This window comes from Sinohyriopsis cumingii, chromosome 10 (genome assembly GCF_028554795.1).
Source record: "Sinohyriopsis cumingii isolate HCF-2022 chromosome 10, ASM2855479v2, whole genome shotgun sequence".
NCBI classification, from domain to species: Eukaryota; Metazoa; Mollusca; class Bivalvia; order Unionida; family Unionidae; genus Sinohyriopsis; species Sinohyriopsis cumingii.
In genome coordinates this window covers 98,472,933-98,617,111 of record NC_142970.1, presented here as the reverse complement: position 1 = coordinate 98,617,111, position 144,179 = coordinate 98,472,933, and the positions used below count along the sequence as shown (strand labels likewise).

At 39.1% G+C, this 144,179-nt stretch overlaps 1 protein-coding gene and 1 long non-coding RNA gene across 2 annotated transcripts; one reads left to right on the top strand and one right to left on the bottom strand.

Annotated features, from left to right (window-relative positions):
* The first annotated feature begins 44,877 nt into the window (after window positions 1–44,877).
* Window positions 44,878–118,050, top strand: LOC149790708 (innexin unc-9-like). The gene is made up of 2 exons (XM_089972758.1): window positions 44,878–45,166; window positions 115,155–118,050. Coding segments are annotated over exons 1-2 (975 nt in total). The 5' UTR covers window positions 44,878–45,164; the 3' UTR covers window positions 116,128–118,050.
* On the bottom strand, window positions 47,660–49,287 carry LOC149790709 (uncharacterized). The gene is made up of 2 exons (XR_016423637.1): window positions 49,186–49,287; window positions 47,660–48,152 (listed from the first exon to the last, which is right to left on the bottom strand). It is a non-coding gene; the product is annotated as an uncharacterized LOC149790709 (long non-coding RNA).
* Window positions 118,051–144,179: the final 26,129 nt, after the last annotated feature.

Here is a 144,179-nt window from a genome sequence, read left to right as displayed (position 1 = left end):
TAATGCTGTGTGTTCTGCAATTTTTATACTTTGCGATCTCATAAAAAATATATATCATCACCTTAATAATTATTACATATATCGCAATCTATGACTGAAAAATTGTTAAAGCCAAAAATCCAAATCACACACACATATCGCAATCTTCTTATGCATAATGGCCCGCAGTTTCTATAATCTTTCTCTCCCTGTTAGAGTGAATAATTTCAATTTTGTAATCCGTAACATAACATGAATATTTGAAGCTTGTCTTAACAAATAGGTACTGCATATTTATATTTCAAATTGTCGGTTACATTTCAATCAATCAATATATATATATATATATATATATATATATATATATATATATATATATATATATATATATATATATATATATATATTCGGGATTCGCGGACTTCAAGCCCTAACGCAGCCATGGAAATTTTGCGAGTTGCATTATATGCCGAGCTTCTAGCCTGAACAATCGGCTTCTCGAAGATTTTTTTATGCATATCGCCTATTTGAAGGCAGTTAGATCATACATGTATATGTTAATACTGCTGTAACTCGTGTGAGAGTTATTTTACAAGTGTGCTTGAAAAAGCACTTATCCATAATGATTAGCCATTTCTATTTCTTTAAATGCCATATTGATCAGCCTAACATCTACCACCCCATCGGTGTTTATCATCTATTATCTGATTGTTACATGAAAATTACAGAAGGCCGATAACTATTTATTGCTTGGAAAATGAATAAACGAATAAATATAAGTGTTCTAAACCCCTTCTCAAAATTAATTTCGTCAGAGATAATTTTAACGCATATTACCGATTTCAAGGTGACTGGATGATAATTGTCAAGCAAATGGATAATCAATGTTCTCACATCATTTAGTTTTAAGAAGAAAAAAATCATTCCATAAAGTCTAGCTTTCATTATAAATTTGTACATATTAATCTGATAGCATATCTAGACGTAGAAGAGTGAATTTAACAACGTTTCCAAAAGGAAATAAAAAGAACCCTTTCAAAGAAAAATATTTAATGTTTCAAGTCAATGTCTTTTACCTAAAATCCCCCCTTCTCTCATTCCTCTCTCTCTCTCTCTCTCTCTCTCTCTCATAACTGTCTCACACCATAATATATTTATCTATGTATATACACATGCATATATCTTCTAACTCTTCCTTTTCTTCTCACGTACATATTTATCTTCATTTACTATTTATCCACATCTTTTGATAACTTTCATTATCAAAATATGGTTTTACGGTATAAACAAAAACGAAAAACAAATTAATTGTAAAATGAATGTAACGAATTTCCTTAACTTCCCTATAACATTCTGACTATTTTGTAAATTTTAGCTGTGATATATTGTTGTCAAACAAATGGTCAAGCGCCGATCTCCAAAGGCAGGTTCAGTTCCAATGAATTTGTCATGGACAAACTGACTTATGAAAAATGTGTTGCTATGGTGACTATCTAATTTTTTAAAATCTCTTTGTTTTATTTTAAATGATGAATTGAAAATTTAGATAGGTTTGATATTTTTAAATGTTCATTGTGCAGTCTTGACTTGATGCATATTTTTTTTATAATGATATTTCTCATTTCCCAGCAGGATGGTAATTTTCGATTGTGTCAGTAAAAGTGGTCACGAAGTTGTAAAACAGTACCTGAGGTGATTTTTTCGGCATAATACCTTAAACTTGTATTAACATTTAAGCTGGTATATATGTCTGTCTATAGATTTAATTGAAGATAAATAAGCTCAAGCTTTTAAATAACTATCTTCACATGTTTTAGCCGGACAGGCACAATAAGAGAAAAATAAATATTCAGGTTCTTAGGTTGATGGTAGTCTTTGATTGTGTGTAATTAGCCCTCACAATGATGTCTTCACAATAACGGTAAAGTAAGAGTAGTCCTTATAATGTTTAATGAAATATATGGCAAAAAGGAAGTGACACCGATATAGCCTGGATTGCAGTTAAGTTTACTTTCAAAATTCTAGCATATATTTTCATTCCTTCTTATTGTCCTCGAAATGTAGTCATATGTCATGCTCCTCACAAGTAAATGAATACAAGTATGCTCGTGTGTGTGTTTACAAATGGTGCCACTTGAGCCTCAGTAGAACATGTGTTTAGGTCAGGAATATCACCGGTAATGGCACTACAACGCGAACATTAAACGAAACATATTTGCGACTCAGAGTATCTCAAATATTTGGATGGATATTATTAAAAGAGACAGTTTGTAAAGTCTCTCTGCTCGCTGGTTCCTCTGGGACGGCTATTTTGTTCCTCTTGATGTCTGCCGCCGTTTCGGTTCCTTGTCTTATTTAGCTACCAGGTTTACATCACACTTATAAATGAATAAACGAGTCAACAAAGCTTTAATTAACTCTTTAATTTTTTTTGTTGCTAATTGTATAGTGTTAGATTTACTTAACGTTTACCCCACGTGCTGTTTGGAGAAGTGCCTAAAGCAACGCCAATAATATGCTATATATGGAATCAAAACCTGTCTGACACATTAGTTGGCAATTCATACATGCATGTAGTAAAAACTGTATTTACATATATATCCATATTGCAATGAACTAGAGCGCCATATTAAAAAATAAAATTAGCATGGTGAGGTAAAAAAAGAAATAAAGAAAAGAAAATAAGGAAGAATACAGCACACACAATAAAATATGTTGAAGGATGAACGGGTACTATCATTGCATACTTACATACCTGTGATCTTCCAAACAGGAACAAAAATGATATTGTTACATGAACATTTGATCTCTTTTGTGGAATGCGAAAGAAATGTAGTTGTGCTATTTTAACAGGGTTCTTAGACTTCATCAGAGAATCTGTTTCTAAGTTCTGCTTTAAAAGGCCATTGTAAAACAAAGATATTCAACTTCTATTTGGCCTTTATTATATAACATTACATCTACGTATATATATATATATATATATATATATATATATATATATATATATATATATATATATATATAGAGAGAGAGAGAGAGAGAGAGAGAGAGAGAGAGAGAGAGAGATATTTACTGATGGCCAAGCTGCTGAATGCACATAAAGATCATGTATCAGAATTTAAGACATTGTTAAATGGAAGCAAGGACTATCAGGCGAATTTGTACATGAAGCAAGGGCGAAGAAGAAGTGATTATAAGCATTACAGAAATTGGGAAATTTCTTATATATCGTCTTTATTCACATTTCATTGCAGATGATGATAGTTATTAAAATCTAGGAAGATTTTCCATTGTTCTTTTTAATAATCATACGTTAGGATTTCTTTCAAAGCATTCATATTGAGCACTTACGCTAAGAAAAGAAGAAAATAAATTCAAAACTGACAAAGACTGTACCTATGTTATTCCTTATGTACCAAATCTGGATTGACTGCATCTGAAACAAAACCTTTATAAAACCACTCGCTTCCAGATCATATAATTATACAAAAATAGCATCATATTAATAACAATAACAACAACACTTACAGCAATTCGCCCTAACATTCGCCCATTTTACCATGATATGCGCATTATGAGTGCCCTGTCTGCAGGATAATTGTCATGATCGACGGTGCACACTGTGCATTTTCTGTTTGACTCAGAAGATTCAAATCATCCGTTGTTAATCATCTTTGAAACCACCTTCGGGCATATGCGACCGTGGAATGATACTCAGATTTTCTATATACGGTTACCGTTTTGATATTTGGAATTTATTAGCCAGTAGACCAGATATCTTCCGACATGGCAGGCTCAAGCTAATTGTCGAAATAGTTTGTCCCTATTACCCACTCAAGAAGAAATGTAACCAACCCAAACGGTTATTTCGTCTTCTTTTTCCAACCACCGTCGTTAATGATCAGCTTTATATACAGCATCGTTATCACTGTTGTTATCATCACCATCATTATTGTTATCATCAATTACACCGTCATTTTTGCTATTTTCTAATGTTTGTTCTTCTCTCCTTTCTTTATACTCTTTTACTACTGTTTGAATTATACTACTTGGGGTTCGTTCCAATCAATTTTATCTGAATAGCCTGCAGCTGCATATACCTCGCCAACCCACTTTTCCGGTTTTCGTCTTTGAAGATTTTGAGGATTTGTATATTTTTCTTTTTCATTATATCCATATGCAGTTATATCAATTAATTTAGTGGGGGTTTCAAGTTCCTCAATAACTTCAGGTTTAAACATTCCCCTAAAATTACCTGGATGGCCATCAAATTTTCTTAAAAACTCTACTGCCATTTGGTTTTGTTTTTCCACTTGTTATTTATTCATATTTGCTTGAAGTCTATCCATATAATTTTGATATTTCATGAATTCAGGATCATTGTCTCTAGCCTGGTTACTACCTTTATACACTCGATATAACCATCTTTCCCAAAAAAAATTCTATCTCTATGATACCCGGGTTTTAAGTATTTTTTTCTGTAATTATAAGAATATAGCCGAAATTTAGCTAATTCAATGTCATCTAATTTTTTTTTATTTTATCAACAATTCCTGGATTAAATTTTTCATCCACAGTTTTACCCTTTCTTGGTTCTTCAACAGCCCCTTCAGGTGTTTCTTCTTCTTCAAGTTGAGGAGGTGGTTGAAATTGTGCGGCAGTTATATCAGTTCGAAGTTTTCGTAGAATCCTTTTTGTTTGTTTAGTTCTCGCCGGTACTCTTTCAGTTTGTTCAGCGGTTTGTTTTACTGGCGGAAGAAGACCTTCAGTAGCCGTTGCAATTCTTTCAGTAATCGTTGTGACAGGTTTAAATAAATGTTCTGCGCTTTCTGCAAATTTAACTTGAGATTGTTGTCGCGCTTGTAGCTTTTTTTTAACAGAATCTCTCAGTGGAAGATATTTATTAATTGCTTCTAGTCGCTCTCGAGCTAATCTAGCTGTGTGAGATTCAAACGATGGGGGCATTATTTGATATAATTTTATTCAATTAACAGATGCAACGAGGGTGCGCCTCTCCGTTAAGGTAGGTCGTATAGACTTTTTTCTCCCCGGCCCTTCCAATGAAGCCTTCCTTCTTGAAAGCCTTATTTTTCAAAATGGAACCTTTCTCCCTTAAGGTAATCCGTATATACTTCTTTGCTCGGAGTTATTGAGGTATGTTCACCCTCTCTGCTGCTAGTATGGGTTGGTGACGAGAAAGGTGCTGGTTCAAATTCTGGAAACGTTTAACTGAAGCATCGGGTTGTTTGTGTCAGATTGGAGTAATGTATTGCTAGTGTCAGACTGGAGTCATTGATTCCTAGTGCCATATTTGAGCAACATAATGCTAGTGCCAGATTTGAGAATTGTACTTCTAGTGACATATTAGAGCAAGGTATGACTTGTGTCAGATTTGTGCAACGTACTGATAGTGTAAGATTGGAGAATTTTACATATAGTGTCAAATCGAAGTAATGTCGTATTATAACAACGTTCTTCTGGTGTCTCTGATCATAGCAATGAATTGTTAGTGTCAGATTGGAGTAACCTATTGCTAGTGTCCGACAGTTGCAGTGCATTACTAATGTTAGGTCTGCGCAGATCTTTGCTACAGCAAAATGTTTATAGATAGGACATGACACCCATGTTCTAAAACTGAATTCGGTATCACAAACTAGTGACACTTGATTCCCAATGGACCTGTCAAATGTCTTCACAAGTTTTTGAAACTGCGGGGGAAAAAACAAAGCTAATAAATATCATTGAGCAAGCAGCTTTACAATGCTAGGAGAGATTAACATAGACGTGTATAACTACGGTCTTTACAATGCTAGGAGAGATTAACATATACGTGTATAACTACGGTCTTTACAATGTTAGGATAGATTAACATAGACGTGTATAACTACGGTCTTTACATAGCCATCTATTACATTATTTTTTAGAGTACGCAGAGACAAACTGACATTATAATAGCGAGAGTCCCGGTTCCATTAGTTTCGAATGTTAGGTTTTGACAGATAATATGTTTGTTCATAACATAGGACCCATATCGCATTTTCAGTAAAAAACCTGGATAATTGCCATGACGTGGCTGGTTTGCTGTGGTGTCTATTCTCACCAGTACATGTATAATGTTTTAGAACGGCACATCCTGGTGACGAGTTTTCTTTCTTATTTTGTTGTCGTTCTCACGCTAATAGGAAACGAAACAGCACTTTTCAGTTAAAGTTTTATATTTGCATATGGTTTATAAACCCTTTTAATATGTCGTCATCCTTGAGAAGAATAAGTTTAAAGCTAAGTCAATAAAACGCTTCCCTATTTGACATTGAATCAAGCTCATAATCAATGAAACACTCTCGCTCATTGCTTTGAATTTCGGGTCAAGGCCACAGTCACAAACCACTTCAATTAATGTTTTGGTTGAAATGTTAACATTTCCTAATGTTTTTAAACTCTTTGACTGATTACCTCCTTAATTATGGCAGGATTGTGACGTCGGAGTCAAGGTCACATGATTTACAGTAATGTTTTAATCCTATTTGTAAAATGACCCATTTCTGATAAGTTGCAAAAGGACAAATGACAATTAGGTGACGATCTTGATGCTAGTGAACAGTATAGCGATGAAACTAAAGATTCCTGAGAGGATACCTAAATAAAATGAAAATAATTTTTAAATGGTCTGAACTGCGATTTACCGAAAATGACACGCTCCAACACTTGACAAAAGTTAGTCTATGATTTTCATATTACCCCGATTTCACGAGATATCATTTCCTATTATCAGTTATCCCTCGTGTTTCTATGGATTACATAACATTGTTTACTAATCCTAAAACAAAAATGTATCCTATTTCATAATTTATATAAAAAAAAGTTTTGTCAGTCGGATTAAGAATTATGTATACTCATTTTCCTCAAGAGGAGGTAGCGGTACAGTATTTAACATGTCCGACTGGCGATCCCAAGGACGCAGGTTTGAATACCATTGCATCAACCAGGGCTATATTAAGTTCTATCCCACGCCACAAGACTATGTTTTAATAACAGCTTGTGAAATATATCCAAGCAAACATGCAGTAATTTACTAATGTAGAATAGCTGGTAAAGTCATGCTTTGTGTATACACAGATAAAATTTGAAATGCAGGATTGACTGCAGTTTTATGTTGTTGAGTTCTAATTAGAAGCTGGGTCTGCAAATTTTGATATGTGGTCAGTAGGTGAGGGTGGGTGTGGAGTGGAATGGGGGACTTGTTATTTCATGGTATACTTTGTTGATATAGACAATGTTTCACCTTAAGTTCACTTGAAACTGATCTGGAACCGAAGAAGGTGGCTAGAATTTACCGATGTATCAAACGTTTATCACGTGACCGTTTAAGTCCATTCAAACTGCAGGACAATCAGTCAACTCATAATTATTGGAGTTATAATAAATTATGTTGCTGTTGTTGTTGTGGGCTTTAACGCCATTTTTCAGCACACGATAGTATATGCATGGCGGCCAGTATTAATGGTGGAGGAAGAACCCGGGAAAACCCTGGGAAGAACCACCACCCACGAGAAGCTACTGGCAAGCTGTCTCACATATCCGCATTGGCCGAATCCTAGACTCGAACCCACGCAGACAGAGGTGATACGGCAGTGATCCGTAACGGAGAGCGTTTTAAAGCACTTGGCCCCTCGGGGCCCTTATAATTAAGGATAACCTTCACAATACCTTTCCGGAAAAGATCTACAAATACCAAATTTTAACATTGTGACTAGTAATGATACGTTAGATAGCAAAGAATTATTATAGTCGACTTGCCCGCCATATATTAGGCAACCATATAATATAAGGCTATACGTAATTTTTAAGCAATTTTCTGCCGGGTAGTCAAAAGCAGCAGTACGAAAGAGTAATTATTGATAACATTTTGAATTAATAAGGTCATAAATGTTTTGAATCAATGCATAAATTACATAACTTAAGAGACATGAATAAATCGCAATCGCCTATTATATTGTCTTATTCACGATCTCATTGATATGAATTTGCAAAGTCCCATAGTAACCATTTAGACCAAAACATGAGGCATCTTATTTTAGAAAACAATAAAGGACGTGATTACACGTTTTTGCTGATGAAAAAAGTTTCAATCATTCAATTTGCGACCCTGCAATATTACACTGTGACCCCTCTGTCCTTAAGACTATATGTACAGTATAACAAACTTTAATGGAAATGCTGTGTATAACAATCTCAAATGGAAATACTATGTACAGTGTAACAAACTCCAATGGAAATGCTAAAATGCTAGGTACATATAATAAACTCTAATATTAATGCTTTGTACAGTATAACAAACTCTAGTGAAAATGATATGTAGCGTATATTAATATCTAATGGAAATTCTATGTACACTATAAAAGACTCTAATGGAAATGCTACTTCTGCCAAAAACGTTTTGTGTCTTCGACAGCGTTGGATAAAACCTGACCTGTGGCATTTAGTCTAACTTATTTAAGGACCTTTTGTGTATCGAGTAGAGCTTACATCAACAGTTTAAATTCAATCAAATTGCAGGACACTCAATCAATTCATAATTAAGTTAGAATAAATTACAAATTAAGGCTTATCTTGAACAATAATTTTCCTCAAAATATCTAAAACTAAAAAAATTTAACATTGTAACTTATAGTAATCATATGTCAGATAACAACAAATGCATGGATGTGTGCATGGACATGGCAACACAATGTGTTTGTTCATGGGATGTGTGATTTTTTATGCATACAATGCATGGACGTGTGAATAGACCTGGTCAACACAATATGCCTGTTTCACGGAATGTGGGATTTATGATGTATATGTAATTCATATGTGATTTAGTTTTATTTATTTGTAGTTTATGATATATCCGATGCATGGATGTATGCTTGGATCTAGGAAACAAAATACGCAAGGATCTTTACCTTTGTTTCCCTTGTCTTAAAGGTTCCTTTCTTAGGTACTGTGGACATTCTGTGTGTCTCCTATCTTAGAGGTTCTCTTTTTAGGTATTGTGGACATTATGTGTGTCTGTTGTCTTAGAGGTTCCTTTCCTAGGTATTGTGGACATTATGTGTGTCTCTTGTCCTAGATTAGGTTCCTTTCTTAGACATTTTGGACATTATGAGTGTCTCTTGTCTTAGAAGTTCCTCTCTTATGTAGTGTGGACGTTCTGTGTGTCTCTTGTCTTAGATGTTTCTTTCATATGTATTGTGGACATTATGTGTGTTTCTTGTCTTAGAGGTTCTTTTCATAGGTATTGTGGACATTCTGGAGCCCGATGTCCTTTTTTTACATGTATCTGGACTTTTAGCTTTATTGATATAGTCAGAAGTCTTGGTGGAAGTGTACATTCCAGTTACTATGTAAATCACTAACAAGAAGTGTGATATGTTCTGTGTCTTCAATCTTTAAAGACTGAACTGAATGCGTGCGTTTTCGTAGGTAGAATGGTGTTTTTGCTTATAACGATAAAGGGTGCTCACTAAAGTTTGAAGTCGTCACCTGCAGAATCAAATTCGTCCAAAATAGGAGAACCAGTTGAAGACGCCAAAGATCCAATGAAGAGATTGATATGATCCATGGGAAAAGCCTATCTGGCACTAGCAACACTCTGTTCCAATCTGACACTAACAATACATTGCTCTGATCAGACAATAGCAATAGACTACACTTATCCGGCACTAGCAAGACTCTGTTCCAATCTGACATTAACAATGCATTGCTCTAATGAGAACATATGCGATATGCTGTTCCAATCTGACTAGCGTTTCATTTCTGATCCTGAAACGCATTGCTGTCATTTGACAAAATCTGATCGGACGTACCATTTGTAATGCATTGCTCCAATCTAAAATTATTAATAAATTGCTCTTATCAGAGACACAAGAAGAACGCTGTAATAATCTGACATTTATTCGATTTGGTACTAGAAGCATAATTCTCCAATCATTGAGCATGGGCAGTTAGACCGGTATCACTGAACCTGTGCTCAATGTTGGCAGTTAGATCGATATCACTGATCCTGGGCTCAATGTTAGCACTTAGACCGATATCACTGATCCTGGGCTCAATGTTGGCACTTAGACCGATATCACTGAACATGGGCTCAATGCTGGCAGGTAGACGAATATCATGGACGACAGACTTAACATCATACAAGCAGCAGATTGATGTCACGTTTTAACTCGGAGTCAGAATCGGCCTGTTGAATTTGAAGCATGCATCTATCAGAATCGGCCTCATGAATTTGAAACATATATGTACCAGAATCGGCCTGGTGAATTTGAAACAGGTATCTATCAGAACTGGCCAGGTGATTTGGTAACATACATCCATTAGAATCGGACTGGTGTATTTGAAACATACATACATACATACATACAACAGACAGAACCGAGCGTCCTATCCCTAGATTCTACAGAATAATACTTGAGAATACTATGCAGGATTCTTATTTAATACAAATAATATTATCATACAGGTTAGAGAATTTTTAGTTGTCTTTAAGGAGGTTTGAACCAGGTCCGCATGCAAACGGCACCAATCGCCTTGCCTACACGCACCGGTTCATATACCATCACGACTAGTAACATCACAAAAATAATTCTACTAAGTCAGTTGTACATGAACTACTGCGTAGCAGGCACATCCGCATGGCGACCCAGTAATTAATTCTCATCTATCTACACAGTCGTTCCACATTCCTACGAAAGAAATCATGAAATCAAGGTATATAGACTAACTTTAGAGAATTACAAATATAAACTAAATGGAAAGGAAAGTCCTATCCCTAGATTCTACAGGAGAATGTATGAGTTCTTATTCATGTTTTTCAACGCATTCCATGACCGGCGTCCGAGATCGCTGTCGACATGACACGTAATAGTCATCTCAGATCACTGTCAATTTGGTACATAAACAATATTGAAATTATTGCTAAGATTTGCGCATGTTCTGTGTCTGAGACTGCTATCAATACCATACTTGAATGGCGCCTGAGATCTATGTCAACAAAGTACATGATTGACATCTAAGATCAATGCCAACATTGTACACGATCGGCGTTAGAGATCACTGACATCATGGTAAAGTCTCAGAGTCAGAGATCACTGGCCATATTTTACATTGTCGGTGTCCGAGATCAATTTCAACATAGAATAAGATCGGCATCTGAGATTATTCTAGTAGAAATGTATTGGGCTGACTATAATCAAGTTGTTTACATTATCCTCTTCCTAGTAGTACTAGGAAGTAGAAAGCAGGCCAATATAAAACTATCAATACAAGCAATAAGAAAAAGGAATACATTTTTAGTCTCCATACATTTTGTTCCGTGGGTTGTGTATTCTATAACCACCTCCTTGTAATACTTACTGTACATGGACAATGTGATTGAGTTAGACTATTGAGTCACCTCACTCCACCCACCCTATCGGTGGAAAATCTTACACTGTCAAAAACACTAATCAAGTAATTATATAGATATATGTAAAGAATATTACATATTAATGCGATTCAGGACGAATTGGAAACTGCATATTAAGCTTCAAAATGTCACCTGTTCGCTAAAAATATACAAATGAGTTTATATATACACTTCGGGTATGAACAGCTGCCTCGATTGGCGCTCAGCATTAAGAGGTTAGTGTTAGGACTGGTCGGCTAGGCGTCAGTATAATGTGACTGGGTGGGACATCATGCTACCTGTCTGCGGCATGAATCCCCAATGAGAGACATCAATATAAATTGCCACACCGTAGACATCATAGTGATGTGACTGATTTGTTTTTTTATAAAGCTACGTTAAGTCCTTCTATAACAGGTTTAAGGAAATTATTAAAGATATGTGAACAATACGCATTTGAAAATGATATAATCTATAATACCAAAAAAACAGTATGCATGGTCTTTCGGCCAATTTCTTTTAAATTACCATCTTCTCTCCCTATACATCTCCTCTCCCTGTACATCTTAACGGCAATGCTCTTACCTGTGTCAACATTTATACGTATTTGGGTCATATTTTGAAATCCAATCGGTCGGATAATGAAGATATGATGAGACATTACCGATTTTTGTGTAATCGAACAAACATGCTTCTACCTAAATTCAAGAATTGTTCATTGAATATCAAAATTAGATTATTCAAATCTTATTGCTGCACTATGGTTTTGTGCTCCTCTGTGGACAGACTTTAGTGAATGTATGAAAATAAAACTAGTCATTGGTTATAACAATAGTCTTCGTTTTCTGTTAGGTCTTCTTAGGTGGAACAGTGCCTCCAACATGTTTGTAAATTATAATGTATTCAGTTTTGATGAAATAAGAGAAAGTATGTATTCTCAATGATGACAGAATATCTAATAGTAAGAAATGTATATTGAAATCTCTTTAGAACTATGACATTCATTTAAATTTTTATATTATTAGTAGATGGAACAAATTACTGTTTAATTGTGTCATTTAATTTCATTCTTAACAATGCATGGCGCAGTTAATAGTCGTACATGTATCTGTATACTTGTAGGTATGATATATATATGTTCTTTTATGTTTACAATGTTTTAATTTGTATCTATATTTTATTTTAGAGGTATGGATTTTGTAGTCTGAAATAAAGAATTCGTATATTCTTATCTTATCTTAAAAATCCAACACACACACACACATTAGTACAATGCAAGATGATGCATTCTTTATGGAGGTGACTGGAGAAGATCATTCATGACGTAGATGTTACAATCCATACTGTCTCATTATTTCATCATGAACATAAGACGTAGAGAGATTTGCTTGACACTAGTGAATAACGGGTATGTTTGATGGTCGAGTGTGTGAAAATACCCACGATATATATATATATATATATATATATATATATATATATATATATATATATATATATATATATATATATATATATATATATATCCGTTATTCACTTCCTAAAAGCAAATTGTCATTATATTTTATGTTCAAATGTATTGGCTAGCAATATGTTAAGCAAGCAGATATGAGATTTCATACCATATCAATGGCTTATTGTTTGTGTTCTGTAATAATTTGGGTATATTAGCACAGCAAACGTCAGTAGTAACATAAATCTCTTTCCTAATTCAAGGCAAAAGAGCACTCTAAAAATTGAAAGAAAAAATGCGCAATATTTGACTTAAACTTGGTTCGTTTTTATGTGTGTGTCCACTTACCATTACACCATGCAAGCGGCTAAAACTAGCTAAACGTTCTTGCTCATTATGTTATCGACGCGATAGAGAAAATACTGATCATATTTCACTCCAGTCAATTATCATACATTTCATCTGAAACTTCAGTAATTCACGGTCAAAGGTAATTCATGGCCTAACTAACTCACGGCCTACAGTAACGTACAGCCTATGGTAACTCACGACCTACAGAAATTAACGGACTAAAGTAACTCACGGCCTACGGTAATTCACGGCCTACAGTAACTCGCGGTCTAGGATGAAATTAAAGGCATTAGTTTATTAGTGACATTTATTGGCACCATAAGAAGCTAACAGTTATTTCACCCTACAATTCCTCTATCATCAATTGTTCTATTAAACATAAAGCAGGCATCATAAGACTAGAATAGTTACATCACTCCACCAGTTCCCAATCACCCAGTACTCTATTAACATAGAGCTGGCATCAAAAGATGTTAATAGTTATTTCGCCCTAACATTCCCCAATCACCCTCTGCTCAAACAGACATTACGATAAGAGTTTTTTTCGCCGTGTCATTCCTCAATCACCCCGTGTTCTATTCAATATACAGTTGGCATCATAGCATGCTAATAGTTATTTCTCCCTACCATTTCCCAACTACACAGTGCTCTATTAAAATTATAGCTGGTATCATAAGACGCTAATATTTATTTCATCTCACCATTCCCCAGCCACCCCTTGCAATATTCATCTAGTGACTTGTGTTCTTATTACCCGTTTCATTAAATTACTAAAATATTAGTTACGTTCAATGCCAGTATGCCATCATAACTGAGCGGCATATGTTCCGGTTAGATTTACCTTCTCTGGAAATTCATCTACCATCTGCTGAGTAATCACCATATCTGTAGCAGTATTATTGGCTAATATCAATATATATTTACATAATTGAAGACCGACTCATACAAAACAAGTACTTTGCATATTTGTTTGGCAACACGCTTAAAATCATTCTCACACTGGCTCCTTGAATTTAATAACATTTTAATGGAATCAATTGTTGACTTGACCCAAACAATACCAGGCATTCAAGGGAAGTTAGACTGAACTCATTGCGTCATCTGAATTATATATCCCTTTGTTAAGAGGAATGCGTTTGCTTTGTTGGTTTAAATGCACTTTTAGCAAGACACACATTCTTGTATAATATTACTTAGATTGATTCAGAAACATATCCGTCTGTTTGTTTTCTTACCTTGTGAATGGGTTTACTTTATATTTGCCAAATCGGACTTGGTTATGGTTTGGGGTATCATGGATGAGTTTCTATAGATTCCAGCTCGTATGCAAATCCTTGCATTATGAATGCAATAATCCGCTACCCGAACCGTGCGTGTAAACACATTTGTATTTCATTTCGGTAATATAATACGTTAATCTTGGTATTAAGTTATAAAAAGAACATGCAGATATATTAATATTGGTATATATTTACAACTTAGGAATCATATAAGGATTGTCGTTGTTTCTATCACTATGAAATCTTGGTTTATCTAGCATAGACGCATTCATATTGTTCCTTAAGCTGAAGTTACTAATTAATATAGGGGTAACATATTTCAAAAGGATAATTATTGTTTTTAAGCTTATATTTAATTTTTAGACATAATACACACAGTGAACCATATTTAGCAGACACCAACAACAGAAGCGGCAACAAATATATCGGTAATAATAACAAGAAAAGAAAAGAAGAGAACGAGGCTGCTTGCTCAGAAATAAATCTCGCGATTAGTCGGTCGAATTTGATGCTTTATATACATTTTAAGCCAACGGAGAAAAAATAAAATAAATAGGTTTTAACTTTGTAAATCCATTTAGATCAGGAATGCCTGCCTCATTATCATACTAGATATGGTAGGATTGATGCACTAAATCATAAAGTAAGGATGCAAATGCAGTAAAGACAGAAAAAATTATACTGGACATGATATTTAATGATACAAGGGACACCAAAACAAGTGTGTTGCTATAGAAATTTGATTCAAGGGTAGCATTCTTCATATGACACTGTGGCACGTAGATTTCAAATTTTGCTTTCTGATATGGCATTGTGACACGGAGGTTTCAAGTCTTACCGAGTCATGGTGATACGCGATGGATCCAATTAACTTTATGACCTCTGACCAGTAGCATGCATTTTATGAGTAATGTAAAATACAAAATGCTTTTGAGCTGAAACTTTGAGTCACCGCCATTTGAGTATGGCATTAGTGTTGAACAAGCCGTTGATCATTTTATTAAGTAGCTCACACTTCAATTACTTTACATCCACGATTGTCCTCGACAGTAAGGGACCAATACATGATTTTCGGGTCAGTAGGACTGGGATATTTTGAAAAAGGTTCATACCCAGATCCTGGGATAACTCGAAACACTATTCTTGCTTTGATTTCAGTAAAATATTAATTTAGTAATAAAGCTGATGCACACAAACTGTGTAATGTTTAGAAGTCAGATACCAGGCTTCGTATTTTATCTAGAAGTGTCTTGAAATCTGAAATAAAAGTGCAAGTGCTAACAGGCCAGAGATGTTCTAAATGCATGGACAAGTATAGTATATACTCTCACTACTTAAGTATAACAAGCAATGGGTATCACTACTGAGCGAATCAAACGACACTTCTGTGAGTCTGGCTTGATGTCACTGATTCCGTTATTTCCATGGACGTCGAGAAACCGGTCGTTCTCTGCTTTAGGGTTCTTAAAAGCACAACTGCAACATATAATTTCCTCCAATCAACCAACACCAAAACACTGACGAGATCCTATTTTCAGACTGACATAGTCTCTCTTGCCTTACAATTTCATGACCCATCAGCAAGCCTTTCCAAGGCTCTAGAATATCATAATCTAACTTAATAAACCAATTAATACGAAAATTAGTCAATACGCTCTATTGATTTGGTGGTTAATTCCTGGTAAGAATATTATCATAGGAACGTGTACTAGAGGTACATAACAAACAAGAGTTTAATGCAACCAACAACACATATACAAAACTATTTTCATGGACCTCAAGACATCTATTGTTCTCATCGGAGGGATTTCTTTTTTGTGTCCTTCTGGAATCAAACTACAGCTTGGAGAGTGACACAATAAAGACTCTTGAATACACTTGTCAGAATTGCAATGAGCCACACATAAAGTATTAGTCTGAATTCCAGTCTTTTGTGAATACGCAAAGCAAAAGAAAAAAAAGAAAGAAAAAATTCACGTTCTTCTTTTTTGGTTTCATTCTTATTCTGCTCGTCCTTTAATGCTTCTATTGTTCCTTGTCATGTCTTTGAATGCGATGATTGCAGTCGACAATTTGGACACAAAGACACATTTTCTAGACAAAAGTGTGATGTTTAGATATTTCTTGAAACAATATGTCCACCGGTGATGCAAATTATCAATAATTAGCAAGCGTTGTTCTGTTCTTGGAATGGAGATGTTGCTTATAGCAGGCTAGACTGAACAATGTTAGCTTGGAAGTTCATTAATGAACTAATTATTTCCTCCTGCAATGCAGGGTCTGGAAGTTAAGCAACCATTACTCCTAGAAATCTTGTGATACTAGTAATAACGTCAAACTTATTTTGATGATGATAAAAGTGAATGTAGTTTCCATCCGGGAAATCTTCTCCTTGAAGCACGAGAATGCATGAAAAATTGGAGCATATGCTCTCCATGTATAGCGAGGATTCATCAAATGCTGAAACTTTTGCCACTTAGGAGCTCCAGACACCGACTCTTTGGAAATATCAGCTTCCTGTAAAAGTATGTCTTCTTATTCCATAGTTTTGGGTTTCTCCCGTTATCTTTTCAATTGTTCATTAACGTGTTGCGCTGACCAAGTTCGAGTCATTAAGACAGCATAGGCTACATGCACACTATTTTGACGGTTGTTAAATTTGAACGATACTTCATTTGATACTGCGAAGTTGCTATACCGATAAAACATTGCGCCGTCCCCTACCTTTGCTGGTGAGCGTGTGACAGGCGAGGAGTGGATTTATCCTTGAAATATTTCAGTGGATAGTCTCACCAATATAAGGTTCTAACTAACAGACTTCTTGTAATATCTTAGTCCTAAATTAAAATGGTGGAGATCTGATGTTTAGTATGGCCACCATGGTAGCCATCTTGTAAATCATTTCGCTACCCCATAATAGAAAGTCATTTTGCCATTGGGTCTTACAGAAAAACTTCTTGTAATGTCTAGTTTGTCATAAACAAAAATGGTGCTGATCTGATGTCTAATATGGACACAACAGTTTTGTTTTTGTCCTATCAGTCTGAGGGAGGAGGAACCATGAACTTGATACGATATGTGATCTGAAACTGTTGAAATGCAATATATTACATGTAAACAATTGAATATTCTTGATGACAGATGTTCACAAAGTAGGAATAAAAAATAACTTTGAATCTGATTTGGTGCTCCTCCTCCCGCATCTTGTACAATTTTAATAGTTGTAAATCTCATCAGTTACTAATACAAGTAATTAATTTGATGCAAAACAATAGAACCTCGTATTGTTATTAGGGTTTTCATAATCTACTTGACTAATGCCAGGAAAAAGCTCATGTTAGTCTCGGCCATCATCACGTGGGCAAGGTGAAACAATTAAGAGATGTCGTGTATAGTTCGTAATGCTGTGTGTTCTGCAATTTTTATACTTTGCGATCTCATAAAAAATATATATCATCACCTTAATAATTATTACATATATCGCAATCTATGACTGAAAAATTGTTAAAGCCAAAAATCCAAATCACACACACATATCGCAATCTTCTTATGCATAATGGCCCGCAGTTTCTATAATCTTTCTCTCCCTGTTAGAGTGAATAATTTCAATTTTGTAATCCGTAACATAACATGAATATTTGAAGCTTGTCTTAACAAATAGGTACTGCATATTTATATTTCAAATTGTCGGTTACATTTCAATCAATCAATATATATATATATATATATATATATATATATATATATATATATATATATATATATATATATATATATATATATATATATATATATATTCGGGATTCGCGGACTTCAAGCCCTAACGCAGCCATGGAAATTTTGCGAGTTGCATTATATGCCGAGCTTCTAGCCTGAACAATCGGCTTCTCGAAGATTTTTTTATGCATATCGCCTATTTGAAGGCAGTTAGATCATACATGTATATGTTAATACTGCTGTAACTCGTGTGAGAGTTATTTTACAAGTGTGCTTGAAAAAGCACTTATCCATAATGATTAGCCATTTCTATTTCTTTAAATGCCATATTGATCAGCCTAACATCTACCACCCCATCGGTGTTTATCATCTATTATCTGATTGTTACATGAAAATTACAGAAGGCCGATAACTATTTATTGCTTGGAAAATGAATAAACGAATAAATATAAGTGTTCTAAACCCCTTCTCAAAATTAATTTCGTCAGAGATAATTTTAACGCATATTACCGATTTCAAGGTGACTGGATGATAATTGTCAAGCAAATGGATAATCAATGTTCTCACATCATTTAGTTTTAAGAAGAAAAAAATCATTCCATAAAGTCTAGCTTTCATTATAAATTTGTACATATTAATCTGATAGCATATCTAGACGTAGAAGAGTGAATTTAACAACGTTTCCAAAAGGAAATAAAAAGAACCCTTTCAAAGAAAAATATTTAATGTTTCAAGTCAATGTCTTTTACCTAAAATCCCCCCTTCTCTCATTCCTCTCTCTCTCTCTCTCTCTCTCTCTCTCATAACTGTCTCACACCATAATATATTTATCTATGTATATACACATGCATATATCTTCTAACTCTTCCTTTTCTTCTCACGTACATATTTATCTTCATTTACTATTTATCCACATCTTTTTGATAACTTTCAATATGGTTTTACGGTATAAACAAAAACGAAAAACAAATTAATTGTAAAATGAATGTAACGAATTTCCTTAACTTCCCTATAACATTCTGACTATTTTGTAAATTTTAGCTGTGATATATTGTTGTCAAACAAATGGTCAAGCGCCGATCTCCAAAGGCAGGTTCAGTTCCAATGAATTTGTCATGGACAAACTGACTTATGAAAAATGTGTTGCTATGGTGACTACCTAATTTTTTAAAATCTCTTTGTTTTATTTTAAATGATGAATTGAAAATTTAGATAGGTTTCATATTTTTAAATGTTCATTGTGCAGTCTTGACTTGATGCATATTTTTTTTATAATGATATTTCTCATTTCCCAGCAGGATGGTAATTTTCGATTGTGTCAGTAAAAGTGGTCACGAAGTTGTAAAACAGTACCTGAGGTGATTTTTTCGGCATAATACCTTAAACTTGTATTAACATTTAAGCTGGTATATATGTCTGTCTATAGATTTAATTGAAGATAAATAAGCTCAAGCTTTTAAATAACTATCTTCACATGTTTTAGCCGGACAGGCACAATAAGAGAAAAATAAATATTCAGGTTCTTAGGTTGATGGTAGTCTTTGATTGTGTGTAATTAGCCCTCACAATGATGTCTTCACAATAACGGTAAAGTAAGAGTAGTCATTATAACGTTTAATGAAATATATGGCAAAAAGGAAGTGACACCGATATAGCCTGGATTGCAGTTAAGTTTACTTTCAAAATTCTAGCATATATTTTCATTCCTTCTTATTGTCCTCGAAATGTAGTCATATGTCATGCTCCTCACAAGTAAATGAATACAAGTATGCGCGTGTGTGTGTTTACAAATGGTGCCACTTGAGCCTCAGTAGAACATGTGTTTAGGTCAGGAATATCACCGGTAATGGCACTACAACGCGAACATTAAACGAAACATATTTGCGACTCAGAGTATCCCAAATATTTGGATGGATATTATTAAAAGAGACAGTTTGTAAAGTCTCTCTGCTCGCTGGTTCCTCTGGGACGGCTATTTTGTTCCTCTTGATGTCTGCCGCCATTTCGGTTCCTTGTCTTATTTAGCTACCAGGTTTACATCACACTTATAAATGAATAAACGAGTCAACAAAGCTTGCTAATTAACTCTTTAATTTTTTTTTTTGCTAATTGTATAGTGTTAGATTTACTTAACGTATACCCCACGTGCTGTTTGGAGAAGTGCCTAAAGCAACGCCAATAATATGCTATATATGGAATCAAAACCTGTCTGACACATTAGTTGGCAATTCATACATGCATGTAGTAAAAACTGTATTTACATATATATCCATATTGCAATGAACTAGAGCGCCATATTAAAAAATAAAATTAGCATGGTGAGGTAAAAAAAGAAATAAAGAAAAGAAAATAAGGAAGAATACAGCACACACAATACAATATGTGGAAGGATGAACGGGTACTATCATTGCATACTTACATACCTGTGATCTTCCAAACAGGAACAAAAATGATATTGTTACATGAACATTTGATCTCTTTTGTGGAATGCGAAAGAAATGTAGTTGTGCTATTTTAACAGGGTTCTTAGACTTCATCATAGAATCTGTTTCTAAGTTCTGCTTTAAAAGGCCATTGTAAAACAAAGATATTAAACTTCTATTTGGCCTTTATTATTTAACATTACATCTACGTATATATATATATATATATATATATATATATATATATATATATATATATATAGAGAGAGAGAGAGAGAGAGAGAGAGAGAGAGATTTACTGATGGCCAAGCTGCTGAATGCACATATAGATCATGTATCAGAATTTAAGACATTGTTAAATGGAAGCAAGGACTATCAGGCGAATTTGTACATGAAGCAAGGGCGAAGAAGAAGTGATTATAAGCATTACAGAAATTGGGAAATTTCTTATATATCGTCTTTATTCACATTTCATTGCAGATGATGATAGTTATTAAAATCTAGGAAGATTTTCCATTGTTCTTTTTAATAATCATAAGTTAGGATTTCTTTCAAAGCATTCATATTGAGCACTTACGCTAAGAAAAGAAGAAAATAAATTCAAAACTGACAAAGACTGTACCTATGTTATTCCTTATGTACCAAATCTGGATTGACTGCATCTGAAACAAAACCTTTATAAAACCACTCGCTTCCAGATCATATAATTATACAAAAATAGCATCCTATTAATGACAATAACAGCAACACTTACAGCAATTCGCCCTAACATTCGCACATTTTACCATGATATGCGCATTATGAGTGCCCTGTCTGCATGATAATTGTCATGATCGACGGTGCACACTGTGCATTTTCTGTTTGACTCAGAAGATTCAAATCATCCCTTGTTAATGCATCTTTGAAACCACCTTCGGGCATATGCGACCGTGGAATGATACTCAGATTTTCTATATACGGTTACCGTTTTGATATTTGGAATTTATTAGCCAATAGACCAGATATCTTCCGACATGGCAGGCTCAAGCTAATTGTCGAAATAGTTTGTCCCTATTACCCACTCAAGAAGAAATGTAACCAACCCAAACGGTTATTTCGTCTTCTTTTTCAAACCACCGTCGTTAATGATCAGCTTTATATACAGCATCGTTATCGCTGTTGTTATCATCACCATCATTATTGTTATCATCAATTACACCGTCATTTTTGCTATTTTCTAATGTTTGTTTTGTCTTGTATTATGCAATGATGATAATAGAGGTGGTGATAATAATAATAAGAAGAAGATTATCCGTTCTTCTGTTGATAGCTTGACAAATGTAGACATTCCGATTCATAACCATCTTCGACGATAGCAACAACAAGTACTGCTCCCCCAACAATTTAGACAAGTATCAACACAACATTGACAATAGATGTCAGGGTGCTTGCTGATCACTTTACTTCAGTGGTGTTTGCAACGTAATTATCTAGAAACGACTTTGAGTGGTTTCTAATTGTGACAAATATTTTGAGGTGCTTGATATTGCTCCTTTCTTTTCCGACATTAGATGTGCTTTAACACACCAAATAAGAAGTAATTAGCTACATTTATTTGATGATTATATCGCAGAGAATGGAACTAGAAGATTGTGGTATTCGAGAAGACAAAATGAAAAGTTCCGTCTTGGTACATAAAATATAAAAATAATAACGTGAAATGTAATATAATTGAAAAAGCTACATCACGGTATTCAATAAATACAGGACAATTTTTCATATGGCACTTTGATGGACGAGCCGTCAATCCCTTCTGACTTATCCGTTCTAAAACGTGTGCTAATTGAGTTAGGTGTTCACTCCATGTCTCAGTGGCTAGCAGGAGATCGTCCATAAAGATGCAAACAACGCAAGGGTTCCAGTAACTTTCTCATCATCGTCATGAAGACTCTCCATGCGTTATGGACTCCAAAAGGCATAAACAACCATTAGTACGTTCTGTCAGGGTTGGCAAACGCAACTTTGGACCTATCCTCTTCTCTTACGGGGATTTGCCTATAGCCCTTGGACAAATCCATCTTCGAAAATTATTTAGCTCTTGACACGGAGGCGAAAATATGTTCTGGGCCAGGTAGCATTTCGACTTGAAATTCCGCTATCTTTCTTCTGTACTTGGACAACTGAGGAACTGTACGGGAGTTGGCGGGTTCGATTGCTCCCAGAGCAATCATTTCTTCAATTTCTTCCCTTGCCACTTGTTGCTTTGTGTTGGGTAAAGGGTGGAGTTTCCGTTGCAATGTCGTTTTGTCTAGTAGCTTTAAACTGAACTCAACGAGTGACGTTCTCCCTAGAGCTCCGTAAGTACATCAGAATACCCCGTCACAACGTCTCTGTTACGACGTACGGTCCTCTCAGCGAAACTTGTAGCTTGTTGTTCTCCCGGGGAAACAGCAGCAACACCTTGTCTCATACCTCGTACTGGCATGGTTTAGCGCATGTTTTTAGTATCCCTCCTGGCGAGACTTAGCTTGCTTGAGGTTCTCCTTTGTTACGTAATTCCGTAACGTACTGATAGGTAGTACGTACCTCTTCAACAGCGTGGTCGTTCGTCCACAACTGCCTCAGTACGGCGATGGGTCCTCGTACGGTCCTGCAGTATAGGAGTTCAAAGGGGAAAAACCATTGCTTCATACAATTCTTGTCGATAAGGGCGGGGACACTACACCCCATTGAATGTGGCGGATGCGAGGTTTACTGATTTACAGGTCGCATCTGTCCCACGTTTCTCCCTGTCAACATCATTTACCTGCATCGACTTACCCATAGATCCACTTCCGACCTTCCCGTCCCCAGGACGGTTACGTACGGCTGGCTCTTTCTCAACCATTCGGCGCGACTCAGTGGGGCGGGGTCTGTCCGTGCCCCAGAAACTCCAGTCTTTTACTGCGCTTGTTCGTGTCTTTCCGCCATGCTGACATTCTCTTCGAGCGTCATATGCTCTCTCTCCGTTAGGAAACGGTCAATCCTCATCTGTACGTACTCAGAATATGTTCCTTGAGTATCGCCTCACGGAAACCTTCATACGACCGGTCGACCTCTGCCATTTTCATCCACTTCTCAAGTAATCCGCGAACTCGGGTGTGGAACTGACAATGTGTCTCCTTTGGCTTTTTCGCTGACTCTCGAAATATTTTCCGGTACGTTTCCATGGTCAGCCAATAATGGCGAAGAAGGGTCTTCTTCAGGGTGCTGTAATGGTCTGCGAAGTTGTGATAAACTTCTCTAGCTGCACCTTGCAGAAAAGCCGAAACGTTAATTGCCTAATGTTGTCAATGAATCTTGTGTAAGCACGCGAGTTTTTAGAATTGAACGAGTAAATCGTCAATAGATTCTTCCTTTTCGTTAAATCTAGGCATGTTTATCTGGACAAGACAGTAGTCAGCAATCGGTCATTCATTTCCTACAGGATTCATTCTGGTATCATCTCTACCTGCTATTCTAACCCCTGTTCGTAATCTTTTCATCTCATCTTTATTTCGCCGAAGCTTCTGTCCTGGCCAGCTTCTTCTGGGGTGTTCTTTCTGCTTCTTTTTCTTTCTCAACCGCTTGTCGTTCTGCTTCTTTCTCTGCCTTCCATTCGTTAATTCGTTCCTTGCTGAACGCTGCGAGGCAGTCCCCCTCGTAACCTAAGTCTTCCATGCCATTGGCACGATATTCCTTTATCATCGGTCTTTCCCTTGCCATCGTAAAGTAAATACTATCAATAAGTGATACGTTGCCTCAGTTTACTACAGGATTAACAGGTGCGATAAATTCTTATCAACGAAATACTTACCTGTTTCCAACGAACCAACTTTGTCTCGGGAAACATATCTGCCAGATATTTGGTTCACTACCAGTGTAAGTAAAGGAAAGCTAACAAGCATGCAAATGTGAAAATACAAATTATGCAGAATGGAAACTCTCTTACAATTTCAATAATACTGCCTAATAATACTTCTTTCCTCGCAAAGATGATATGTATATCAATTTCAAATCCCGCACGATGCGCCCAATTTGTCACGTGCCCCCTACGGAATTATTACTAACCCCAGAGAAGGACGGACAATTAAAAAGGTTAAATAGCTCCGAGCCCCCAGTCCGCAATGCCGACAGTATACAATATAAAAATAATAACGTGAAAGGTATAACAATGTAATAAACTAGATCACGGTATTTTACTATAACAAGACAATATTTCAATGCAATTGCTTCCAATCAATACAAGACTTATACAAATTGCCAATCATTTCATCACCCGAAGTTAAAGGTGAGAGTGTTTCCTTCCCGTGTTCCTTCCATGCTACTCATCTGTAACTTCCGGTACCCTTGTTTCCTGCCTAATTCCACTTGCTCTCCTATTCTTTTTCTCTTTAATCTTTGGGTGGCGTCCAATCCCATCAGGAAAACTCCCTGTGAATTAGAAGGGACGTATAATTTTGCCTCCTTATCCAAACACAGGAGAATTAACACACTCTTACAGACCTTTCATCAGTATAACGGCAATTAAATCAAATTAGGTAATTCATACACTCACATCTAAATATTCCAGAAACGCTTGTTCTATAATAATGTCTATGACAACAACAATAATATGAAGACTTCTAATATATACACGCATATCCCCAATTCTCTATATAGTAAACTATCAACATCAACACAATATCCCTACGCATTTCCTACCTTACAAACTATAAAAGACACATACAAAAGTAGTGTAGTGGGGTTGTATAGCGTCAAGGGGACTTACCACGCTAAAAACGGTCTATCCACTCTAGCCTCAAGGGGAAATTAATATAGGAAATTTTAACATGGAAGGGCCTGCATAGCGTCAAGGGGAATTGAACATGGATGGGACTGTATAGCGTCAAGGGAAAATTAGCATGGGAATATATCGTGGGTCTGTATAGCGTCAAGGGAAAATGAACATGGGATAGATCGTGGGCCTGTATAGCGTCAAGGGAAATTGAACATGGGAAATGGAGATAACACAGACAACAGACAAGAGATAAACACTGATACAACATGAAAATTTTTGAAGCAAGAAAGTCATGTCTTTTCGAGACCTATGAGGGGCCCTGAAAAGGGCCTTTGTCTTTATGTTAACGTCATTCCGTTAACATAGAGGACATAGCATTCGTATTCTTCTTTTCCTCAAACTTTGTCTAACTTCTGGCCCGTAGATCATAACTCTCTTTAAACAGCCTTGTCTCTCCACATAAATTCTTCTTTTCCAACGCTTGTATCAGTCCACCTGACAATGACCCACGAAGATCCGACATACATGGGTAAGTCCGTACGAAACAGCATTGACGATACGAGAATAGAGGATTCTACGTCGGTCCACATGTTGGTGACGAGAACAGGTGAAGGAATGCAGTGAACTGCGGTTATTTATATGGGAAGGGAGGGAGGATCGAAACGGATTGACTTGGTTGACCAATCCAAAAATGCGTTACAAAATTCAGTAACCACACATCCAATCCAAAGAGAGCAGTCTGTGACGTCACATCCCCTATATAGAGGCGCTAGCGTTTGTGAACAGTCAGTCCATGCGACACCGTTTTCAATCATGACGGAAACTCCGAAGACAATGAAGAGGTGCACCGGTCGTGGAGACGAGAAGCGATGGAATAGCAGCGACTACCCAAATGAACACGGACCTACTTCCAGAAGATGCTAATTTTAATTGGGATTTTGTGGATTGTATTACCTCGCAAAAATTTGTTCCGGTACCACTACCTTTGCCAGTACCTTCTCCTTCTTTACCACTCGCTGTCATTTCAAACAGAGACGGAAAGAAGAATTGGAGAAATTTATACAGCAGCAAAAGGAAGCATAACAAGCTTTTCTTCTTCAACAACAGCAAGGAGAAGAAATACGAAGAAAACGACAGGAAGAAGAAGCAGCGAAGAGACAAGGGTGTGAAATTCAATCAGTCACTGTACTTTTACACATTTTAGCGGAGTTAAGAAGTCTGAAACAAATGTAATCTTGATTACGACCGAAGAGAATAAGACCTCCCCGAGCTAACCAACCCAACCCTGTGACTACGCCTGTCGTACCACCCTTAGTGATTTCTAACCAAACATCATTGACAGGACGCAACCCAGAAGTAGGCCTTGGTCGTGGCAAAGGCGTAAGGCAATTAAACTTAATTTAAACCAATAAAGACCCAGCGGCCCTTTTCAGGGCCACCCATTTCTCTCGAAAATAGATAGTATTTCAATTGCCAACATCAGTTAAAACTCAAAAAGCCTCTTTTTTTTACCCCTATGGTATGTGTAAATGTACGAGTGTGTGAGTGTAGGTTCTTATTCTATAACTAAGAGACACTTCCGTTTTATGCCTGGTTTATTCTGATCCAGTGAGAGTGAAATGAATAGTGGAAGGGCAAGACACACACCCTTTATATATACACTGGTCTGCCATAGATATAAAGTGACCCATGGTGTTTAACATGTGGTCATTTGACTTTTTGCAGTCAAGATGAAACGATCGCATCCATTCGTGAAGAAAGGCGAAGAAAGTAAGAGGCAGAAACGTGATGTATCGCCTCGTACAATAGCTGAAGTCTTGGCACAAATTCATGCCAGTGATTTTGAAGATGACATGAGTGGACCAGAATCCAGGCCCACAGAGTCTGCACCTAGCCAAAGTTCACCAGTAAACCCTGAAAAGTACTAACACATTCGAGAGACGGAAAAGCGCTCCTCTAGAAAATTTAGAACCACGGCTTACACTTACAGGGTGAAGTTTAAAGATTTCAAGTCCGACGTACCGTTGGAGAAAGCAGAAGGGTTCATCACCGTGATGTGGGATTCCTTGTTAGCCACACTGAAACGCCAATGTCAAGCCAAAGAAGGCGATTGCTTGAGACTTTCCATACATCACGGCAAGTTGAAATCCCCTGTTTGGATCGAGTTTAGCAGTCCCGCAGAACTGACACCTTCCAAAATCATGGACAAGATACAACAGGTACAACAATCTAATGACCAATTTCACATCGATGGTAAAGCGACACTGTTCATGACCCATGTCTCTCCTCCTCAAGGGACTGGAGGCAAAAAGGTCTTATTGGTGGACGACCTTCGTAGCATTTATCGTAGCCTCGTCCAAATTAACAACCCTCAAGACCAGATATGTTTTGCCAGGGCTATCGTGGTGGGACGAACCTATGCCAACAAGAACGACACGATAGAATGGAAAAGAGCCTGGGAGAACATTCGAAAATCGGACCCAGCCAAACAACGAAGTGAAGCAGAACTCCTGTTACAACAAACCGGCCTGTCCAAAGACACACCCTGTGGTATTCCTGAAATGCAAACATTGCATGATGTCCTAGCTCCACACTACACCTTGAAAGTGCACCCTCAAGAAGTGCGCGGGCTTCTGTTGTTTCGAGGCCAAGACTTTAAGGACGGAAAATACCTTCATCTGTATCATCACGATGAATATCTCGATACCATTACCAGTATCACTGCATTCCTGGCATACGGTTATTAGTGTGAGAAATGTGACTATGGCTATAACAATCGAGAGGAACACAAGCATTGTGGATCGAAATGCTCAGGATGTTTGGCATCTCAACCCTGTCTGGACGAAGGACAAGAACGAGTACATTGCTCTACTTGTCAGCGCACTTTTGTCAGCCCTGCCTGTTACCAACAACATTTGAAGACACACGGTTCACAGCAGAAATGTGCTTGTCAACTCCTGAGATTGTGCCATACTTGTGGACAAGGCATACATACCAATAATGCCAAGGCACACGTATGTCGAGGAAAGAAAAAATGTCACATTTGTCACCAAATCGTGGACTTAAAAAACCAATGTTACATTCAAAAATAACAGTCCCAAAAAGAGTATAATGATGAGGAAAAGAAGAAAGGCAATTTCATCTTTTTCGATTTTGAATGCATGCAAGAGACTGGCATTCACATTCCTAATCTCTGTGTGGCTCATCAAGCGTGTGAAAATTGCATTCAAGAACCTATCTTTAGTCATTGCCCTCACTGCAGCAAGATTCCTGGAGGACGTGTAAAAATCTTTCGAGGACCGAACATGCTGACCGAATTCGCCCGATGGGTCTTAGACCCCATCGACAAGACATGGAGCCAAGAGGACATCGAACATTACAAAGATTGTCATCGCCATGCCACGGTGATGGCCCACAATTTCTCGGGATACGATGGACAGTTTCTTCTCAGATACTATACGGAACAAGGCACCGAACATCCTAAAGTCACTTTGAACGGATCCAAAATCATTTCCATGTAAGTTGGACAAGTACAGTTTAATGGTTCGATGAGCTACTTGGCCATGCCTTTGAGTCGAATGCCTAAAACGTTTGGAATGACAGAAATGGCCAAAGGCTATTTTCCACACTTTTTCAATACCGAAGCCAATCAACATGCCGTTCTACCCCATTAGCCTGAGGCTCACTATTACGACCCCGACAACATGCGTACCGAACAACGAGATGCTTTCTATGCTTGGTACCAGGCTCACGCCTCAGACCCTTTCGACTTTCAGGAAGAAATGTTAATGTATTTTCGTTCCGACGTGGATATTTTGCGGCGTTGCTGTGGAAAATTTCGAGAACTGTTCATGGAACACGGAAGGGTCGATCCTTTGAAAGAAGCCTGCACCATTGCCAAAGCGTGTTCCTTAGTGTATCGCCAACGATTTATGCCTGAAAACACCCTGCCTGTCATCAGTCCTTAAACTACCAACTTTGTCAAACGTCAATACTCGGTCAAAGCCCTACGCTGGTTACATTACTTTTGCGACAAGGAAGACAAATGGATTCAGCATGCCCGCAACGGTGGGGGCGAAAAGACCATCGGAACGTATTCGGTGGATGGCTGGGACTTATAAAACCCCAAGATCGTGTACGAGTTTAACGGTTGCTTATTTCACTAATGTGCCGTCTGTTAAGCTCAACGTGGCACTAAAAATCAGTTTTTACAACGAACCATGGAAGACTTGTACCAGGCCACTTGTCAGCCACGCTTGAAGTTAGAACAGCAAGGATACCAAGTGGTGGAAATGTGGGAACACGAGTACGATCACCGTTTGAAAACCGATCCCGAGTTTAAACGCATCGTGGAAAGTTACAAGTGGGTGGACCCCTTGAACCCGATGGACAGTTTGTACGGAGGAAGGACAAATGCCACCTGTTTGCTGTACAATGCCGACGAAGAGATAGGAGAAGAAATCAAATACTTGGACGTGTGCTCGCTGTATCCTTACGTGTGGAAATATTGTCGCTTTCCTGCAGGGCACTCGCAATTGCTGACGGTACACATCGACCTGAAAAACATTCGAATACGATGGGTTGATCACGTGCAAAGTCTTGCCTCCCACGGACTTGTACCATCCCGTGTTACCTCACCATTGCCAAGGCAAAATGATGTTTCCCTCGTGCCGTACTTGTGCCGAAACGTGCAACAAAGACCAGTCTTGTCAGCACATCCAGGAAGAACGCGCCTTGACGGGAACGTGGGTCAGCGTGGAATTGTTCAAAGTTCTGGAAATGGGATACCAACTGTTAGAAGTGTACGAAATTTACCACTTCCCCAAGACACAACAATACCACAGGGGTGACCCAACTCAGAAAGACATTTTCGCAGACTACGTGGATGCCTTTTTGAAACTGAAGCAAGAAGCCAGCGGATATCCATCTTGGTGTCACACTCCCGAAAATGAAAACACATTCAAAGAGAAATACTGGGAGCAGGAAGGCATCCCTTTAGACCACATCGAGAAAACCGAAGACAGGCGATCGTTTGCCAAAGTGTTGTTAAACTGCTTGTGGGGCAAAATGGCACAACGATCGTGTTTACCCAAGACGGAATATTTGACAGAACCTTCCCGGTACTTTCAGATGATTCACGACAAACCCAAATTCATGAAACACGTGGACGTCGTTTCGTGAGGATTTGATCTTAGTCAATTACGAAGAAGATCTGGACTTTGTACAAGCCGACGAATTTGGAAATGTCATCATTGCGGCTTACGTGACCGCCAATGCTCGCTTAAAATTGTACGAGGCTTTAGAACTGTTAGGGAATCGTGTCCTGTACTTTGACACGGACAGTTGCATCTACATCGATAGCCCAGGTCAACGTCACCCTGACATCGATGGAGACCGTTTAGGAGCCTGGACAGACGAGCCCCCCGATGACAAGATTCTAAGTTTCGCTAGTGGCTGTCCTAACAATTACGGCTACGAATACCGGGACAAACAAGGAGAAGTGTACACCGAGTGTAAATTGAAAAGACTGACTCTGATTTATCGTACCAGTCAAGTGGTGACCTTTGGGGTATCGAAAGAAGCGTTGCAGTCTGGAGAGGATGGAAACTGTAAAGTGACCACCCACCAAGCGAACAAGATTGTACGTTTACCCACTCACCAAATCGTCAGTCGATCCTTGGAAAAAGTCTATGAAATCGTGTACCATAAGCGAGTGCGACTTCCTAACCACTTTACTTTGCCGTACTTTCACGTCGATATTGGGCAGCAGATAAAAAAGGACAACGTAGAAGATCGATAGTGCATTGTGAGTTTCAAGACTAAGCAAATAAGATGAATTCTTTCAGAGAAGCACAAAAGAAGTTCAGAGGACTGTCATGGACATTCCTGTAAGTCCAGTTCGGGAGGACACTTGTGTGACATGACCCCATGTAGAACCTGTCAGAACATTACGCCCTGTCACTAGGACATTTTAGTGTCCAAACACATGTTGTACAGAGACCTGTTTCTATTTCACTTTGATTGTTTTCATATGCATTTTATCGTTGTATATAACTATTTGGCTTTGATGTATTTTAGTCTTTCGTGTTTATTTTTGAAACATCAATAAACGTGTCTTGAAAAAGATTAAAACTCGTGTCTTGTTTATCTTCGTGTCACAAGTTACATTCCAGACACTATGGCTACCTCTGCTGTCTCTGCTCCCTCTTCCTGCACTTTCAAAGTAATCGAAGAACATATAGATCGGGCCAGTTGCGAGGCTTTGGATCTTCGCCATCCCTTTAACATGCTCATTGCTTGACCTTGCCGTTCAGGAGAAACCGAATTTGTCAAACGTTTGATCGAACATAAACATAGTTTGATCTATCGTCCACCTCAACGAATCGTGTGGTGTTACAAAGAGTGGCAATCGGCGTACAGCCTCTTGCGAGAAAGTCAAGGCGATTCCATCGTGTTTGCTGAAGACGACGGAATCGTATCTGACTCCCGTCAAACCCATCTGGCCATTTTCGACGGCATGTTAGGAGAAGACGAAGAAGAAATTAAACTGTAATTTACGCGCAAAGGGCATCATCGTAATGTCAGTGTCATTTACATCACTCAAAATTTGTTTCAACAATGTAAAGTCCATCCCACCATCAGACCCAATTCTCATTACGTGGTCTTGTTTAAAAGCCCTCGAGATAAATCGCAAGTGCAAGTCTTAGCCAAACAGTTAGGAACGCCTTGGCTAACTCAGGCGTTGACTAGGCCACTCAAACTGCACACGAATATTTACTCGTCGATTTGAAACCCCGATTATTTGCGATTTCGTGCCCATTCGTTTCACCACTGGTGTCAAGACGGAGGGCCTGTCCTGTACACGTCTCCATCCTCGAATTGACCCCAAACAATCTATAAAAACTTCAGACATTTTTCTTCAGTCTCATACAATGTCAACATGACGTCCCTTCAGTCTCATCTTCCCGTTAATTGATTCGTGCCTTGTATGGCATGAGTCGCGAGAAAAACAAATCCACAAATACGTGCTCGTGTCTTAGAAGCCAGTCTCAGAGAAGTCTTACGATAGTTTACGGTGACAGCACGTCAAGGTATCATTCAGACTCCTCGTCAAATCAAATGTCTTTTTGATAGAAACAAAGTAGCCATGACCCAACTGGCCGATCCCCGCATCGACACTCAAACCAAAAAGCAAATGATTTTGAAACCTGGAGGGAGCGGTACTATAGTAAGTGTCATCATTCGCTCCCTCTATAGATGGGATCCTAATGTCCCCAAAGTTCTCCCCAAGAAAAAAGCCACTACCAAAATAGCCAAACGAACTCCCAAGAAGAAGAAGAGCAACAGTGTCAAGACCAGGTCACAACCCCCGAAAACGAAAAGCCCACAGAAAATGAAAAACCCACAGAAAACAGCTTCTATCCGCAAGAGAGGCTCTTCGGCCAGGACTCAACCTTACATTCGCAAACCACGAACTGCAACGACGGTGACCGCGTCTCCGGTAACCTCGGGTTCATCCACTTCTCCGTTAACGACCCCATGGAAGCACGTGTCTCCAAGAACTTCTCCTCCAGTGGCGACACCCTCCTCTTTAGTGGCAGTGGCAGCTGCTCACAAAGTACCTGCTCCCAAAATCAAAGTCCAAGAGAGATCGGGCATGTTACAGAGATTGCTGGATTTTTCCAAGCAAGAACTGACTCGATTTAGTCCGTTGCGAACCCCTCCACGACCCGTGATGCCTGTCCTCAAGTTGATACGACGTAAAGACAATCAGTGGCGACGCATTCCAGTATAAAAAAGGCTTGAGACAAAGCCTGGGTATCAGTGTTTTTTGTGCTCCTGAAGACTCAAAGATGTCATCCCCCAAAAAACATCCCTCATCTAAACCCAAAGGAAAGAAAAGGAAAGGACTGCCTCCTCGTTTAGTCAAACATGGGGACATGTTGTCTGTCCTGTCCAAAGCTTCTCCACCCATGTGGAATACTCATTCAAACGGCCTCAAAAGATGTCATCGATACCGTGTGCAAATGTTGTTTGAACGTCTTGAAAGGTACGATCCCTTTGTCGAAACACCAGAAACAATGCTTAGGCAAACATCTTCACGTTCTTCGCCAAATGTTTCAAAAGAAAATCCTCATTCGTCAAAAGAAAAAGATGTTGTTTCCAACGTGGAGGAATTTTGCCACTCTTGTTAGGCCCATTGCTGAAAGGAGTCTTGGGAACCATGTTGGGAGGACTCGTGGGAGCAAGATAAAAAGGACATCTGGAGGCCCTACATCTCAGACGTGACCCTTGACATCGAAAGGAAGGACGAAAACTAGCTTTAGTGCCTTACAAACGATGGATGGAATACCATCGTTGGCAAGAACAACGAACCCGCATTTGCCTCCCAATCCCAATTTGACCTAGATGTCCCACTTACAACACGAATTGCAGTCATTGATGGATCGCCACGATTTATCCGAAACAGAAAAATTGCAAAAGGACGGTCGACTCTTGCAACGACTGCAACTCTTTCACCAGAAAGCTTTAGACGAAACAGCTTTACCCACTCTGAAAGATTTCAAGACATTGATGAAAAGTCCATCCCCCACACCACCATCAATACCATCCCCATTTGTCATGAGAGACGCTACCCCACGAAAGCCTGAGGAAGAAGAGATACGAGAAGTCTTTCAAACACGGCCAGCAGCTCCCATTTCTAGTAAGATTTCAGCGTTTTTGTTGATCCCTTACCCGTAACCGCAACGAAAAGGAATGAACGCCTGGGTTAAAAAGATGATGTCCACTCCTCCTTCGACAGAAGTGAAAAAGAAAGAAGCGAACCCAGAAGTAAAAAATGAAAAGAAGACCAAAGCCATTCCATTACTACCTCCACCACCAGCCTTGACTTCTACTCCGTAAATCCGTTTCTAATCCACCCTTTCGCCCCGTCCAAAGTAGCATCAACGAAGAGTGGGTGACCTATTAAAAAACAAAAAGTGGAGAAGGTGTTAGCCAGGATTTAGTATGACCCTTCCCATCCTGCAGCTTACGGAGGAGTTCAGAAATAGTATCGTGCTACCATAACTCGACTGAAAAGTCTCCGTTTACCTCAAGTGCAACGGTGGTTACAAGAACAAGCTACCTACACTTTACACAAACCAATTCGACGCAAGTTTTCCAGAAGTCGCACCCAAGTGGAAGGCATTGATCATCAATGGCATGCTGATTTAACCGATGTCTCTTATTTGGCCAGCTACAATCGGGGCTACAAATATTTGTTTTGTGTCATCGACGTCTTTTCCAAATTTGCCTGGGTCGTACCATTGACTTCCAAATCGATCAGCGAGTTAGTGCGAGCCCTGCAACCGGCGTTGACACAAAGTGGTCGTCACCCTCTTCGATGGCAAACGCACAAAGGTACCGAATTTCTGAACCAATCGTTCCAAAAAGAATTAAAGAAACGTGACATTCATTTTTCGCCTCCGAGAATCCCGAAGCCAAAGCCAGCATCGTGGAACGTTTTCAACGCACTTTGAAAGAACGCATGTGGAAACATTTTACGCATCACTACACTCTCAAGTACATCGACATCTTACCGCACCTGGTGCAAGCGTACAACCAATCTTACCATCGTTGTCGGGAGTCACCTTTTGCGGGGCACGTCTAATGCTTCATTGGACGTGCCCTGCAAGAGGTGACTCCCGACAACGAAGTGCTGGTTTCTGATCGCCTGTTTGGTACGTCCCCGACGGTGGATGTCCCCAAGAAAAGTGAAGTGTTGGCCGTAGGAGAGTGGGTGCGCATTGGCAAAACCAAACGCACTTTCGACAAAGGTTACTTACCTAACTGGACCACCGAATTGTTTCGTGTCATTGGACGAGGGCATGGTCGTCATCCTACCGTCTATAAATTGGAAGACATGAACGGTGAAGTGCTAAAAGGAACGTTTTACTTGCCTGAGTTACAACATGTCACCAAAAAAGAGGAAGACGTGTACGAAATCGAAAATATTCTCGAACGCAGAACCCGTAAAGTGGGCAAACGTCGTGTCAAAGAAGTCAAAGTAATTTGGAAAGGATATCCACCCAGTTTTGATTCTTGGATCGACGATTCCCAAGTCATCGACTATAAAATGAAGTTACCATCATGCCCTTTCACACAGACTCAGCTACTGCTACCACTCCTTCACCTAGTTCTTCTCTGAAAGATTTACAGAAACAACCCTTGTGGGTATGGTGTGGAGAACGTGTGCCTAAAAGGAAAATCGTCTTTTCTGCCAAATCTTTGTGGTATATTGTGTCACCTGTGCAGCCATTGCCAATTTGAGTTTGCAACAAGGAGACAAACAATTATGGACCTTTTTATTGAGCAGTTGCATCGATTACCTGCTTCCCAATCCCTCCCTGAAATTCTCCTCGAACGGGAACAACGGGAATCTTGCGTCCAGTGTCAGCCACCACTCCAACAACAATAACAACCCCATTTTGGACGGAGACACGCCTCTGACTTCCAGTAACCCCTCGGTGAGCCACAAAACTCTGGAATTATGAACAGTAACAACCAATTTTAATTAACCTTACCCAGTGACAGTTCCATGGAGGTGTTTCCCAACAACACTTTGTGCTGTTACTCGGCCAAATTACCTCAGGCCATCCAATTAGATCACGAAGCCCATTGGGAAGTGGCTTTGGCAGAAATCATTCTCCCAACACAAATCAAAAACATCACTGAAAAGCAAAACACTTTCCAGTTGGAAATCCTGAATGCCCAAGTTGAATAAGAAATAAATAAAATCGGGCTTTTAGGGGACACAAGACCAGCCAGCAGTCCATCCTTTAGCATATACACAGTGAAAAGTCCTTCAGGGTTTTATTTTAGTGGTGAACATTTGGTGGACACTATTGCGGACAGGTTCGGCTTAGCCTTTGGCAAAGCCCTGAACAGAGACAAAAAAAGTGTGAAGATTGAGTACCATAAAGTGGCTCATCGCCTCATGATCAAATTTCAGGATAAGGACATATTGTCCCTCAGGTTTAATGGTAGTTTGTATGAAATTTTAGGTGGACAGCCACAAATTTTAGCAAACAATTTGAGCCCCAAGATCAACAGTATTATGTATTTTTACAGGACTTTTGGAAACCCGGTAGAACTGAACGAAGGACTGAATTTGATCTTTGTGTACTCCGATGTGGTGGAGTACAACGCGGTGGGACACACCTCTGTGCCATTACTGCGTGTCATTTCTTACAAAGTGGATAGTACCACGGCCAATGACCATGAAGGTGCAAACACCTATCACGTACACCGTGAATTTGTACATCTTCACTATTTGTAAGTCGTATTTTGACACTGTCAACATTGGTATAAAAGGAGATCTGGGACAAAATATTCCATTCTCCAAAGGGAAAGTCACGGTGAAACTCCATTTTCGAAAACGGTTCTCTGATGAATTGTAAGTCATGTATCCAGTGTACCGTGGCGTTGCTCGACAGCGAGGACAAGGTTTAGGAGATATGTTAAAATCAGCCTTTCGTTCGGTGGCTCCGGTGTTGAAACCGATGGTGACACGAGGATTGCATGCCTTGAAAGATGCGTCATTGACACACGGCAAAGAATTTCTCTAAAATGTCATCATTGACAAACAAAACCTAAAAGAAGCATTCTTGAGGGCAGGCAGAAATGTCTTGCTTCAAACGGGTAAAGACATTTTGGGCCGACGAGAAACTCCTATAAATACCCTGAGCGCTACCGAGTCAGACATTCCTGCTTCCCTGACGAAGGACAAGGCAAAAAGAGACGACGAAGAAAATACCTTTTTACCAGACTTCACACTTCTGAAGCTAGAAAGACAAAGAAAAGAAAACTGCTCGAGACCAAGACGTTTTTGATTATTAAATTATAGAGAGACATAAATGATGCTCCAGGAGTCTTGCGCCTGTTCCAAGTCGGAACTGGATTTATTTGCCATGCCACCTACCATGATGACGATACAAGAATCCCAATGGGTCGAATTTCATCCTGTTTCCTCTTTGACGGATTCAGCTCCCATCGAGTTTGAAATCAATGGACAAACCGAAGATTACATCGATCTGAATAGTAGTTACTTGTACTTGTACGTCAAAGTGATCAAAACGGACGACACTGCAGCAGGAGAAGATACTAGAGGAGCTCCGGTCAACAATTTCATGCATTCCTTGTTCAGTGAAGTGGATTTGTATTTGAACAACAAACTGGTCAGCAGTAGCATGGATACTTACCCTTACCGAGCGTACCTGGAAAATCTATTGAAGTACGGAAAAGAGAGCAAGAACACTCATCTGGATGCTTGCGTGGTATGGAAAGCTGATACAGCTGGTGAGAACACGTTTAACGACACAGCCCTGACAGCAGATGACGATCCTCACAATGTGGGTTTTAACGACCGTAGAAAGAAAATCCTGCAAGGACGAAGATTAGAACTGATGGATCGTTTGCATTTGGACATGTGGTTGCAAGAGAAGTATTTGCTGAACGGTGTGGATATCCGCCTGAGACTGAATCGTAGCACTACCGCATTCCATTTGATGGCCCATGCTGCCGAGTACAAAAACATCATTCAAGAAGCCAGACTCTACGTGCGACGTGTGGAAGTGTTACCTAAAGTGGGAAACGACATCAGTCACACATTGAGCAGAAACAGCACCAAATATCCGATACAACGTGTGGAAGTGAAAACTTTCACTATTCCTGCTGAAATCCGATCCAAGATTGAAGATCATCTGTTCCAAGTCACCCAAACCTTTATTCGTTGGCATTGTGAGCAATGCAGCACTCATCGGAGTCCACAATCAAAATCCATTCGAGTTTAAGCACTACAGAGTCTCCAAAATTGAAGTCAGTCGCGATGGCAAGGCCTTGTGTAGCCGACCGAAGATTGGTGACAGGAATCACTTGAGATCGTACTTGTCCCTGTACGAAGCCACCGGACAGTTATGGACCAACACCAGTCACGGCATTTCGTACGACGGTTATGCAGGAGGCTATGCTTTGAGGGCTTTTGATTTCACTCCAGACCAAGGCAGTGACGAGGGACATTTCCACCCTATAAAATCTGGTCAACTGCGTGTGGAACTTCAGTTTGCAGAACCTCTACCCCAAACGGTGAACGTCCTCCTGTGTGCCGAATTCGATAATACCATAGAAATCAACAGTTTGAGAAGTCATTTTAGACTATCAGAAACCATGAAAGACTATTATCCCTTTTTACATAGGTCATTATGGTTATCTTTTGTCTTTTAGCTAGGAAACGTTGTGTACGTCAATGACCCAATGATTTCCAAGAATTCACAATATTGTCAACCTTGTTCAGAATAGATAGTTATTGAAAAAATGTTTGTTATTTTTTTGAATGGTTAATTTTAATTTTTTTGGTTAATTGCTAGTTGTGAGTTGTTTGAATAAAAAATGTTGTGTTTTGAAAAAATGCGTTTGTCGTTTGTTTTGCCAGGTGTATCATGAACCATGCTCTTTGACTTCTCTCTATCCCTCACATTTAACTATTTGAGCGTTCCGACTCGAAACCGTGTATGGATGTTTTCCTTCGCGTCCGCGCTTTTACCATAAAAGCTGGGCAGTCTCCAGTCTGACCATCCATTGTCGACTCATCCTCCTACGAAGATGTGCTCAAGACTAGCCAAATTGAACGAAGCCTACATCAATTTGCATTTTGTCAGGCACAGCCTGATACCGAAGCCGGAAGATATAAAGAATGTCAGAATGTTACAAGTCACTGAAGACCTGATAGTAGAGCTCTTCAGAGAGGAAATTAACACGGAGAAAGAAGAATGGACGGAGAAGTACAGACTTCAGAAACAACAGAGAGAGCAGTAGCAACAGCAACGGCAGCAGGAACCTGACAGAGGCTTTGTCGACTGCCGTGTCGACACCAAAGAGTTCTCCTTCTCTTTTCGAAGAAGCAGACACTATCCTGTGAGAGAGTCTGCCCCAGACGAGGTCGCAATCTTAGATCCTAAAAGATTGCGACCACATCGTTCACACAAAAGCAGCCCTTTTCAGGGCTACCCCATACTCTCGAAAATAAATAATCATTATGCTGCCTATGCTATGTTAGTCAGTTAGAAAAAAAATTAGAAGTGCGTCTATAAGCACATGATTTCTTTATCTTGGTTAATAAGTGTGACTCTAAGTCCTTCGTTTCCGTCGCTTGTCCCAAAATTTTAAAATATCAATTGTCAGTACAAAAAAGTGAGTGAGTGTTTCTTTATTGTCCGCTCGTTTTGTTGGTAATGATATAGGTAATGTAAGATTGGGGTCTATGGGGACGTTTTCCTTTACGTCCGTGCTTCAAGTATTTATAAGAAGCACTCTTCAGTTTGGCTACCTATTGTCGACGAGACATCAGTGAAGAATGAGTAGAATGAGCAGCAGACTGACTAAGTTAATGGAACTTCAGATGCACCTGGAGTATGCCAGGCGCCTCCTGGACGAGCTCGCAGCGGAGGCTATTGTGGAAGAAGCCAGGATAGAGCAGGAGGATGAAGAGAGAAAAATGAAAGAAAAGGAGGAAAAGAAGAGAGGGATCGGACCTCGCCCGTTCATGAGACCAAGTTATGAGGTGAAGCCTATGGTGAGGGAACCTCCACAGGCAATGACTGCACCACAGCCAGTAGCTGCACCACAGCCACAACAAGAGCGTCAAGAACAACCACAGCCGGTACCAAGAGCTGCTGTCCCCCAAATACAAAACTTAGAGAAGGAATTGGACAGAGAGCGGGAGTCACGGCAAGGACGGCATCCTCGGGTGTTGCACAGAAGAAGAAGAGAGAGGGAAATCTTCAGAATCCTAGAAACTGAAGATTGGGGTGCTGAGGCTAACCATCAAGCCTCTGCACTCCCAACCACAAGAGTGAACTGGGAGAATGACTGAAGTAGACGTTGTGTCTGTGGTGCCAGACCCGGAAGGTACTGTCATTAACCAGGTGCATCTGGAGTTCCAGAAAAACAGCCCTTTTCAGGGCTAACCAAAACTCTAGAAAAGAAAAATTTCAATTTGCCAATGTGTGAATGTGGACTATTGTGATTATAAACACTCACTCCTTTTCCTGGTGTGATTGTGTGTGTGTATGTGTTTGTAATCGCTCATGTACGTTTGTGTGGATGGTAGATTATTGGGTTTTGTAAGTGTTGAAGTAAGTTTGTGTAAATAGTAGAGAGTATGGTTATTTAAACCTTCTCGTGTGTGGATAGTAAATTAGGGGTTTGATTTGTCATATCCGCGTGTGTGGATAGTAAATGATGGGTTTGCTTCTGCTTCTTGGCGTGTGTGGATGGTAGATTTTGGGGTTTGATTTGGCTTCTTCTCATGTGTGGATAGTAGATTATGGTTATGTTTTTAGCTTCTCAGCGTGTGTGGATGGTAGATTTTGGGGTTTGAATTGGCTTCTTCCCGTGTGTGGATAGTAGATTTGGGGTTTGATTTGACATCTCTGCGTGTGTGGATAGTAGATTATGGTTACGTTTTTAACTTCTCTGGTGTGTGGATGATAGATTTTGGGTTTGATTAGGCTTCTTCCCGTGTGTGGATAGTAGATTTTGAGTTTGATTTGGCATCTCTGCGTGTATGGATAGTAGATTATGGTTATGTTTTTAGCTTCTCCCGTGTGTGTATGTTAGATTTTGGGTTTGATCTGCATTTCTGCGTGTGTGGATAGTAGATTATGGTTGTTTGTAGCTTCTCCCGTGTGTGAATGATAGATTTTGGGGTTTGATTTGGCATTTTCTCGTGTCTGGATAGTAGACTGTGGTTATGTTTTTAGCTTCTCATCGTGTGTGGATAGTAGATTTTGGGTTTGATTTGGCTTCTTCTCGTGTGTGGAGAGTAGATTGAGGTTATGGTTTTAGCTTCTCCCGTGTGTGGATGACAAATGTTGAGGTTTGATTTGGCATCTCTGCGTGTGTGGATAGTAAATGGTGGGTTTGTTTCTGCTTCTTGGCGTGTGTGGATGGTAGATTTTGGGGTTTGATTTGGCATCTCCGCGTGTGTGGATAGTAAATGATGGGTTTGTTTCTGCTTCTTGGCGTTTGTGGATAGTATATAATGGGATTTGTGGACAGTAAAGTAAGAGTTTGCTTTGCTTCATCGCGTGTGTAAGGATGGTATATTTTGGGTTTGATTTTGCTTCTTCGCGTGTGTGAATAGTTTATTTGGGTTTGATTTTTGGCTTCTTCCCCGTGTGTGGATAGTATATTTTGGTTAGTTATTTGTCTCCTCACCTCTGTGTGGATAGTAGATAATATGAAAAGAGAAAAATAGGAGATGTTTTCCTTCACGTCCGTGCTTTAAATATAAAAATCTCAAGCGTCCGTCGTTCATGCCATTCTACGGAATAAAGAAAATGAAGATGGTGGCCGTGACGGAGTTATTCAATAATTTGATAAATATCTATTATTGGATATTGGATGCTAGCTATGTAATGAAAATGTTAGAGAAAGATTGGAAGATACAAGAGTGTCTGGACTATGCTAACAGTCTAAAAGCAGCCAAAGAGATGGTAGAAGGGATGATAGAAGAGGAGGAAAAGAGGTTGAGAGGCTTGATTAATCCCCCGTATGTCAGAGTGGGAAGCTTAAATCAAGCAGTTGACAATGTGAGCCAAGTCAGGTACTTTATGGAATATATGTTGTATGGAACACAGTTGTCTTATATGAAGAGGGGTCTGGACAGGCTGAAGAAAGGAGAAGAAATAATGAGACAAGTGATGGAGGTAGAGGTGAAGAAGATTAAGAAAAATGGTCAATAGAAAGAAAGGAACAAGACAATATAAAGAAGAAATTGGACTTGGACCAACAAAATAAGAACTGGATCAAGATACAAGACAAGTTTAGAGTGATGGGCCACCCTGACTGGATGCCAGAGTCTGAAAAAAAAGAAGATTGGAATAGTGGGAAAGGTTAGAAGATGGCTGAAGAAGTGGAGGAAATAGAAGAAGAGGCCAAAGGCTCTTTTCAGGTCCCATCATTGGTCTCAAAAAGACATGACTTTCTTGCCTCAAAATATTTTTCATGTTGCATCAGTGTTTGTCTCTTGTCTGTTGTCTGTGTTATCTCCATTTCCCATGTTCAGTTTCCCTTGACGCTATACAGGCCCACGATATATTCCCGTGTTCATTTTCCCTTGACGCTATACAGAACCACCGTATATTCCCATGTTAATTTTCCTTTGACGATATACAGTCCCATCAATGTTCAATTACCCTTGACGCTATACAGGCCCATCCATGTTAAAATTTCCCATGTTAAATTCCCCTTGAGGCTACAGTTAATAGACAGTTTTTTGCATGGTAATAGACCGATTTTTGCATGGTAAGTCCCCTTGACGCTATACAGCCCCACTACACTACTTACAAATATATAAAAAAAATTATCCGTGCACAAGGCCAACAAATACCTAACTCTGCATAATCCACACTATTTATTCAAATACAAACAAGTACAAGTTCTAGAACTACTCACTATTAACTTCAGTTCTGCACCACGATGCAACATCGTAGCAGATTACACAATCCAGTTCGATTTTATCCTAACAACTACATACATCAATCTTGAATATTACTAATTTGCTATACGCTACATTACGACATGTTGAATATTCAGCTATAATAGAAGAATAAAGTTCTGCTAAATTAAATGCACATAATAACGTATAAATCTTACGACACCTGGTTTGGAAAGTGAGACAGATTGGAGCGAAGATATTTTACCTTAGAAGCCTTTGTTCCGAATCTCGTCCGAAGTTCACAGAACTTCCTTTCCGCCCTTTGAACGAGCGCACAACTTCGGCACTCAGGGCGCAGTCTAGTGTCTCCACCTTCCCTATGATCTGCTCTCGCCAGTGTCCAGACAAATTTTTTTCTGATAAATCCTATGACAATAAATGACTGCTAGAAGTAAACTCTATTAGACAATGTAAGGTTTAAATGCCTACGGAGAAATCAAAGTATTGTGTCAGTTTAATGGTTATTGAAATTTGTAGAATTGCGACTTAAAGATCAATTACAGTCAAGATTTGGCAACTAAAACCAATGCGTAATATAAAGGTCTAAATTAAAGGTTATTTGAAACTAGTTTGGATTTAAAAAGATGTATCTCTCATTCGCCAAAAATATGTTTTAAAACTTAATTAGGTTTAGAACATACAATCGTAGGTTTCCGAATAGTAGATGACCTGATGTTACCTGTAACGAAAGATATTGTACACTTTAGCAATCGCACGAAATAAGTAATGACTATCAATATCTCCTGCGGTGTTTTCTTCTCCATGATGGAAGATGTAACTACACACCTCTTTGTTACATCTTCAGGACTGATTGTATAAATATAATCATTTTCACAGGTAAAATACGAATCGTTAAACCTATTCGCAGGTAATTAGACTATGTTTTCCGAATTTTGTCATCCCTGTTTAGCAATATAGCATCATAGACTATGGGGTATTACAACTAAACAGACTATGGGGTGTCATAACCAAATTGACTATGGGGTATCACAGCTAAACACACTAAGGGTCATCACAACTAAATAGACTATAAGGTTTCACAATTACAAAGACTATATGGCATCACAACCAAATAGACTATAGTGTATCACAATGAAATAGACTATATGGCATAACTAAGTAGACTATGTGGCATCACAACTAAATAGACTATAGTGTATCACAATCAAATAGACTATATGGCATAACTAAGAAGACTATATTTCATCACAACTAAATAGAATATGGCATCACAACTAAATAGACTATGGGGCACAACAACTAAACAGACTATTTGGCATCACAAATAAATAGATTACACAGCATTACTACTAAATAGTCGATAGGGTATCACAACTAACTAGTGCATCGAATATGGATCATCACAAATCCATAGACTATAAAGGAGTATATCTTTCATTTGGAAAACACAAGATTCACCATTGTAAGTTATACCAGAGACAAATTAATATGTCAACATTAAATATATTTCAGACAGCATGGAGTTACTAGAATTTTATAATTAGCTTGTTTGTTGTCTGTTTGTTTTTTATCATTAATACAGTGCGATAGAATATATTTATTTAGTATATCTGGGCCCGGCCCAAAATACTTCTACAACAACATAAGTAGTTTTCGTATTATCTGATCTGATACTCTTCCAAGTTCTTCATATAGCACACCCAGATACCTGTAATTCCTAACTTTCAAACTATTTTATTTGGCAAAATTTCAAATGCACGTAGTATAAATGCTTAGCTTAAAAATCCCAACTCTTAAGTCACATATATTTTAATACCAGCGTTTTAATACGGCCCACGTGTTTCCAAACTAGTGGGGAGAAAACGAAACCTGCTCTGCATGTACGCAAGAAGACGTGTGATTTGCCAATGCAAGGTGACGGCTCACTTACATTGCCATGATAAGCACCCACCATCGTAGGTCGAAATCATTAACTAATATAGGATCGAATACACGACTTAAATTCAAACTTAGATCGAAACTGTTTTAGGTGTACCAAAAGGAGCAATACCAGCCCATGTGAAGACACAGGAGGACATTTGTGATTTACAAAATGGTAATATGAAAAGAGGTAAAACGTGTGAGAAATTTTGAAAATGTTCATCGGAGTTTAACCCATTCGTATCCTTGCCAAGTGAATGCAGTACAATAACAACTCAAACAAGGACAAATTCGAGAGAGTCCCACTTTAAAGAGGGAAGAAATAAATAAAACATGTGAGTAATATTTTCTCGTCAAAACTGACTTTTTATATTCACTATTTAGAGCTTTAAACTGAACAAAAGAGAACAAAAGGGGCTATTCAAACAATGCAATGCGATTATGTCTGTCTTATTTATGATGAGTAGAGCTTAATTATGGTTGTACATTTTCTTCGCCTAACCATATTTTGGGACATTACGTATTTATTAAAGTATCTACATTTGACATATGTTTTGGTTATTCTATTAATACTTTGTTTTCGATAGATTGCTTTTCTTATTTGAATACATCATGCAAGAAACAAAACATTTTTAAACTTTTCTCACCGACTGGTGTCTCTTTCGTAAATGACAAAGCCTGAGTTTCGTTCGCCTGTATAAATGAGACTTTATGTATCTATTGCTTATTATTGCACGATTATTTCGGTGTATATTTCTATCTAGTAGTGAATAAAACTGCAAATAGGCATTCTGTGTAGTAATCTTAGCGTGCAATTTGCTCGTTCTGTTTTATATGCACTTGTTAAGTGTTAATTTCGCGTATTTCCTCAGTTGTTGTTGCCACTTTGATACTTCAACCTGGTCTATAACACTATTTTTTTCCCGGACAGGTAGTATCATTAGTAGTATATGGGGATACCCTAGTGACAATGGAAATTAGCATTACAGACCCCCTTGGGACAATCTGGCAACAAGGGAAAATTAACATGGAGAAAAATCGTGGGACAATCTGGCGACAAGGGAAATTAACATGGAGAAAAATTGTGGGACTGTTGAGCGACAAGGGAAATTAACATGGGATTTTTTTTTTATTTTTAAAAAAAAAAATAAAAATAAAAAAAGAGTAGGCAATCGAAAGTCATTCTCTTTTCGAGAAATGTGGGTGGCCCTGAAAAGGGCCTTTGGTTTTCTTCTGCTTCTAATTTCTTATTTTTCTCCACCAACTTCTTATTTTCTCTCCTACACTCTTTCTCTTCTTTTCTTTCTTTTTTTCTCCTCCTCTTCTTTCTTCTCCTCCTCTTCTTTCTTCCTCTTCTCATTTTCTTCTTCTTTTTCAATTTTTTCATTCCATTCTCTTATCCTTATCCTTTCCTCTTCATCCTCCTTCTCCTCCTTTATTTCTTTCATCACACCACTTATCATGTCCTTTACTTTTCTTAAGTTATTAATCTCCATCTTTACTCGATGGGGACTATAAGAATAATGGTCTTCATTTAGTCTCACTAGCATTTGTCCTATCATGCCCAAATTGTCCAGGACGTCTTGTAATGTTTGCATTTTATCCAGGGGGCAGGGTCCAGTTTTTATGTACAAATTTAATGCCGCAATCAGTGACCTAGTATAAAAAATCATAAAAAATCAAATACACAAGTGAGGTCAAAAAGGTCCATATTTTTAGATACCTATATTAAAACAGAGCATAAGAATAGTATTCACTTGACCAGAGAAGTCAATGGCAGTTCACAGCAGAAGAGGTTTATGCACCCCAACCCCTATTTTATACCTGCATTTTTCACATCCAAATGCCATTTTTGACAGCATGTAGTACTCACAGTGCAAACGCAAGCCCTTTCCCTGGATGAAACTTTTGAAAAACATTGTCTACTAAATAGTTTGATGCAATTCAGAATAGTTGTCATCCAAGCTGTTTTTGAGATACTCGGCTTGCCTTGAACCCACGTGTCTACTGCTATGGGAAGCTAGCTCTTCTTCCTAGCCAACTATTGGTATTTCACTATCAACATACTGCAGAGCAACTATGGAAGGTGTACATGACTGACATCAATTTCAAGAACAACACAAGCCCAAAACACCTAGTTCACAAATATATCCATATCTATAAATAGTAAACAATAATAGCTGAAAAAGTCACACCATAGCCTTAAGTTAAGAAATTTGCCAGGGGCCAAATTACGAAACTGGACCCTGCCACCTTAAGGATTTGGCTCAAAATGGTTTATGTCAAAAGTTGTGTACATATCACGTATTTAGACATTATCTAGTACAATGGTATAAAGGAAAACTTTTTGTGCACAAAACTAAAAATGGTATTATGCTTTTAAAAAAGTTACCTCTTTGCGGCAAAAAGCACTGCATTATTTACATTGTGAATTATGACTGACTGCATTTCTTGAAAGATTTCAAATTGTTTGCAACCTACAATGCTCTTGGTCTTTGTTTACCACCATAGCATCAGTACAAAATCAAAATTCCTTTACAATGTTTCATGAATGTCAAGAAGAGATCTGGAAGTTATACATTTTAGGAGGGAATAACAGAAATACTATGTTAGGTGTCAGTGACAGAAGTGAAAAGTTTCTCTAAACTCTTCTAGCAAACTTAAAGAAATCACACATTTAAGTAAATCATGAACTTTAGAAGTACTCTTAGACTGATATAAAAGAAGTGGTTCCTAACTTTTCATTATCATTCTGGAGATGCTAATAGCAACATCAGTGTTGTGTGAGTGTATATTGGGGGGGGGGGTAATCGCAACACAAGTCTAGCTAGTCTGGAAAAGTCAAAGTTTAATCAATTAACATTAGACAATGCTGGAATATTGATATACTGATGTGTAGGACCCTAAAACTTACAAGGAGTGACATATCAAATAAATTCATTGATACATAGCCAATGAAATTGACCATACATATACAAATTACTCAATACAGTTTAACAGAGAAATTTCTTCTCAGACACTAATTTACTTACAACTGACTTTAATGTTTTCTGGAGTTTACAAAATCATAATAAATAATAAGATAAGGTATAGAACAAATATTTATAGTGGAAAATCCAGTTCAAGGTAAAAAGCGTATCACCGGCTTGGCTTTTGATAAGCACGTACCATAAAACAACTCCTGCAGAAGCTAAGTCAATCCGTCAAAGTCACTCTCTTGTGCACTTAGATCAGAATGACTATCTGGATGAGATTGAAGCTATTGTTTCTTTCAGCATGACTAACCGATTAATCCTAATCTCTCACTATGCAAACTGACACCTGCAAAAAGAAAAGAAACAAGTGATACTGATGTACTTTTAACATTCAGTGAAAACATAAGACTTTCAGAGGAGAAACTGTATGTGCATTGTCAAATGCATGAAGCTGCCACTTAATTTTAAGTTTTTCCCCCTTTGTTAACTGAACCTAGAAATTTCAAGATATATACATAACACTGAAACATTTTCTACTATCACCCAAGTGTGAGATATGAATCTCTTATGTCAACTTCAGAGTGGGGTCATGAAGGTAGAAACTATGTCGGTGTGCTAAAACTTTCATTCTTCTCACCAAAATATACCAAGTAATATGCCATATGCATCATTATTTCTAAGACTGTTCCACTGGTGACATTCAATATTCACAACAGTATGTTTATGTATGATTCCTCTGAATTCTATCTGCTCCTGTGGAGTTAAATTACTTTAAAGAATAGATGTTGACATGCTATGCAATTGTTTAGGTGTGTCTGTATTGAAATGTGAATAGTATTCATAAAAATAGAGGTGCAAAACCTTGACAGCTACAGAAAGTGCAAGACTATACATTATGGTTACCATTTTGTTCCCATATTTAGTAAGTTATATCCAAAATATGCTACTTTGTCATGATGTAAACAGTCCTCACATGGAGGTACAAAACACAGTTACCTCCCTCTCCAAAGAGCATCACATACAACACTATGTAATATATGGAAAAAGGAAGGAGATATAATAAAGCTAATGCATAAAAATTATTTAAATATACACAAAGAAACAGAAAAGTGTAATAGATGTGGCTGACTGCACCATCAAAAAATGATCAATTTTCCTTAAGGGGGCAGGGTCCAGTTTTTATGTACAAATTTAATGCCGCAATCAGTGACCTAGTATAAAAAATCATAAAAAATCAAATACACAAGTGAGGTCAAAAAGGTCCATATTTTTAGATACCTATATTAAAACAGAGCATAAGAATAGTATTCACTTGACCAGAGAAGTCAATGGCAGTTCACAGCAGAAGAGGTTTATGCACCCCAACCCCTATTTTATACCTGCATTTTTCACATCCAAATGCCATTTTTGACAGCATGTAGTACTCACAGTGCAAACGCAAGCCCTTTCCCTGGATGAAACTTTTGAAAAACATTGTCTACTAAATAGCTTGATGCAATTCAGAATAGTTGTCATCCAAGCTGTTTTTGAGATACTCGGCTTGCCTTGAACCCACGTGTCTACTGCTATGGGAAGCTAGCTCTTCTTCCTAGCCAACTATTGGTATTTCACTATCAACATACTGCAGAGCAACTATGGAAGGTGTACATGACTGACATCAATTTCAAGAACAACACAAGCCCAAAACACCTAGTTCACAAATATATCCATATCTATAAATAGTAAACAATAATAGCTGAAAAAGTCACACCATAGCCTTAAGTTAAGAAATTTGCCAGGGGCCAAATTACGAAACTGGACCCTGCCACCCCAGGCGGTTTGAAGCCATCTTCTCTGTAGAATGGTTTGAACGACGAATACTGTGGGTTCTTATACGAAAAGCGCGGACGTGAAGGAAAACATCCCCCAAGACATAAAATTGATATTACCTAGATCATGACCAAACAACGCGCGGACGTGAAGGAAAACATCCCCTACTTTCTCATTTCATATAATAAAACCCAAACTATACTCTCCACATACGCTAAGAAACAATAAACGAACCCATAATCTACTATTCACACCAACTTACGTGAGCGTTTACAAACACAAACACAAACACACAAACACATACACTCGCACTATGAAAAGAAAAAAGAGTCAGTGTTTATATTCACACTACTCTACCTACAAACATTGGCAAATTGATGGTTATTTCTTTTCTAGAGTATTGGGTAGCCCTGAAAAGGGCTGGGGTTTTTTTGGAACTTCATGGACACCTAGTTAATGATGGCACCTTCCAGGCCTGGCGCCACATACACATCTTGTTCTCCAGTTGCTTTTTACTTTTTTTGGGGATAGAGCAGAGGCGGGATAAATAGCTTCAGAATCCCAATTTTCTGTTTCTGGGATTCTGAAATTTCTTCTCTCCTTTTCCTCCTCTTCTTTGTTTCTTCTCTCCTCTTCCTCTTCTTTGTATCTTCTCTCCTCCTCTTCTTTGTTTCTTCTTTCCTCCTCCTCTCTCATCCTTCCCTCTTCCACAATGGCTTCCGCGGCCAGTTCGTTCAACAGGCGCCTGGAATATTCCAGATGCACATGAAGTTCCAACAGTTTCGCTAGTCTGGTGTTCATTCTGGTGTTGATCAATCAACAAGGGTAGCTGGACTGACGAGTGATTTTTAATTTATACTAAAAGCGCGGACGTGAAGGAAAACATCCCCCTAAAACATAAAATTGATCTTACCTAGATCATGACCAACACAACGCGCGGACCTAAAAGAAACACTCACTCACTTTTTTATACTACCCATTCCTATTCTAAAAAATTTTTCATTAATGACTTCAGTATACTATTCACATACGCAAAGCAATCCAATCAAACCCTAAATCTACTCTCCCCACACCTCAAACAGCCAAAAAACATCATCTTAATCTACTATCCACACCAACGTACGTGAGCACTTGCAAACACACAATCCTATACACAAACACATACACTTGCATCACAGAAGAGTCAGTGTTTATATTCGCACTACTCTACCTACACACACGTTGGCAAATCGATTGTTATTTCTTTTCTAGGGTATTGGGTAGCCCTGAAAAGGGCTGTTTTTTTGTTTGCTATGGCAATCTTTTTAGTTTCTAAGAATGCGTCGTCCTCTGAGGATAGACTTTCTGACGATAGGTCTGCTTCTTCGGAAAGAGAAGAAGAACTCTTTGGTGTCGATACGACAATCGACAAAGCCTCTGTCAGGTTCAGGTTCCTGCTGCTGCTGCTGCTGTTGTTGTTGTTGTTGCTGTTGCTGCTGTCTCTGAAGTCTGTACTTCTCTGTCCATTCTTCTTTCTCCCTGTTCACTTCTTGTCTGAAGAGCTCTTCTATCAGGTCTTCAGTGACTTTTAGCATTCTCACTTTCTCTGTCTCTTCAGCTTTCGGTATCAGACTGTGTCTGACCCTATGCAAATTCACGTAGGTTTCGTTTAGCTTAGCTAGTTTTGAGCACATCTTCGTAGGAGGATGAGTCGACAATGGATGGTTAGACTGGAAACTACCCCGGTTCTTAAAGTCAAAGCGCAGACGTGAAGGAAAACATCCCTCCAGGGTTTTCGAGCCGGAACGTTCAATGAGTGTCATGAGAGGGATAGTAAGAAGTCAAAGAGCATGAATCAACATTTTTATAGCCAAACAAAAGACAAAGGCATTTTTTTCAAAATACAACATTTTTTATTCAAAAATCACTTAACACTAACCAACAACAACTCTAACATTTTTAACAATAATCCAACATTATAACATCAAACATTTTTTTTCTAATGACAGACATTTTTTTCAATTCACAGTCTACTTTAAACAGGGCTGACAACGTTGTGAATGAAATTGTGATTTCCACTGTTGGAAGTCATTAGGCCATTGATGGACACTACGTTTCCTAGCTTGAGACAAAAGATAAGCATAATGGTCACAAAACCATCGATCTAATTTCACATCATTTCTAGAAGAAGAAGAACGAGGATCAAAATGAATCACTAAATGTTCTAAGGAATAGCCCAGGCTGCGATGATGCAGAAAATACACACAGTACTGTCCACATACCAAGGAATCTGTGCCTTGTAATTTCACATTATTGAATCGGGTAGTCTGAGCATTTCTTCTCATAAAGTCGATGATATCGTCTTCCAAAGGAGGCAATCCGTACGAATCGAAATATTCCACACATCCTTCTTGAGGAAAGTAAACAGCTACCCAGTGGGTTCCTGGGAGATGTTGTTGTTGTGGGGTTTAACGCCATTTTTCAGCACACGATAGGCTATACATGGCGGCCAGTATTAATGGTGGAGGAAGAACCCGGAAAACCCCGGAAAGAACCACCGACCCTCGAGAAGCTCCTGGGAGATGACTGTCGTCCGTGTTGATCACGTAAGCCAGATGGTCTTGAGGTTTGCGATGAGGGAGTTCATCTTTAGCACAGACGACAGGATTCCAAGAAGCCGTATATGAACTGTGGTTCAAAAGGTAATAAAGTTCCCAGGTATCCATGTTTGTTTTTTTTCTTCTTCTTCACAGGTAATAATAAGTCATCAATTCGATCCTGACTTTTTGCTTGAAAATGTCTGACAAATAACCGTTTCTTCGTTTCGTCTCCTCACTCTGATTCAGGAGAGCTTCGATGCGATCGATCTCTTGAGTGGTTATTGTTGGACAAGAATGTTCACGCAAGTCTTTATACCACTGATGCAACACGTCTTCGTCCGAGATGAGACTCCAAGCTTCGTCCAGATACTCGTCCAATTTTTCTTCTTGACTCAACATCAGGCATTTATCGTGTTGAATTTGACTGGGATGATCGTTTTGACATCCATAGCAATTTTTCTTGATCAATTCCGTCATTTTTTCGACCAAGTGTTTGGCAAAACAGGAGACTAAATGGGCTTTTTGTTCTGACCATCTCGACTTTATCATGATAACTTCTTCGTCTTTGTCTTGGGATTCTTCTTCCACAGTCTCCTCACATTCCATGTCCAAAGTTTCTCCACTAGGTAAAGAGAGATAACAGTCTTCCATGGCTTCTAATAATCTAGAATAACTTCTCTCAAACTGTTGATTTCTATGGTATTGTCAAATTCTGCATATAGGAGGACGTTCACTGTGTGGTCTGGAGGTGGATTTGCAAACTGAAGTTCCACACGAATCTGACCCGATTTTATAGGGTGGAAATGTCTCTAGTCGCTGCCTTGGTCTGGAGTGAAATCAAAACCCCACAAAGCATAGCCTCCTGCATAATCGTCGTACGAAATACCGTGACTGGTGTTGGTTCCTAACTGGCCCGTGGCTTCGTACAGGGACAAGTACGATCTCAAATAATTCTTTGCGACACCAAAGTTGGGCTCAAAAGGGCCGGGTACACAAGGTCTTGCCGTCGCGACTGACTTCGATCTTGGACACATTGTAATGTTGAATCTCAAAAGGATTTTGATCGTGGGTTCCGTTGAAGGCTGAATTCCTGACGATACCAACAATCAAACGTTTGGGTAACTGTCCTTGGAACAGATGATCTTCGATCATAGATCGCTGTCCAGCGGGAATGGTGAACGTTTTCACTTCTACGCGTCGTGTCGGAGTTTTGGCTGTCAACGTCTGACTGACGTCGTTTCCCACTTTAGGTAACACCTCCACACGAAGCACGTAAAGTCGGGCTTCTTGAATGATAGTTTTGTATTCATTGGCATGGGCCATCAAATGGAAAGCGGCACTGCTACGATTCAGTCTCAGACGGATATCCACCCCGTTCAGCAAATACTTTTCTTGTAACCACATGTCCAAATGCAAACGATCCATCAGTTCTAAACTTCGCCCTTGCAGAATTTTCTTACGACGGTCGTTAAGCCCCACATTGTGAAGATTGTCATCTTCTGTCAGGACTGTGTCGCTAAACGTGCCAACACCTGCCGTGTCAGGTTTCCATACCACGCAAGCATCCAGATGAGTATTCTTAGCTTCTTTTCCGTACGTCAAGAGATTTTCCAAGTAGGCACGATATGGGTAAGTATCCATGCTGCTGCTGACTAGTTTGTTATTCAAGTACAAGTCCACTTCGCTGAACAAGGAATGCATGAAATTGTTGACAGGAGCTACTCTAGCATCGCCTCCTGGATTGGTGTTGTCCGTTTTGATCACTTTCACTTTCAAATACAGGTAACTGCTATTCAGATCGATGTAATCTTCGGGTTGTCCTTTGATTTCAAACTCGATGGGAGCGGGATCCGTCAAAGACGAGACGGGATGAAATTCCACCCACTGGGATTCTTGCATCGTCATCATGGTGGGGGGCATGGCAAACAGATCCAGTTCCGACTTCGAACAGGCGCAAGACTCTCGGTGCATCATTTTTTTTCTCTTTCTCAATAATCGAAAACGTCTAAGTCTCGAACGCTTCTTCTTTTCTTTGCCTTTCTAGCTTTAGACGTGTGAAGTCTGGTGAAAGGGTGTTTTCTTCGTCGTCTCTTTCTGCCTTGTCCTTGCTGAATGCTTGACTCGGTAGTGTGCAGGGCATTTATAGGTGTGTCTCGTCGGCCCAAAAGGTCTTTGCCCGTTTGCAGCAAGACATTTTTGCCTGCCCTCATGAAGGCTTCTTTAGGATTTTGTTTGTCGATGATGACATTTTGGAGAAATTCTTTGCCTTGCGTCAGTGCCGCATCTTTCAAGGCGTGCAATCCGCGTGTCACCATCGGTTTCAACACTGGGGCCACCGAACGAAAGGCCGATTTTAACATATCTCCTAAACCGTGTCCTCGCTGTCGAGCAACCCCTCGGTACACTGGATACATGACTTACGAGTCGTGAGAGAACCGTTTTCGAAAATGGAGTTTCACCGTGACTTTTCCTTTGGTGAATGGAATATTTTGTCCCAGATCTCCTTTTATAGCAATGTTGACCGTGTCCAAATACGACTTGCTGATAGGCAAATAGTGAGGATGTACAAATTCGCGGTGGACGTGGTAAGTGTTTCCACCTTCCTCGTCAGCGTTCGTGGCAGAATCTACTTTGAAAGGAATGACACGCAGTAACGGTACGGAGGTGTGTCCCACCACGTTATACTCCACCACATCGGAGTACACAAACATCAAATTCAGTCCTTGGTTCAGTTCTACCGGGGCACGAAATAACTTGCTAAAAGACTCGTTGTCGTAAATGATTGGTAATTCGTTTTTCTTGATCATGGCTATTCTCATGTCCATGTCTCCGCCCAACATGTCAAACAATTCAGAACAAAATAAAATGGACACGATTTTACTCCGGTCAAATTTCATCAAGAAGCGACGAGCTGCTTTGTAGTATTCCATGGTGACACTTTTTTGGACACTTTCCAAAGCTTTCAGAAACACGACATTAAACCTGGAGCTTATGGTGCTGACCAAATGTTGACCACTAAAATAAAAACCTGGGGGAATGAACAAGTTGTAGGTCCAGTTTTGAGTTTTGTCATCATAGGTTTTATTCTCATATTTGACATGGGTATTCAAGCACTTTTGCATTTGCTCGTCATGAACTTCCACCGTAAAAAAATTTTGACTGGGAAGGACATTGTGGACTTGAGTCGGGTGAATGATTTCCACTAAAGCCACTTCCCAATGGGCTTCGTGATCTAATGGGATGGTCTGAGGTAATTTGGCCGTGTAACAGCACAACGTGTTGTTAGGAAACACCTCCATGGAACTGTCACTGGGTAAGGTTAAGTAAAATTGGTTTTGGTGACTCATAATTCCAGAGTTCTGTTGCTGTCCGAGGGCTTACTGGACGTCAGAGACGTGTCTCCGCCTAAAATGGGGTTCTGGTTGTTATTGGAGTGGTGACTGGCACTGGCACTGGACACAAGGTTCCCGTGGTTCCCGTTCGAGGAGAATTTCAGGGAGGGATTGGGAAGCAGGTAACCGATGCAACTGCTCAATAAAATGGTCCACAATTGTTTGTCTCCTTGTTGCAAACTCAAATTGGCGATGGCTGCCCCGACGACACAATACACCACGAAGATTTGGCAGAAAAAGACGATTTGCGTTTTAGGCACACGTTCTCCGCACCACACCCACAAGGGTTGTTTTTGTAAATCTTGCACAGAAGAACTAGGTGAAAGAGTGGTCGACGTAGCTGCGTCTGTGTGAAAGGGCATGATGGTCACTTCTTTTTATAGTCGATGACTTGCGAAGCGTCGATCCAACAATCAAAACTGGGTGGATATCCTTTCCAACGTACTTTGACTTCTTTGACACGTCGTTTGCCTACTTTACGGGTTCTGCGTTCGATAATGCTTTCGATGTCGTACACGTCGTCTTGTTTTTTGGTCACACGTTGTAACTCGGGCAAATAAAACGTTCCTTTGAGCACTTCTCCGTTCATGTCTTCCAATTTATAGATGGCAGGATGACGGCCATGCACTCGTCCAGTGACGCGAAACAATTCGGTCGTCCAGTTAGGTAAGTAACCTTTGTCGAAAGTGCGTTTGGTTTTGCCAATGCGTGCCCAATCTCCTACGGTCAACTCTCCACTTTTCTTGGGGACAGCCCTCGTCGGGGACGTACCGAACAGGCGCTCAAACACCAACACTTCGTTGTCGGGAGTAACGTCTTGCGGGGCACGTCCGATGCTTCGATGGTAAGATTGGTTGTACGCTTGCACCAGGTGCGGTAGGATGTCGATGTACTTCAGAGTGTGGTGATGCGTAAAATATTTCCACATGCGTTCTTTCAAAGTGCGTTGAAAACGTTCCACGATGCTGGCTTTGGTTTCGGGATTCTCGTGGTAAAAAAATGAATGTCACGTTTCTTTAATTCTTTTTGGAAAGCTTGGTTCAGAAATTCGGTGCCTTTGTCAGTTTGCCATCGAAGAGGGTGACGACCACTTTGTTTCAACACTCGTTGCAGGGCTCGCACTAACTCGCTGCTGAATTTGGAAGTCAAGGGTACGACCCAGGCAAATTTGGAAAAGACGTCGATGACACAAAACAAATATTTGTAGCCACGATTGTAGCTGGCCAAATGAGAGACATCGGCTAAATCGGCTTGCCATTGATGATCGATGCCTTCCACTCGGGTGCGACTTCTGGAAATCTTGCGTCGAATGGGTTTGTGTAAAGTGTAGGTAGCTTGTTCTTGTAACCATCGTTGCACTTGAGGTAAACGTAGACTTTTCAATCGAGTTTTGGCAGCACGATACAATTTTTGAACTCCTGCGTAACCTGCAGGATGAGAGGGATCGTAGTAAATGCTGGCTAAGACTTTTTCCATTTTTTGTGTTTGTGTGTTAATAAGGCACCCACTCTTGGAAGATGCTACTCTTTTTCTCCTGGGGTATTTTTTTTTATTGTAATGCTTTGCGTGTTCGACCGGCAATAGGTGTCGAGGATTAGGATGTCGGAACAGGGGATATCGGTTCTTGTTTCACTTCTGTCTTCACTTCCGTCTTCACTTTCTTTTTCTCTTGTGATGAAGAAGGGGTGGCCATCATCTTTTTAATCCATCCAATTCTGGAGGTAGGTGGTGTTGTTAACTTGCGTACATTTTCTGGTGGAGTTTGAAACCCTTCTTCTTCTTCTTCTCCTTTTTCTGTCTTGGTCACTGGTACTGGTACTGGTACTGGTGATGGTGCTGGACTTTTCATCAAGGTCTTAAAATCTTTCAGAGTGGGTACAGCTGTCTCGTCTAAATCTTTCTGGTGAAAGAGTTGCAGTCGTTGCAAGAGTTGACCGTACTTTTGCGATTTTTCTGTTTCGGACAAATCTTGGCGATCCATCAAGTACTGCAATTGGTGTTGTAACTGGGACATCTGGCTCAAATTGGGATTGGGAGGTAAATGCGGGGTGCGTTGTTCTTGCCAACGATGGTATTCCATCCATCGTTTGTAAGGCACTAAAGCTAGCTTTCGTCCTTCCATGGGGTTGTCAGGGGTCGATTCTGAGATCTTTGGACTTCCGAGAGCCTTTTTATCTTGCTCCCACCAGTCCTCCCAACATGGTTCCCAAGACTCCTTTCAGCAAGGGACCTAACAAGAGGGGTAAAATGCCTCCACGTTGGACCAACATCTTCTTCTTTTGACGAATGGGAATTTTCTTTTGAACCATTTGGCGAAGAACGTGACGATGTTTGCCTAAGCATTGTTTCTGGTGTTTGGACAAAGGGATCGTGCCTTTCAAGACGTTCAAACAACATTCGCACACGGTATCGATGACCTCTTTGAAGGCTGATTGAATGAGTTTTTTTTCGTAGAGGTGGAGAAGCTTTGGACAGTACAGATAACATGTCCCCAGGTTTGACTAAACGAGAAGGCAGTCCTTTCCTTTTCTTTCCTTGGGGTTGTTTAGAAGAGGGATGTTTTCTGGAGGGTGACATCTTCAGGAGCACCAAAACACTGATACCCGACTTGGTCACACACCTTTTTTATACTGGAACGCGTCGCCACTGATTGTCTTTACGCCGTATCAGTTTGAGGACAGGCATGACACGTCGTGCAGGGGTACGCAACGGACTAAATCGAGCAAGTTCTTGCTTGGACAAATCCAGTAAACTTTGTAACATGCCCGATCTTTCTTGAACTTTGATTTTGGGAGAAGGTACTTTGTGAGCAGCAGCCACTGTCACTAAATTGGAGGGTCCCGCCACTGGGGAAGTTCTTTTTGGGGTCATCAACGGAGAAGTTCTTGGTGTGATCAACGTCTCCAAGTACTCTTCAGTTCCTGGTGTCATCAACGGAGATGTGGATAAACGTGAGGCTGCTGGAAACGCAGTCACCGCCTTTGCAGGTCGTGGTTTGCGAGTGTAAGGTTGCGTCCTGGCAGAAGTGCCTCTCTTGTGACTAGTTTTCTTCTGTGGACTTTTCTTTTTCTGGGGACTTTTTCTCTGTTTCTTTTTCTGGGGGCTTCTTTTCTTTTTCTGGGGTGGTGTCTGGTAAGAGGAGGGTCCCGCCACTGGAGAAGTTCTCCTTGGGGACCTGGTCTTTTTCTTCTTGTTGGGGCTTCGTTGGACTTTTTTCTTGGGGAGAAGTTTGGGGGCATTAGGATCCCATCTTAAGAGAGAGCGAATGATGACCCCTCCTAGAGTACCGCTCCCTCCAGGTTTCAAAATGATTTGTTTTTTGGTTTGAGTGTCGATGCGGGGATCGGCCAGTTGGGTCAAAGCAACTTTGTTTCGATCGAAAAAGCGTTCAGTTTGATGAGGAATCTGAATGATTCCTTGGAGTATTTGACGGGCCGTCACCGTGAACCATCGTAAGACTTCTATGAGACTAGCTTCTAAGACAAGAGCACGTATTATAGGATTTTTTTCTCGACTGATGCCATACAAGGCACGAATCAATTTGACGGGAAGATGCGACTGAAGGGACGTCATGTTCACACTGTGTGAGACAGACGAAAAGGGTCTGAGGTTTTTATAGATTTTTTTTTTATGTGGAGTGAAATTAAGTCGAGAATGGAGACGTGTACAGGACAGGCCCTCCGTCTTGGCACCAGTGGTGAAACAAGTGGGTACGAAATCGCAAATCCTCGGGGGTGGTAGGTTTCAAATCGACGAGTAAATAGGCGTGCGGAGTTTGAGTGGCATCGTCGTACACCTGAGTCAGCCAAGGCGTTCCTAACTGTTTGGCTAAGACTTGCACTTGCGATTTATCTCGAGGGCTTTTAAACAAGACCACGTAATGCGCATTGAGACTGATGGTGCGATGGGCTTTACTTTGTTGAAACAAATTTTGGGTGATGTAAACGACAATGGCATTACGGTGATGCCCTTTGCGCGTGAGCCACAGTTTAATTTCTTCTTCGTCTTCTCCTAACATGTCGTCGAAAATGACCAAATGGGTTTGACCGGAGTCAGAGACGATGCCGTCGTCTTCTTTAGGAATGCCTTCCACAAACACGATGGAATCGCCTTGACTTTCTCGCAAGAGGCTGTACGCCGATTGCCACTCTTTGTAACACCACACGATCCGCTGAGGTGGTCGATCAATCAAATGATGTTTATGTTCGATCAAACGTTTGACGAATTCGGTTTTGCCTGAACCGCTAGGTCCGGCAATGAGCATGTTAAAGGGATGGCGAAGATACAAAGCCTCCCAACTGGCACGATCTAAGTGTTCGTCGATGACTTTGACAGTAGAGGAAGAGGGAGCAGAGACAGCAGAGGTAGTGATAGTGTCAGGAATGTCACTTGTGACACGAAAACAAACAAGACAAGAGTTTATATACTTTTTCAGAACACGTTTATTGAATGTTTTAAACATGAATACGAAAGACAAAAATACATAAAAGCCAAAGGCTTAAGTACAAGGATAAAAGGCACATGAAAATCATTAACGTGGAATAAACACAAGTGTCTGTACAACATGTTTTGGGTAACGTTCTGACCAGTTCTATAGGGGGTAAGGTCACACAAGTGTCCTCCCGAAAGGGTCTTTCAGGCCTGTCCACGACAGTCCTGTCCTGTTTGACGGGTTCTTCTGGCACCGTCGCTAACACGGGTTGAAAAGTAACTTTTTTCCTTGAACAACTCTCTTGCATACTGGGCCACTTCTTGGGTCCAAGCCTCAAAATCCCATTCTTTCTAGGCACGGACATCTGTCCAATGGGGGTGTAAGTCACAAGCTACACACACATCGTCATACACGTCTTGGGTAGCTAAAAGTTGACGAATCTTTTTTCCTGTTGAGGTCGAGAAGTATCCAGATGAAACCGCAAGGCTTTGAGCAAAAGGAGTTTTTCGTGACCATTTAAGGCCATTGAGGTGGTAAGTACTGATCGTAATGAGTCCACAAAGAATCGGCTGGTAAACGAAATCCCAGAAAACAAGTCACTAAGACACACACCACTTGGCGACCCAAATTGAATGGATACAGTTCTTGTAATAATCGATGGCAATGATCCACGGTTTGAATATGGTCATTGAGTTCCTTCCACGGAATCTGTTCAATGATATGTGACATAATCCGTGGCATGGCAGCCTGATTTTATAGTCTCTTTGTTTCGGAAGCAATAAAGGTAATTTCTAACTAGACATGTTCGTTCTCCAGTAGGGAATTTAAATGTTACATACTGTAGCCGAAACGTCAGAGTTTGTCTAGATGTTTCGTCTTTCGCTAAGCAGATTCCACATAACAAATTTTGGTAATCCTTTAACTCGTCTTCCTCAATACGTTGCAGTAGGTGAATCTCGAAGTAACCAAAATTACGAACGTCTAGTTCATCATTCGCAAACTGAAAGTGTTCAACAAGGTCTGACCACTGAAAGAATTTCTGACGAATCAGTCCTCTTATACCATTCATGTACCAGTGGTTAAAGATCTGGTGACGTAACGGATGCAACTGTTCTTTACGTTTGACTTGTATTTTGACCAGCTCTCGGTAAATGCGTTCTCTCAACTCCTCAGGCAAGCCCAAAATGTTCTCTTGTAAAGTATCCATAAGTATATACACTGTTTTTGGAATCCTTGTGTGGTGGCCAATAGCCTCGTTTACTTTTGTGGCTGATGTAATATCCACTCATAATAAGTCTTCTTATACTTTGGAACAGAGCATAATTTAAAACCGGATGAATAACTTTGCGTTTGCGTTTCACTTGTATTTTGATCAGTTCTCGGTAAATGCGTTCTCTCAACTCCACAGGCAAAGCACGAATGTTCTCTAGCAAAGTATCCATGAATAGGTCATACTAAATCCTCTTTTGTCTGACACAAGAAATGTACCGTTTGCACAGACATGGTTTTACTTCAGTGTCGAATTTAAATAGTTTAGTTACTAATTTACACATTACAATTCGTTCAGAAGTTTCCTCTTTCACTAAGTTGACATTGTGTAAAAGATGTCGGTAATTCGTTAACTCTTCCTCTGGTATGCAGTACGTTTACATTGTAGTAGATAGAATCGTCAATAACAAACCAATCCTTTTTAAAACCAGTGGGTTGTTGATCAATGTCTGTCCAATGGAACACTTTCAACTGAATCAGTCCTTTTATAGCATTCAGGTACCAGTGGTTCAAACACCGGTGACGTTAACGGATGCAATTGTTTTTTACGTTTCACTTGTATTTTGACCAGCTCTCGGTAAATGAGTTCTCTCAACTCCACAGGCAAAGCACGAATGTTCTCGTGTAAAGTATCCATGAACAGATTATGGTAAGTTACTTCAATGTCTCGGTCCCACTAAGGGTAAGTAATGACAATTCGGTGACCATCGAGCATGTTCTACGTAGGCCGAATCTTGCGGTTCCCAGTGGTGAAGTGACACACCGCAACTGAAGCACTTGACTTTATCTCCTTCGCCCAAGTAGAAAAATCCGGCTCTGGCTAATTCTTCGGGGGTCGGGCCTCCCAGATACTTAGGCCATTTTCCTTTGAACGATTGAAGACGATTTTCAAAGTCGCAGTATTCCGACAAACGCACAGGGAACGAATATTCGTCTTTCACAGGTTCGTTTCGATGAGGGTTGAGTGACATGGGCAGGAGTTTGCTCAGGGCTGGATGACATCCGTAGGGGGGTAGACGTGAAGGTGAACATTCCCCTTTAAAACGAAACCCAGTAAAGTGTCCAAGAGGACGAGTGGCATCGCTTTCGCATCCCTCAGGTTTGACACGCACAGCATCACTTTCCATGATAGGGGTAGTGAGAACAAAGTTCCCATGATGCTTTACGGCATCGCTAAGGTCACAACGTACAGCATCGTACCCATCGCAAGGCTCACAATCGCATTCCACTTCCGAAGCCCCACACTTGAATTGTGCCTGTCTAAACTTGTTTTGTGTTTCTCTGAAAGTATTCATCTTGTTCGTTCGGTCTTGGTAGTCCCAATGAACTATCGATCTTGACCATAGCCCCTTTTTATACTAGTCGCAATGCAGTCTCAAGCTTGCACATCGTTCCTTTTTTATGTTTTTTGTGTCTTGTTTTGGAAGGTACCGTCTCTAAGGTACCGTCATCATTGTACCGTAATGTCATGGGTGGAAAGGCCATAGAAATGTAAGGGCAGAGCGGAGACCATCGAGTATGTTCCAGAATAGCTGAATCTTTATAGATACATAGATCCATTCGTAACTTCAGGCCACAAGCGAAACACTGTACTTCATATCCCAATCCTGACTCAGGTCCCAAGTAGACAAATCCTGTTCTAGCTAAAACATGCGAAGAAGGTAATCCTTCCCTATCTGTAGGCCATTTCTGAAACGTGTCCAATCGACGGGCACAATCACAATAGTCAGGTAAGAAGACTGGAAAATGGTAGGGTTTGAACTTGGAGTTCTCATCGGCTTTCTCACTCGATTCTTCCTGTGGCGAAGTCATCTTTCTGGTGGGTGGCTATCCTCTTTACAACCAATGTTTTATACCAACGTGTCCATACGGCAAAGTAAAGTGGTTGGGTAGTCGCACTCGCTTCTGGTACACGATTTGATAGACTTTTTCCAAGGGTCGACTGACGATGTGGTGAGTGGGTAAACGTACAATCTTGTTCGGTTGATAGGTGGTCACTTTAAAGTGTTCATCCTCTCAGGGTTGCAAGGCTTCTTTCAATACCCCAAAGTTCACCACACGACTGGTACGATAATTCAGAGTCAGTCCTTTCACTTTGCACGTCGTGTGCACTTCTCCTTGTTTGTCCCGGTATTCGTAGCCGTAATTTTTGGGACCGCCACTGACGAAACTTAGAATCTTGTCGTCGGGATGCTCGTCTGTCCATGCTCCTAAACGGTCTCCTTCGATGTCAGGGTGCTGTTGACTCGGGTGATGGATGTAGATGCAACTGTCCGTGTCAAAGTACAGGACACGTTCCCCTAACAGTTCTAAAGCTTCGTACAATTTTAAGCGAGCATGAGCTGTCACGTAAGCCGCAATGATGACATTTCCAAAAGGGTCGTCTCGTACAAAGTCCAGATCTTCTTCGTAATTGACCAAGATCAAATCCTCACGAACGACGTCCACGTGTTTCATGTATTTGGTTTTGTCGTGAATCATCTGGAAGTAGCGGGAAGGTTCTGTCAAATATTCCGTCTTGGGTAAACACGGTCGTTGTGCCATTTTTCCCCACAAGCAATTTAACATCACTTTGGCAAACGATCGCCTGCCTTCGTTTTTCTCGATGTGGTCTAAAGTGATGCCTTCTTGTTCATAGTATTTCTCTTTGAATTGTATTTGGTCTTCGGGAGTGTGACACCAGGAAGGATAGCCGCTGGCTTATTGTTTCAGTTTCAAAAAGGCATCCACGAAGTCTGCGAAAATGCCTTTCTGACTGGGATCACCCTTGTGGCATTGTTGTGTCTTGGGAAAGTGGCAAATTTCGTACACTTCTAACAGTTGGTATCCCATGTCCAGAGCTTTGAACAATTCTACGCTGACCAGGTTCCCGTCAAGGCCCGTTCTTCCTGGGTGTGCTGACAAGGTTGGTCTTGGTTGCACGTTTCGGCACAAGTACGGCACAAGGGAAACATCAGTTTGCCTTGACAATGGTGAGGTAACACGGGATGGTATGGGTTCGTGGGAGGCAAAACTTTACACTTGATCAAGCCTTCATATTGTCGAATGTTTTTCAGGTCGATGTGTTCCGTGAACAATTGTAGGTGCCCTACAGGAAAGCGACAATATTTGCACACGTAGGGATACAGCGAACACACGTCCAAGTATTTGATTTCTTCTCCTTTCTCTTCGTCGGCTTGGTACAGCAAACAGGTGGCATTGGTCCTTCCATGAATTGGTAACTTTCCACGAGGCGTTTAAACTCGGGATCGGTTTTCATACGGTGATCGTACTCGTGTTCCCACATTTCCACCACTTGGTATCCTTGCTGTTCCAACTTTAGGCGTCGCTGACAAGTGTCCTGGTACAAGTCTTCCACGGTTCGTTGTAAAAACTGATTTTTAGTGCCACGGTCAGGGTAAGAGACGGGACATCCGTGAAATAAGCAAACTCGTACACGATCTTGGGGTTTTCTAAGTCCCAGCCATCGACCGAATACGTTCCGATGGTCTTTTCGCCTCCTCCGTTGCGGGCATGCTGAATCCACTTGTCTTCCTTGTCGCACAAGTAATGTAACCAACGTAGGGCTTTGACCGAGTATTGACGTTTGACATAGTTGGTCGTTTGAGGACTGATGACAGCCACGGTGTTTTTAGTCATGAATCGTTGTCGATACACTAAGGAACACGCTTTGGCAATGGTGTAAGCTTCTTTCAAAGGATCGACCCCTCCGTGTTCCATGAACAGTTGTCGAAATTTTCCACAGCAACGTCGTAAAATGTCCACGTCGGAACGACAATACTTTAACATTTCTTCCTGAAAGTCGAAAGGGTCGGAGGCGTGAGCCTGGTACCAAGAGTAGAAAGCTTCTCGTTGTTCGGTACGCATGTTGTCGGGGTCGTAATAGTGAGCCTCAGGTAAATGGAGTAGAACGGCGTGTTGATTGGCTTCCGTATTGAAAAAGTGTGGAAAGTACCCTTTAGCCATTTCTGTCATTCCAAACGTTTTAGGCATTCGGCTCAAAGGCATGGCCAAGTAACTCATCGAATCTTTAAACTGTACTTGTCCCACTTGCATGAAAATGATTTTGGCTCCGTTCAAAGTGACTTTAGGACACTCGGTGCCTTGTTCCGTATAGTATCTCAAAAGAAACTGTCCATCGTATCCGGAGAAATTGTGAGCCATCACCGTGGCATGACAATGACAATCTCCGTAACGTTCGATGTCCTCTTGGCTCCACGTCTTGTCGATGGGGTCTAAAACCCATTGGGCAAAATCGGCTAACGTGTTCGGTCCTCGAAAGATTTTTTCACGCCCTCCGGGAATCTTGCTGCAGTGAGGGCAATGACTGAAAATAGGTTCTTGAATGCACTTCTCGCACGCTCGATGAGCCACGCAGAAATTAGGAATGTGAATGCCGGTCTCTTGCATGCATTCGAAATCGAAAAAGATGAAATTGCCTTTCTCCTTGTGACCGTCCTCTTTCTCTGGTGGAGGTTGGTATTTTTGCACGTAGCATTGGTGTTCCAAGTCCACGACGTGGCAGCAAATGTGACATTTTTTCTTTCCTCGACATACGTGTGCCTTGGTACTATTGGTACGTATGCCTTGTCCACACGTGGGGCACAATCTCAGCAGTTGACAAGCACATTTCTTCTGTGAACCTTGCGTCTTCAAATGTTGTTGGTAACAGGCAGGGCTGACAAACGTGCGCAGACAAGTTGAACAAGGCACTGGTCCTTCGCTCAGACAGGATGAAGAGGCCAAACATCCTGAGCATTTCAATCCGCAATGTTTGTGTTGCTCTCGATTATTATAAATATGGTCACATTTCTCACAGTAATAACCGTATCCCAGGAATGTAGTGATACTGGTAATGGTATCGAAATGGTCATCGTGATACTAGACATGAATGTATTTTCCGTCCTTAAAGTCTTTTCCTCGAAACAACAGAGGCCCGCGCATTTCTTGAGGGTACACTTTCAAGGTGTAGCGTGGAGCTAGAGCATCTTGCAATTTTTGCATCTCAGGAATGCCACAGGGTGTGTCTTTGGACAGTCCGGCTTGTTGTAACAGGAGTTCTGCTTCATTTCGTTGTTTGGCTCGGTCGGATTGTTGAATAGTTTTCCAGGTTCTTTTCCATTCTACCGTGTCGTTCTTGTTGGCATAGGTTCGTCCCACCACGATGGCACGGGCTAAACACATCTGGTCTTGAGGGTTGTTAATTCGGACGAGACTTCTTTTGGTGTTGCGAAGGTCGTCCACCAATAACATCTTTTTTAGTCCAGTCCCTTGAGGAGGAGAGACGTGGGTCATGTCTAGTGTGGCTTTTCCATCGGTGATGTCAAACTGGTCATTAGATTGTTGCACGTGTTGAATCTTGTCCATGACTTTGGAAGCGGTCAATTCTGCAGGGGTGCTAAACTCGATCCAAACAGGGGATTTCAAACCGTCGTGTTGTATGGAAAGTCTCAAGCGATCGTCTTCTTTGGGTTGACATTGTCGCTTGAGTGCGGTGAGGAAAGAATCCCACACCCCAGTGATGAACATTTCTGCTTTCTCTAACGGTACTTCAGCCTTGAAATCTTTAAACTTCACCGTGTATTTGTAAGCCGTGGTTCTAAATTTTCTAGAGGAGCGCTTTTCTGTCTCTCGAATGGAATAGTATTTTTCAGGGTTGACTAAGGGTGGCGAACTTGGTTTAGAGGGTTCGGATTCTGGTTCACTCATGTCCTCTTCAAAATCACTGGCATGAATTTGTGCCAAGACTACTTCAGCCCTGGTACGAGGCGATAGATCACGTTTCTGCCTCTTACTTTCTTCTTCTTCTTTCTTCTCCAATGAATAGGATCGTTTCATCTTGAGTAAAAAACGTCAAATGACTCAAGTTTAAACACCATGGACTAATTTATAGTCATGGCAGACCAGCGTATATAAAAGGGTGTGTGTCTTGTCCTTTCACTATTCATTTCACTCTCTAACCGAGCACAAAGATGGAAGAGACTAGCCAAATCGAACGTTTCATCAGAGCTTTGCGAGGGGTCATTAGAAAATTCTCTTCAGACCAGCCCACGGACTACTCTCCTTCCTTTCGAGATAAAAGTCAAGATACTTGCTATATCTGTCAGAAAAAAGGGCATTGGTCTTCAGAGTGTCCAGACCGTCAAAAAAGAAAAAAAAGGGGCTAGTAAAGACAAAAGTAAAGATACCTGTTATTATTGTCAAGAAAAAGGACATTGGTCTCCAGATTGCCCAAAAAAGTAACAAGAGGAGTCAGTAGAAAAGAGGGATTTTTCAGAAGAAGAGAGGGATTCTTCAGAGGAAGAAAGGGATTCTTCAGAGAAAGAAGAGGAAAAAAGAAGACAATTCTATTTACAAGAGGCAAAGAAAAAGAAACAGGAGAAGAAAAGAAGAAGGGAAGAAAGTGAGGAGGAAGAAGAGCAAAAGACGGTAAAGAAATTTAAAAAACAGAGAGAGTAAACAAGGAGACAGAAGAAGTCAATGAACTTTTTAAGTGTTTTGTTGTGAATTGTGAATTGGATTGTAACAATGGATAAAAGAATAAATTAATTATATAAGGTAAGTGTCTTTGAGTTTTGATTTTAAAATAAGAAAGTACACTCACGCACTCATACAAAGACACGCACTATAGGGGTAAAATGTTTTTTTTTAGTTTTTGGCAAATGAAATTGTATCTCTTTTCGAGAAATGTGGGTGGCCCTGAAAAGGGCCTTTTATTGGTGTAGGGGTGAGTTTAAGCAATCAACTTTAACTGTCTTAAGCCTTTGCCACGGCCAAGGCCTACTTCTGGACTGCGTAATGTTGATGATGATTGGGTTGAAATCACTAAGGGTGGTACGGTAGGCTTAGTCACAGGGTTGACGTGTTTAGCTCGGGAAGGTCGTATTCTCTTCGGTTGTAATAAAGAAGTCTGATACATTTGTTTCAGACTTCTTAACTCCGCTAAAATGTCCAACAGTACCGTGACCGTTTGATTTTCACCCTCTTGTTTCTTTGCTGCTACTTCTTCTTGTTGTTTTTTTTCTTACCTCTTCTTCTTGCTGCTGTTGCTGTAGGAGAAATCTTGTTCCGCTTCCTTTTGTCGTTGTATAAATTTCTCCAATTCTTCTTTCTGTCTCTGTCTAAAATTCTCCACTTGCGGTAATGAAGAAGGTAACGAAGGTTCCGGAACAAATTCTTGCGAGGTAAGAAAATCCACAAAATCCCAATTTACCTCTTCTGAAATTAAGTCCGGGTTTCCCTTGGGTGGTCTCCCCTGCTGGTGCACCCCAATGGATCGTTTTCTGAGTTTCCGTCATGTTGAACCACTGTCGCATAGATTGACTGTACACAGGCGCTAGCGAATCTATATAGACCACGTGACGTCACAAACTGCTCTCTTCGGATTGGATGAGGGCTGACTGAATTTTGTAACGCGTGTTCGGATTGGTGAATGAACTCAATCCGTTTCAATCCTTCCTCTACCTATAAATAAGCGCAGTTCACTGCATTGATTCACCTGTTCTCGTCGCTTCAAGATGTGGACCACAGTTGAATCATCCACCCTTGTGTCTTCAGTGATGCTTAGGACGGACATATTCATGTATGTCCGGTCCAAGTGGACTGTTGTTGATAGGACAGATACTAGTCTATGGATGAGAAGAGTTTACATAGAAAGACAAGGATGTCTCAAGAGGGTACTTGTGTATGGACCTGCAGTTAGAAGGAGTTTAAGAAGAAGAAGAAGATGTGACAGATGCCATCTATGTTAATATTAATATTAACATAAAACCAAAGGCCCTTTTCAGGACCACCCACATTTCTCGAAAAGAGAATGACTTTCGATTGCCTACTCTTTTTTTATTTTTTATTTTTTTTTTTTTTAAAAATAAAAAAAAAATCCCATGTTCAATTTCCCTTGTCGCTCAACAGTCCCACGATTTTTCTCCATGTTAATTTCCCTTGTCGCTCAACAGTCCCACAATTTTTCTCCATGTTAATTTCCCTTGTCGCCAGATTGTCCCACGATTTTTCTCCATGTTAATTTTCCCTTGTCGCCAGATTGTCCCAAGGGGGTCTGTAATGCTAATTTCCATTGTCGCTAGGGTATCCACATATACTACTATCATTGCGGCAGAGAAAAGCATGTTTTCTAGGCGAATTACCATATTTCCATACCATAATACCTTATACTACATATACAAGCACGATAATGTTTCTTCAAACCAGCAGAAAGTTTCATTCAATATTTCAAGAAATGAAATGCATGTTCAATTAGGCATTTTTAAGACATGCTCTTTCCTCTCTGCCAAGGTCTTCCATTTCCCTTTCTACTTGGTAGAAAAAACATATTTGATGCTGGTTTTTATTGTCCCAGCTCCAGTTTCACATTGACTTCAAGGTCAGGTAGAAACCGCTTTCTGGTACCCTTAACATCCTTCCACCTAGCATTAGCTACCTATCAGCATAATTTGACAATTTCACAATAATTGCATTGTGTGCCTTTATGTTTATATCTATGTATGGAAGCTTATGTGCATTGTAAAAATAATATATTTACGGTTGCCAATATATTTATAACAGCAACATATTTTCTCTTCTGTGTTTTCCTAAATACCATACATGAAAAAATTATAATCCCTTTCCTGTGTTTCCATTAATACGAAATATTCATTTTGAGGCCTCTTAATTTTTCAATCTGCTTTTGCAACTGTTTCAACTTTTAACTTTCAAGCAAATCATAAATTGAAACACTAAACTCATCTCTCAGTTATGTTCTTTTTCACTACATGAATATCTCCTTCTATTCTTACCATCTATTATTTCGCTGTATTATTCTCTTTCGTCTCTAATGCATGTGCAGCCATAATGACCTGAATCACTCTGCTCGTATCTCTTAACGTAGGTCTACGAAGCTGTGCCCCATATTTTTTATCCTTTTGAGGGGTTTTCATCCATAACACAGACTCAATACCGTGAGGCTGACCAGAATCTCTGCTTTGGACTTGGCTGTAGATGCTTTGATCTCCGGTGCAATTACTCCATATATTCGAACATCCTTTGTGTACGGTTTGGATGTTTTTTCTCGTAATAGGCATGGTATTTTCACAGTTTAGTGCAATATAGACAGCCTCTGTGCAGAATATAACCACATAATCCGTGATAAAGATACACGGCGTGAGGGTTATCATCGATTTAGCTCAAAGGAAACTAAGAATAAGTGGTAATTGTCTAATTAAATATGGTTGCATTTGTAGCTATACCTGTGCAGATTTAAAATGGCAACTTCTCGCGGTACAAGTGGTGCTTTTCCTCAAAAGGAATATTATTACAAAAATAACTATTTACTCTCATACTAAAATGAACAGGAACACTCTGGGCAAACGGGAAAACAATCAAACAAGGGCTGATTACTTAACACTTAATCACCAACACTTATACTTTTCAAATTTACGGATATTATGCTGGCATACTCGCTCGTTATCTATTCTAAGTGATGATTTATTAGACAGCTGTAAAAAGTGCATATCATCATGTGTTTACTTGCATAGAATCACTTGAGATCCGATGCATGAAATGACTGAAAATATAATTGTCGCGTAGATGCATATCTCTGCAAGTGTATCGTCTGTTACAAACTCAAGCACTGTGCTAGTCCTAGCGTTAATGTACCGTGTAATGATACAAATAATTGCTTTCCCTTGCATTTTAAAATAGTTATATCAAATAATGCAAACCTCGGAGATGCTTACACTGCACGTCTAGCTCGAGAGCGACTAGAAGCAATTAAGAAATTTCTCCACGTGAGAGATTTTTTTAGAAACAACGTACAAAAAAGGCAAGAAGCCCAAGTTGAATTCGCTACAGGCACAGAACAATTGTTTAAACCCGTTACTAAAGTTACTGAAAGAATTCCAACGGCTACTGAACAGGGCCTTCTTCCAGCATTGGCGGGAACAGAACAAATTTTACAGGAGATTCCAACTAAAATAACCGCCGCACAACAAACACCACCTGTAGATGGTGCTGGTGAAGAAGCAAAAAATGAAGGACGGGGATTAATTTCAAGAATAAATTTACTGCAGACGGCATACGAGTAATACAAAAAGGGAGTTTAACACCAGAGAAGAGATACTTGAATTTGGTACATTTGCTGCTGCAAGCTTTCAAGCGAGAAAGAATTTTTTAAAATCCGAATATGTTAATGGTATAAATCGTGACACATGCATCGATTGGATATATAAAATAAACCGACAAAGTGATCAAATAAACAAAAATGATCCTTTTTATAACATTTTCGTAGAAGGAAAAAATCGTTTTGATGATTTGAAGCGAGAAGAAAGGAGGGAAATAAAAAAACAAGAAACAGAACAAAAAGAACAAGAAACGGAACAAAAACAAAAAAAGGGAACAGAAATAAAAAGAAAAAGAACAGAAACAAAAGGAGTGACAGGAAATAAGAGAACAAAAGCGAGAACAGAAACAGAAAAAGGAGGAGCAGAAACAGAAAAAAGGGAGCACAAACAAAGTCGAATGACACTAACACAACCTCTTCAACAGTCATTGTAGCAACTACTTGATCCACTTAGTAACATTGGTCTCCATGATACCCCAGTAAAAGAACTTAGAAATTTTTGTTTAATGATTCTATTCTTTGGAATGTAAAACATAGAGAATTAACAATTGATGTTGCTGCAACTGGTTATCATAATAAAACTGAGAGAGAAAAGTTTCATAAAATGTTAATATAAGTAATACTGATAAATGGATTCCTCTTATATACAATATTACTACTGGTAGCTCTAGTTATTCACATGATGATTATAAACAATATGAAAAACAAGTATTTACCAGAATAGAAGAAAGAGAAAAATTGCTAGAATCTCCAAAAGAAAAGTTTGACGATGCGTCTACTGGACATGGTTTTACAGGAAGTGGTCTTGTCACTTGTCCTAACAATCTTATCGATGATATAACGCGACTAGAAATTCTCATAGGAGGAAAACGAGCTCGTAATAATTCTCCGGAAATAATTAATGAAGCGGCTGATATTTGTCGACGATTATTTCGAGGCGGAACCATGGATATTAGCATTTACCGGGACCTTATTGATGAACTCATCGACGATGACCAGTTAGATAAATGGCAAGTGAAATAAGATGATCGTACACAATAGTCAACATAGATCTGTAACGGTCAGAGTAATAAACTCACGATTACCAACCTACAGAGCGATTTACGGAGATGGGCTTGGTGATGTTGTTCAGGGATTATTCAGAAGGTTAGCTCCAAAATTAGCACCTGTTGCAAAATAAATATCTATGAAAGCTATTGATGCTGTTCGTGAAAAAGCTCCTGGTGCAATCGTCAATGCTGCTGGTAAAGCATTTACAGCGGCTAAAGAACGATTATATCACGATTAATACGACAATCACAGCCAGTGAAATTGCCAAGTACTGAACTTATGCCTGCAAATGTCAGCAAAATAATAAATCAAGCTACAAATCAGAAACTGGCATCGCTAGCAGATCAAGGACTCAGTGAAGCAGAAAATAATATTTCAAGTTTAATATCAGGAAGCGGAGTTCCCCGAACGTGGTATCAACGTGTTAGACGAAAATAATTATGATAAAATGTTTAAGCGCATATCCGACACAGCATTTGACATGGAAGCACAGGCCCTTGAAGATGAATCTGTACGTGATTATCAATTTTATTCTTATGACGCACGACTACCATATCGACAGGGAAGAATTGAATTACAAGTCCATGATACAAGTAGATACTTTTTACCCGCTGAGGCTTTCACTGAGGTAGAAGGTGAAATTATAAAAACAGATAATACCGAGTATGCAGAAGCTGACGTCATTGGTTTTGTTAACAATGGTTTCATGGCACTGTTTGATAGCGCCACCTATATCATTGATGGAAGAAACATCGAGACAATTCAGAAAGAAGTTGACGTCGCTACAACAACAATAGGACTGGCAAGATACTCTGATAATTATACAAGATCAGCAGGTCCTACAATGATGTTTGCGAAGGACAATTCTGATTCCCCCGTTATGGAACAGTATGATATAAGACGGCCAAGAAATTTTTCCGGAAACGCTGACGCTGATGTGGCGTGGATGATTCAAGGTGCTAATGAAAATTTCAACTTAGGAGTAGCAACACGCCGAGCACTGTTGAAAGGACGTCGTAGAAATTTTTCATGCGCAATTCCACTATCACATATCTTTGGATTTTGTAGAAATGGCAGAAAAGTTATCTTTGCAGCTAAACACACAGTTGCTCTTGTGAGAAAGGGTGACGACAACGACGCGCTCTGGAGATCTGTAGGTGATGCTGGTAAAGTAGTACTGACAAAACGTTCGTTGTGGATGCCGGTAATGACTAAAACAATCGCAGAAGAACAACGACTATTATCTTTTATGGCTACAGGTGGTAAGTCCCTGTTGTCATGGTTGACAACAACCACCGACAGTATAGAAACTAACATTAACGGGCACATTACATGGCACATAGCATCACAGCAGAGTGTTTCTGCACCACGACATATATTTGTTGCTTTTCAGAGGACTGAGCGATTAAACTCACAAGAACGTAGTCATATGATATTTGACAAACTGCGTGTTACCGAGATTTCTTTACGGATAAACGGACAACAAGAACCAACAGAAAACATATTACTGAATTTTGAAAACAATCATATAGCACGTGTTTATCATCGGTAAATAACGTTCATGGGACGCGATCAAAACGTATATACTGGTTTATAAATCTCACAACATGATTTTACAACTTTATGTCCGATCTATTACTTTTCGCTGGAGCATCTTGATTTATCGAAACAATCTGTCGTTGAATACACTTCAGAGCCAGCGTGAATACAGATGGTGGTGTTAATTACAAAGCAATCGCAGTCATACTCAGTGACAAAGCAATGTTACTTGAAGGTGGTAGTGGTCGAATGAGAGTCGTTGATGCGCCAGTGGAAAATCTTTAGTCCACGTTATTTAGAAACACGAGTATTTTATAAAATGTCTTACCATCACGTTAGCCCTAGTCTGACTCCTGGTCAGATCAAGAAGCTACAATCCGCATCAGAAAAAAAATGTGGGACCACAATAACGTTAAAGCACAATCAGATTACAGGTGGTGAAAATAAACTGTCGTTGACAGAACGTCAGCGCAAACATTTTGATAAAGCCAAACAATCCAAGACTGGAATACGACTTAAACTTTCCTCCGGAGCCATCAGCGACACCGCTAAGACAGGTGGTATATTTCCACTTCTCTCAGCAATACCAGCTGATAGCTGCTGCTGCCCCAGCTGTTGCAAAGGCGGCCGCGTTAGGTGTTGTTGGAACCGCTGCTGGAATGGCATTAAAAAAAGCAACGGGAAAGTGTTTAAGACTTCCAGGAACTTATCGATGAAAAGGTCTGAGACTTCCAGGAACACTTCGTTGAAAAACCAATGGTTAACACCTATGTCAAATTTTGATTTACTTGATGCTTCTAAATAATTAAAAATAAAAAACTTCAGAGGTGTTTTTATGCGACATCAATTACCACAACTTACCAAACAGCGCTGAAACCGGTATTATTAATCTCGATAACAGTACTGGACCTGTTACTCACTGGGTAGCATATGCGATTGATCCCCGTGGAATTATTTATTTCGATTTCTATGGGTTAGCTCCACCGCAGGAATTTATCAAGTATGTTACGCTGCTACAAGTAAAACTTTGGTACCTGACGTTACCCACACAAAAATTAACCGATCCGCCAATATGCGGCCGTGAAGCAATTGCTGTACTCGGGTCTATCAAAATCATCATTACCACCTCATAAAGTTGTGCATAATTATACAAGTCAACATTGGAAATCTGCGATTTCTAATCATTGATTTAGATCAGAAAGAAAAGAATAATGGTAGATATTTACGGAAGATCCCGCGGTGGTAATATTGCGAGTAAAAAAAATATCTGACATAGATCTGTCAAATTACGCGACAAAAGACGATCTTAATGACCTCATGAACCTGGTTGGAGTTGACCGAGATGAAACTGTTGTTTTTCAGGACAGATACGGTGTTTTAAAAACGAGCAATATCAAATGGAATGATATAGTTCGCAGAATTCTCTGTGCTACCGCGGATAACATCCCTGTGTTTACTCACGGCGATATAATCAGAGACTCAAATATATCGTTTATAACCATCAGAGACGAAATTGCAAGAAGAGCTGTTAATCGTTTGAAGTATACCGGCGAGACAATGATAGGTGAACTAATCATAAGTGGAAATAAAATAGTAGTGCTCAGAGATCCAACATCCGACGAAGACGCGGCAACAAAAAAATATGTAGACGTTAATTACAGCACCGTAGATGGTAAATTATCCAGCTGCAGGCCGAGTATGACGTTCAGGTAAGTACGTTTACAAATCTTCGTAGAATTTTTAGAAACATTAATGAAACCGCAGTGGAATTCTTTGGTACTCCGTTGACAGCTGATGTGAAACTCTCTGATATCGAGACGAGCATTGAAACGAATTTTTAAAAAAAAAAAAACACTAGAAGATGTCGTAAGTGGAATTCCTGATATCGCTAACAAAATTAGTCTGATTAAAATTCCCCACAAACAGATCATCAATAACATATACACAGTGTCATCCTGGTTCGCAACATGGTCACAACAAAATAATACTATCAAACATGCCGCGGAAGTCACTGGTGTGTACAGGCTGTCTGTGTTCAGCGCTGCAAAATTTTGTATATGCACCACATATACAAAGCGGCATTCAACTGATACATTTTCCGGGGTTGTGTCTGTTGTGTTAAATAGCGGAACTGAAGAAACATTTATACTGGAAGCAGCTGATAAGAAATTAACCGCAACATCTTACCGGTGGTGTCTGGAATTTGTTGCTGAAACGCCTCAATTGATTACTGTGTAAAATATAATGGATGTTCAAAAATTTAGATATGATCAAGTACGGGAATGGCAAACAGCACTAAAAACCATCATTGAAAAGTATACCGCGAAGGTAAAAAACATATCGAAGACGTGCAGTTGCCATCGATGTTGTAATGTACTCGATATCTACACTCGTTGCGTCCACCGGGGTAGTGTTATCAGCGATGACTCCGATAACGGTAGCAGTAGAAACAATATGTGTTTCATCATCGGCGGCCCTCGCTGGTGTTTTTAATATTATTGCAAAAAAGATATCCACGCGCTCGATTACAAAATTAAATGACTACGTTGTGCGATTAAGTACAGCCACGGCTGGGTATTCGAAATTATCATCGCTGATATCATCCAGCCTTGACGATACGACGATATCAGATTCCGAATTTGCCATAATGGTTAAGACATACAATGAAGTAATTGATTTAGGAAACCACCATTTGAACAATGACGGTTTAAATAATTACCGAACTACTTCAGCAGATACCCGCAAATACAAGTCTGCTGCAAACCAGAATGACAACAGTAAACTCCACCAACCCTAAATTCAATAATAATTTTCCAACTGCGATTCCGGTAAAAGAAATGGCTCTTGAGCAGTTGCGATTATACTACAGTTGGCCAAATAACAGATCAAATTCATTCGGTGGATTACAATCAAATAATTCGCTGGTATTCGCGAACAAAAATAAACCAGATGGAACACCTGACTGGAACGTTGTTGGGATACCGACAGATGTTATCAAATCGAACAGGTCAATTATGAATTTGCGCGCAGAATAAAACATATCACGGGAAGGGAATCCAAAATAGCAATAACAGTTCATGAACCAGCACTGTTTGCCGCGATAGAGATAAATTATCCGGATTACGCCGTTGATATCTATCATTCATCGATCAGATCAGTGCTAGGATGGCCTGATGTTGCCCCGCCGTTGCCTCCACCAATACCAGAACCAAAACGGGCTGATTTTACGAGAATAATGTTTCATACTCGGAAGGAGAAAAGGGAAAATTTCTTAGAACCTAACCTCATTGGTTTGGTCTGCATGGAATATATGCCATAATGAATAAAGATCAAACTATTACCTTTAGTCCTTCTAATGATGAGTTGATTTGAATCTATCAACTTGAAATGTAGAATTAATTGACGAAAGAATCATTTATTTCATCGCAGAAATTACTGAAATTTCATACAAATGTTTACTAAAGGATTTACGTCAGAGTTTTGTAGAATATCTAACTGATATAAGATCAGATAGTAAAAAAGATATCATTGAACATATTGAAGTAGTAAATCAAATTATGGCTGATATTAATTATCTGAATCAAAATAGTTTACAAGCGGTAAATAACTCAGAAGATAAATTTAAGCAAAAATTTCTTGATAAATATAAGATAACAGAAGCTGATCTGCCTACATTAATATTTCCCGGGTATAAACCAGTTGACTTAAGAAAATCAGTCAATGATAACATCGATGAGTTGTTCCCTAAAATACTCGTCGAGTGGAGAAAGATAACACCATCCCAGGATAACATTCTCCGGCACAACATTGATCCCAACGGACAGGGCCGCCACGTTTCTCCTGGTATCGTAAATATAACCTCGACGATCGCAGTCAACCTCCTCTGTGATGTAATTGATGGAAGCTGTCAGACATACACAGAAATATCAGCGCTGGCACAGCAAGGATACATCTTATATACTTTTACCCCGCAGGTCCCCACCTGGATCTCTCATTGTGGAGGAATCAATGAACCCGGTCTATCTAAGATGTCATAATGCGCTATTATCAAGAATAATTTTGAAACTAACTGACCAGTCCGGCAAATTGATTGACCTAAGAAATCAAACACTGAGTCTGAATTTATATGTCAAATCGTAAAAATCTAAGATTTTCAAATCTACGATTTTCAAAGATTTCCTCGTAGAGTGTTATATCTCCCTTGATTTTATCAAGGAAAAGAGAACAGTAAATACTTTAAAACAGTAAAAAAATAATCTCCGTCCTTGACAGTCAATGTGGATATTTTTATACTGACAAATGGACTAAAATCTGACGTACTTTCATTTTCATTTCCACGAATGAGTCTAACTTTCATCTTTATTACCACTAACATTTTCTGACGTAATTTTTCTTATTTGTCTCAAACGAGTATTAATTGTCTTTTTTGCTTCGTATTCACGGGATAGTTCTAATCTAGTTTTCTAGATTGCACGAGAGAGTGGGACGAATTATCTCACCTCATTTTATTTTACTGTGGCTAACGATTGAAACATCACCGTCTTTATTTTCTTTACGAATCGATATTCCGATGGTAACGTATATCCTCCCTCCTCCTTACGTTATTGTAATGTTTCAAAATCAGAAATATTTTTTTCAGGATTTAGTTCATCAGATATGTTTATGCCGTCTTTGTCTAATTTTATAATAGCATAAAAAATATCATTTATATTTTCGTAATTCATTATATATATATATATATATATATATATATATATATATATATATATATATATATATATATATATATATATATATATATATATATATATATATATATATATATATATATATATATATATATATATATATATATATATATATATATATATATATATATATATCTGTAAAAGAAAAATATTTTACACGCATATGTGAAAACCTAGGGTGCCCATATGACATCCTAGCAAGTCCAGAAGGGTGTTTTGTTTACACCGAGGACGACACAACCGATTGCGAACCTCTAAGGTGCTCATATGACATCCAAGCAGACTCAGGGGTACACGAAACACAACCCCCTATGTGAACCCCTAGCCTGTAAAAAAACAGTCTAGCAGGCTCAAGAGGGCGTGTTTAGTGAAGGATTACACAGTACATAAACCTTAAATAACTTAATTCTAACGACGACACAACCTCATATGTGAACCCCTAACCTGTCAAACAACAGTCTGGGCGTGTTTCCCAAGGACGGCACACTACATAAATCCTAATTAACTTAATTCTAAGGACGGCACAATAAACTTATGTGAACGCCTGGGTTGTCATACGACATTCAAGCAAGTCCAGAAGGATACAGTAAACCTTATTTCTAAGAAGACGGCACGGTACATACAGTACATACATTATAATTAACTTAATTCTAAGGACGGCACAACACATAAAGGACGGTACAGACGGACACGGGGTCATTCTCTACGTTCAACAGATTTTGCACACCCTCCCCCAAAATCAACCCCTGGAGAGTGCAAAAGGCACCCTCCACGTGTTGACATGGCGGGAAGGTGTGTTTGTCTGTTGAGTTTCGATGGGGAGAACCCCAATAATAAAATAGGTTCTATAGTATATAAGCTGACTGATACCTGGAAATTCAAAGACAGCTCACGCGATAGATGTGACTTATTTGTTGTTTATATTCTTAATTTCTCTTAATTATAATCGCAGAAAAAATGTAGATGAACCAGAAAACCGGACACATTCAGTAAAACAAATATATTGTCTCTGAAAAAAATATTATTTATCCCCAATAATCGTTTACACCTACCTTCACTGACAGTCCTTGATAAAAATCTACGGGAAGTAATATTATAAAACAGCGGAGATAAATGTTAGGGCTTGAAATAGAACTTCCCTGAATTCTGATGCCAGACTGATTGTTGAGATAGGCTGTAGTTATTTTACTTTCGTGTTTGTCGAACGGTTGCCACACAAAAAATATTTATTGTAGGTATTCTGAAATCAAAGACAGATACAACATTAAGATACTGAGTAAACGAGGAAAGAATGATAATTTACCTTTGAGTCTATTTTAGCCAACACGTACATTTATGATACATTGAGAAACAGTATGAAAACTTGTAATAGTCCAGATTTCGGTATGAAAAGCGGCTTTAATTATTATTGATTTGGTACAATGTGTAAACAACTTCCGAGAATACGATAATGAAACTAGGAGGCGGTTGATCAGTACAGGAAACAACAATAACTCTATCAACCGCGTTACATATCCGCGGTAGAGTTATCTCTCTTCAATGCCTGTAGCTAAACATAAGAAAATAAAATCCAATTTTCATATTTGTTTGAAAACACTGATTTGTATATTTTATCTGCAACAATTTGTACCCCCCCCCCCTCCCGAGAATTGATACGGAAATACTTGCCAGCCGCATTCATTGATTGAAATATTATCTTCTCGGCGGTCTCAGAACTTAAAGCTTTCATAGCTCTCTTTTCAATAGTCTAAAACCGACCAGTACCCTCCCCCGTGCAGAATTCTCACTCGGTGTGACAGCTTGAAGATTCTGTAAAGAATTATTAAGTTTTTGTCCGTCAATATGATCGATCACAAGACCATCTTTGAGCTCCCCGTAAAAAACAAAAACTCGAATATAAATTTATGACAGAGATACCTCTTTCCCCCAGCGGTGAATCTAAGATAACCAGCATTATCAGCTACAAAAACTGTTTTTTTTCTCTGACAGTGTTAGACTACACCATCACGAGATGCTTCATAATTTTTAATGATATGATGTCTGACAAATTCTTTCTGCTCCCTTTAAATATGATATTTATTTGTCTAAATTTTAATTTATCTTGAAATCTGCCTATATAGTCTTCGGGGGTTCTTATAACCTTATCAATGACATAGTCGTTATTTTTCTTATCATAACACCGTTTTATTTCTCTGTATCTTTTAAAACCACATTCAACGCACAACTGCGTTTTCCCTCTAACACCAACACCACACAGTATACACGGTTTTGGACCAAGATTCCCTCTCCTTACACTATGCAAATGTTGACCACATAATAATTTACGCAGGATTTGTTACAAAGTTTTGAAGACCCTACCTACCATCAACCACTTGCACTGGTTTCTTATTTGAGTCATTATATATATATATATAATATATATATATATATATATATATATATATATATATATATATATATATATATATATATATATATATATATATATATATATATATATATATATATATATATATATATATATATATATATATATATATATATATATATATATATATATATATATATATATATATATATATATATATATATATATATATATAATATTTTTTATTTAAATACATGTCTGAAATATAATATGGAAGAGTTTGAGAGATTATCTACAGTCTTGCCCTGGAAAACTTTGTTTCCTAAATCCAGATTCGATCTTGACAGAATAACTCCTGACTTATGGAGGCGAACTCTGGTTGATCCGACGAATCATCTGATTAATATTATTCGGAATGCTAAAAAAGAATTTCGTGATGATGGGGCATCTCACACGTGGTCGACATTCAAAATTATACACGATGGCAAAGTGATCGACAAAGGTGTCGACGAAGTCATTGATGCTACAATGAACGATACGCAGGCGTAAACGATTATCGATTATCTCAACAATCAGAAATATATTTTGTCAGAATAAAGTTTATTGTATTATCAGAAGTAGAAGATTCCGCTGAGTGGATTATCCGTGACAAAAGAGACCCCGTCCTTGCTAATGGAAAAACCGCCGTGTTGAGTAAAAATTCCAAGCCAGGAATGCTGACTGGAATTGACAGACCATATTATGCTCGAACGTATCCTATGACCGCGGTTGTTTATGCAATTTATCAACTAAATGATAACCCCAACATTAATGATCTTCCACCAATGAAATTTTCAAGGCTGAATTGTGTAGCCGAACGAGTAATCGAACATTTTACAAACGATGCGTGGAAATGGGTTAACGGATATACGACGTGAAAAAGTAAACAAATGGGCTGAATCGGTTAAGGATACCGGCACTACAAAAAATGATATCGCTAAGTTAGACAAAACACTAAAATTCTCAATAAAAGTAGCAATGATAACAGGAGAGAATTTACACGATTCGAAACATTATAAAAAGGGAGAGCTCCAATCAATATCGTTGATCATAATGCTCACGCCTGGACAAGCGCAGTCACAATATTTCCGCGAGATCGAACTGTAAGATTTTGCCAAGGAGGTATGTTTGATTGTATTCACGAAATAAGTTAAAACGATCCTGTGTCAGTATGGCGATTTAAAAGTTCAGATGATTAAAAATATGATCAATTTTTACCACCTAACGGCGAAATATATCGTAACGAATCTCTTCATGAAGAAATGAAAAATCTTGCGCAGAAATTTTCAACAGAGAATACTGAGCAATTACTAAATAATTGTTTTACAATTCCGTCTGTTGCAGCTCACTTTGCAAGAGAGAAATGTTCGTGGAAGCTAATACGATTTGAATTTCTCGAAGACGTACAATCAAGTTGCTGTGAATACGGACACGATGGATTGTGGAATACCAAGTATGACCACAACGACGTTATTTCCGTGGATATGGCAGCGTGTTATCCGGGGAGTTTTCTTGGCTACGGAGAATGTTCTGGATATTTTAAAAGATTTGGACACCCCACAAACGAGATGACAAGAGTATCGATAAATGAACCCCTACCTGATTTTGATCTAACCGGATTCGCTCGTATTATATCATTCGAGTTTGCTAAGGGTCTTCATCCGATCTGTTATGTTTGATTCGGTAGACACTTTTCAGAAAGTGGGCACCAATAGTTTCATTGCGATATATGCTTGATTGTAAAATATTAATATCGTTGATTGTAAGTGAGGCAATTATATCATATCGGAAGCAGACCCAAGTTTGGCTACCACCACCTGATGATGATAAAAAAGCAAAAGTTCTTGGTAGAAGAATAATCCATAAATTTACTCAAGGTGGGGCATGTGATCATAAACTACATTATGCACGATTAATTCTAGAAGATGCTGAATATGATTTTATAATCGCTGATGCAACGAAGAGAAATGTATTTGTAAGTCGAGAAAACGCTAACTTATCTGACCGAACACGGTTAGGTACAATTGTTGGCTATATTGATGGCGAGTCACCTCACTTTACTCGTTTAAGATCCTCAATGCTTGCTTATGTTTCTATAAATTTATCATCGATTCCCTAACACTGCAGTCATAGTTGCAACGGATTCATTTTATATCGAAAAAAATATTCAGAATTACTGACTAGTTTTACAAGTACTGATGCATCATGGCGCAAATGGAGAATAAAAGAAGAAATGTTATATAATTATTCTGAATCCGCAGATGTTACGATTAAATATATTTATTACAAAATTAATCAGATATCAAACTTATCGTCTGCGACATCTGTGTATGATCCAGTATCCAGACACAAGAGGTCTATCTAAACGGACCGGGAAGTTCTGGTAAGACGACTCGGGTGATCAAATTATTTCGACAGAATTCAGATGATATGGTTGTTTTAACACCTACACACAGACTCGCACCAGAAATGAAACAACGAGGAGTGCAATCATGTACTTATATCGTAGCTTTTTTCGATACAAGGGTAACACATAGACTCCTGATCGAATGGTTGAGAAATATATTCCAAAGACCATTTGGGATGAGATATGTACAGTGTCGCTAGATACATTAAAAATGTTTCTCGATTGGTTGTTTTTGAAAAATACAGCTGTGGTCATGTGCGGCGATCATGGTGAACCACCGCCGTTTGTTGGGCCATCTCGGCAGGAATGGCTAAAGAATTTTGTAGATTATTACGAGGAGATAACAGATGATCATACATCTCTTAATGTAGAATTCAGGGAGCTTAAAAAATTAATCAGATTACAACCGAATAAAATTCAACGTGAAGTAATGCGTAAAATAATTTCAGAAACTTCCATGAACGATTTTCTACAAGTGTGGAGACCAAATGATTTGATAGTGGCAAGTAGAAAGATAGTTCGTGATACACTTCAACAGCGGTTATTTGAAAAGCATGGAGAAAAATTTTCAGATTTACGTGTATTATTGTGTTATAGACCAGCTGATACACGAGGACAGAATATCCACGTTGATATACCAGGACAGACTGAGAAACAGAATCTCGTATTAAATAGACGTTGTTTTGGTTGATATTAATGTCGTCAAGGATGCGCAACACGCTGTAAATCCCCGTGGACGTTAGGATACGCAATGACAACTCACTCATCTCAGGGGTTAACTATCTCTGATACTCGAGTTTGGATTGTCGATGATCGTGACGAATGGTCAAACTTAGTTTAACTCGCAGTATCTCGAGTCAGAAGAATATCTCAGCTGCGGAGAATTGCCATAAACGCTACATAAATTATTGATGATGTCCTCGATAGTGATATGGGAAGAAACAAATTAGCCGGTCTTAAACAAAGTGACCAAAAAAGAGACTTTGATCTCGATGTTGAATTTACCATAGCGCTAAAACAGGAGCAGAATAATCACTGTGCGATCTGTAATTGTGTGATGTTATGGCATTACTCGAGTAATAATCCAAGACAATTTACCGTAGATACAAAAGATATCAGTCGCAACCATTCACGAAAAAATGTGATGCTAGCCTGTGTTGAGTGTAATGAAAGTATGGGTGTTAGTTAAGTGATCGCGGTGGTAATTGTGTGTCTTCAGGAATAACTTGTAATTTTCACGTGTAAATCCACGTTGAGGAGCAGTTGAATCTAGTCTGTAGATTGCAGGTCTACCAGTAGATCTTACCACGTTGGAAATTTTATGTGTCGTAATTCTCCAGACAGGGTCAGTCGCTCTTTTTTTACCACCTTCAAGTTCACCAGGTTCATATAAATATCTTCAGTCACATTATGCAGCACCGGCTGCACTGAAAAATCACGTCGTTGTATTGGTATATACGCGCTTGTGATCGCGTTAATAGGCTTCATGTTGGTTGCTCGAGTTACTTCATTATTTAATGCAGCTATCACATTTGGTAATCTTGCAACCCACTTGTGAGATCTAGTATCTTGAATTATTTCCTTCGCGTATTGATATCCAAATAACCGCTCAGCAAGTATTCGATTAAATCGCTCAACAATTGCCTGATCGCGGTGAATTGCAGTATGTCCTTGTCGTATTTTGACATTATGTTGCTTCATCAGCGATGATACTGCGCCCTGAAATTCTTTGCCATGATCAACTTGTATCAGCTGTGGCCATCGTAGACCACCTTGTGCTCCGAGTCCTCGTCCATAAATTCGTTCAAGCGCAGAAGCTACTTCAGTCGCTGTCTTTGTTGATAACTGCTCTGCTTCCTTGTATGTACTTGCAACATCATCGACAGTTAGCGCATATTTGTATGTTACTCGAAGTCTTCCAGTTTTGATAGTATGATGTGGTAAAAAAAAAATATCTGCCTGATGAACTTCATTTGGCACACTAACATCAAAATGTGCGTATTGTATTGTTTTAGATGGTGATAGTTAAATTAAATTTGCCATATTGCCTGTTGAGCTAACCATTTTCAGCAATTGAACGTTCGACACCTGCTGGCGAAGCGAGTTTACTAATTGCTGATCTACCTTTCCAGTATCCTCTTGGGGAATAATAAATCGACTTCATTATTTCAATAATCGCATGATTAATTACCAGGTTAGGAAATTCCGTTTCCCAATAAAAGCGTACCCTTCATCGCAGATCTCACCAAACAATTAGCTAATGATTCTTTGAAAGATTTTTTTTATGGAATTTAACTTATGAATTAATTTCACATCTGCGATATGCCTATGCTCCAGATCTTTACTTTTATAAGCTACATCATGAGCATGACACACTTTATCAATAGCATTTATTGGATATTCACCTGGTTTTGTTTGGTCTTGGTTATCAAGCCTGATATCAAGGCGAGTACCAGGACTACAGTAATTATATCCTGGGAGGTGTTTTTCTTCAGGGTACTTAGCCCACGGAATTCCTGGTAATTTGGCTAACTGAGGGGCAATATCACCTCCTCTTATTTTTATAATGTTTGGATTAGACATAAACGTAAATTTCTTTGTACCGCATCGTTCATACTTACCTGTAACTGCTGATATGTTAGTTTTTGTTGTAATAGGTGTCAGTGTACTTGTGGCAGGACGCGCCCTGCATTTCACACAATATAAATCTATATTATTTATTATATTTCTACAACATGGATGTAATTTATTTTCAGCGACAAGAAAATAAGAACCGGTCAAGCATCATGCTGCATTACCAAATTCTATCCGAATAATTATCATTGGACCGTCCGTATGTGGTAAAACACAACTGCTGCTTAATTTGATAATGAGGTGGCTCAAATGAGATGTTATATTTAGTAGCTCCGTCTGTAGATGATCAGCGATCATGTGCTTAAAGACTTTAATGAAAACGCAACGTTTTTGGATGAAAACGGTGATAGCGTTGTCGAGTTTATCACTCACATCAATGAAGCGCCGTCCATAGATGATATTGATGGGTTTGTTAACAATTTAGTTGTGTACGATGATGTTATGCTGGATAAACAGTCCAAACAAACACGGATATGTTCTCGCTGCAGGCATAAAAACACGGATGTAATTTATGTAACCCAACGGTCCAAACAAACCCCTAAAGTGATCAGGGACAACTGTAATATCCTTGCGGTGTTTAATGGTGTTGATACACATACAATGCGAAATATTCATCAAACTTTGTACAACGGAGATATGGATATAATTAAGTTTAAAAATGTATTTAGTCAGGCTCAGTCAACCCGCATGGATTTATAACGATAAACCTACATGACCCACGATTACGATATCGTATAGGTCTTGTTAAATTTTTGGATGAGAGAGAGCAGCAGAGTTGGCGCGACCGCGAAACAACGTCAGCGTAGTAAAACTCACGTATACTTTCCGAAAACATTAACGCGAAAAAAAAAATTAACAAATAAAACTAGCCCGGTAGAGGAGCTCTCGGAAGGTTAGAGGTTCTCGGTTTCACGTCGCAATCGTATTTTTTTTTTTTTTTTTTTTTGTAATAAGGGTTAGTTTACCAAAATAACGCTTCTATGACGAGGTGGGTTCGCCTCCTCTGCTGCTGAATTCGATACTTGTAAGTATTGCCTTATTACTGTTTGAAACAATATTGGTTAAATTTTCACATGTTTTGTGCATTTTTATGTCATTTCAGCTATTGATAGCCAATATTTACAAACTACCTTCAGTTGCAATGCTGTAGTTTAGGTTTCAATTTAAAACAATGACCTCATAAGCGTTCCTCCGTAACACTTTTAAAATTAATTGCTAAGAATAAAGTATATCATTCTATCTATATCTTCAGGAACATCGTGAGAAATTCGATAGCTGATCTGGCTTCCCCATTGGTGTGAATCAGACTAGCGACCTTGTGGTCACAGGTCCAATAACCAACCGCAGATGATGTGGGTGGAAATCTCAGTAATTTCTAGGTTATTAACCCAGAGATAGGGCCCTCAGAGATTCTGGGAGAGGGCTGGGACACACCCATGAATATTTGCAAAAGAACCTCCGCTTGTAATGATAAGCAGGTGTCTGTGTGTGCGTATACAAACATTTCAAGGATTGGGTTATGAACACTTTCTAAAGTCAGAAAACCAGTCCCCAGGAGCAGGGTGAGACCCAGGGGCCAATGAATGATGCATACAATGCTTCAGCTTATCATGTCAGACAAATGTATATCTTCCATTATGTATAGTTAAATTATATTGTGTGCATGACCTTTTTCAGTGTTCAGGTACAATTCTGGTCTACCTGACGTTTGTCATTTTAATGATGTTTACTTCGATTTGCGTTACAGGCATGTCTTTATCTATTTTCTTTTTGTGGGGAAGGGTTACCAGACAGATCCCCCCATTTCCAAAAAATTAAAAAGTATTTTATGTTTGTGTGTTTCCCCCTCAGATATGTTGTATGTTTTATTTAAAACAGAATTTTATGTCAAAAATTTAGTTTTAGAATTTTTGATGGGGGTATTTATGTTTCTTTAATGTTATCTAAAGGGCTGTTAGTCCGAGCCTGGTTTTCTTCAGCTTGCTCGACGTTCCTTCCCTGGGAACTTTTGTGACCTTTGCTAGAGGTTGCCTAGGTCTCAGTGTTTGCTATATGTAGTGGTGCTATATTGTGTGTATGCTATATTATCTGTATGTTTGAGACAGCAAGTATAGATCAAATGTTTTTTCCCAGTTATATTTCTTTCTACCAATTTGGATTTAGTACCCGATATAGTATATTATGTTATTTTCGGTTAGTTAGTTTTTGGCTTTTGAATTTTGGCAATGGAACGGTGTACTATCTCATTTTATATTTTAAAAAAATATTGTTTTATTTGAGTGCTAATATGTGTCGTTCCTCGTGAAAAATTCTAGGAATATAGATAGGTAGGTTACGCTCGATTCAAGGTCCACACTTCTTTATTTTCAATGTGTTTCTACCGAGTCGAGTTAGGCCTCTTTTTATTAATTTATCTAATTATTTCTTTAGAAAGGATCCAAAATTGTTTATTTTCCCACATGATTGTGGATTGGTCAACCATACAGTACGGGAGCTGTATGGTTTTAAGATAGAGAAGGAGTTAGATGGGTATTAACTATGAATTAGCCCCTGTTTGTGTTATATATCTCTGTTTTGTCTGTTTATGTTCTACATGGGGCATTTTTCAAGACTCTTCATGGGCCTGTCCACTTCGCGTCGCGCCATGTGACTTAGCCCCATGATGTCATCGTCTTTTACTTTCCCCATGTAGTTTCCCCGTAGATTCCCCGTATCTTTGTATATTTTGTCTATAAAGGCTTCAAAGGTAGTTAAGAATTGTATTTATTTAAATTTCATGTGCACAGAACTCTAGTCAGTTCTCCACTTAAAATATAATTTTTTTTTTATTGTTATTTTTTTTTATTTTTTTTTCCAAAAAGGGGAAATTTCATCCTACGATATGGATTGGCTCACATCCGGGTAAGGGGATGGGGTGGGGGCTCTGGTCTGCATACCAGCAGTATCATCCCCCTAGTGGGGAGCAAGCCAAAGCACCCCCCCCCCATCCCTATCCCCATTGTGATCTCTATTTTCTTTATATTATACTACTCCTTACCTCTCTATTATTCGTCCGCAGGGCCTCATGGTGTCTACTATGTACTCAGTAATTTTTTTATAAAGTTTCCTTATTGAAGTCTCCATCCATGTATAATATATTTTCCTTTTGATATTTTCCCCCTTTATTTATTTCCTCTATCACTCTTAGTCTACATGTTTTCCTACTCTCGCACTGTATCATTGTGTGGAGTTTTCTAAATGGGGCGTTTTTACAAAGTGGACATTTTGGTGATACTCTGACCATGTGCCGTCTCACTGCTACCTCTTCTGTCAACCATGCATTATGCATGTATTTGAAGCAGAGGCTTTGTATTTTTAGGAAGCCTAATTTGGTCCAGTGCCCCATGCTCTTTCCCAGTTTATCTCTATATTGTCCTGTTCTACTTTACATTTAGTCTTTTTAGTTATTTCGTCTCTAATGTATCTATGTGTTAGTTTTTCCTCCTATTCCCATAAGCTCTTTATATCCCTATATTTAGTTAGTACTTATTTTATATGTCTAAATTTTCTTGGTATTTCTAGTTTTTTTTACGAGTTTGTTATTTTTATAAATGTCCCCCCCCCGTTTCTCATTGTGAAGCCAAACCAGTAGATGTATATTCCCTCCCATGGTGATGATGGTACTGTTTTAATTTTTTAAATCTATTTATGATGTTTGCAATCTTTATCCATATGGGGTTGGCGAGTGCTAGTCCCCCCCCCCCTTGAGTTCTGGATAAGGTTTCCTTCTTGACGTAGTGGGTCTTATAATTCCATATGTAGTCGATGATCCCCTTATTTAATTTGTCTAAATTCTTATTTTCTATGTCAGTAGACTTGGTTATAAAATTTAAATTCGCGTACATCTAGTTTTTGGCCACTTGGGCCCGTTCCATTAGACATAGTGGCGTAAGTGCCCAGGTATTCACATTCGCTTCTATTTTCTTTTTCATATTTTTATAGTTTTATTGTTCTTCTCTTATCCTAAAATAAATGCCCAATGCTTTCACTCTTTCTTTAATTTAGTGTGGGGATAGTCCTGAGTGATTTCCTCTCCAGTTCCCTATTTTAAGTATTTCAGTTTTTTCATGATTGATTTTTGACCCAGATGCCTTACCAAATTTTTCAAATTCGTTCTCAAAGTGTTTAAAGGAATTTTGGTCTTTTATAAAATTCGTACAATCGTCTGCATCTTGTAGCATTTTTATTTCTTCTTTAATATTTGGAACTTTAATACCTTCAATCTTCCTATTTAGTCTTATTCTTATACTTAGAATTTCAATTGTTATTAAGTATAATAGCATAGATAGTGGGCAGCCTTGCCTTACTGATCTTTTAATTTCAAATTTTCCCGTGTTATCTCCATTCACCTGTACGCTTGCAATTATTTTGTTGTACAGTATTTTGGTCCATTTTTGGAAGTTGTTTCCAAAAGCAAACTTTTCCAATACTTTTTGTATGTAGTTGTGTTCTAATCTGTCAAATGCTTTTTCCTGGTCAAAAAGTACCATAGCACCTTTCAGACCACATTCGTGTATATAGTCTATAATTGTTTTTATGCTGAGTATATTATTCTGTATATCTCTTCCTTTTCCCCCACATGTTTGGTTTGTATTGACTATTTTATCCATTCCTTGTTTAATTCTCTCCGCTAATATTTTACTTAAACTTTTATAATCAGTATTTAGGAGGGAGTTTGGCCTCCAATTTTTTAAGTCTTCCCTATCTCCATTCCCCTTATAGATTAGAGTTATTATGCCTCCCTCTTTGTTTTCGTCATTGTGTCATTCCTCAAGAAAATGTTATTATGTAACCATTCTAGGATAGGCGAAAAATCACCACTGAACTTTATGTAGAAATCCTTGGTGAGTCCATCTCCACCTGGGGATTTTCCTTTTGTTTGCTTGTTTATACTCTTTATTATTTTCTGTGTCGAGATGAAATCATCACATAAGATTTTATGCCCTAGTGAAATCATCTCGCATTCTATCCCTTTTAAATATTCCTCAATCGTTGTGTTATCTATTTCCTGTGATGTATATACATCTTTGTAAAATGTTTCAATATAATCAAGAGTAGTGAAGTGGGGCACATTAGCGTCAATGGGAATTAGCATTACAGAGACCCCTGGGTCAGATTAGCGTCAAGGGAAATTTAACATGGAGAAAAATCGTGGGTCAGATTAGCGTCAATGGGAAATTAACATGGAGAAAAAATCGTGGGACAGTTTAGCGTCAAGGGAAATTATACAGGGTGGGACTTTATAGCGTCAAGGGAAATGGAACATGGGATTTTTTTTTTTTTAAAAAAGGGTAGGCAATGGAAAGGCTATCTCTTTTCCAGAAATATGGCTGGCCCTGAAAAGGGCCTTTGGGTTTTCTTCTTCTTCTTCTTCTTTTAACTTCTTAACTTTTTCCACCATCCTCTTATTTTGTCCATCATTCCTTTCTTCTTCTTTTCTTTTTCCGGCAGCCAGTCCGGGTGGCCCATGGCCCGGATTTTCTCTTGGATTTTCATCCAGTTTGTGTTCAGTTTTTCGAATTCATCTTTTTTTTTCTATTTTCTTCTTCTTTTCTTTCCTTTGACCACTTTTCTTTGATCTTCTTGACCTCTTCGGTCAGCACATTCCTCATTAGTTCTTCAGCTTTCTTAAGTTTTTCTAACCCCCACTTCGCGAAACACCAATCTGTCCATTCTACAATGTCTTCTAGAAAGCACCTTGCACTCGTCACATGATCTATTGCTTCTTTTAACTTACCCACTTTGACATACGGTGGGTTAATTAAACCTCTGATTCTCTTCTCCTCATCCTCTATCATTTCTTTTACAATATTTACGGATAAGTGGAGGCTGGTTACTTGTCTTGAGACGAAGTCTTTTGTCACTGCATACCTCCATTCCTGTTCAACCCTTTCTGCTACACTCAATCCATCTACCATCCAATACCAACTTCCCATAAGATCGTTGTATAAAGCTGAAGCTGCTGACATCTTCTTGTTTGCTTATTCCGTAGAATGGGTCCAATGACCAACACTGTTAGTTTTATACTGAAAGCGTGGACGTGATGGAAAACATCCCCCTAAAAACATAAAATTGATCTTACCAACATCATGACCGAACAACGCGCGTACGTGAAAGAAAACATCCCCCCTACTTTCTCATTTCATATAATAAGACCCTAACTATACTCTTCACATATACTAAGAAACAATTAAGAAACCCATAATCTACCATTCACACCAACTTACGTGAACAGTTACTAACACAAACACACAAACACATATACTCCCACTATGAATAAAGAGTTAGTGTTTATATTCACACTACTCTACCTACACACATTGGCAAATTAATCGTTATTTCTTTTCTAGAGTATTGGGTAGCCCTGAAAAGGGCTGTTTTTTTGTTTTGCTATGGCATTCTTTTTTAGTTTCTAAGAATGCGATGTCCTCTGAGGATAGACTTTCTGGCGATAGGTCTGCTTCTTCGGAAAGAGAAGAAGAACTCTTTGGTGTCGATACGACAATCGACAAAGCCTCTGTCAGCTTCAGGTTGCTGCTGTTGTTGTTGTTGTTGTTGTTGTTGCTGTTGTTGCTGCTGTTGCTGTCTCTGAAGTCTGTACTTTTCTGTCCATTCTTCTTTCTCCCTGTTCATTTCTTCTCTGAAGAGCTCTTCTATCAGGTCTTCAGTGATTTTTAACATTCTCACATTTTCTATTTCTTCTGGCTTCGGTATCAGACTGTGTCTGACCCTATGCAAATTCACGTAGGCTTCGTTGAGCTTAGCTAGTTTGGAGCACATCTTCTTAGGAGGATGAGTCGACAATGGATGGTTAGACTGGAAACAACCCGGTTCTTAAAGTCAAAGCGCGGACGTGAAGGAAAACATCCCTCACACGGTTTTCGAGTCGCAACGTTTAGTGAGTGTCATGAGAGGGATAGTAAGAAATCAAAGAGCATCAATCCAACATTCTTCTAGCTAAACAAAAGACAAAGACATTTTTTTTCAAAACACATTTTTTATTCAAAAATCACTTAACACTAAACAACAACTCTCACAATAATCCAACAATATAACATCAAACATTTTTTTTCAAATCACTAATATTTTCTGTCAATTGACAACCTACTTTAAACAGGGCTGACAACGTTGAGAATGAAATTGTGATTTCCACTGTTGGAAATCATTAGGCCATTGATGGACACTACGTTTCCTAGCTTGAGACAAAAGATAAGCATAATGGTCACAAAACCATCGATCTACTTTCACATCGTTTCTAGCAGAAGAACGAGGATCAAAATGAGTCACTAAATGTTCTAAGGAATAGCCCAGGCTGCGATGATGCAGAAAATACACACAGTACTGTCCACACACCAAGGAATCTGTGCCTTGTAATTTCACATTATTGAATCGGGTGGTTCGAGCATTTCTTCTCATAAAGTCGATGATATCGTCTTCCAAAGGGGGCAATCCGTACGAATCGAAATATTCCACACATCCTTCTTGAGGAAAGTAGACGGCTACCCAGTGGGTTCCTGGGAGATGACTGTCATCCGTGTTGATCACGTAAGCTTGATGGTCTTTAGGTTTGCGATGAGGGAGTTCATCTTTAGCACAGACGACAGGATTCCAAGAAGACGTATATGAACTGTGGTTCAAAAGGTAATAAAGTTCCCAGGTATCCATTTGTGTGGGGTTTTTTTTCTTCTTCTTCACAGGTAATAATAAGTCGTCAATTCGATCCTGACTTTTTGCTTGAAAATGTCTGACGAATAAACGGTTATTCGTTCTGTTTCTTCACTCTGATTCAGGAGAGCTTCGATACGATGGATCTCTTGAGTGGTTAATGGTGGACAAGAATGTTCACGCAAGTCTTTATACCACTGGTGCAACACGTCTTTGTTCGAGATGAGACTCCAAGCTTCGTCCAGATACTCGTCCAATTTTTCTTCTTGACTTAACATCAGGCATTTATCGTGTTGAATTTGACTGGGATGATCGTTTTGACATCCATAACAATTTTTCTTGATCAATTCCGTCATTTTTTCCACCAAGTGTTTGGCAAAACAGGAGACTAAATGGGCTTCTTATTCTGGCCATCTCGATTTCATCATGATTACTTCTTCTTCTTTTTCCACGGTCTCCTCACATTCCATCTCCAAAGTTTCTCCACTAGGTAAAGAGGGAGAACAGTCTTCCATGGCTTCTAATAATGTAGAATGACTTCTCTCAAACTGTTGATTTCTATGGTATTATCGAATTCTGCATACAGGATGACGTTCACTGTCTCTGGCAGAGGATTTGCAAACTGAAGTTCCACACGAATCTGGCCTGATTTTATAGGGTGGAAATGTCCCTCGTCGCTGCCTTGGTCTGGAGTGAAATCGAAAGCCCACAAAGCATAGCCTCCTGCGTAATCGTCGTACGTAATGCCGTGACTGGTGTTGGTTCCTAACTGGCCGGTGGCTTCGTACAGGGACAAGTACGATCTCAAGTAATTCTTCTTGGCAAAGTCAGGCTCGAAAGGTCGGGTACACAAGGTCTTGCCATCGCGACTGACTTCGATTTTCTTCACGTCGAAGTGTTGAAAGTGGAAAGGATTTTCAGCGAAGGTTCCGTTGAAGGCTGAATTCTCGACCATACCAAGGATTAAACGTTTGGGTAACTGTCCTTGAAACAGATGATCTTCGATCATGGAATGATGTCCAACGGGAATGGTGAACGTTTTCACTTCCACACGTCGTATGGGATACTTGGCGGTCGTTCTGCTCAACGTCTGACTGATGTCGTTTCCCACTTTGGGTAACACTTCCACGCGTCGTACGTAGAGTTTGGCCTCCTCGATTTGGCGTTTAGGATTGCCAGTCTTAGTAGCAGTTTCATCAGCCAACAAATGGAAAGCGGCACTGCTACGATTCAGTCTCAAGCGGACATTGACCCCGTTCAGCAAATATTTCTCTTGCAACCACATGTCCAAATGCAAACGATCCATGAGTTCTAAACTCTTTCCATCTTTGATTCTGCTTCGTCTTTCCCCAAAGCCGTCATTGGCATCTGCGTCACTTATCTTAAACTTGGTCGCTTCGTCAGGTTCCCATAGCACACAAGCATTGAGATGAGTGTCCTTGGCATCTATTCGGTACGTCAAGAGATTTTCCAGGTAGGCACGGTAAGGGTATGTATCCATGCTGCTGCTGACTAGCTTGTTATTCAAGTACAAATCCACTGAGCTGACCAAGGAATGCATGAAATTGTTGACGGGAGCTATAATCTCACTGTCTTCTACTGTTTTATTTTCCTTATCTAGAACTTTAACTTTCAGGTACAAGTAACTGCTATTCAGATCGATGTAATCTTCGGGTTGTCCTTTGATTTCAAACTCGATGGGAGCGGAATCGGTCAATGAGGAGACGGGATGAAATTCCACCCATTGGGATTCTTGCATGGTCATCATGGTAGGGGGCATGGCAAACAGATCCAGTTCCGTCTTGGAACAAGCGCAAGACTCTCGGTGCATCATTTTTTTGTTCTGTTCTCTCTCAATAATCGAAAACGTCTAACTCTCGAACGGTTCTTCTTTTCTTGGCCTTTCTCGCTTGAAGTCTGGTGAAAGGGTGTTTTCTTCGTCGTCTCTTTCTGCCTTGTCCTTGCTGAATGCCTGACTCGGTAGCGTGCAGGGCATTTATAGGTGTGTCTCGTCGGCCTAAAATGTCTTTGCCCGTTTGCAGCAAGACATTTTTGCCAGCCCTCATGAAGGCTTCTTTAGGGTTTTGTTTGTCGATGATGACATTTTGGAGAAATTCTTTGCCTTGCGTCAGTGCCGCATCTTTCAAGGCGTGCAATCCGCGTGTCACCATCGGTTTCAACACCGGGGCCACCGAACGAAAGGCTGATTTTAACATGTCTCTTAAACCGTGTCCTCGCTGTCGAGCAACCCCTCGGTACACTGGATACATGACTTACTTACGAGTCGTGAGAGAACCGTTTTCGAAAATGGAGTTTCACCGTGACTTTTCCTTTGGTGAATGGAATATTTTGTCCCAAATCTCCTTTTATAGTAATGTTGACCGTGTCCAAATACGACTTGCTGACCGGTAAATAGTGAGGATGGACAAATTCGCGGTGGACGTGGTAAGTGTTTCCACCTTCCTCGTCAGCGTTTGCGGCAGAATCCACTTTGAAAGGAATGACACGCAGTAACGGTACGGAGGTGTGTCCCACCACGTTGTACTCCACCACATCGGAGTACACAAACATCAAATTCAGTCCTTGGTTCAGTTCTACCGGGGTACGAAAAAACTTGGCAAAAGTCTCGTTGTCAGAAATGACTGATGATTCGTTTCTTTTTTTGTTGTTCTACTTTCTTCCTCATCTCCATGTCACCGCCCAACATGTCAAACAATTCAGGACAAAATAAGAAAGACATGATTTTGGGCCCCTCAGGAAATTTCATCAGGAAGCGACGAGCTGTTTTGTGGTACTCTAGGGTGACACTTTTTTGGCATGCTCCAAAGCTTTCAGAAACACACCATTAAACCTGGTGGCTATGGTGCTGACCAAATGTTGACCACTACAATAATAACCTGGGGGAATGACCAAGTGATAGTCGGTCCAGTTTGGATTTTCTTTGTTACGGGTTTTCTTGTCATATTTGCTATGGATATCCATCCACTGTTGCACTTGCTCGTCATGAACTTGCACCGTAAAATAATTTTGATTGGGAAGGACATTGACGACTTGTGTGGGGTGAATCATTTCTACTAAAGCCACTTCCCAATGGGCTTCGTGATCTAAGGGGATGGCCTGAGGTAATTTGGCCGTGTAACAGCACAACGTGTTGTGGGGAAACACCTCCATGGAACTGTCACTGGGTAAGGTTAAGTAAAATTGGTTTTGGTGACTCATAATTCTAGAGTTCTGTGGCTGTCCGAGGGGTTATTAATGGACGTCAGAGGCGTGTCTCCGCCCAACATGGGGTTTTGATTGTGGTTGTTGGAGTGGTGACTGACACTTGCACTGGACACAAGGTTCCCGTTCGAGGAGAATTTCAGGGAGGGATTGGGAAGCAGGTAACCGATGCAACTGCTCAATAAAATGGTCCACAATTGTTTGTCTCCTTGTTGCAAACTCAAATTGGCAATGGCTGCCCCGATGACACAATACACCACGAAGATTTATCAGAAAAAGACGATTTGCGTTTTAGGCACACGTTCTCCACACCACACCCACAAGGGTTGTTTTTGTAAATCTTGCACAGAAGAACTGGGTGAAGAAGGAGTGGTCGACGTAGCTGCGTCTGCTGTGTGAAAGGGCATGATGGTCACTTCTTTTTATAGTCGATGACTTGCGAAGCGTCGATCCAAGAATCAAAACTGGGTGGATATCCTTTCCAACGTACTTTGACTTCTTTGACACGTCGTTTGCCGACTTTACGGGTTCTGCGTTCGAGAATGCTTTCGATGTCGTACACGTCGTCTTCTTTTTTGGTGACACGTTGTAACTCGGGCAAATAAAACGTTCCTTTGAGCACTTCTCCGTTCATGTCTTCCAATTTATAGACGGCAGGATGACGGCCATGCACTCGTCCAGTGACGCGAAACAATTCGGTCGTCCAGTTAGGTAAGTAACCTTTGTCGAAAGTGCGTTTGGTTTTGCCAATGCGCACCCAATCTCCTACGACCAACTCTCCACTTTTCTTGGGGACAGCCCTCGTCGGGGACGTACCGAACATTCGCTCAAACACCAGCACTTCGTTCTCGGGAGTCACGTCTTGCGGGGCACGTCCGATGCTTCGATGGTAAGATTGGTTGTACGCTTGCACCAGGTGCGGTAAGATGTCGATGTACTTCAGAGTGTGGTGATGCGTAAAACATTTCCACATGCGTTCTTTCAAAGTGCGTTGAAAACGTTCCACGATGCTGGCTTTGGTTTCGGGATTCTCGGTGGTAAAAAAATGAATGTCACGTTTCTTTAATTCTTTTTGGAAAGCTTGGTTCAGAAATTCGGTGCCTTTGTCCGTTTGCCATCCAAGAGGGTGACGACCGCTTTGTTTCAACACCCGTTGCAGTGCTCGCACTAACTCGCTACTCGATTTGGAAGTCAATGGCACGACCCAGGCAAATTTGGAAAAGACGTCGATGACACAAAATAAATATTTGTAGCCACGATTGTAGCTGGCCAAATGAGAGACATCGGCTAAATAGGCTTGCCATTGATGATCGATGCCTTCCACTCGGGTGCGACTTCTGGAAAACTTGCGTCGAATGGGTTTGTGCAAAGTGTAGGTAGCTTGTTATTGTAACCATCGTTGCACTTGAGGTAAACGGAGACGTTTCAGTCGAGTTTTGGCAGCACGATACAATTTTTGAACTCCTGCGTAACCTGCAGGATGGGAGGGATCGTAGTAAATGCTGGCTAAGACTTTTTCCATTCTTTTTTTTTTGTGTTTGTGTGTTAATAAGACACTCACTCTTGGAGGAGGCTACTCTTTTTTTCTTGGGGTATTTTCTTGGATTGCAAGGCTTTGCGTGTGCGACCGGCAATAAGTGTTGAAGAGGAGGAGGAGGATGTCTGAGCGGGGAATATCGGTTCTTGTTTCACTTCTGTCTTCACTTCTGTCTTCACTTTCTTTTTCTCTTGTGATGAAGAAGGGGTGGCCATCATCTTTTTAATCCATCCAATTCTGGAGGTAGGTGGTGTTGTTAACTTGCGTACTTTTTCTGGTGGAGTTTGAAACCCTTCTTCTTCTTCTCCTTTTTCTGTCTTGGTCACTGGTACTGGTGGTACTGGTACTGGTGGTACTGGTACTGGTGTTGGACTTTTCATCAAGGTCTTAAACTCTTTCAAAGTGGGTAGAGCTGTTTCGTCTAAAGCTTTCTGGTGAAAGAGTTGCAGTCGTTGCAAGAGTTGAGCGTACTTTTGCGATTTTTCTGTTTCGGACAAATCTTGGCGATCCATCAAGGACTGCAATTCGTGTTGTAACTGGGACATTTCGCTCAAATTGGGATTGGGAGGTAAATGCGGGGTGCGTTGTTCTTGCCACCGATGGTATTCCATCCATCGTTTGTGAGGCACTAAAGCTAGTTTTCGTCCTTCCATGGGGTTGTCAGGGGTCGATTCTGAGATCTTGGGACTTCCGAGGGCCTTTTTATCTTGCTCCCACCAGTCCTCCCAACATGGTTCCCAAGACTCCTTTCAGTATGGGGCCTAACAAGAGAGGTAAAATGCCTCCACGTTGGACCAACATCTTCTTTTTTTGACGAATGGGAACTTTCTTTCGAACCATTTGGCGAAGAACGTGACGATGCTTGCTTAAGCATTGTTTCTGGTGTTTGGACAAAGGGATCGTGCCTTTCAAAACGTTCAAACAACATTCGCACACGGTATCGATGACCTCTTTGGAGGCCGTTTGAATGAGTTTTTTTCGTAGGGGTGGAGAAGCTTTGGACAGGACAGATAACATGTCCCCATGTTTGGCTAAACGTGGTGGTAGTCCTTTCCTTTTCTTTCCTTGGGGTTTTCTGGAGGGTGACATCTTTGAGTCTTCAGGAGCACCAAAAAACACTGATATCCTACTTGGTCACAGGTTTTTTTATACTGGAACGCGTCGCCACTGATTGTCTTTACGTCGTATTAGTTTGAGGACAGGCATGACACGTCGTGCAGGGGTACGCAACGGACTAAATCGAGCCAGTTCTTGCTTGGACAAATCCAGTAAACTTTGTAACATGCCCGATCTTTCATGGACTTTGATTTTGGGAGAAGGTACTTTGTGAGCAGCAGCCACTGCCGCTAAATTGGAGGGTCCTGCTACTGGGGAAGTTCTTTTGGCGGTCATCAACGGAGAAGTTCTTGATGTGATCAACGTCTCCAAGTACTCTTCAGTTCCTGGTGACATCAACGGAGAAGTGGACAAACGTGAGGCTGCCGGAGACGCAGACACTGCCGTGGCAGGTCGTGGTTTGCGAGTCTAAGGTTGCGTCCTGGCCGAGGTGCCTCTCTTGCGACTAGTTTTCTTCTGTGGACTTTTCTTTTTCTGGGGACTTTTTCTCTGTTTCTTTTTCTGGGGGCTTCTTTTTTTTCCGGGGTTGTGGTGTCTGGTCAGAGGAGGGTCCTGCCACTGGAGAAGTTATTCTTCTTGGGGACCTGGTCTTATTCTTTTTCTTCTTGGGGCTTTGTTGGACTTTTGTCTTGGGGATAACTTTGGGGGCATTAGGATCCCATCTTAAGAGTGAGCGAATGATGACCCCTCCTAGAGTACAGCTCCCTCCAGGTTTCAAAATGATTTGTTTTTTGGTTTGAGTGTCGAAAAAGCGTTTGGTTTGATGAGGAATCTGAATGATTCCTTGGAGTATTTGACGTGCCGTCACCGTGAACCATCGTAAGACTTCTTTGAGACTAGCTTCTAAGACACGAGCTCGTGTTTGTGGATCTTTTTCTCGACTGATGCCATACAAGGCACGAATCAATTTGACGGGAAGATGCGACTGAAGGGACATCATGTTCACACTGTGTGAGACAGACGAAAAAGGGTCTGAGGTTTTTATAGATTTTTTCATGGGGAGCGAAATGAAATCGAGGACGGAGACGTGTACAGGACAGGCCCTCCGTCTTGGCACCAGTGGTGAAACAAGTGGGTACGAAATCGCAAATCCTCGGGAGTCGTAGGTTTCAAATCGACGAGTAAATAGGCGTGTGGCATTTGAGTGGCATCGTCGTACGCCTGAGTCAGCCAAGGCGTTCCTAACTGTTTGGCTAAGACTTGCACTTGCGATTTATCTCGAGGGCTTTTAAACAAGACCACGTAATGCGCATTGAGACTGATGGTACGATGGGCTTTACTTTGTTGAAACAAATTTTGGGTGATGTAAACGACACTGGCATTACGGTGATGCCCTTTGCGTGTGAACCACAGTTTAATTTCTTCTTCGTCTTCTCCTAACATGTCGTCGAAAATGACCAAATGGGTTTGACGGGAGTCAGAGACGATGCCGTCGTCTTCTTTAGGAATGCCTTCCACAAACACGATGGAATCGCCTTGACTTTCTCGCAAGAGGCTGTACTCCAATTGCCACTCTTTGTAACACCACACGATCCGCTGAGGTGGTCGATTAATCAAATGATGTTTATGTTCGATCAAACGTTTGACGAATTCGGTTTTGCCTGAACCGCTAGGTCCGGCAATGAGCATGTTAAAGGGATGGCGAAGATACAAAGCCTCCCAACTGGCACGATCTAAGTGTTCGTCGATGACTTTGACAGTAGAGGAGCAGAGACAGTAGAGGTAGCCATGGTGTGAGAAATGTCACTTGTGACACGAAAACAAACAAGACAAGAGTTTATATACTTTTTCAGAACACGTTTATTAAATGTTTTTTTTTCAAACATGAATACGAAAGACAAAAATACATAAAAGCCAAAGGCTTAAGTACAAGGATAAAAGGCACATGATAACTATGAACGTGGAATAAACACAAGTGTCTTTACAACATGTTTTGGGTAATGTTCTAACCAGTTCTATAGTAGGGGTAAGGTCACACAAGTGTCCTCCCGAAAGGGTCTTTCAGGTCTGTCCACGACAGTCCCGTCCTGGGTGACGGGTTCTTCTGGCACCGTCACTAACACGGGTTGAAAAGTAACTTTTTTCCTTGAACAACTCTCGTGCATACTGGGCCACTTCTTGGGTCCAAGCCTCAAAACCCCATTCTTTCCAGGCACGGACATCTGTCCAATGGGGATGTAAGTCACAAGCTACACACACATCGTCATACACGTCTTGGGTAGCTAAAAGTTGACGAATCTTTTTTTCCTGTTGAGGTCGAGAAGTATCCAGATGAAAACGCAAGGCTTTGAGCAAAAGGAGTTTTTCGTGACCATTTAAGGCCATGGAGGTGGTAAGTACTGATCGTAAAGAGTCCACAAAGAATCGGCTGGTAAACGAAATCCCAGAAAACAAGTCACTAAGACACACACCACTTGTCGACCCAAATTGAATGGATACAGTTCTTGTAATAATCGAAGGTAATGATCCACGGTTTGAATATGGTCATTGAGTTCCTTCCACGGAATCTGTTGAATGACATGTGACATAAACCGTGGCATGGCAGCCTGTTTTTATATTCTCTTTTTCTCGGATGCAATACACGTACTTTCTAGCCAGAGATCTTCGTTCTCCAGTAGGGAATCTAAATCTTGCATACTGTAACCGAAACGTCAGAGTTCGTTTAGAAGTTTCCTCTTCCGCTAAGCAGATTCCACGTAACAAATGTTGGTAATCCTTTAACTTGTCTTCCTCAATGCGTTGCACTAGGTGAATCTCGAAGTAACCATAATTATGAACATGTCGATCATTAGCGACCTCAAAGTTTTGAACAATGTCTGACCATTGAAAGAATTTCTGACGAATCAGTTCTCTTATACCATTCAGGTACCAGTGGTTAAAGATCTGGTGACGTAACGGATGCAATTGTTCTTTACGTTTCACTTGTATTTTCACCAGCTCTCGGTAAATCTTTTCTCTCAACTCCTCAGGCAAGCCCAAAATGTTCTCTTGTAAAGTATCCATAAGTATATACACTGTTTTTGGAATCGTTGGGTGGTGGCCAATAGCCTCGTTTAACTTTGTGCCTAATGTAATATCCACTCATAATCAGTCTTCTTGTACTTTGGAACATAGCATAATTTAAAAACGGATGAATCACTTTGAGTTTGCGTTTCACTTGTATTTTGATCAGTTCTCGGTAAATGCGTTCTCTCAACTCCACAGGCAAAGCACGAATGTTCTCTAGCAAAGTATCCATGAATAGGTCATACTAAATCCTCTTTGGTCTGACACAAGAAATGTACTGTTTGCACAGACATGGTTTTACTTCAGTGTCGAATTTAAATCGTTCAGTCACTAATTTGCACATTACAATTCGTTCAGAAGTTTCCTCTTTCACCAAGTTGACATTGTGTTCAAGATGTTGGTAATTCGTTAACTCTTCCTCTGGAATTCGATGCAGTACGTTTACAATGATGTAGGTAGAATCGCCCATACCAAACTAATCCTTTTTAAAACTAGAGGATCGTTGATCAATGTCTGTCCGATGGAACACTTTCAATTGAATCAATCCTTGTATAGCCTTCAGGTACCAGTGGTTCAAACACCGGTGACGTAACGGATGCAATTGTTCTTTACGTTTCACTTGTATTTTAACTAGTTCTCGATAAATGCGTTCTCTCAACTCCACAGGCAAAGCACGAATGTTCTCTTGTAAAGTATCCATGAACAGATGATGGTAAGAAGTTACTTCAATGTCTCGGTCCCACTAAGGGTAAGTAATGACAATTCGGTGACCATCGAGCATGTTCAACGTAGGCCGAATCTTGCGGTTCCCAGTGGTGAAGTGACACACCGCAACTGAAGCACTTGACTTTATCTCCTTCGCCCAAGTAGAAAAATCCGGCTCTGGCTAATTCTTCGGGGGTCGGTCCTCCCAGATACTTTGGCCATTTTCCTTTGAACGATTGAAGACGATTTTCAAAGTCGCAGTATTCCGACAAACGCACAGGAAACGAGTATTCGTTTTTCACAGGTTCGTTTCGATGAGGGTTGGGTGACATGAACAGGAGTTTGCTCAGGGCTGGATGACATCCGTAGGGGGGTAGACGTGAAGGTGAACATTCCCCTTTAAAACGAAGCCCAGTAAAGTGTCCAAGAGGACGAGCGGCATCACTTTCACATCCCACAGGTTTGACACGCACAGCATCACTTTCCATGATAGGGGTAGGGACACTAAAGTTCCCATGATGCTTTACGGCATCGCTCAGGTCACAAGGTACAGCATCGTACACATCGCAAGGCTCACAATCGCACTCGTCTGCAAACTCCGTTACGCAATTACAATGGTAACCACATGGACAATCGCATTTTCCTTCCGGACATTTTCCGTCGCAATGCATGGGTCTTATCCATCCAGTATTAGTCACACTAGAGGAAGATACAACTTTTTTACAATCCCCAAACTGGAACGACGTCTCTTTCAAAGTATTCATCTTGTTCGCTCGGTCTTGGTAGTCCCAATGAACTATCGATCTTGCCTAGGGTTCCTTTTTATATACAGACCAATACCGACGTGACCGTACGGTAAGGTGAAATGATTGGGAAGTCGAACTCGCTTCTGGTACACAATTTGATAGACTTTTTCCAAGGGCCGACTGACGATGTGATGAGTGGGTAAACGTACAATCTTGTTCGGTTGATAGGTGGTCACTTTAAAGTTTCCATCCTCTCCCGATTGCAAGGCTTCTTTCAATACCCCAAAGTTGACCACTCGACTGGTACGATAATTCAGAGTCAGTCCTTTCACTTTGCACGTCGTGTGCACTTCTCCTTGTTTGTCACGGTATTCGTAGCCGTAATTTTTGGGACCACCACTGACGAAACTTAGAATCTTGTCGTCGGGATGCTCGTCTGTCCATGCTCCTAAACGGTCTCCTTCGATGTTAGGGTGATGTTGAATCGGGTGATGGATGTAAATGCAACTGTCCGTGTCAAAGTACAGGACGCGTTCCCCTAACAGTTCTAAAGCTTCGTACAATTTTAAGCGAGCATGAGCTGTCACGTAAGCCGCAATGATGACATTTCCAAAAGGGTCGTCTTGTACAAAGTCCAGATCTTTTTCGTAATTGACCAAGATCAAATCCTCTCGAACGACGTCCACGTGTTTCATGTACGTGGTTTTGTCGTGAATCATCTGAAAGTAGCGGGAAGGTTCTGTCAAATATTCCGTCTTGGGTAAACACGGTCGTTGTGCCATTTTACCCCACAAGCAATTTAACATCACTTTGGCAAACGATCGCCTGCCTTCGTTTTTCTCGATGTGGTCTAAAGTGATGCCTTCTTGTTCGTAGTATTTCTCTTTGAATTGTATTTGGTCTTCGGGAGTGTGACACCAGGAAGGATAGCCACTGGCTTCTTGTTTCAGTTTCAAAAAGGCATCCACGTAGTCGGCGAAAATGCCTTTCTGACTGGGATCACCCTTGTGGTATTGTTGTGTCTTGGGAAAGTGGCAAATATCGTACACTTCTAACAGTTGGTATCCCATGTCCAGACCTTTGAACAATTCTACGCTGACCCAGGTTCCCGTCAAGGCACGTTCTTCCTGGCTGTGCTGACAAGGTTGGTCTTGGTTGCACGTTTCGGCGCAAGTACGGCACAAGGGAAACATCAGTTTGCCTTGACAATGGTGAGGTAACACGGGATGGTATAGGTTCGTGGGAGGCAAAACTTTGCACTTGATCAAGCCTTCGTATTGTCGAATGTTTTTAAGGTCGATGTGTTCCGTCCGCAATTGTGGGTGCCCTACAGGAAAGCGACAATATTTGCACACGTAGGGATACAGCGAACACACGTCCAAGTATTTGATTTCTTCTCCTTTCTCTTCTTCGGCTTGGTACAGCAAACAGGTGGCATTGGTCCTTCCTCCGTACAAACTATCCCTCGGGTTCAGCGGGTCCATGAACTGGTAACTTTCCACGAGGCGTTTAAACTCGGGATCGGTTTTCATACGGTGATCGTACTCGTGTTCCCACATTTCCACCACTTGGTATCCTTCCTGTTCTAACTTTAGGCGACGCTGACAAGTGTCCTGGTACAAGTCTTCCATGGTTCGTTGCAAAAACTGATTTTTAGTGCTACGGTCAGGGTAACAGACGGGACATCCGTGAAATAAGCAACCATTAAACTCGTACACGATCTTGGGGTTTTCTAAGTCCCAGCCATCGACCGAATACGTTCCGATGGTCTTTTCGCCCCCTCCGTTGCGGGCATGCTGAACCCACTTGTCTTCCTTGTCGCACAAGTAATGTAACCAGCGTAGGGCTTTGACCGAGTATTGACGTTTGACATAGTGGGTCGTTTGAGGACTGATGACAGCCACAGTGTTTTCAGGCATGAATCGTTGTCGATACACTAAGGAACACGCTTTGGCAATGGTGCAAGCTTCTTTCAAAGGATCGACCCCTCCGTGTTCCATGAACAGTTCTCGAAATTTTCCACAGCAACGCCGTAAAATGTCCACGTCGGAACGACAATACTTTAGCATTTCTTCCTGAAAGTCGAAAGGGTCGGAGGCGTGAGCCTGGTACCAAGCGTAGAAAGCTTCTCGTTGTTCGGTACGCATGTTGTCGGGGTCGTAATAGTGAGCCTCAGGCAAATGGGGTAGAACGGCGTGTTGATTGGCTTCCGTATTGAAAAAGTGTGGAAAGTACCCTTTAGCCATTTCTGTCATTCCAAACGTGTTAGGCATTCGACTCAAAGGCATGGCCAGATAGCTCATCGAATCTTTAAACTGCACTTGTCCCACTTGCATGAAAATGATTTTGGCTCCGTTCAAAGTCACTTTAGGACGTTCGGTGCCATGTTCCGTATAGTATCTGAGAAGAAACTGTCCATCGTATCCGGAGAAATTGTGAGCCATCACCGTGGCATGAGAATGACAATCTCCGTAATGTTCGATGTCCTCTTGGCTCCACGTCTTGTCGATGGGATCTAAGACCCATTGGGCAAAATCGGCTAACGTGTTCGGTCCTCGAAAGATTTTTTCACTCCCTCCAGGAATTTTGCTGCAGTGAGGGCAATGACTGAAGATAGGTTCTTGAATGCACTTCTCGCACGCTCGATGAGCCACGCAGAAATTAGGAATGTGAATGCCGGTCTCTTGCATGCATTCGAAATCGAAAAAGATGAAATTGCTTTTCTTCTTGTGACCGTCCTCTTTCTCTGGTGAGGGTTGGTATTTTTGCACGTAGCATTGGTGTTCCAAATCCACGATGTGGTGACAAATGTGACATTTTTTCTTTCCTCGACATACGTGTGCCTTGGCATTGTTGGTAAGTATGCATTGTCCACACGTAGGGCACAATCTCAGGAGTTGACAAACACATTTCTTCTGTGAACCTTGTGTTTTCAAATGTTGTTGGTAACAGGTAGGGCTGACAAACGTGCACAGACAAGTCGAACAAGGCACTGGTTCTTCGCTCAGACAGGGTGGAGAGGCCAAACATCCTGGGCATTTCCATCCACAATGCTTGTGTTGCTCTCGATTGTTATAACCATAATCACATTTCTCACAATAATAAGCATATCCCAGGAATCCGGTGATAGTGGTAATGGTATCGAAATGTTCATCGTGATAATAAACATGAATGTATTTTCCGTCCTTAAAGTTTTTCCCTCGAAACAACAGAGGTCCGCGCATTTCTTGAGGGTGCACTTTCAAGGTGTAGCGTGGAGCTAGGACATCTTGCAATTTCTGCATCTCAGGAATGCCACAGGGTGTGTCTTTGGACAGGCCAGCTTGTTGCAACAGGAGTTCTGCTTCGTTTCGTTGTTTGGCTCGGTCCGATTGTTGAATAGTTTTCCAGGTTCTTTTCCATTCTGCCGTGTCGTTCTTGTTGTCATAGGTTCGTCCCACCACGATGGCACGGGCTAAACACATCTGGTCATGAGGGTTGTGAATTCGGACGAGACTCTTTTTGGTGTTGCGAAGGTCGTCCACCAATAACATCTTTTTGCGTCCAGTCCCTTGAGGAGGAGAGACGTGGGTCATGTCCAGTGTGGCTTTACCATCGGTGATGTCAAACTGGTCATTAGATTGTTGTACGTGTTGAATCTTGTCCATGACTTTGGAAGCGGTCAATTCTGCAGGGGTGCTAAACTCGATCCAAACAGGGGATTTCAAACCGTCGTGTTGTATGGAAAGTCTCAAGCGATCGTCTTCTTTGGGTTGACATTGTCGCTTGAGTGCAGTGAGCAAAGAATCCCACACCCCAGTGATGAACACTTCTGCTTTCTCTAACGGCACTTCAGCCTTGAAATCTTTAAACTTCACCGTGTATTTGTAAGCCGTGGTTCTAAATTTTCTAGAGGAGCGCTTTTCCGTCTCTCGAATGGAATAGTATTTTTCAGGGTTGACTAAGGGTGGTGAACTTGGTTTAGAGGTTTCAAATTCTGGTTCACTCATGTCCTCTTCAAAATCACTGGCATGAATTTGTGCCAAGATTTCAGCCCTGGTTCGAGGCGATAGATCACGTTTCTGCCTCTTACTTTCTTCTTCTTCTTTCTTCTCCAATGAATAGGATCTTTTCATCTTGAGTGAAAAACGTCAAATGACTCAAGTTTAAACACCATAGACTAATTTATAGTCATGGCAGACCAGCGTATATAAAAAGGGTGTGTGTCTTGTTCTTTCACTATTCATTTCACTCTCAAGCCGAGCACAACGATGGAAGAGACTACCCAGATGGAACGTTTCGTCAGAGCTTTGCGAGGGGTCATTAGAAAATTCTCTTCAGACCAGCCTACGGACTACTCTCCTTCCTTTCGAGATAAAAGTCAAGATACTTGCTATATCTGTCAGAAGAAAGGGCATTGGTCTTCAGAGTGTCCAGACCGTCAAAAAAGAACAAAAACAGGAACTAAAAAAGACAAAAGTCAAGATACCTGTTATTATTGTCAAGAAAAAGGACATTGGTCTCCAGATTGCCCAGAAAAGAAACAAGAGGAGTCAGAAGAACAGAGGGATTCTTCAGAAGAAGAGAGGGATTCTTCGGAAGAAGAGAGGGATTCTTCAGAGGAAGAAGAGGAAGAAAGAAGACAATTCTATTTACAAGAGGCAAAGAAACAGGAGAAGAAGAAAAGAAGAAGGGAAGAAAATGAGGAAAAGACGGTGAAGAAATTTAAAAAACAGAGAGACTAAACAAGGAGACAGAAGAAGTCAATGAACTTTTTATTAAAGTGTTGTGTTGTGAATTGTGAATTGGATTGTAAAAAAATGGATAAAAGAATAAATTAATGATACAAGGTAAGTGTCTTTGAGTTTTGATTTTAAAATAAGAAGCTACACTCACTCACTCATACAAAAAGACACGTACTATAAGGGTAAAATGGGTTGGTTTTTTTGAGTTATTGGCAAATTGAAATTGTATTTCTTTTCGAGAAATGTGGGTGGTCCTGAAAAGGGCCTTTTTTCTTTATGGTGTAGGGGTGAGTTTAAGCAATCAACTTTAACTGCCTTAAGCCTTTGCCACGGCCAAGGCCTACTTCTGGACTGCGTAATGTTGATGATGATAATGATTGGGTTGAAATCACTAAGGGTGGTACGGTAGGTTTAGTCACAGGGTTGACGTGTTTAGCTCGGGAAGGTCGTATTCTCTTCGGTCGTAATAAAGAAGTCTGATACATTTGTTTCAGACTTCTTAACTCCGCTAAAATGTCCAACAGTACCGTGACCGTTTGATTTTCACCCTCTTGTTTCTTTGCTGCTACTTCTTCTTGCTGTTGTTTTTTTCTTACCTCTTCTTCTTGCTGCTGTTGCTGTAGGAGAAAAGCTTGTTCCGCTTCCTTTTGTCGTTGTATAAATTTCTCCAATTCTTCTTTCTGTCTCTGTCTAAAATTCTCCACTTGCGGTAATGAAGAAGGTAACGAAGGTTCCGGAACAAATTCTTGCGAGGAGAGAAAATCCACAAAATCCCAATTCACCTCTTCTGAAAAAAAGTCCGGGTTCCCTTGGGCGGTCTCCCCTGTTGGTGCACCCCAATGGATCGTTTTCTGAGTTTCCGTCATGTTCAATCACTGTCGCACAGATTGACTGCACACAGGCGCTAGCGAATCTATATAGACCACATGACGTCACAGACTGCTCTCTTCGGATTGGATGCGAGCTGACTGAATTTTGTAACGCGTGTTCGGATTGGTGAATGAACTCAATCCGTTTCAATCCTTCCTCTACCTATAAATAAGCGCAGTTCACTGCATTGATTCACCTGTTCTCGTCGCTTCAAGATGTGGACTACAGTTGAGTCATCCACCCTTGTGTCTTCCATGATGTTCAGGAGGGACATGCTCATGTATGTCCGATCCAAGTGGACCGTTGTCCACAGGACAAACACCAGCCTGTGGATACGTAGGATCTACGTTGAAAGACAAGGATGCCTGAAAAGAGTGCTGATGTACGGACCAACAGTAAGACGCAGCCTAAGGACAAGAAGAAGACCAATGCGGTGCCCTTTATGTTAATGAATACATTAACATAAACCCAAAGGCCCTTTTCAGGGCCAGCCATATTTCTCGAAAAGAGATAGCCTTTCAATTGCCTACCCTTTTTTAAATTTAAATTTATATTTAAATTTAAAAAAACTTTTTGTAAAAAAAAAAATCCCATGTTCAGTTTCCCTTGACGCTATAAAGTCCCACCCTGTATAATTTCCCTTGACGCTAAACTGTCCCACGATTTTTTCTCCATGTTAATTTCCCATTGACGCTAATCTGACCCACGATTTTTCTCCATGTTAATTTTCCTTTGACGCTAATCTGACCCAGGGGTCTCTGTAATGCTAATTCCCATTGACGCTAATGTGCCCCACTTCACTACTATCAAGGATTTCCTTTTCTTCTCTAGTTTCTTTATTATCCCTAATTTCGGCTATACCGAAGTTCTTTCCTTCCATTTTTCCTCTTTCTTCCAGGTTGCCGCATTATCGTTATATCTCTATTATTTTATTGTATTGTTTATTTGTCAGGTGTAATATTATATTTAATAATAGTTTCTTTTTCTTTAAGGGGCACTGCATCCCCCCCCCCCCAACATACTTTCTTTTCGTATTTCTTTTTCAGTCGTGATACTTTCGGTTTTGTCCATTGATGTTATGTTTGTTGTATTTTCTGCTTCTATTTCCGTTTCCATGTCCTTCGTTTGCCTGGTGTCGCTCTGGTATTCCGTACCTGTATCGTATTCCGTACAGTTCTCTCTCTCTCTCTCTCTCTCTCTCTCTCCCCACCCCCACCCCACCCCACCCCCACCCCCCGTCTTCGCTCTCCTCGTTACTGTCATTTGTCATTTCCAGCTCACTTTCTGTCTCAATGTCGTTCTCTTGGTTTTGTCTTAGTTTTTTCATTGTCATGATCTTTGCTTTATTCTTGTCATGTGCAGTATGGGGGGTGTCATTTTCTGTCTCATTTATGACACTCTCCTGTGACGAGCTGGACCCAGATAAATCCTTCCTTTTTATGTTTTGTCTTGTGCATAGGCGTGGAGGTCAAGGGTTGTAGCCCTGACATGTCTAAATTTCTCCCTTCTATCTCCTCTACCCCCTTTTCTAATTTGTTCCCTTCTTCTTGTAGTGAAGAACACATGTTTGTTAAGAATATCTGCCCCTGTTTAAATGGTGTTGGAAATTTGCCCGTTCTACTGGGGCTCAGTATATTTTCCGATTCAGGAGTTATTTGACAGTTGTCTTTCCCAATTTCTGTTAGATCATGGTTTGATAATGTGATCTTATTTTTTGGTTCCACCCTCTCTTTCTCTGCTTCCATTTCATTGTTTTCATCTGCTCTTTCACTGTCCGTTCTAATTTCTTCAATGCATTTTCCTATCTGTGTTTCTATGTCGTCGTTCATGACTTTGGTTTTGTGGGTTCATTGCCGCTATGCTGGCGTAAGTGGATGTTGCAGGCGGGTTTGTGCAATCTTTAGGGCTATGCCCTGTTTTACCACATTTTGGGCATTTCCTATCCCATTCACTGCCCCGATACCAGCTCTTAAGCCTGAATCCCATCACATCAAAGAATGTCGGAATCTTTTTGGCATCTTCTTTGCCCACCGAAACTATCCTAACCCCAGATTTTATTCCCCCAAATCCCCATATTGTAGCCATTTTGGAGTACCTAATCTAAGTTTTAAGTTTCCCTTTTATTTTGGTAACAAGTTCACAAGTGTTTATTTCAAGAGGGAGGCCAGATACAAAAACCTCTACCGTTCTGGCCTCTATCCCTCTAGCAAATGGCTCCGCTGTCATTATCATCGCTTGTTTTCCTTGCACTTCGAGTGTCGGAGTGTCCAAGAAAGGTTTATCTATTTGTTTTGGGTACAAAATATATTTATTGAATCCGGCATTTTGTAACTTCTCAGTTTTTCCCAGATCTAATCCAGCTACATTTAGAGCTGTGAGTATTTCCGACTGTCTCGGTGCAACTATGTCGTTTCCGAAGTCTAAGATCTGACACCCCGGGGGTGGGGGTGGAAAGCAAGGAGCATACGGTCTTCTACTCTAGTATGAAAGTATGTGCTCATCTTTGATCCAGTTGGTTGCGTATGCACACCCCAGGTCCCAATTTGCTTTTCCTGATACATTGTATTTGAGCATTTGAATACTGATCACTTATTGTATGTAATGAAGTGAGGTCTCACACTACTATTTAATTACTGTGTAACAAAAATTGCAAAATATTTAATGAGAACGGCGGTTAACAATGTCAATGCTACCGTGAGCTGTGCTTAACCACTCACCAGTTACTCAGAAAAGGATTAAGTCCCTATAGGGTGCAAAAATACAATAATGTTTGGTAACAAATACTAGTTAAACTAGTATGTTACCTGTCACTGATTGGTAATCCTTCGCTTGTAGTTATTCCTCAAGTTTGATTTATTACGATCGTAAGATGTTCTTTAATCGGACTTGTATATATATACAGAGGTTAATAATTCTTCATTTCTATTTCATGTTCAGTCTGCGCAAATATTTCCTGGTGTGTTCAGATATAATTTTATCTGACGCATTTATTTAATTTATATTTGTAAATACAAAGTACTCAAATCACTATTTTATAATTGTTTTGAATTCATTGGAAGACATTCTGGATTATATCATTTTGATGCATCCAGACTATTGTAAATCAGCACATTCAAAACTATTGGCACATCGGCTTATTCAAACTGGAATTCATTCTGTACATTCTAAACGTTCGGATTTTTCAAAATCTAATCCTACCAGTAGTTTCAGAGAGTTTGTTCCTGGTAAATCACTGGTCTCGTTATGTTTGTGAAAGAAGAGAAAGCATCTTGTGAAACCTTTTGCTCTTATTTATTTATTTATTTATTTATTTATTTATTTATTTATTTATTTATTTATTTGTTTATTTATTTTATTTTGGATGATATTATCTAACGAAATTTGTATATTTGAGAAGCGTATATGTCATATTGTATTATTATTCAACATAATACGTTAAGTAAACGGATGGGAGCGCAATTTTTAATTTGACAATTAAAAATGGGGGTGGGGTGAAAGCAAAATGACATCTAAACTGTACTCACAAGCTTTGGTCATCATGTCTCGATGTTTGTGAACTGTTATGACTGGTACATATTTAGTTTTGCCTGTTGTATACCCAAAACTAATAGAAATGGTATACGTTGTTAGTAAATAAATATGTTGTCTAGCATTTCGGACCAAAGCGAACAATTGTTTGGCAAAGTTAGTTTATGCGAGGACTGATACACAGTATGTTAAGATTTAAGGCAAACGTATAAATCAACTATCTCCTTTACACAAAATTTGTACATAATGGTATTTTTTGAAACATGAAAGCATTTAAATTGTCCTTTCTGCAAGTTCTTAAGTTTGAATGTTCGCTTCTTCTACATGTTCTCTAGTTTGACTATTCCATTCGACAGCTCTGCAGTTTCTATATTCCCCTCCTCCGCAAGTTCTCTAGTTTGAATGTTTCCCTGTACTTACAATTGCATCGCTCCCCTTGTCAGCAATTGTATTTCTCTACTGATCCAAGAAACAACGCAATCATTTTAAATATAACATATCATAAAACAAATACACTGTTCTGAGGATATTTCCCAAAATGATAAAAAAAAATTTAAAAAATTGTATAATTTAACTACTAGATATGAGAAATGCTAAATTTTACATATTTTATTTATGCAGCATGAATGTCCCGCCTACCCCTCTCCCCCAAATGTATCATATATTGTAACAGTGTTATTTACGACGGGTTCCTTTTTATGTTTTATTTCTGTAATTTTAATATGATAGTAAACGTTTTCAATTGAATTGGTTGAATACCATTTGTACTCTGTCGTCTTGTATCTAATTCCTATAACCGTCGTACGATCCTAGATATTGTCAACAAAATAATATAAGCGGCTATAATGTATTGTAGTAGCTAGGTTCTCCAACCTGCTATTTTCCCCTCAAAGCTTCGATATGCGGGTGTACTGACATTCTTGTGCTGACATATATCGACTACCCAGGTATATCAGGCATGGCTGAGTATCTGGTAAAAGCGTATTTGCTGTTTGAGCAAGGGAATTTACGTCCCGTGTTAGTATAATATGGTCCATACGCTTAGTTATGAAGGGTTCAAAGAATGTAAAGCCATATAAAATACAACGTGAGTAATATCCAGATAATCAGGAGAGTCCAGGACGTACCTACAGAGAGTTCTGATACTTTATACAAAAAGAAACCATGGAAGAAATATCATAATTGTGTTCGGCATATTATTTTACTGTTTTAGAGTCTGTCATGACAGAAGATGTTTAGCGTATAGGATATTATCAATTACTTAGTTCATATCTCTCTAATATAAAAGTGCTTTTCCTTCCAAAGCTTTTTAAAAGGTAAACTGTGTTCTTGTTTCCTCCACATCCTGTAGAAGCTCCACCATTCACCCTACATCCTAGTTATCCATCATGCCCCGTCCTTTATCTGAACAAACTCAGAAGAGATTGCTAAGTCTCTAGCAGGAACGTCAAAAACAGATCCTCTGTCATTTAGGTTCATAAAGAATGGAACTTAAAACTGAACAACACTAATGCCAAATGCGGATTGAACTAAACAAGTTTGCAAAAGCTTGTATGCTTCTAAATAATTCCATATTTGCGATGTTAGTTTAAACAAATTGTAATAATTATCGAAATGCTGTATAAATTTGACTTTAGATCTCGACCTCTTGAGTAAATCATAGTTTTAAAACACAAATGTGCTCTTCTTCTTCTGAAATTGCAGCATTGAAAACAATTTCCACTTTCGAACTTTGGTTATTAAATGTATAGGCCCCTCGTACAAAACTGAATGGGCACGTATGACGTATCATTTCCCTCTATTTATGCAGGATATTTGGTACTTTGGAAGGTGTTCCAACATTCAAGAAATTACGGAGAAGCAGGTATGATGACTGGATCGAACGAGTGATTTACGCATATACCGTGTTTATGTTAATAATTTTTGCCCTTGACGTCACTGCGCACCAATTTGTGGGCAACCCGATAAACTGCATCAACCCTTTTAAGACTTTTGAGATTAATGACTGGTACGAAAAATATCTCGAATACTACTGCTGGTCTTTCAACACCTATGGTATGCCCTGGGGAGACGCTATTCCGGTAGCTGAGACGGAAATCAAGTACTACCAATGGGTGCCTTTAATCCTCGCGTTTCAGGCCTTCCTCTTCAAGGTGCCGAATATCGTCTGGAAACTTCTAAACAGACTGTTTGGAATTAAGCTCACCAATGTAGTTGAAATTATTAAAACGAACCCTCTTCAATCTCCTGAACATCGTGGACGCACTATTCCTCATCTTGATTTACATCTTGACATAAGGTTGGACACGGAAAGGACATATAGCTATGGGCGCCTTGTTCGGTTTCGCGACACACTAATACGTTACTGTCGCTTCAACTGTAGCAGAAGAACAGGAAAGGATTTTACTGTTATCTTCGTTATCACTAAAGTCCTCGTTCTTGGCAATGTCATTGGACAGTTCTTTTTACTTGACGCATTTCTGGCTACAAACTATATGTACGGTTTCGAAGTTATTGACTCGCTGATAAAGAGCGAACCCTGGAAAGAGAATCCACAATTTCCTCTTGCTATTTCATGCCAATTTGAGATCAGGCAACTGGACAACATCAAAGAAGGGACCACACAATGTGACCTTTACATCAATCTCATCAATGAAAAAATCTTCCTCGTTCTGTGGTTTTGGTTTTTCGCTCTCGCTATTCTGACATGTTTCAACCTTTTCAGTTGGATTTACATCATTGCCTTGAAACGAGAAAAGAAATACTTAGTGATCAATTGCTAGACTGGAAGCTCTTTTAATAAGAAGTTTTGTTGCCGATTTGCTGACTAATTGAGAGATGATGGAGTGTTTGTTCTATTTATTATCACCAAGAACTCTATAGATATGGTCACAATCGATTTTGTCCCTTGCCTTTGCCTTTGCAAGATCTTCCCAGACAAACAAAGTAAATATTTTGACACAGAATTGTCTCTCGAATAGGAAATAGAGTTGACGGTCTCTTCAAAAGATTCCTCGGAAAATATCAACAAAAATTAACTATTCATCAACATGAACTGGCATAACCTTGATTAACTTTTGTAGAGCGTTTCTAGTCGTTAATAGTGCTGACAACGTATTCACCAAAATGTTTTGAGACACTCAAAAAGAGCAGAAATGTCACACATATATTTTGCATTAATTTATATAATTTGTTGACTCTTCTAGGTAGACCAGTGGGGCGTATTCGATGGTTCGTCGTTCATGTTGCGACCGTAGTTATGCGTCGTCATTTGGTCAGAACGCGTATCGTATCCTTACTGTTCCGAAGTATCGGGGGTATTAGCACGAAACCTTTCAAACTGAAAATTTATTCATTCCAGGAACTAATTGATCCTAAAAGAATGGAGACATTCGGGTTTCCAATATGGCCGCCGTGACTGGAACAGATGGTCATATCGATATTGTGTTTTCGATGAATAACGTCGTTTGCTATCTCTTTAGTTCTAAATGAAGCTACCTGTCGGTCTGACAACCAGTCTGACCGCCATGTTGAACGTCCTGAAAATCCTATTAGCAATACTTCTCCATATTGGATAATTTTCAAAACGAGGCTTCTTATGGTATCGATTATGCTTTAAAACGAAATATTTTCCTCAAATTTCATACGCTCAGTTGTTTTTCAAGACCGATCACTTCAATTCAGTCATCATTGGATTGCAAACCGCAAGGAATGTACATTCGGCAGAATTCTAATTTTTTTCATTTGCATCGATCTTTCGCCAAAGCAGCAAATCTAAACTAACAGCTGGAAATATCACTGCGAGACATTTTCAAATAAACTCAGTTCGCTGCTGATAATACTTGCCTTGCAACAGAACATGGAAAAATGCACGGCGGCTTTTCAATTTAATATGCAAAGGGGTGTAAGCATGTTGAACATGGTAATGATCAGCTTTTAATGAGCTTACAAAATGTTGTAATCTAGCATCAATTATATCTAGTGTTCGATGACCAAACCTAGGCATTGTGCTAGATACGATATTTGGACATAAACACTTTTTCAAAGCACTGTAAAACATGCTTAATTGAGTATTTTGTTCAAGATTGTTCCACAAGCCACTGATGAGGGTATAAAGATTATTTGGTTGAATTTAGCCTGAACTTGCAAATGATTTTATTCTTAGAACGTCGGAGGTTGTAATTTGTTTGCTCGGACACGAGGATGCGTAGAAATTCAATGAGACGGTCCCGAATTTGTCTTGTCTAAATGTCGTATGATATTGATAACATTTTTCTCTTTCAGTTCGACTGCGGACCTTCCTTCCCTGTTTCAAAATAGAACGATTGCCTACTAGTGCATTTGGAAATCCTCTAACTATTGTTGCTTTTCAGAATTGATTAAAACCATCTATCTTACACTAAACTGGCATATTTAGTGACTGGATTGATAGAAGTTATATATAGTTTTGATACAATTTGCAAGTCTACATGTTTGTATTTTAGTTGACAAAGATTGGCAATTCAAGCTGATGCGTGTTGCTTTTAAAATGCTAGCTATGTCACATGTCCTTTTGATAAACGATGAATGTAATGGCAACGAAAATCCACATACTTGAAAAGGTTGTTTTTATAAACAAGTTCACGAATATTTGTACGTTCTTGCTTGTGAAAAACATAGCCAGTTTTATCTTGATTTAACATTAAAACGCAATTGCTTGGACCATTTATGCAGTTTTATTAAATCATTACTAATGACAAGCTCTATTTCTCAACAATAAGGGAATGAATAATGCAGACTTTAGTCATCTGCCAAGAAACAGAAGAGACAGCCCATACCAGCAGAAATTACGTTTACGCAAGTTAGCAAAAACGATATATCAAAGTACGGAACTTGTGGCACACCAGCCTGTAAAATCACTGTCTGTGAATAAGAATCGTGCACAAATAACGTTTTCTATGACTTAGATAATTGTTTCAAGTCATTTTATCAAATTACGTGAAACACCATATTCGTTCAATTTTATTAATAATCTTATGTGCCAGACCTGATCAAAAATCTTTTGATAGTTCAACAAATACAAACAAAAATTATGAGCTTGCACATCCTCGTTTAATTTGAATAAGTTTTAAAAACAAAACACAGTGGAGTCACCAGAAAGGTATCCTGATTAATACTTATAAAATATAAGCAGTTTATGAAAATAAGTATACATTTTTAAACAAATGCATCTTGCAAATAATTTGCGACGCAGCTAAATAGAGAGATTGGTCTATAATAGTTTGGTAACCTCGTACAAATCACTCTTTAGCAAGCTTCTATTTAACTTGAAATTTGTTTTCCTTTCATGATCGATTAAAGTGAATTGTTAGTGGTGTTTCACTGACGTCGTGGAGCATTTTGTGAATTACTCCATGAGGCCCAGTGGCTTTGTTTACAGAAATATAATTAACATTATCAATAATTTCTTTTTCAGATATAGTAATTTCGTTGAAGTTATCAGGGCAATCTTTTGTTTTTAAAAATAGGGAGGAGCACATTACTATTATCCATAGGTGAAATCGAAGTAACATACGCTTTTAACACGTTAGCGTTTTCTTTTAATTATAGTTTAATGTGGTGGAGTTACATTTTATAGATATCTCTCTATTTTAATATTGAGGTTGTAATTTTCCAAAATGATTTTTCTCCTGAACAATGAACACCAGTAGTATTCATATATTGCTTTCTAGCCTATTTTTATGTTGTTTACTTCATGCTTTCTTTGAATTTATTTCAGTTATTTGGAGTACACGATAAATTGCAAATTTGTGTGAGCTGTACTTTTTCCTAATAACATTTCTTAATTGAGAATCAAATCGCTGTTTATCAATTCGGCAAAATATAATAATTTTACAAGGAATACACAACGCAGCGAATTCTAACCGTTGGGACTGTGATTATATCAGTTCGAATTGCTATTTCTCTTGGTGTTATCAAATGATCTAATCAGTTAGTTCCTGTTATCATAGCGTTGAATTTTTTTTTATATCAGATTTGCTGTAAATCCAGACGGAGCCCTTATAGGGCGCTTGGAGGTACACTTTAATACTGATTGTGTAGTTGTACCACTCCTTACAAAGATTGTATCAAACAAGCGTTTGCGAATAGAAATAATTCGTGTAAGATGTGTGATCACATTTAGTAGACTATATCTTGAAAAAAAAATATCGATTAAGTTTGAATGAACAGAAGGAGTAAGTGAATCAGTGTTATAGTCCCCCATAACAACAATATGTTTGCAAGTGTCACTAACGATATCAACTGAAGTTTCATAAATTTCCCAGAAACTGGTACGAGAGTAGTTTGATCTATGCCCTACCCGTAGGGGTATTTCATTCGAGGGTAACATGATCTCAATCCACATTCGTTCAATGTCATGACAGCCAAAATTCGAATCGTTGAGACGTTTACAAAGTAGCTTATCTAAAACATATGACATGAAGCCGTCTCCATGACAGTGTGAAACTATACATATGAATGCTAGAATTTAACTGTGCTTCACTAAAGCATATGATTAAAAATTCATCAGTTTTACTTTCTGTAAGGAAATAGCCGGAATAATTCTATCTTTACGGCTGTGATTTTAACTTTCTTGTTGGCTAAATTCCGGAATAGAAGTTTATATCTACATCATGTTTTCATTAAAAGAATTCTTATGCTGTATATTGCCTACCCCTGACCTTGGTATCATATCTAGTTGGTTCTATTGAGAATGGTGACCATCAAACACTACCAATGGCTGCCGCTGTGTCCATCTTGTGATGACCCTGGAAGGAATACTTGGCCTCTTCAATTGATTGAAACATCGGATGGTATTATAACCTTTAGCAAGCTTCTTGGCTCAGTATTAAATAGCACTTCTTTTCCCGATGCGATTTTTACATAGGTTTGTCCAATTTCTTTTTAGCAAACCTTTGTATATATGTGTCCAGGTACCAACTCATAATCCTTCAAGATGTATTTTTGACCATGTTATAATCAGCACTCTGTTGTACCGAAAGTGACGTGTAGACGTAATGAGTTTTGCCATTTCAAAGTTTCATCTAATTTCAAAGAATGAGGAAACAAGTGATCTTTATCTTTGAAAGTGGTGTTAACGTAATATTTATGGTAACATCGAAACCTGAACTTGTGTGTAAAGGGCGGGAAGTGCTTTCCTCTTGCCAGTTCTAATTATTTTAAGTTCAGTTGCATTTCTCTTTCTCCTATATGCATATCTCTCTCTCTCTCTCTCTCTCTCTCTCTCTCTCTCTCTCTCTCTGTATTGCCTCTCTTATTTCTGATTTTGGATTTACATTATTTATTATCTCTTTCTGAAACTGAAGATTTCTTGTCTCTATCTCCATCTGTTCCTTACGCTACAATTATTTTAATTTTCTATCCGAACTAATTATACCCAAAGCACTTGTATCAAACTAAATTCTTTTTCACTGTATATTTTCTCTTGCTTTACCTAGCATTCTGTTACTTCTCTAATAGCATAATGTCTAGCAAGCTCAAGTAACTAGACCTTTCAAGTACCCTAATCATTCCTGGAAAAGATTGCAATTTAATTTCTCCTATTTTGATGACAATTGAGGTATCACGGTACCAATTGTTTTTCCATATACCTCAATGCTAATGTTTTGTGAAATAAATATACTTTCTGTCCTACATGGGCATGCATGTCACACACTGTCATATAGAACAATGCTAGATTGTCAATTTGACAATGACATAACCAGGTACTCCATTGCATTTAAGAGAGATAACTCTACTGGAACTAGACAGGGGTAAGAGTTATCTAGTCACAACAAGCACATTTTCAGCCATGTGTACCATATTTAAAAAAAATCATAAAAAATACAAAATATGATCTAGATAGAAATTAACACAAACTCACATGTTGCCAAGAGGCTCAACTTTTTTTTAAGCCAAACAGAAAGTACAACTCTTACATAATGCACCAATCACATCTAGTGTTGTTCTTTAATTCTGAATACAATGTTCCATACACCTTAAGCTCCGCCCACCTGAACTTGCGCAATTGGTACCGTTATACCTTGAAAGCCTGTTGGTTTCACCAAAGATTTCTCAAATATATGAAATAAATATCTTCACCAGGGACTAAGGACATTCTAAAACAATGTGAATTTAAAGTTCAAAAGCAGTTTTCATTTCTCTGAAATATTTTAAAACACTTTATATTCAAAACAATTTGTATCCAAGACAATTTGTATCCAAGACGATTTGTATCCAAGCCTCTAATTTTCTCCTACGGCTCTGTTGTCTTAAAATAAGTTACAGAAAAACGCGAAACCAACAAGTTTAGTAAAATTAAAGAAATACTTGATTTCACTAGGATACTAAGTAACACCTACAGTATTGTGAATTAAAAACCAAATAATCGTAAAAGTTGTATCACAAGTCCAAAACTGTAGAATTACTTCCAATCTTGAATGTTGGGATGTAACAGTGGTATGGAAAGTGCAGACGTGCCAATAGTCTTGCTGTTTCACAACGACATAATCCATAATGCAATTGAATCATTTCTCAATAACCCCAAAATAGTGTTTTAGTCCAAAAGTCGATAAGCAATTTCACTTCCAATGAGTAATTTAATTTTTTTTTAAAAATCCTCTCGAATGATGACTGAGCACAACTATAAGACTGATTCGACTAGACATATTTAAAAATAGGAATTAATAATTTTGATGTCAAGTACCTTATATACATCCTTGACCCATGTCGCAATAAACTTTATGAAAAATCTCCATCAACTATGTGGAATATTACCCCAAATTGTAAACAATATATGTAATTCCTACCTTTCAAGATATTTCTACATAATATCTAATATACATTTTTCACATGAGTAGTAATGAGGGCTGTTTACGGAAATGGGAAAATACATTACAGAACCCCATGAGCAGGATTACGGACAAGGTTTTTCAGACCAACCTTGGTACGTTTACTGACAATGGGAATTTAACATGGAGAATATTGGGGATGTTTACGGACAATGGAAAGTTGGGTTAAATAGGAATGGAACAGGTGACGTGACGTCACGGTACTGGACGTTGATAACAATGTGGCAAGGTTGTGGCCTGACTACGCGTTATTCTAGGGAGAGACAAAAACAGTAGAGACAGTAACATAGACATGTATTTATAACACAAATAGATTAATGAACATCAAAATATCACACCTAAACTATAAAATGGACATTTAAAAAATGTAGGCAAAGAGAACAAATGCATCTTTTCGAGGCGTCTTCGTCGTCGCTTTCTGCCTTGTCATTGCTGTGGCGTCAGGGAAGCAGGAATGCCTGACTCGTCAGCGTCCAGGGCATTTATAGGAGTTTCTCTTCGGCCCAAAATGTCTTTGCCCGTTTGAAGCAAGACATTTTTGCCTGATCTCAAGAAAGCTTCTTTAGGGTTTTGTTTGTCGATGATGACACGAATCATTTTAAATGAAAGTTTTAGTCTGAAGTTAGATAAAATTCCCAGTAACATCACTTAACAGACGGGCTCCGCGGTAGATCAAATGGTAGAGCGTGTAACTGCTAATCCAAGAGTCGCATGTTTGATACCCATCCTGTGAAACCCAAACAGACTGTCTATCTGTGTCCTTGGGAAATGCACTTATCTGTCATTCCTCATCGTGATGTAGGCAATAATGTGATAAAGGTGTCGGTAAAGAAAACATATCAGTTGTACACGATTTCCATATATATATTTCACAGGATGTGGTACGGAAGGAGAAAATCTTATAAGCATTGCTATTTTTAGCAAGAAGATTCCATTTACAAAACCGCTATCTCCATATAATCATTACTAACATCTACAAATTTAGATTTAATCTAGATCTTGGCGATTCTAATTGTAGATTGCCAAAGTCGGATAAACTGGTTAACTTCAACTAGCCGTTCTTTGGCCAAAGATTTTTAAAAAAGCACTTATGTTCCCAACATCTTGTTTTATCAACACTCCTCCCAGGCAACGACTTTTAATCCAGGATAAAAAAAACATATCCAATTTCCGATATGTTTTTCCCAGGACGACTACATATATCGGTCTGTAATGTAGTCCTCTCCGGTATACAAATCATTTTGGGAAGATTTTCTAACAACTAGAATTCCTCAGAAGTTTCAGTGGAAAAGTTCAACAGCTGTACCTTCAATAAATCCCGACGAGTTTGATCAGTAATTAATAATTAGTGTGTCAGAACTATTACATGTTATCATCAGAGGCACACTTGCAACTTTATTTAAATATTTTTCCATGGCCATCAATCCCGTTGAAGCTAATGTACCAAACGTTTCTGTGCGAGTGTGAAGCAATCCACGGATATGAAATCAATTCCGAGAGATAAAATGTATTAAGGACGCCTAGGACTAAACATTCATAGAAGAATCAAGTATCATCTGCTATTTTGTTAGTATCAACTGTAAGGAGCCACTTTTCACAGTATGGACTCAGAGCACTTAGACCCTTTTACGGTCTATGTTTTGGCTGAGAAATAGAACTGGATCATCTGTGCATAAAATCATAAACAGTTGTAGCATGCTTATGTCAGCGCCTTGAATACCCCGGTTAATAGATTTTTCTTCACTGTCATTGACATATATTAAAAATAAGATGGGAGACAATCACTCTTCTTGACACACGCCTGTTACACACATTCTTGCGAAAAGGTGTTATGGAAGCTCACGTTACTTTTCACACTTTCCGTCATTTAATGTACAATAGTAAATATTTTACTTCGTTTTCGTAAATGTAAATAGAGGATCTCAAATGGGTAATGATTTAATACTGAATTTAGGAAACCAGTTGAATAATTTTCAGCTACTGCCAGCAACGGCTGGACATTATTCAACGAGTTTCATTAAACGTAATATTAAATCATTACCCATTTGAGATTTGTTTTCACGTAGCTTTTATTTCATTGGAAATTATTTAGATAGAAGGAAGAATACTAATCATTCTGACAGATGCTGCACTGTTCAATTGTTGTGCGTTGAGAATATCCCCAAACGAAGTTGAACCAGCAAAAGTAGACTATACATTTTTACAAACTATAAATTAAAGAACAAGCGTCCATCCGAATAAACACAACACATTTTATAATGACAAAATTATGTTTCAACACAGAATGTCCAATGCGTGTGATGTCACATTGTTCGATACGGTACACTGTACCAGCTAAAGTAGGATGGCAGTTCACCATCCATGTTTACCCTAAAGTGTCACTTTCACAATTAAACAATAACATTGTTGCGATATTCATGAGAAAGGAGGATTAATGGATTCAGAAATTCCCATATTTACTGCAACGTATTTGTGACCAGATCTTTGCAGTATTTTATCTGGAACAGTAGAATGTACGGAAGACGTAAAAAAAAAAAATTTTTGTTGAATTTGCATCTCATATCTACCGCGTATATATGCTATGGTTAGATAAAGTTCTGTCAGTTGAGAGACCGGATTATGTACACATTCTTCTTTGAACAGAGGTTAGCTTATTTACTTTTGTAAGTTAACATTTAAACCACGCTGGTAAATAGGGTGGATTCTGTGTTACAGTTATACGGTCCCGTCCACATCCCTGCGTCAACTGAGCAATACCCTTACTTTTAATTTATGTTGTTTGTCTTGTCTTGTAGTTTTAGACCATTTTTCATGTCATATTTTACACATGTCATACCAAACTTCTGCGGTGATAAATTGGCCATATTCAGACAGAAATGACAATTTTTCCCCCAAGTCCCCTTTCGTGATACGAGTGGCCGCCAAAATGTTCATCGAAAGCAACAAATTCCAGAAGGCTGGGTTCAAAAGGTTTTTCCACCATCGCAGCCAATCAGTAACGAGAATACTGCATAATAATTGCATGGGCTTATTTCGACAAATCAGACTCACATAAAATGATGTGTAACACGGTCTGATATAAAAAATATGAAACTATACATGCTATAGGAAAACTGTACTATGTGATAATGTATAAAATAAAATATCCTTTATAATGAAAACAAAATCACAAAAAGCATTAAACAATTATTTATATGAATTAATACCATGAGTCATCAATCAATATACAATAAAATAGTGTCAGTTGTTTTCTAAAACCAGCCTGAGCTACGACAAATATCTAATAATCATCTGCCAAGTTAACAATTCTATTATTTAAATTCCTAGTAAACAGTGTAGCCATAACGCTCAGATACCTCGGTGGTTTTCTACTTTATTTACAGAATATTTGTTATAAATATACATAACAATAACTAAAGCCCAAATGTCTGAAAAAATACCAGTATTAAACAGATCATTAAACATGTGGAGCAAATTTGTCTGGAGAACATTCCTGACATATTCCAAGACTTTGATAATAGATTCTCATAGCCCCTGTGTTTTACCATTCTTGAACTCTTTAATTGCTGTTTTCCCCTGTCGAAATAGCAATCTTTAATTCACCCAACAAAAAATGTTTAAATCATCGTGTATATAATCATTATTTATTATCGGCATTAACAAGTGGGTCATGAGGCATACAGGCACACTTAAAACATAGATTCAAATTTATTTATTGATATAACCGGTATCTGTTTAGTAACACGTGCCTTCAGACCTTGCAGTATTCATTAGCATTCCGAATACGAGCTTCAATTAGTTTATTCGTTCGGCCATCTATAAATCTTTCCCGACAGTTTTTAGTATGTGCCTCATAGAATAAGCTCCTTCCTCTCAACCAAACGCATTTTATTCTATTCTGACTCATTTTTTCATTATATTTTCTTCTTACTCATTTTGTCTGTCTACATTTGGACATTTAGAAACTTTTTCTTAGTTTACATTTACATTCAACGTCAAACCAAGATGAATTCAAAGTTGAAAATCTATTAATGCATATGTTCAGAAATTTATGATTTTTGAAGAAGACTATTTGCTACCAACCTAATTATCTCTCGGGATGCAATAATCGATTTCTTAATAGTTTTATGATTTACCTTAATGTCAGATGTTTTTCTTTATTTTCTTTATTTCATCGAAAGTCATCTGAATGATGAGGAGCTTAATTTATAAATACATTTACTAATTACACCAGGTTTTCAAGTCAATTTTAATTTATATATTTCTTCTATATGTGTATCTCCTAAAAGAGCAGCTATTATACACTTGGCACAACGTTCAAATTCACTATATTCCGAATCCAGTGATAAACATCATTCCACTCGCTTGTTATCGCACTACGTTCCAAAAACAAATGCAGCATTGTTTCAGGGAAGTTTTACAAATATGTATATGTATGAGCATGATACATTAGTTATTTTATAAAATAAAAATGTATTGGTTAAAATTCTATGACTGACACGAAACTGAAACCATTGTAATTTTCAGTTTCTATTTACCGTATACATCTTAGGCCACAAATCCATTTTATATTCCATTTCTTTTCACATGTTCCTTTAAAATCCGCTTTCAAACCTGATTTATGAAGTCTTTACATTCATGTTGCTATTAAGTACAATTTCTAAACAGAAATGGGTCAATGTTCTATCAGGCGTAGTTATATCTAACTGTAACTTGTTGCATAAGAACTTTACACAGTGAATTGAATGTTAGACCTTCACATTTTTAAAAAGTAATAATTCGGTGTAGATCCGGGATCCTTTTCCCAGAATGATTAATATTACAAAAATAAATATTTACCTTTATACTAAAATACGTAGCACAATGATCGACATACGAATCCGCTCAGCTTACAAGAAAAATCATATAGTCAGGTGATTCTCGATGCATTAATTAATTGTACATAGTCGCCGAGCAAGGATATACCTTTACGATTTTATCGCCTGCTACAAAATCAAGCAGTGTGTTAGCCATAGCGTTAAAGTCCCCGTATAATACTACCAGCGATTGCTTTCCATTCAATTATAAATATGTGTTACATGATTATTCAGTCCTTCAAATGCACCATTATCAATCATGTCATGCTTTACCGTTCGGGAACAGCGTAAAATAAATAAATATATCGTTATCTACTTTTTTAAAACCATCTTAAGTACCAGTATATCATCAGAATCGGAATGAACTAATTCTGTGCCTTCTGTAATCGAATTCCTAAAATAAGGCAATAATCCTCCTGAATTCCTATGTGCAAAATTTAAGACAAACAATTCTGAAAGTTCATTTTTTCCAATTGTCAATGAAAAGGGTAATATTATTTTAAAACAATAGTTTAAATTCTTTTCCTTTGAATTACCCTAAATCAAAAAGACTTGAATCATTTATTTTTCCTTTTGACGCTAAGGAAAACGAAAGTGCGATATTTACCTTTGGCTTCTGGGCCCTGATTGTAAATGCTCGGTGACGTCATGTTCTCATTATTGATAAATCTTCACTGGACCTGCTGACTTAATTTGACGGGACTACATTTAAATATGTTCGCGGAAATTGTTCCAGGGTAAAGGAAATCCGCAGGAAGCCGTGTCCGTCTGACGTCATGTTAATATAACCATGTCTAACTTTTTAATTTATCTGCACTTAATGTTTGCGAGAATAAATTTTACAAAATCTTCAAGTTTTCAATAATTTGAAAGAAGGTTTGATATGCTAGATTAAATAGAATAAGAATCTGACAATTGGCAGCATTGCCCTATTACAGTGTTTGAAACATTTGTCGAAGTTAAATTTTCACATATATTGTGCATTATTTTATGACAGGTCATCTTTTGATTGGTAATACTCATAAGATTCTTTGAGTTGTAATGCTGTAGTATAACTTAGATGCTTTGAGTTGTAATGCTGTAGTGTAACTTTCAATACAAAAATGACCTAATATACTTTTCATCGAATGACTTTTAAATTTGATTACTAAGAATAAAATCACTCCTGGCTGTACATGTTTAGGAACATCGTGAGAAATTCGGTACCACATATGGCTGATCCAATAATATGAATCAATCGCGCCCTTCTGGTCACGAATCCAACGCATTAACCACTAATCTACAGCAGTTTATCGGTGTGGAAATCTTAGTACATTCCAAGTTACGAACCCAGGGATAGAGCCTCCAGGGGCCTGGGCAATGGTAAATACATACCCACGAATATGTGCAAACTGCATAAATTAACAACCCATTCATGGTGCTGTAGGTTATGTGTGCGCATATACACTCTCCAGGGATTGGGCTATGAACTATTCCAAAGTTAGCAAATATGGGCAAGTCCCTAGTGGCAGGGTGAGACCCAGGGGCCAATGATAGTCGCATAAATTCCTTCGGCTTATCATGTCAGACATATATATATCTGACTTTTGTAATTTATATGTTAAGATCTTTATCTGTACTTCAGTTAAAGGCCTAACTGTATTTATGAACTTGAAATGTTCTAGAAGTGAAGTTGTTCACAAATTAATGGATTTGTCCATTTGAATTAACCTACATAATGGGCATTTTATTGTGTCTTAGGTCAATTGCAGTTGGTGTACATAGTATGCGATAAACAATTATTCATTCATATCTTAAATTCAGACTGTGGAATCATTTACTATTGTATTCAGATATAACTTAAGAGGGATAATTTATTTACATTATTCATTGGAATTACAAAGTTTTTATTGATGTTTTGGACTAAAGCGTTACTTTGGAATATTTTGCGAATTCTTTCAAAGACATTTTTCATTGTGATACATAAATACTATTTTCTACATTAGTAAATTCAAGATTATTTGTAGACCAGCACGTTCAGTATTGAAATATTCTAAACGATTGGACTTCTATTAGAGAATGCAGGATTATTTATGTTTCAAATCACAATACTGTAATTCCTTCTTAAACATTCAAATTGTAATTTCGAGAAAAAAATTATTTGTTGAATATATATAAACTTTTTGTTTTCGCTTCTTTCTGTTACAAAATGTGTTCTCCACTTTGATGAGTGTTCCCCTCTACCTAGAAATGTTTCTCTCTCCTCTATCCAAACTTGCATAGCAAATAACCAGATAGGATGCGCTCTTTGCGGCGATCGTATAGGTTGAATTGTGTCCGTCAGGCCGTCTAGACATTGTTGACGTTACATGGAGTTTTCACTAAAATAGTGCTTAGGATGTCCAGCGTTCGACATGCAAATGTCACCGATCTGACATCCAATAAGGCTGTCAATGCAGCCATCTTTAAAATCTTGTCTTCTCTACTCCTCATCAGCTTGGTATTATGTCTAGTTGCTCCTATTAAAATTGGTAACGGTCGAACATTACACTGATATCCAATATGACTGTCACTGGGGCCATATTGCAAATCATATAACTGCTTACCCTAACCAGATGGTCTCATCGACATAGCATTTTTTTACTGGAAGAGTTTGTAGGATATCTAGAAAGGTGACAACGTATACCAACTGTTATAAACGTGCACACGGTTTACAAAAACCTAAATGATGCCTTTTAATTGAAACGATTAACAATTCAACCTTTCCTCCAATAGACTTTTAGGTTTGATAGGGAGATTACAGCTAGTGTAATGTGTTCGTTGTAGCTCGCCAACGTTCGATTGTGTCATCTGCTGTACATCTTGTACGTTTTCTTATGACACGATTCAGTGTATAAAACATGTCATTGTTGAAAATGGGACATTTCGGTAATACGTCACTAGAACGGTATTTCCAGCTGCAATGTGTGTAATTGATGAGAAATGTTGCCCTTGACCCGGTATGCAAATTGGACATGATCCGTTAAAGACTTTGTAGTGTCTACAGTTACAATGAAAGTACTCAGAGGCTTGCATAATTGAAACGTTGCTTCTTTACATTAAAATTTTATTAATCAATGTTTATTTTACTGAACATGTGTTTCAAATGAAAGGAATGTATTTTAAAGAACAATGGTATCACCATTATCAGCACAAGTCCAACTGTTGTGTAATTTTGTGCAATTTACGCTACAAAATTGTTCGTCAATTTCACCTTCCCCAAATGATTTCTCCATTTTATGTGACTAGGAACTAATTATCCTAATAAATAGCCCCGTAAGACCGATGTAGAGATGGAACACACATAAACAGTTTTCACTAGTCATTCCCGAATGGAAATTATGCAAATGTTATCGCCCGAAATTCGACAAATCGTTTAAAGCTACTTCTCTAAAACATATTTGTTTTATTTTGTGCAATATATAGCTATATATGTATTAAAATATACTGATATATTCTTGACATATTTATATGGAAACTTAAATGGCGGGTCGTATGGAGATAACACTGTAGCAAGATGTATATTTTATGGATGTAAATTGTGCACCACGAACCCGCCACATGGCGTAATTACAATAATTATTTTCTTGCTTGATTGTGCGGCATTGAAACAGGTTTTCATTGACACATACCTATTTCAGTGGTTCTGAATGAAAATCGTGCACAACTGACCAGCAATATATCCACACGTTTGTGAAGGTTTAAATGCCTGATATTATCCACTTGTGGGTCAACATAAAAATCATGGTTTACATATTTATATCGTAGTGAGCGTTTGAAAATATAGACTTCTACGTATGCATGTGAAACTTAATCAGGGTTTGTATTTAGCAGCATTTCCTTGGACAAACTAAAACCACGCAGACTCTGATTTTAAGGTCAAAGGTTTTAACCGGATTTTGGGTGAACTTATGTTTGAGCATATAAACAATGGATTGTATAATGTTACCTTGTTTGTGAATTTATCTGAAGAATACACTGAATTATACCGCTTTAGTATCTTTGATTTACCACCAAGGACTATTACGTTTACATTGAAACAAACTTCACACGGTGGTATATCTTGACATTGGCCGAGACAAGTTCAATGACTTTCTATACATGACATCAGGTTCAACGTCAAATACCACAACAACGAATTTTGTTCTGCGCCCGCAGCAAAATTGAGAACAAATACAAGAAGATAGTTTTGTTACCTAATATAGTATATTGTGATCTGAGAAGAATGTCAGAGATGGTTTAAAAGTTCGGCAGTTTTGAAGAAGAAATCGTCTTATCTTATATTCCTGGAAATTCTCTACGGTCAGTTTAGCGTCGATGCATGTGATGGAGCTCTGTTTAAGAATGTATCCCAAAAACAGTGACGTACTTTCTTCACGCAGTGTATTTAAACACTTATTTAATGACCTCTCCGGTGGCCTAGTGGTTAGAGGGTCCGCCTTGGATGCGGGAGATCGCGGGTTCGATCCTGGGCTGAGTTATACCAAAGACTTATAAAAATGGTACTAACACCTGTCTCGCTGAGCGCTCAGCATTAGGAGGTTAGAGTTAGAACTGGTCAGCCTGGTGTCAGGATAATGTGACTGTGTGGGACATCATGCTACATGTCTGCGCCATGATGCCCCTGTGCTAGACATCGCTATAAACTGCCACAGTGCAGACATCGTAAAGTTAATTGTGCAGGTTAACGTTAAAGTAATGAACATAATTTAATACAAAAAGTGGACAAATTTATACGATTGTTAGACCAGTCTCCCAAAATTGTACTTGCCTTGCTTAATGGTCAGTATTGGAATTATCGAACTCTGGATGAGGTTTCTTTAGTTGCAAATACGGATCATTAGTTCCTGTCACTCCATTTGCTTGTAGCTTTATCCTAACGTTATCAAATAATATAACATTGTTCAGTTCATCAGGTTAGTTATGGTTTTGTGAAATAAATATGTGTACACTACGTTGTAGTAAATGTCTAGTATGTAGTCCTAGACCAACATGCTTTCTGTGACGATTTGTATTTTGTTTAAAGTATCATGAGTTATGAGGTCTGTAAACCGGGTTATTCTGTCTATTCTTCAGACGACTTAAGTGAGCTAAGGGAGTACTTCGTTAACCTGGACATTTTTCTAGGATTGACAAATTTAGTCAGTCACGTTGTATATGCCAGACAAAAAACTTGTCGCCCAGTCTAAGTCTGTTAAATCACAGACATTTATTCGATTTTAGCCTTCCTTTGTTATGAGTCATATATATTGTTACAAGGCAGGGGTCCTTACTTGACCGAGCAGTGTCAAACCCTGATGCTATTCCCGCTAGAAGTCATAAGTCATATATATATATATATATATATATATATATATATATATATATATATATATATATATATATATATATATATATATATATATCGTCAATGTGCGTGTACGCGCGTCCACATTCGAGATTATGCACAATTATAATTTGTTTGTTGGGATTACTGTCCTTGTCTGTCTTAATCAAACTGGAGTCTCGTGACGAATTTCAGCTTTATGGTCGTGTAGTTTCACAGTATAACCGGAAAGGCGAAGTATTAACTAAAGGAGGAGAGAGATAGACGGTATTAGTCTTTGGTTAATCCAACATATATTTTGTATTTTGACATGTTAGTACTAAAAGAAAATCATGCAAGTCTGCATTCGGCGTATTCTGTACGTAACCCCACGACCACCAATATGTTATCGTCGTCTTTAAATTGCTTGCCATTAAATTGTAATCAACCGTTTCTCAAAGACTTTCATCCAATCATTTGATCGTGGAGCCAGAGAGTTTCTATGCTACATAAGAAAGGTCACTGTGACTTTATGAAAAACGGTTAAGTTCACATTTCTGTCCTGCTTGCTGAATAGCTCCGTTAATGGACAACAAATTTTTACAAAAGTCATGTTACTGAAATAAAATTAGTCAATTCTTATCAATTTTTATGTGCTGAACACGAATATGACAGTCAAATTGCAAAATTGGCTCTAGTTTTTTTGTAATCTGCAAGAAATTAATGTTTACATAACGAAATGCATTCCAATAGTAAAAGGTCAACTGTAATAGCCTACCTATAAAAAATCAAGTCATTGACTACATCTTAGATTTCTTCGCCTGTCTCTTGTACAGCTGTTCGGGAGCATCTCTGAGGAGTGTCCAGCAGTAGTCAGCCAGCATTGTAGTGGACCATTTTCCCTGGTATCTTTGTTCCATTGTTGCGATATCTTGATGAAAACGTTCGCCGTGTTCATCACTAACAATACCACAGTTGCTAGGAAAGAAATCCAAATGGGAATGAAGGAAGTGAATCTTTAGAGACATATTGCAGCCAAGTTTCTTATACTTCATCAACATGTCTTCTACTAGTTCCTTATAGTTTTCTGCCCTGACATTTCCGAGGAAGTTTGTAGAAACTAGGCGAAAAGCATTCCATGCTTGTTTCGCGTCACCTTCCAGCAAGTTGTTGAACCGGTCATCTTTGAAAAGCTCTCGAATCTGAGGACCCACAAAAACCCCTCTTTAATCTTTGCTTCGCTGAGTCGAGGGAATTTTTCATGCAGGTATCGGAATGCTGGCAAAGTCCGGTCAATGGCTTTCACGAAGTTCTTCATCAAACCTAGTTTGATGTGAAGGGGTGGTAGCAAGATTTTCTGAGCCTCAACCAGAGCTGGGTGTTGGATATTCTTCTCTCCAATGGCTACATTCTGCCTGTGAGTCCATTCCTTCCTCATGTAGTGCATTTCCCTTGCTCGGCTATCCCACTCGCATAAGAAACACATGTATTTTGTATATCCTTGCTGCAGTCCCATTAAAAGGGCAACTACCTTCAAATCACCACAGAGGTGCCAGCTGTACTTGTTATACTCAATGGAATTCAGTAGCTGCCTTAAGTTATCGTATGTCTCTTTCATGTGGACAGCATACGCTACTGGAATAGATGGAAGAATGTTTCCATTGTGCAAAAGCACAGCCTTGAGACTCAGTTTCGAAGAGTCCACAAATAGTCTCCATTCTTGTGGGTCATGAGTGATTTTTAAAGCATTCATGAGGCCCTCAATATCGGAACAGAATATCAGATTACTTTCCTTTCTGAAGAAAGGCTCCAATTGCTGGTGGCGCTTTCGATATGCAGTAATTGTGACATCTTCTTCTAGAAGATTCCATTGTTGGAGTCTTGATCCTAGCAATTCTGCCTTGTTCTTTGATAAGTCCAAATCACGAATCAGGTCATTTAGTTCTTCCTGTGTTATTCTGTGTGGGGTTGATGATGCACCACAGTGAAAATCTGGATCACTGCATGCTGATGGACCAGGAGAAGAACAGGTCGACTCACCTTTGTCTTCGTCAGATGAATCAAGAGAATATTCTGCTGGAGGTTCTGGAATAGGAAGTCCCTCACCATGTGGAACTGGTCTCAATGCAGACGGAATGTTTGGGTAGACTATTCTCGACTTCTTTCGCTTCGTTATTCCGCCGGAAAGAGGAGGAACCAAGCAGAAGTAACAGTCATTTAGGTGGTTGCTTAGCTCTCTCCACACCATTGGGACTGCAAACGGCATTGATGACCTTTTGCAATTCAACCATTGTGAAAGCTGTGTTGTACATGTAGCACAGCATATATGCGGAGCCCAAGGCTTGTCTTGGTCACCAACCTTGCATCCGAAGTAAAGATGATATGCCTTCTTCACTTGAGAATTGATACTTTTCTTCTGGTTGGCAAATGTCACTTCCCCACAAATATAGCAAAAATTGTCCGCGGTATTAACACACTTTCGAGGCATTACTGTTCTTTATTGTACGTAAATGGATAAAATAATAAGTTTTATGTAACAGTAGCTTGAACTGTCTCGCACAACGTCTAAAATATTTTAAATGCTGAACCTATCTGATTGGGCTTTATATAGTACACTGCTTACGTCAGCTTCAGCAGCCGCCTGGCATTAGTATAATAGGCCTACACATGTATAGTACACTGCTGACGTCAACTTACTTCAGCAGCCGCATGGCATTAGTATTGCATTGCATCAGAAAATGATGCAATCAACTGTGGATGATGTGAGCATGATGGTATTATGCAATGTTACATCATTATTCCGGATGTTGCTGCAGTCCTACTGGAGAAATTTACACAGTGAAACATAGAAAATGAGGTATATGAATATCTTCAAAACGAGAGCCAATACAAATTTTTCACGGTTATATTCGTGTTCGGCACACCAAAATACTACAGATTAGGGCCTTTTCAAGTCAGTAATGATTTCACTGTTGACCAGTGGTATTGACGTTTGACATAGTTGGTTGTTTGAGAGCTGATGACAGCCAGGGTGTTGTCGTGCACGAACCGTTGGCGGTACACTAAGGAACACGCTTTGGCAATGGTGCAGGCTTCTTTCAAAGGATCGATCCCTCCGTGTTCCATGAACAGTTCTCTAAATTTTCAACAGCAACGCCGTAAAATGTCAACGTCGGAACGGCAATACTTTAACATTTCTTCCTGAAAGTCGAAGCGGTCTGAGGCGTGAGCCTAGTACCAAGCGTAAAAAGCTTCTCGTTGTTCGGTACGCATGTTGTCGGGGTCGTAGTCTTGAGCCTCAGGCAAATGGGGTAGAACAGCATGTTGATTGGCTTCGGTATTGAAAAAGTGGGGGAAATAACCTTTGGCTTTTCTGTCATTCCAAACGTTTTAGGCATTAGACTCAAATGCATAGCCAAGTAAGTCATCGAATCTTTAAACTGTACTTGTCCCACTTGCATGGAAATGATTTTGGCTCCGTTCAAGGTCACTTTCGGACGTTCGGTGCATTGTTCCGTATAGTATCTCAAAAGAAACTGTCCATCGTATCCCGAGAAATTGTGAGCCATTACCGTAGCATTGCAATGACTATCTCCGTAACGTGCGATGTCCTCTTAGCTCCACGTCTCGTCGATGGGGTCTAAGACCCATTGGGCAAAATCAACTAGCGTGTTCGGTCCCTGAAATATTTTTTTCACGTCCTCCAGGAATCTTACTGCAGTGAGGACAATGACTAAAGATAGGCTCTTGAATGCACTTCTCACACGCTCGATGAGCCACACAAAAATTAGGAATGTGAATGCCAGTCTCTTGCATGCATTCGAAATTGAAAAGTATGAAATTCCCTTTCTTCTGGTCGTCGTCTCCTCTTGATGTTTGGAATAGTATTTTTGAATGTAGCATTCGTGTTCCAAGTCCACGATTTGGTGACAAATGTGACAACGTTTCGTTCCTGAACATACGTGTGTCTTGACATTATTCGTACGTATGCCTTGTCCACAAATAGGGCACAATCTCAGGAGTTGACAAGCACTTTTCTGCTGTGAACCTTGCGTCTTCAGATGTTGTTGGTAGCAGGTAGGGCTGACAAAACTGCGCTGACAAGCAGGACACTGCACTCGTGGTTGTCCTTCGTCTAGACAGGGTTGAGAGGCCAAATATCCTGAGCATTTCGATCCACAATGATTGTATTGCTCTCCATTATTATAGCCATAGTCACATTTCTCACAGTAATAACCGTATCCCAGGAATCCAGTGATAATGGTAATGGCATCGAGATGTTCATCGTGATAATAGACGTGAATGTATATTCTGTCTTTGAAGTCTTTGCCTCGAAACAACAGTGGTCCGCGCACTTCTTGAGGGTGCACTTTCAAGGTGTAGCGTGGTGACAAGATATCTTGCAATATTTGCATTTCAGGAATGCCACAGGGTGTGTCTTTGGATAGCCCTGCTTGCTGTAACAGGAGTTCTGCTTCACTTCGTTGTTTGGCAAGGTTCGATTTTCGAATGTTCTCCCAGGATCTTTTCCATTCTACTTTGTCGTTCTTGTCGACATGCGTTCGTCCCACCACGATAGCCCTGGCTAAACACATCTAGTCTTGAGGGTTGTTAATTTGGACTAGAGTTGTTTTGGTGTTACGAAGGGCGTCGATCAATAACACATTTTGCGTCCGGTCCCGTTGGGGAAGAGACACGTGGGGCAGGAACAGTGTCGCTTTACCATCGGTGATGTGAAACTTGTTGTTGGATTGTTGCACGTGTTGAATCTTGTCGATGACTTTGGAAGGTGACTTTCCATTGATCACGACAATTTGAAGTCCCGGTTTGGATAGAGTTTAGCAGCCCAGCAGGGGACTTCAAATCCTCGTGATCAATGGAAAGTCTCTTTGGCTTGACTTTGCCGTTTCAGTGTGGTTAACAAAGAATTCCACTCTTTAGTGATCAACCCCTCTGGTTTCTCCAACGGTACGTCGGACTTGAAATCTTTAAACTTCACCGTGCACGTGTAAGCCGTAGTTCTAAATTTTCTAGAGGAGCGCTTTTCAGTCTCTCGAATGTGGTAGTACTTTTCAGGGGTTACTAATAGTGGTGAACTTTGGTTGTGTGTATAATCTCTGGATCTGGATTCTGGTTCACTCGTGTCATCTTCAAAATCACTTGCATGAATTTGTGCCAAGACTTCAGCTACTGTACGAGGCGATAAATCACGTTCTTGCCTCTTTCTTCTCCTTTCTCGAATTTATGCGATCGTTTCATCTTGACTGCGAAAAGTCAAATGATTACATTTTAAACACCATGGGTCACTTTATATCCATGGCAGACCAGCGTATATATAAAGAGTGTCTGACTTCCCTTCCAATACTCATTTCACTCTCAAACCGAGCAGAACGATGTAAGAGCCCACACAGATCGTACTTCTGATCAGAGCTTTGCGAGGTGTCATAAGAAAATTTTCTTCAGACAAGCCGACAGACTACTCTCCCTTCCTTCGAGATAAAGGTCACGATACTTGTTATATCTGTAAGAATAAAGGACATTAAACTTCAGAATGTCCAGACAGTCTAAAAAAAGCAAAACAGGTGTCAGAAGAGACAAAAGTCAAAATATCTATTATCATTGTCAAGAGAAATGACATTGGTCTTCATAATGCTCTAAGAAAGAACAGTAGAAAGAAGAAGAGAGGGGTTTAAAACAGGAAGAAGAAGAGATGCCCTCCCCAAAGGAACAAACCAGACACGTACAGAAATAGAAAAAAAAGAAGACAAGGAGAAAGTGAGAAGGAAGAGGAGGGAAAAGTGTGAAAGTGAAGAAATTCAAAAAAGTGAGACAGTGAACAAAGACACCAAACAAGTCTGTGAAACATTAAAGTCTTATGTTGTGAATTGGATTGTAAATTTTGTACCAGAATAGACCAGGCAGAAAACGTAACTGTCTCTTAGTTTTTGATTTTCTAGAATAAGGACCTACACTCACGCACTCACTCACTCAAATACGTACATCATGGGTAAAATAAAGCTTTTGAGTTTAAACTGATTTTGCCAATTGAAATACTATCTCTTTTCGAAAGAAGTGTGTGTCCCTGAAAAGGACCGTTAGGTATTTGTTTGTTTAAAAACATTCTCAAGAACGGGACGTAATCATCTTTAACTACCTTAAGCATTTGCCACGGCCAAGGCATACTTATGGACTGGTTCCTGTCGATGATGATTTAGTAGAAATCACTACGGGTGGTATGGCAGGCGTAGCAACAGAGCTATGCTGTTTGGCTCCAGGTCTTTTTCTCTTGGATCGTAATAAAGAAGACTGATACATTTGTTTCAGACTCCTTAACTCTGATAAAATGTCTAAGAGTACCGTTACCGTTTGACATCCACTGTCCTCCTTCTCTCTTAGACCTTGTTTCTTCTCTGCTGCTTCTTCCTGTCGTTTCCTTCTTGCCTCTTCTTCATCTCGCTGTTGCTGTTGAAGGAGAAAAGCTTGTTCTACTTCCTTCTGCTACTGTAAAATTTCTCCAATTCTTCTTTCTGTCTCTGTTTAAAATCGCCGACGTGTGGTAAAGAACGAGAAGATGGTGAAGGTACTGGTATCGGAACAAATTCTTGCGAAGAAATGAAATCGACTAAATCCCAATTAAAACCGACCTATTCTGGAAGTAGGTCTGTGTTAACTTTGGTAGCCACTGCTGTACCATCGCTTCTCGTCTCCACGGCCGGTGCACTCCAATTCATTGTCTTCTTAGTTTCCGTCATGTTTGACAACTGTGTCGAATGGATTGACTGCGCACAGACGCATCTATATAGGCAATGTGACGTCACATACTGATCTATTCTGATTGGAAGACCGACTCTATATTGTGAGTGAATTTGGTAACGCATGTTTGGATTGGTGAATAAACTCATTCCGTTTCGATCAGCCCTTGCTCTATAAATAATTGCAGTTAACTGCATTCCTTCAGCTATTCTCGTCACAAGATGCGGACAAACGTATAACCGTCAACTTTCGTATTGTCAATGCTGTTCCGTACGTCAGATCATCATGGACAATTATCAGGATCACCGATACGAGCGTTTGGAAAAGAAGAAGAAGAATTTATGTGGAGAGACAAGGCTGTTTGAAAAGAGTCCTTATCTACGGCCCAGAAGTCAGAAGTAGTTTGAGGAAGAGAAAAAGACCTATGCGTTGTTTTCTATGTTAACTGAATGATGTTAACAAAACACCGGAAAGAGTTGTTATCTTGCCTTAAATCTTTTTTTTCTTAGTGTGTTGACGAGTTGTTTGTATAATGTCTATTGTCCGTATTATCTCTGTTTCATGTTGAATTTCCCAAGTTCAATTCCCCTTGTCCCCAGACTTGCCCAGGGGGTTCTGTAATACATTTTCCCATTGTCCCCCAAGTGTCGGTCCTGTATTTCCCATGTTCAGTTTCCCATGTTAAATTTCCATTGTCCCCAGAGTGGATATACCCCTTTCTAATATTAAAGTCCCATAGTCCCTAGGGTGGCCAACTTCACTACTCAGGTGTCGTCACATACTCATTCACACATTATTAACATGTGTGACTATACTGGGAAACATTTACACGTATGGAACAATATTCAATACACAAGTGCATACATTTCATCATAAGTCGTATGTTCTTTTAGTCTTTTAATTTTTGTTTTGAAATAGAATACAATAGACCAAGAGTTTGACGATATCGACCTTATAGCGTCAGTTACACATAATCAATATAACGAAATCAATACTCTCTCTTTCTCTCTCTCTCTCTCTCTCTCTCTCTCTCTCCGCTATGGTGGACTAGTGGTTAGAGCGTCCGCCTCGGATGCGGGAGGACGTGGGTTCGATCCCCGGTCGAGTCATACCAAAGACTTACAAAAATGGTACTAACATCTGCCGCGCTTGGCGCTCAGCATTAAGAGGTTAGTATTAAGACTGGTCGGCCTGGTGTCAGGATATCATGCTATATGTCTGCGGCATGATGCCCCTGTGCTAGACATCACTATAAACTGCCACATTGCAGACATCGTAGCGATATGACTGAAAAATTGTTAATTCTACGTTAAAAATCTAAATCACATCTCTCTCTCTCTCTCTCTCTCTCTCTCTCTCTCATACACATACAATATTATAAACATAGACCATGATTACACAAAAAAATCATCTCGAAGAATTTGTTACATTTTATATCTCTGCTTATATTTTTTAACTTTCACTAATACACGTCAAAACTGCGCGATGGCTACTAGTATCACGATTAAATAATTGACTTTTAATCATCCTATGAAGACGTTCATTGTCTATAATGGAATTATCCCTCTCGGGTTGTCTCGCATCCTCTGCCCCACAATGACTCGCATGCAACTCACAGTCTTAACCCTCAAGAAATGACACCAGTATTTGCATGTATGTACTTATTGTACCTATTTAATCTAGCATGAGTGTTCAGAGGGAAACAATGTAGCTTGGACCAAAGATAGCTTGGCTCAAAACAATTTGGCCCATGCTTGTGAAAGCTCAATCCCAGACCCGAGTCAGCTCAGTTTCATTCCCTTTGATGTAGGACAACTTGATCAAACTGTTAAAGACAAGTCGGTCCCATTTTTTAAATAGATATAACATTTTCTTCAAAGACAACTTGACCAAATTTTAGATTTCAGAACGAATTAATAAAACGTAGGAAGTACGACACAGTAACGAGTATTCGGGACATCTCAGGTCATTTTGAAACTCAAAGGAGCAGACACATTAATTTGGCCCTATACTTCGCTACAAACGTTAGATCTAGAGGCTTGAAAAAGGAAGCTGTTGGAAATAGTTTTTACCTGACGGATTATAAACTGTGTGTTGTTAGTAAATGGTTTTATGTAATGTGGTCTCTCGAACATTGTTAATGCATAGCAAAATGTCCTTATATATATATATATATATATATATATATATATATATATATATATATATATATATATATATATATATATATATATATATATATATATATATATATATATATATATATATATATATATATATATATATATATATATATATATATGTGTGTGTGTGTGTGTGTGTGTCTGTGTGTGTGTGTCTGTGTGTGTCTGTGTGTTACGTACAAATACCTACCCTTGCATTTTTAAGACTGGCTACAAGCAACTGCTGTGAATTGACGGAATGATTAGACTCTGCACTGACCCGTCCAGTGCGTCCGCTACAATGTAGTTCTTCGCCTTTTGATATTATTCGCAATCGCCATTGCAAATTTATGTTACTTTTTAGTTTCTGAACTTTTATTTAAATTCATATTGATTAAATAAATATAATACTCATGATTTAAACATGAAATATGATTTACAAGAAAAAATAATAGCACTATAAACACAGCATGGTTAACCATTTGAACAATGAACGCGCTGGCATTCGCATACCATATTAAAACTAATTGGAAACTTAGCGAAATGGGGGAGCCAGCAAGAGGTCATTGAAACATTTAAAGATATTTAAAGTTCATCTATGTTATTATTATGATGTAATAAACATTGTCAGCAGTCATATAGTTGTTTCTATCCTCCATTTCTAACTTTCCCTGTCCTTTGCTTCGTATGACTACATTATCCATTTTTTATTGGTCCAATGCCATCGTCGCATGACACAGTCGAAAATCCAACACGCCCGTTTTTTTTTACGAATTTTCGCTGGTATCTTTCTATATATTGATGCGCCATGAGCTGATCACAATTTGATATTCCAACAATATTGGTATATCAAATTGATATATACACTTTAAAAGCCATCTGTGATTTTTTTATTCGCTTGTACCTCTCCAGGTTAAGGAGATGGTACATGAATAAAGCATGACGTCATCCAATAACTATAGCAGCTATTTTGTCTTGCCTGCTTCACTTTTCAGACTAGATGTGACGAAACTGGGTTGATTGGGGTTCAGTCCCATCATAAAAATGCCACTTGTCTACGTTTTCTAATACAATTATTGTCATCACATTTTTCCTACCGATCAGAGTGTTCTTCTAATTGGAACTCCTCTCCTTAAGATATGTAGAATCTCTCATAATAGGGAAATAAATCCGCAACCGTACTGGAGAAAACAATCAACTAGTTCTGCAGGGTTAGACCATAGAGACACACTAACACACACACCTTCCGTACTTAGGATAGCCTTGAATATTTCAACAAGTTTATAAAAAAAAAAAACATTTTGAATATGTTTCTTTGTTGTTGTTGTTTTTTTTTTGTTTCGTTTAAATGCGGATTCGGGTATAATAGAGGATTAACTCACGCGTCATTTCCTCTCGGGCTTTATATAATGAACAGATCTAAAAAGGCATTTGATCGGTCAATAACGGTTTAGCAGGTTATTTAAACGGCACTACATTTCAGCGTTTTTGTCTAAAATTATAAGTTTTTAATTTGACTATTTTATATATAAACGCTTACGTAAACGTCTTATTCATATTCTCAATGACGGTTGTCAATAAAATCAACTTAGTGAAAATGAAGCAATTTAACTTCTCAGCCGCTATAATAACTAGACGTATACCATACGCGTGCTTGTTAGGAGCCTCACGTTTGTACATGTTAACCACTCAAAGTTGAAAATCATTTCTTGAAACTTAACACCTTTCGAGTAGATTAAGCCTTTGGTGATACATCATTTTGAATCTTTTTAGCAGAGTTATAATTCGGAAAGTTTCACTCTGAACATGCATTGCTGAATACCACGAAGCTCCTATTGACCCTGCACAAGAATTAATATTTTAATGAATTTTAACATTTTATTTGAATTTCAGAAATGTCTACATAATAGAGTTGAGCTTCTTTGATCAACTTCGGGTGGTTTTGTGCAATACAGTAATAAACCGAGAAATATTCTTAAGATTTTTCTAATTCCGATATTTTCGTAGATATTTACTTAATTTCGTATACGTTAAATAATCTGCCATCAAAGGCACAGGCTGAACATGCTAAGCTTCAATTAAATTTTTGCAACGACAAGATTTCACCTGGAAAGGTTACGTGTCTAAATATATTGATTAGTTATGCAAATAATGCCGCAAACTCCTGAATTAATGTGCACTCCGAAAAATGTTAAATTAAAGCCTCACGCAACCATTTGCAGTGGCAACACATACTAAGCTTTTCGCTTTATGTTAATATATGTTAGTCTCTATTTCACTTTAAAAAGAACTCACTAGCCATCTTGTATCTTCTGCACTACATGATTTGGACACAATACTTATCAATCTGTTTACTAATCCAGCAACATTTCATGCACTATACAAAAAAATGTGAATATTTAAGTTTTTAAACTAAGCTTAAAGGACATTTTAAAATCAATAAAGTGTAAATTCTAAACTTCTCTCATAACATTTCCATTATAAAGTTTCTTAAATTCAGAGTTTTCCTTTGTGTTTATTGTTTGTGGGAGTGGGTGTCTAGAAATTTACGTTTCGTAAGGTAATACCCAATATATTTCATTGTGTGGTACAAAAATGTGGTATTTTAACATGTTTTGCATTTGCCAACATAGGAAAAATATCCTATATTTACGTAAGAAAAGATACTTTTCATATTATATACCAAACTTGCACCAGCATTGAAATTTACGTGGTTAAACTTACGCCTCCACCACCACCTCCCACTCCGGCTTTACTTAAACTCGCCTCGATTTCAAAGGCTAATACAATAATAATAATAATAATAATAATAATGAGGACTTTGTATAGCGCCTAATCTTTAGAAGCTCTAAGCGCTTTACAACATTTGAC